The sequence below is a fragment of the Syzygium oleosum genome, unplaced genomic scaffold (genome assembly GCF_021117445.2).
Source record: "Syzygium oleosum isolate NSW1041296 unplaced genomic scaffold, Sole_v2.1 Sole_v2.60, whole genome shotgun sequence".
Lineage (NCBI taxonomy): Eukaryota > Viridiplantae > Streptophyta > Magnoliopsida > Myrtales > Myrtaceae > Syzygium > Syzygium oleosum.
This window is the reverse complement of record NW_026607544.1, coordinates 837,031-953,197: the sequence shown is the minus strand read 5'-3', so window position 1 is coordinate 953,197 and position 116,167 is coordinate 837,031. Positions and strand designations below refer to the sequence as shown.

Here is a 116,167-nt window from a genome sequence, read left to right as displayed (position 1 = left end):
CATTTGACCTCAATGCACCTCTTGCACCAATCCCGGGAGTTTCATATGTAACATTTTCCTAATGTAGGTTACATTAATTGAGATTGTTATTATCCGCTTACGGGTCTGGTCTAATAAGTTTGGGTATGAGGTTTCTTAATTGGTCAGATATGGGCCCGGCTTGTGTGGGCCGAGTTCGGCCCGGCCCGTTATGAGAGGGCCTGGCTGGAAACTCTATAAATAGAGCTGCAGGTCCCTCCTCTGCACCTAACTCTCTCCAATCTCTCTCAAACGCTCTCAAACTCACCTAAGGCTTCCGTGAGTTGGCTGAGGCGGTCTCATAGCACCGGGACTTCGGGGGTGACAGGGGAGAAGATCTACGGCACCGGTTCATCGTCATTTCCGCATCCAGGCCGATGGAATCCAAAACAGGTGCACAAATTCTATCCATCCTTTTACCGTACCGTTAATATCTCGCTATGGTGATCCTAGGGCACTCGGCCGAGCCATACGGGCCGGCCAACATGTGGTATCAGAGCCGCCATAGTCGAGAAACGGGCCGGTACTGTTCGTATGTGATTTTAATTTTTTTCATCCGTTGAATGTTAGAATAAATCACATAGATGGATAGATCGTCGCGAGACGAGAAAAATGAGTGGTCACCGGCCACCAGGGGCCGCCGGGAGTGGCCGCACGCACCGCCACGCGCCAGGGCGTCGGAGAGCCCCGGCGGCACACACGCGGCCACGCGCGGGTGTTCCCAGGTGCGTGCAACGCACGTGCTAGGGTTTCCGCGAGCCGGGTCAATCCGGCTGACCCGACCCGACCCGACTCCGGACCCGACCCAGATCCGACCCGTTGACCCGACCCAGATCCGACCCGTTGACCCGACCCGGGGATTGAATTCAGAAGGAGCAGGTCGAGGTATTGCTATCGTACCAAATGTAGATCACCCATCGGATGGGCACCCAAAAGGTCATTAACCAGATCTACCGCCATGACTTCTGCAGCACAACCCATCCCGCCCAGGTTAAAGCCGTGAATGTCATACCTAGGCTTGAAATGGTTGATGAGCATGGCTGAAACTGAAAGTGAAGGAGTCGGAGTTGTACTTAGAACCCTACAGTTGACGACAAGGACACCAGTATCCTCTGTTACCACTATGGTCACAGCATCAAAAATCACCATTGAAGCCTCTTCTCACCCACCCCAATGTTAGTTAATACTCGAGTTGAAAAACTGATTTGGTAAGTATTCTCGTTTCCAATGTCTGATATCTTCCGAACCTTCTCCTGTCAGATGAATGCTTCAACACTGAAGTTATCTAATGTTCTAGCGAGCTCAATTAATTGTTCTTTTGGTATATGCGTAGTTGAGTACCAAAATGATACCAAATCAACTTAAATGGAAAATTAGATTGATGAATAATAGGCATAGATGTGTACCATGAATTCATATGATTGACGAAAACAAGAGTAACCAACCAGGTAGGGTGAACTAGATATAAGACCAACGTAGACATATGATAGTACTAGCAATCCCACTTTGGAAACCATGTCAGAAAGTACTTTCAGGACTCAAATCCTTCCATGCTTACCATTCTAATCTCCGCATAGACGATTGCCACACATATCTGGACAAGACTCCAGACATCTGGACAAGAATATACAGAATGACATGCTCCATAGGTGACGGGTCTTTCTGGTTAAGAGCCACAACATATAGTAGGCCTCTTGGGCATGAATGCACCTCCTCCCCCTTTTTTCCAGGAAAATCTGAAGCACCGCTTGTGATTCCCACACCGCTCTCTTATATGCAATTGTTCTTGTGATTCCTCGTGAAAATTCTATTTAGCAAATATTAAGTTGCTTTACTATCTTTCATGGTCCTGGTTGTGTCGGTCATGCCTAAAACTAAGAGGACGCAACTGGTGGTGACATGAATATCATGCCATTGAATTTGGATTGGCCACTGGTAAATTGGGACGCTTGAGTAAAAATCAAATAGACTCCTCAATCAAGTGCACACAGCATAATTAACAGTCACGGTGACGTATAAGCAAATAACACAAGTATACACACATTTAACACCTTCGACTACAATTAAAAAACAAGTATTACCCGACATTCACATTTTTCCACTGATATAGTCAATAGATTTTCCCTTATCATAAGAAACCCATTAGGCAGACGATTAAATAGAACTTTCTCGTCAGAGCCCTTCTCTTCTTCTTCAAGACCTTGTATCATGTATGTCACCATGGCCTTATTTCCTAAGAACTCAGAATCAATCCAAAGTCATTGGTTGGGTTATGCAACACCTGAGGCGAGCCTTGCGAACAGTTGTCAGGATTTCAGTCTCTGCATTCTCAAGCATTCTCACAACTTCAGCGAAAGGAGGCCTGACATCTGGGTTGGCATCCCAGCATCTAGTCATAATGTCGCTGAGAATTGGTAGACAATCTGCGGGGATGATTGGATGGACACCTTTGTTGACAACTGCAAAAGCCGCCTGCACAGCTGTCATATTTTGGAAGGGAAGCATTCCTGTGATTAGCTCCCACAGGACGATGCCAAAACTGTATACATCCACTGTCTCTGTGTAAGGCCTGTGCTGGATCATCTCCCTGCACGAATATAATAAGTAAAGAAATGCAATTGAGGATAGACAGACAGAATTGGAGAATATGAAGACTAGAACATATACAAAGGATTTTTCACAACCTAGAAAGCTACTTTGATGGTGCTTTCTATTAGCTCTCCCGAGATGCCAGCTTGTGTTATTTACAGAATTCGGTGCAATAACATGTTGGATGCAACAATAGCCATATCAAGCCCAATAGGGCCTTTTGAGTCCCTTTCCTACAATTCTATAATGTCATGATGTCCTCTCCAGCAAGAGGAGTTTTACTTGGTCACCTAGGTTTGCCTTGAAAGTTGCAGATGACCAGGAACAAACAGTAACGAGTAAGATAAAAAAACACATTGATTATATCACGATTAATATGATGGGGGAGCAAATTCCGCTCCGTCATCTTCATCCTTACTTCCAAACTTCAATTGATATCATGCTAACACTATACAAAATGACCGTCGCCACTAAAGAAAAAAAGGGTACCATGCCCACCACTAAAGAAAACATGACATCGCCGAATAAAGATGCGGCCAGCTAAATAGCACATCTTGCAAGCCACATGGTAGAGGCGAGAGGGTCCACAGCATACTTGGTCGCCTACTTACAGACACATATTGAACTGAGATGCAACAAAAATGGATTCAAATTTAAGCAACAAGAATTAAAAAAGGCCCAGTGGTCCGAATCAACAGAATTAACATAAGGAATTGTAATACAAATCCAACTCCAATTAAACACCCACAGTCGCACTGCGAAAGTTTCAGACGTTAGCCTCACCAAATCCATCGCACAATAGAAGAATAAGCCACAGGGGGGAAAAAGACCAGGTCAGGTTGCAACATCTTAGGGAAGTCTAGTCCGGTATTTGGTGGCCAACTGAGCATAACCTGATAAATCACAATCTTCTCGTGGAAGGGATCAACTTTGCAAGCAAACCCATCCAGCAAGTGATTGTTAATCGTGTACATAACATTTTAGCTAAAGATCAAGAATTAGAGCTACTCTTAAAACTCCTATATAGGAATTGGCCTAACTAAATGCCACTTCATATATAAGGGACTAGTTGATTTGTGTTGAAAAAATAGTGGGAGGCAAGGAGAAGGAATGAAAGGTTCCAGAGAAGACTCATTAGATAAAAGGATAAAACAGTTTTTCAATTTTTGCTAGAGCATAAATCAATTTAGTTAATGCCCCTTCTTTGACTTTCAGCCTTCCAGTGGCAGGGGGTAGGGATACATCAAATTGGCATCTGAAATGCTATTTTAATAGTGTGTATTCCTAATAAAAGCTAATTTATAACGTTTGCTGGTAGGCATTTTTCTGTGGGAGTTTCATCTAAAAAAGAATAACCAACCAAACACAAGGTAAATTCAGAAATTGAAGAATAAATCTGCTATGCAAGTGCCAATGCCTCAAGAATGCAAAAGCATACTGGAGCACCAATTTCGTCAAGACAACCAAACAGAAAGTTTGAATGAGCAAGAGATAGGAACAAACAAGTTAAGATTCTCCCACATGACATGCTGAGTTTAAATATGATCAACCCTGAAGAGAAGAGTAGTGAATAATCTTACGGGGCCATCCAACGGAGAGTCCCTGTCTCGGGTGTCATTCCTTCGGTCTGGACCTCAATTCGAGCAACCCCAAAATCAGCAATCTTGATTGATTTATCGGAGAAAATTAGGAGATTGTCAGATTTTAAATCTCTGTGGATCAAACCAAGCCCGTGAACATACTCCATTCCCCCAGCAACATCCAAGGCCTGTCTGACAGCCAATTTCAACGGAACGGACCGATTGTGCTGTTTCATCAAAAACTGCCGAACTGAACCTCCTTTTGCATATTCTGTAACAATGCACCAGACCATTGGCTTGCGGCATCCATCAATGAAACGGACAATGTTAGGATGTTTCAATGTGGCCAACATCATGACTTCTTGCTGAAACTGTTGCTCCATCAGCTGCGCCCTTTCTGGATCATTCTCTGGCCTCTCCAAGATCTTGATGGCAACTTCCTCGCCATTGTAAGTACCTCTATAGAGCTTTCCAAAAGCCCCTTGCGCATATTGAGTTTCCTCAGATCGATAGTCCACTCATCAAATTTTTCAAGTCCCAAGGTTGGCGAACTGTTATCCATAAGAGCCTGGGCCAATGCACCATCACTCAAAGCATGCATGACTCTTCCTCTGTGATTCACACTCTGCGCAACAGAATCATTGTCATTGGCACACCGTCGCAGGCCTTGGTGATTCAGGATGCGAGTATGGGAATCACTAGAGTCGACACTGCTGTTATCTATGGACATCACAACAGACCCTCCACCATTGCTCGTTTGCAGGCTTCCAAAACTCTCTATCGACATGTTGGAACCCTTGCTAAGCTTGTGATAAAACGCTTGGGACGAATCATAGAAATTGTTATCATGGTTCTTCAGACCGATGATTCCAGGAAACTTCTGAACTCCGTCCAACATTTCCGAGTCCCAAAAAAGCACAGGCTCTTAGCCTCTGTTCAGTTCATAAGCAATTTATAACTGAAGATGTCAGTCCACAGTACTAAGGAAACCCTGCAAGAGTAGCAAAACCCTTTTTATAGCATCATCTTGCCGTGAAGCTCACCCATCAAAAGAACTCATCGAGGGAAGACAAGGCAATACGCTTGCTGCAACAAGTGCTAGCGCAGCTACTGGGTGCATAAACATAGGACGAAACTAATCGGTCTACAAACAGCTAAATCTAGACCTAAAAAACCCACGCGAAGATCTTAAGGAAGCACCGAAAGAAGCAGCAAGCCCTAGAAAATTCGACCCTCTAACTTCACTTGGGGCCCAACCATACACGAACATATCCAGAAATGAAATGAAGCGGACAAAATAGGAGAGTGGGGGAAGCCATATTCGGGCAAATAACGGTAGATACGAAGGAAACACGAGAGAGGGAGCAGCAATCGACCCCTCGAGCAAGCGGATTGAAAGAGAGCATACCTGGGCTGGGCAGAGAGCACTGTTGACTTTGGGAATTGGACGAAGGACACAAGTGGGGAGAACCCAAGACTGCCCTCGCACTCTGGAATCGAATCGAATCTGATCTATTCCAAACCCCCTTGCTTGGTAGAGGCAACCTCTCCACAACCTTCCTCCACCTCAAGTAACCAAAATTTTCTGTTGGAGCTCTTGCTTGGTTACTACTGCTCATAAAGCAACAAAAGTTTGTTGTCTTGATTTACTTTCGAGGTTATTAGTCATAGAACTCTTGTAAGAGTAACTCTTACACAACCGAAAAACATGATACTTCTAAGAGCAAAACACCAGAAGAAAATCTCACTGGAAGAATGATCAAGTCATAGCTTGTTTCTGCAGCTTCACCAATTAACTTGTCGGCAACAATTTTTGTGCCTTGCAATGCCAAAATCTGCAAATGTCTTTCAACTGAAGCAACCACCACATCTACTTTGGCTCGTCGTAGAATGTCCACTATAGTTACCACTTCAATGTTCTCACAACCATTTGCAATTGGAATTAGGACCTGTTTGAAGTTTAAAAAGAAACAAAAGATGTTGGAAAAAATAAGGAAAAAAGGGAGACAAAAGAAAACTGGTGCATGATGGAAATAAAGATTTTCTTCAATGAAAGTGATTTACACTGAAATAAGCTCCAAAGAACTCATAAATTGGACTACACAACAAGCAGCTTTTCTTTCAATTGAGGAGAAAGTATAGCTATAGAGTCTCTGATAGCACAAGCTTTTCAAAGTGAAGGGTCTATTAAGACTTGCAAGCATGAGAATCAAAGACTTTTCACAAAATTACAGAAGATAACACATCATAATTACAGCCATTGAGCACATGGTAGATGTAACATGGCTTGATCAATCAATTTCGTGCACAAATTCCACCTGATTAAGCTATTAGAAGCAAAGGGCGGGTGCTTGCGACTAATTTTTATTGCTAAGTTTTATGTGGAAGCAAAGCTTAGTGTGTAAGTCTCTGGTAACTTGTCAATTGGTGGAAACTAATCGCCTTAGAGTTCAAATTTGGTCAAAATGATCATCCAAATTTATGTACTGTCTATGAATCGCTTTCCTCCATATCATGAACCCTTCTATTATACTTAAAAAATCTTTATTCCAACAAACCCACCCTCAACAATTGATACTATAGGCTCGGTCAGAATGGGTGAAGCTAGCTACCTCGAAGAAGAAAAAGGGCCCTTCTATTTTTTCGTGCTGACCAAAATCTAGCTATGATAATGCAACTTTATTTCCAACTCTTTTTCAACTAGTACGGGTGGATAAACCTTTGGTTTTGCCTAAAAGCACTCGCTTTCAAAGGAACAACCTCATTTCCTGCTATCCAGAAACTAAAGAGGTTACAAAAAGTATCTATAGTAAGATAACACCCCTTAAGGAAAAACATCTTTATTCTCAATTCACGGGTGAAGAACACTAGAAGTGCCAAAACTTGTGTATGGCGCTCACTTTAGTGCCAAAAGTTTGTTTTGGATCACTTAAGTGCCACTTTTTTGAAAAAACGATCACTTAAGTGCCAACTCCAATTTGGGTCGCCGGAAATCTGACGTGGCCATATTTTATTAATTTCTTAGTCCTACGTGGCACGTCGGCGCTGACGAGGATAATATTTAATAATATTTTAATATTTTTAAATTTTTTTCTGTTTTTTCCTTTTTTTCTTTTTTTCCTTTTTTCTTTTTTTCTTTTTTTCTTTTCTTTCTTCTACTTCTTCGTTTGGCCGGTGACCGGCCACCTGGCCTCGCCCGGACGAGACCGCCGTCGCCCGCCACGGGCGAGGCGACGCCGGCCCTCGCCTCGCTTGGGCAAGGGCGAGGCGAGGCGAGGCGAGGCCGGCCGCCTCGCCGATCCGGCGAGGCGAGGCCGGCCCTTGCCCGGGCCACGGCGGCCTCGGCGGGCGTCGCCCGGGAAACGCGACCCCGGCGAGGCCGCCGTGGCTCGGGCGAGGCCAGCCCTCGCCGATCTGGCGAGGCTGGCCTCGCCCGGGCCACGGCGGCCTCGCCGGCGTCGCCCGAGGGAAGGCGACCCCGGCAAGGCCGCCGTGGCCTAGGCAAGGGCCGGCCTCGCCGGATCTGGCGAGGGCCGGCCTCGCCTCCCCGGGCTTGCCCTTGCCCAAGCAAGGCGAGGCCAACCCTCGCCGGGGCTCACCCGCCCTCGCTCAGGCGAAGGTCGGCCAAGCCTCGCCCGTGGCGGGCGACGGCGGCCTCGTCCGGGCGAGGCCAGGTGGCCGGCCATGGCCGGTGGCCGGTGTCCTGTCACCGGCCAAACAAAGAAGTAGAAGAAAAAACAGAAAAAAAAAAAAAAAAAAAAAAATCAAAAAAATAATTAAAAATTCGAAATTTACACTTGGAAATGCCACGTAGAACTGAGAAATTCGAAATATACACGTGGAAATGCCACGTAGATTAAATTTTAATTAAAAAAGCCACGTATTAATTTGGCCGGAATTTCTCGCCATTGGCACTTAAGTGATCGTTTTTCTCCGATTTTGGCACTTAAGTGATCCGAAACAAACTTTTGGCACTAAAGTGAGCGCCGTACACAAGTTTTGACATTTCTAGTGTTCTTCACCCCTCAATTCACATATGCAGATATAATCCAATAACCCACTTTCTCAGCCATGGAGCCAGGGAAGGGAAAACAGGGATTGTCCCCCCCCTCTGGCCTTTGCAACTCGTCATAATAGGCCCAAAAGACGTTTACATAAGCTTCTTTGGATCTGAGTGGTACAGTTCAAGGGGTTGGTTGAGCCCAACCCCTTGATTTCACGTCGGATTTCTTCGTCATTCCACAACTAACACATTATTTATTGTTTCAATATTTATACCTGCGGAGTGCTCTTTTCTACATGTGATAATATCAATATTTATACCTGCGGAGTGCTCTTTTCTACATGTTTTAATATCAAATGTAAATTAAATCTTTAAGTTAAGTACATTGAACATTTCTTCCCCCCTTTATTAGAATTCTGGCTTCGTCACTGCACTTTCTATAGTTCAAATTACACTACATATCCTACAACTGCAATCAAGGCCTCCATACATTCCCATTGTCCCACTTTAAACCTGGGACAACCAATTTCTTACCCGTTATTTTGTTACTGGAAACCTTTTCTTCTATATCCCATAGTATGTATTTTTCTTCCTATTTATGAAATGACTTAGAGAGGAAAAGGGGTAGGGAGGGCAATATAGAGATTGTTAGCATCATCACCTCAATCAAGGACTCAATTCAAGTTTAACCTTATATTGACAAGATTGGTTCAATGCCACTTTTTTTCACAAAACTATGAGATAGGTGATGAGAAGTACTCTATTGCCAGGTGAGGATCTATTTCAACAGTGTTATAAAGTATATCTGGTTATGAACAAATCTGAATGAGCAAGACTTTACAATTAGAACAAGCATAAGCAACAGATGAAATATAGATACAAGAAGTCTGCTACTTCCCCTTTCTCTCGGGTAATGAGTACTTCATTTTTCTTTGATAGTACCGCTTTAGGAAGTATGACATGATATGATCCTATAGCTTTAGAAGATAAGAGGTCATAGCAGTGAATTTGGAAGACAGTATAACTGATAAGAACAAACCTACACATTGGTATACAGTGAAGAGGAGAGCTCAATACTTGAACACAAATTCAGAGATACCACTTACGCGAGGAGTATGGTCCACAACCCACTCAGCTTTGTTGAACTCTATGTTTTTAGGATTATCATCGGCATTGTGCATCAGCTATATATAAAAAAGGAAGGGAAGACATCAAATTTAAGAACTATATTCTTCAGGCGGTTCATTAGGGAAGTCTTGGATGAACATTAAATCTTACGCAATATGCACTAGGCCCTTACCGAGGATTGTCCAATTTCCGCAGCGACAGACTCACCAAAGAGCTGCTCCACTAAGGACAGAGCAAAAAGGAATGTAGTTCCAGGACCACGGCTAGTTGTAAGCTCTCCTGAAACTTGAATATTTGATTTAACGGCCCAGAAAGTGGGGAGCTTGTCAAAGAATGCAGGGTGACAAGTAGTCTAGCATGAAAAACAATGTTATCACCAGTTGCAGTTTGTGTATATTTGTCTAATTTAATGCAAGACATAGCAACTCACCTGCTTTCTTTTCAGAAGTCCCCAGGGGAGAAGTATGACAGCAGGAGTAGCACATATAGCTCCATATAAACTCTTTCCCTCAGCATGTTTGCTCATGATTTTTTGAAGGATTTCGCAATCCCTTAGCCATGATGAACCAGGCATTCCTCCCTATAAGAGCAGAAATTTCATTATCACAAAACCACAACTTGATTGATTGCAAAATCCCAGTTTTTTTTTATATTTTTATTTATTGTGATTTTATCACTACTTTCGCTTACTTTGATCATAGCATCAAAGAAAAGCTAAGCGAAAATCACTTGCTTAAGAACAGCATATGGATGCTCCACGTATTCCTTACATCATACTATTACTTTTGGAAATACACATTAATGTGAAGAAATGTACCGCCAAAGCCACTAGATCATAAACTTCATCACAGCAGTCTGAAATTGAGACATCAGCGACAAGTTTAACACCACCAGAGGCTTCAATCTGGAGCTGTGGCTCCACAGAAGCCACTGTCACATTTGCGCCAGCTCGACGAAGCACATCAATTAGCACCACAGCTTCCATTTCCTCTGTGCCAAATCCGATTGGTATTAGGACATAGCAAGAAAAAAAAGAGACAAATAAGCACTCTAAAGGAGACTGCAGATATCTACGACCAAACTATCTTTTCCAACCGATGAAAACTTCCATCTTCCTGAAAGATATGTGTCACAACCAATCTAAATTGTGCCCACCATTTTTCACCTTTTTCGCTAGAAATGCATTCGAAAAGACATTGTATTTCAAATTCTCCCCATTATACTCTTCCCTCCACATATTAGGAAATAATGGAGGATCATCAAAATCTTTTCAAAACTTCACCTTTTGTTGTTGTTATCCACTCACCGAGACAAACAACGTGGACAGCAAACAAAACAAGAGAATTCATCAAATGGGTTCTCCATTTTTCTCTAAACTTTCCTCTTCAAATGGAAATGGAAACGGTAAACCTGCAACTTTCAATGTCAAACAGCCTCTCCTTCTCTTGTCCCTGTATTCCCATCAGTTTACACGAAAGAAAGGACAAAAGGAGGGGAGAAAATCTCAAAGGGGACCTTCTTAGCCGCGACGGGAGGAGGAGCTTCCGCGGCGTCCGCCGTTAAGACAGTCGGAGGCGGAGGAGGAGACGGCGTCTTCCTCCTGGAGGGTCTTGCAGAGCGTTCCCGCGGCGCTTGCGTGATAGCTTTTCTTCGCGGGGACGTGGCGGACGCGAGCGTCGGAGAAGAGAGCAGCGCAGGCGCGGACGTCGAGATCGAGGAGGGTCTGCGAGGGGACGTGAATTTGAGAGACGGATACAGAGGGAGGAGGGACGGCGACAGAGACTCCATGGCTGCCGAGCTCGAGCTCTGCGGGAGGGAGCATCCGCCGGCGCTTTGGAGAGGGAAGTATCTCATCCGAACTGATTCTGAAGTTTCTGCAGCGTGGGTACTGCTCAATAAAAAATGAAAAAAAAAAAAAGAAGAGGAAATAATACTGAGTTTAATGTAGGTATTAAAATCAATCTGGATTATCACAATTAGCAGGACCAGATGGACCAACATGGGGCCTACCAATTTCTAGGAGTGACTTGTTTCGGGGTGGGTCAGTTTCACTCTGGAATCGAGAATCGGACCAAAAGGGTTGATGCCCAATTTGTGGAATTGAGAATCGATCCACCTGATTTTGAAATCCGACCAACCGGTCCGATATGGTTCCCGAGTGGGTTCAAGAACCAGCAATGATATGTTCTCTTTTCATAGTCTAAGCTCTCATTCTTTAATATTTTGGATATTTAATTAATAAAAATCTCAATGAAAAGACTCCGAAGGTGTGATAATATATGATGAAGTAACTAAACTTGCAAATAAAAATAAGGCATCGGTCTGGTTCGAGTGATTCGACCCACAACTGAAATCGGGAATCAAGCCAACAATCACTAGTTCCAAATTTTAGGAATCGGAATCGCCCAAAATCGGCTGAATTTGGTCTGGTTCCAATGCTCACCCCCATCATTTGCAATAATTGATATATAATATAATAGATTTACCATATTTTATGAAAATGTCAAATGCTTGTTGTTTTCAGTATTGCATTGTTAGTGTTACATTTTCCATCTGCAAAAAACTGCTTGGCCGGACCACAATAAATGGTTAGAACTGAAATAGCTATTGCAATGCTAGCCGGCATCTTGGGTGACTATTTCCAATTAGTAGTACCTATGGATCTTTTCACCAATTTTTATACTAGCAATATCAAACTTTCAGACCAAAAAAAAATATCAAACTTTCAAAATTCAGAACATCATTTTCATTACTAATGTTATGCGTTATGGTCTTCTATTACTAGGATTAGTTTTAAACTTGCTCTAGTGCAGGTAGAGGATATGTACCCATTATAATTCACCTGCAACAAATATGTATATTCATTGCAGAAGAAATTCAGTACACTACGCACTTTAGAAACCTCTACTCTTTTACACGTGTTTCTATAGTTTACTCTTGGATCAACCTCTTTCATTTACTCTACGTGACAACACAATACAACCTTTTTCTTGTTAGGTTTGACAGATTACTTCATTTATAAATGGTTCTGTTTTGGATAGGTACTCTTGTTGATGAAACTCTATCCATCTAAAATTTTTTTTTGTTGTTACTTTAATTTTCATTTTGCTTTTCTAAAAATGAAGAAATTAAAGAAATGAAAAAAAAAGGAGTTGGCTGGTTGCCTGGTAGTTCTTGGAATCGTAGGTGTACCGACCCGATTCAATGAGGACGGGCAGTGATGGTCGGGGCTCAAGGGCCTAGACAAGGAGCGCTCCGCTTCTAGGACGGCAAAAAGGACATGAATGAACCAAAATGTGAACCGTATATGAGGAGGGCGATTCTGAAATAAATATGTGAAAACTAAAATTAACTCGTAGAGGCGCCTTTTGACAAGCATTGCTAGGATGGTGATCTATTGGGAAGGTGCCTATATGAAAGTCAAAGTACAAAATCGCGAGGCTCGGTATGGAACGGACCACAGCTGACAGTAGGAATGGGAACCGATCTCGACAGGGATAAGTTTCAGGTTCCAAATAGAATCTAGACCAACTTGGAACCGCTCACCTCCGAGCGGGCCTACCGCAAAATTGAGTCAATTAAAAAAATAAAAATAAAATTATCCTGTAAGTCAAGTGTGGACGAAACTCCAACGTGGCGAGCTGAGCGGGCGGATATGAACTCCACACAAGCTCAAGCTCAAGCTCCTCCTCCGCCAACGCTCTCCTATAAATAATCGATCCCCTCGCCATTGCCAAAAATCCTCGAGCACAGCAAGCAACGTCCGCGACCTCGAGCGACGAACTTGCTCCAGCTCTCGATCCGGAGAACGACGATCGGCAATCGCAATGCTCAGGGCTCTCGCGCGGCGAGCGGTTTCCGCCTCCTCCGGCCGCGATCCGGTCCCGCCTCCGCCGCGAGGACGAGGAGGAGGAGGACGGCGGCGGCGGGGGTTCTGCTCGGGAGTGCTTCCCGACGGCGTCGATCGCGGCTCCGACGAGTACGCCCGCAACTCCGGAGCCATGGGGGACCTCGTCTCGCAGCTCCAGTCTCGTATCCAAAAGGTACGAGGTCGACAGTCGTGTATCGTCGTCGTGATTGCGCGCGCGCTCGAGTGGTTTTTCTGTGGTGTTTGAGGAGTTTTGTGGTTTGCGTGGTTTGATGGTTGGAATCGAAGGTGCTCGGCGGGGGAGGAGCGGAAGCCGTGAGGAGGAACAGGAGCAGGAACAAGCTGCTCCCTCGGGAAAGGATCGATCGTCTCATCGACCCCGGCTCTTCTTTCCTCGAGCTCTCGCAGGTTCGGAGACTCTGATTTTCCTCTTGGTCTCGCGCAGCGTTTTCCGGTTTTTCGTATCGGGGCTGTCGGTTCGTCTTCGAGTCAATTCATGTCATTGCGAAATGTTGATGGTCTGTTGCTTATCCTGAGCCTATGGTTTTGAATTCATATCAAGCGAGGAATGTTTACGACGGAGTTGATACGTTGTCGGTGCGCATTCTTTTAGATACTCTAGTCAAAGTCGCTTCTTGAACAAAATCGAACCAGCAGCAATTGGAACCGACCCCAGATCGAGATTGTATCAGATGCACATTAGGCTACTGCATGATCACGCGCCGTTGTCGTAACGGCAGCTAGTTCTGTGGTTTGGAAAGAAAAAAAATTCTGGGAATCAGAAGTTTCTTTTATCTTGTACTTCTCTTGAGATTCAGTTTGCACACCAATCTTTTGTCTTATTTCTCAACTTCTTATTCTGCATCTTATGGGAAAAGCTTGCAGGCCACGAACTGTATGAAGATCCCTTGCCATCTGCTGGCATAGTCACTGGAATAGGTCCTGTTCATGGGCAGCTTTGTATGTTCATGGCTAATGATCCTACTGTTAAAGGGGGAACGTATTTTCCAATCACTGTCAAGAAGCATCTCAGGGCACAAGAGATTGCTGCCCAATGCAAACTGCCATGTGTATACCTTGTTGATAGTGGTGGCGCTTTCCTCCCGAAACAAGCTGATGTTTTCCCTGACAGGGATAATTTTGGTAGGATATTCTACAATCAAGCTGTGATGTCATCCGAAGGCATTCCTCAAATTGCACTGGTATTAGGCTCTTGCACTGCAGGGGGTGCCTATATTCCTGCCATGGCTGACGAAAGTTTAATGGTCAAGGGAAATGGCACTATATTTCTTGCTGGGCCACCACTTGTAAAGGTTAGTTGTAGGTTTTAGTAAGTTGGGTGTTCATGTGTGTTAGCATTAAGTTTTCCATTTTTATGCTTCCACCATTAGGCATGAGTACGTAAATGGTCTACTTTATGCACTTTTTAGTGTTTAGTGCTTGAGGATGTCAGTTTTAAACCTGGACATATTATGAAAGAGGAGTTTCAGTAGGCTGCTACGGGAGAAGAAGTTTCTGCAGAGGATTTAGGGGGTGCGGCAGTGCATTGCAAGACTTCAGGTGTTTCAGATTATTTTGCACAAGGTATATAGTTCATCTTTTCTGCGCACTCTGTTTCAGATGTACCTCCTGTGATTTCTCCGATGGTTTTTGCGCTCTCTGCTTATATATTGTTGTTCTCCCTGCGATTCATGAAATTTAAGCTTTCCAAAATGGATACTTGAGTTTTTATTGTTTTAGAATTGGCTTCAGCATATATGTAAAAGTGTATTCTGTGATGAATTTTTCTACTCAAATGAATTATTGAAGAAAATACTCTCTCTTTCTCTCTCTCTCTCTCTCTCTCTCTTGCGCGCGAGCGCGCACGAGAGGTTGGAGTGTCTTCTTTTGCTGCCATAAGTTACATTTTCTATTTCCCATTTTGTAGATGAGCTGCATGGTCTTGCTCTTGGAAGGAACATCATTAAAAATTTGCACACTGCTGGGAAACTGGGAACTTTGGCTAGGTTCCAAAATGTCGGTTCTGAGATTAAAGAGCCATTATATGATGTCAAGGAGCTTCGTTCTATTGCACCAACAGACCACAAGCAGGCCTTTGATATTCGATCTGTTATTGCTCGCATTGTAGATGGCAGCGAATTTGATGAATTCAAAAAACTCTACGGCACTGTGAGGATACTTTTGTAACTGAATCATTTTGGGGATTCTTTTTCTTTTTCCTGCTGTGTGCCTCTGAGCTTGCTTGACCTTGTTCCATTCTTTTCAGACTCTCGTGACAGGATTTGCCCGGATATTTGGGCAACCTGTGGGAATTATTGGGAACAATGGGATACTCTTCAACGAATCTGCTTTAAAGGGGGCCCATTTTATTGAACTCTGTTCTCAGCGTAACATACCTCTTGTCTTCCTTCAAAATATAACTGGGTTCATGGTACGCAAGTTTCTCCCCTGGTTTGTTTCAACAATTTATGGTTAGGAATACTTTCGATTGCTTAATTCCAATCTGAATTGGGAAGCAATAACCACTGAGTGGTTCTTGAGGATGTTTTGGCATAATGCGACTCCCAGTTCAGTAGGTAAAGTTCGATCTTATGGGTAGAGCTCTAGAACTTGCATTGCACGTCCGAGATATGGGTAATTAAGTGTACGAATATGGAAACTACCTTCAGGTTCTTCTCATGTACTTCCATAGTAGCAGTGATAGACTGTGTATCCTTTTTGACATTTTTAACTCACTCTTGTACCAACTCAAGAAGCAGTATTTTCCTTCTAAAAAGCAATGGACATCTCATGTCAAGTTAGAGCATGCTAGTTTTGGTGGGGAGAAAAAAGAAGAGAAACAGGAAGAAGTCCTTACTAGCATGTCCTTTTAAGATGACGACATGTGGCAGTTGAAATATTGTTAGGAAATTTTTTATTTAGGCAGTAGTTGCTGTTTCAAGTAATATTTTGTTTTATGCTGAAGGAACTTGACTCTTAAGAACAACTTTCGGGGTGATTACACCACCGCAAGTAGCGTTTTGGTCATGATTGATTTTGCACTCAAGTTGCACAATATTGAAATGTCATGCTTCAATGTGCAAGGTTGGATCCAGATCGGAAGCAAATGGGATAGCTAAATCTGGAGCAAAAATGGTGATGGCAGTCTCTTGTGCAAAGGTCAGCCACATGCACTTTGTTTATTACACTTATTTTTCTTTTCTTTCTGGTCAGTATTTGTGAGTTCTTTTAAGGGAACTCTGAAGTATTATATTGGGAGTTAGCAATTCTTTTCCTTTCTTATTTCCCCCTCTCAGAAAAGGACGCATTTGTCTAACTTTCATCTGATCTATAGATATCTCCTGATAAAGCCACTGAGATTCTGAGTTATTGGTTATGGCAATTCCTTAAGTTGAAATGCTATGAGGTGTTATTTTTAATATTTATGAGAGGTCTTCAATCGTCAGCTTAAAGTTACTGTCCCTAGTTTAAAGTCTTCTTCAACAGCCAAAAAGTATATTTTCCAATTGAGCTATATGCAGAAATATATGCCTTTTTAAGGGTCAAACTTCAAACTTTCAGATTCTTTTTCTTGTATATTTGCCAGTTGAGTTGGCTTTAAGACCTACTGAAAATGACTATGCTCCATAAATCTTTATTGACTTGTTTTTAATAACAAATTCTTATAATCTTGTGCTTATTAGAAAATAAAAAGATCGTTATCAAAAAACTAGGGGAGACATTTCTTGAACAAGTAGTCAAAATTTTGTTTTGTCATTGTCCTTATCTTTGTGATTTAGCATTCTATAGATGCCTGAACTCACCTTTGTTACTTGAAAATTGTGTATTTGATATAGATCTGTAATCATCTCTAAGTCCAGCAGCAGAATTTATAAAACTTGCAATGATCATAAAGTGTGACAGCTGTCTTGTTCATTTGGACTGTTTTCAAATAAGAAAGCATATAAAGGGTGCACAACATGAACGTGATTTCCAGAACGTTGGTGGCTGCAATGACCACTTTTCTATATGTACCCTGTATACTAATGTGCTTACATGGGGCATTGTGGCTAGTCACATGACATGGTTCTAGTGTCCAACACGCTGTGATTAGCAGACCCGATCCATCTGGATTTCCCTTGGTTCTGCATACTTGACATGCCATCCATCTGAGGTGTGTATGTAGGCTTTCAGCTGTGGTGTGGATGCGTAACTGCAATAAGATCTAGTTCTAGCCAAAACATGAAAAAGAAATCCATACTCTCTAAGCTTCACTAATTGTCTCGTGTGTTTTGGCATCCTTACTATTTGGTAAGTTTAAGCATGTTTTCACATATTATAGGACACCAAAAGTTTTGTGACAAAGAGGTGATGAGGACATAACAAAGAAAGATAAATGGCTTTCTTGTATTTTCCAGGTCCCCAAAGTTACAATCATTGTGGGTGGAAGCTTTGGTGCTGGAAATTATGCTATGTGTGGCCGTGCATACAGTCCTGATTTTATGTTCCTATGGCCAAACGCAAAAATTTCCGTAATGGGAGGAACTCAGGTAGGCCTGCACCCCATATTCCCTTTTTTTATGACTGGTAGATCCATATGTTGTCACGTTTTAGCTCCAGAGTGCACATGCTTCGAAAAGGACATCGTGTATAGCGTCTCGCTTTAAAGCATGCGTAGTTCAGTATCAACCTACTTCATTTTCAACATTGTAGAATGTGTAAAGTGGTGGACCTATCTACTTGTATTAACCAGATGTAATCTAATTTATTGAGGATGATGCACTGTCTTGCATTCTAACCGATACAAGTTGAGCTTGAGTCATGAAAAGGAACTAAGAGAGATTCATAGAGTAATTTCGAGAAAATCTAATTTGGCTTTGGTACTCGTGGCAAAGCTTTGTATTTATGTATTCTCTTGGCAATACGTAGGCTGCCGGTGTTCTGGCTCAAATAGAGAGGGCGAACAAGAAGAAGCAGGGAGTCCAGGTAAAACATCACATTTTCATGTTAAAAGAGCATTCTTAAGACTGACTGCACGAAAGGCACGCTTACGTGGTTCGATCATTGCTTTTGCTGCAGTGGACGAAGGAAGAAGAGGAAAGCTTCAAGGCGAGAGTCGTGGAGGCATATGAAAGGGAAGGGAACTCTTACTACTCCACGGCGAGGCTGTGGGACGACGGGATCATCAACCCAGCAGACACAAGAAAAGTCATCGGCCTCTGCATCTCCGCCTCGTCGAACCGCGCCCCGGAAGACACCAAGTACGGGGTCTTTAGAATGTGAAAGTACCAAACAATGGGGTGGGGGGAGAAGAGAAGAAAGAAGGAACGGCGCTCGTTGCTCTGTGTATAGGAAAAACTCCCCCGGTAGCCACATCCATCGATCGGAATCCCAATGTAAAACTTGCCGGTCAAATTGGAAAAGAAACTTTACATATCTCTCTCGCTCGCACATCAATCTTTTTTCCGTAATGCAAGCTCTTGAAGTCCAAGACAACTACGAGGTCGTAGCGCAATTCGCACGTAAATTTACGCTCCGACAGTGGGCGTGCTTGAAGGTTCGACGTACGATCGATCGTTACATTTAGAAAACATTTACAAAGGATGTCAATAGGAGCGCCCGTGGCCTAACGGATAAGGCGTCTGACTTCTAATCAGGCGATTGTGGGTTCGAGTCCCACCGGGCGTGCTTTTTTGCCGCCATTTTTTATATTCCTCAAACCCTTTTTTTATAACATAAGGTTTTTATTTATCATTTTATTATTTCCTTAGTTATTTGAATTCGACACGAATTGATTTCATATTTTTGAATTAAAAAAAAATAAAAAATGTAAATATACCATGTTGATGTGACACAAATTTAGATTAGAACATCGAATAAAACAATTAGAAAAGAGTGGAGCCACCTAAGATTTTTTTACAAGCCTATGTCCCACCAATTTGTAACAGTTCAAATTCCTAGAACCTTTCATGCTTTAAAGCTCCGTTCGTTTCGCAAAAAATGTTACGTTTCTTCTGGGAAGCCATTTGGCTCAATTTTTCGGTGTTTGGCTGAAATCTGAAAAACTCTCGGAAAATATTTTCCGTTGTTTAGTATAAAAAAGATTTTCCTCCTTGCACTAATTTTAATAAATTTTTATTTTTATTTTTTAAAAATATTTTTAATTTTCTTTTTTCTCTTTTTCTTTTTCTTTTTTTTTCCTTCTTCTTCTTCTTCTTCGGCCGGTTACCGGCCCTGGGCGAGCTTGCCGGCCTATGGCGAGGCTCCATCTCGCCTTATTTGGCGAGGGCGAGCTCGCCCTAGACCCGAGCTCGCCCATGGCTGGTCGAGTGAGCTCGGCCTTGCCACAGGCCGGCGAGGCTCGACCTCGTTGGAATCTGGCGAGGCTCGAGCTCACTTGTGGCCGGTGGCCAGCGACCGGCCGGAGAAGAAGATAGAAAAGAGAAAGAAAAAGAATAAAAGAAAAAGAAAAAGAAAATTTAAAAAATTAGAATTAAAAATAAAATAAAATAAAAATAATTATAATAATTGATGAAAGAAGGTGGGGAAAACATTTTCACATTTGAAGGTATTTTGTTTATTGAGGGAAAATGTTTTCCATGACTAATTTATTTTCATTGAAATGAACGTCGAAAAACTCGGAAAATATTTTTCTGGAAGTTGTTTTACATGAAACGAACGAAGCTCTCTATTTTCACGAGTAAATTTATTCTTTATGGAAATTTGACACAAATCGTTACTAAGAAATAAAAATATTTTGTAACGAGTCTATTAAAAAATTGAATAGAATAATTAAAAATCAGAAGTGTATGGTACCTAAATTCTTTCGAGCGTAAACCCCCAATCAGAAACAGCCCAAATTACTACAATTTTTCGCGTTCTAACCTATTTTATGTCCCCCAATTACCTAACCTATTTTCCTTTGTTTTTCTATTGAAAATCGGAAAATGAACTTACATTATGTATTTTTATCTCTATTTTTCTCTTCATTTCTTATTTATTAGAATATTCAATCCCCCTCTTCCTCAAACATAAACTTTCCAAAAGGAAAAAATGTGGTTTTTCAACAACAACAAAAGAAAGTCACGGACTTTCGTTCAAGGGATAATTTTGGCGTCAACTTTCAACCGTGGCATAAAAAGACACCGATTTTTTACCTTAGAGGCAATTTTGGCTATCGTTAAAATTTTTATGTCATGATGTATGTACGTAGCATCTGAGGTGGCAAACGACGAAGCCATGTCAACAGACATGATTTGCATAAACAACCCACACGAACGAAGTCGTCCCCCGCATATAATGAAAAGGACAGTTGCTCTCGAGCCAAATATTAGGACTTTCGAATTGGGTTGAGAGAGAGAGAAAAGGCGGCACGCAATTGGGGTTTAAGGACAAGACTTTGATTTAATGCACGAATTCCAGTGAATTGAGGAGACTTCCTTTCCCCCATAGGATTAGGTGTGCAGTCAACTCATGATAAAATAGATGGATTGAACCCGAGGTATTTCCCTTACCGATGTGCATTTTTTTCTAAGTTAATACCACGAAAAATCATAAACTGATACACTTGTGACAGATTTACCCCAAACTATTTTTTTAATCATAAAAAACTCCAAACTGGTACATCTGTGATAATTTTACCCCGAACTATCTTTTTTACCACCAAAAACCCAAATATGGTACGCCTGTGACAATTTTACCCCGAACTAATTTTTTAATATTATTTTTTTATTTTTTCGAATTTTTTTAGTTTTTCTTTTCTTTTCTCTTTCCTTTCCTTTTCTTTTTTTTTTTCCTTCATCTTCAACCTCTGGCCGGTCGCCGGTCCGGCGACCGGCCGGAGGCGGGGCCGGCGAGGTCGGCCCCGCCGGCCGCTGGCGAGGCCGACCTCGCCGACAACTGGCAGGGTCGGCCTTGCCCCACCCCTGGCGAGGTTCGACCTCGCCGCTTCTGGGCGAGGCTGACCTTGCCAGTTGCGGCGAGGTCGAACCTCGCCAGCGACGGCGAGGACGACCCCTCGCTGGCAACTGGCGAGGTCGAACCTCGCCAGGGGTGGGCAAGGCCGACCTCGCTAGTTGCCGACGAGGTCGGCCTTGCCTAGCAACGGCGAGGTCGACCTCGCCGTTGGCCAGCGGGGCCGACCTCGCCAGCCAGAGGTTGAAGATGAAGGAAAAAAAAAGAGGAAAGGAAAGGAAAAAGAAAAGATAAGAAAAACTAAAAAAATTCGAAAAAATAATATTAAAAAATTAGTTCGGGGTAAAATTGTCATATGTGTACCAGTTTGGGGCTTTTGGTGATGAAAAAAATAGTTCGGGGTAAAATTGTCACAGATGTACCAGTTTGAGGATTTTTATGGTCAAAAAAATAGTTTGGGGTAAATCTGTCACAAGTGTACCAGTTTAGGGTTTTTCGTGGTATTAACCCTTTTCTCTAACAAGGTACAAAGTGCCGAGATCTTTAGACCTAACTTAGAGGATGCATTTGTAACGAACCTAGCTTTCTTCTTTGGGAAAATGACACCCGGTCCCTGAATTTGGCCCAATATGCAATGTGACCCATGAACTTTTGATTTGTTCACTGTGATCCTTGAACTTTTAGTATCTGTTCAATTTAATTCTTGAACTACATAAAAATGTTTAATGTCTTTCCTGAAGTTGAATTAATGGAGGACAATATTGAACATTTTCATGTAGTTAAGGACCACATTGCACAACGAGTTAAAGTTCAGGAATCACATTAAACAAATTAAAAATTCGAGGACCACATTACACACTGGGTCAAAGTTCAAAAGCCACAAAAAACCCTAAACTATGCGCACCGTGACACATTTACATTAAACTTTTTCTCGTGACATAAAAAAACCCCAAACTCGTACCTACGTGGCACACTTACTCTCCATCAAGGTTCCGTCATATGATTTTTTCAGCAAAAAATAAGGTCGTTTTTATTTCGCTTAAGCCACGTGGGCTGTCAACACGGACGGATTCTTTTACGGTTTCTCGTTGGTAGCATTTTGAGGGAGGGTAGCACGAGTTTAGTATTTTTCGGTGTCACGGAAAAAAAGTTTAGAGCGAACGAGTCGCTGGCGGGCATAGTTTTAAGGGTTTTTAGTGGCTTTTTTTTTTTTCGCTTTTCAATTTCGGCTTTTTGTCCCAACCCTAAAAAATAACACCATTGCGGGTGGCGCCTCCTCCCCTCGCCCTCCACAACCGCAAATATGGGCCGCCGGGATCCATCATCAGTCATCATCCGCACCCACCTACGCCCCCTCTCCCTCTTCATCAAGCTACTCTCTCACCAGTCGCCACACCACACCAAACCACAAACACCTCTCTAATAAAACAACTCTCTCTCTCTCTCTCTCTCTCTCTCTCTCTCTCCTCTCTCTCTATTCAGGAGACTTTTCTGATACGAACGAAACACCGTGCGCCATTTCCCCTCTCTCTCTCTCACTACAAAGGACAAGACTTTCCGATACGGGAATCGACATAAACGTGCGCCATTTTTGCTCTCTCTCTCTCTCTCTCCGATGCGATTCTCCTCCTCGCTCTCCTCCACCTAAGACAAAAGGCTTCGATCCTTTCTGCTTCGGCTCGTCGCGCTCCCCGCGCGCCCCCCCCTGCTGGATCGGAAGATGGCGGCCGCCTCCTCCTCCTCCTCCTCCTCCGCCTCCGCCGCCGCCGCCGCCGCCGCCGCTTCCTGGCGCTCCCCACGCTCCTGGTCGGCGATCCCTCCGGCGTGCCGCTCGCCGAGCCCCACCGGCGTCTCCTTCCCTCTGACCTCCCCCTCCCCCTCGGGATTGGGGCTCAGGGTCTCCCGCGCTCCTCCCTCCCCGTCGTCTCGCTTCCCCGTCCCACTCTCCTCCGCGCGCCAGCTCAAGGGTAAGTAAGCTCTCTCTCTCTCTCTCTCTCTCTCTCTCTCTCTCTCTCTCTCTCTCTCCTTTGTCCTCCGCATTTTCCTCCCGTGTCGCGTTCGCCGCATCCTTGGTTCGTGAATTCGAGTCGGGTCGCTCTCCCCTTGTGATTCGGGCTCGGTTCGATCCGAATCGCCTTGATTCTTGCTGTTTTCTTCGTCTTGAATCGCTCCCCGCATTTGTAACTAGATTGCGTAGTGATCTTTTTCAGTTGGATTCAGAAATGCGTGAAGGAAAATCTTGCGTCTTTGATTTAATTTGTGGTTGTTCTCATCAAAAGCCTTCTCATTTAGGCTATTTTAGGCGCGGTGATGCGTTTCGCTCCTTACCATTTGAGCACATTAGGCGGGCTAGTTGATTCGGAACTGGGGAGGCACCCGATTGCCAAATGATTGAATCATATCTGTGTTAAATTTAGTTTTTGAGGCTGAATTGTGCAAGCCATGGCTTTATAGGTTGATTCATCTTTCTTCCCCGATCGCAGTAGAGCCCCTTTCTGAATTTGCGTAACAAATAGGAACTCTAGCTTGACCAATACGAACGGAGAAGATGTTGTTGCGCAGTAAATTTGGAAAGGATGACCTCTGAATCGTAGGTTCTTGTTCTTGTGCTGGTCACGCATGTAATGGGCAAAGAGTACTGTAGGGTCTAATCGTGTGATAAGTGGACTCTGAGATGCTTATCGTCTCTTTTCTCGAAAGAAAAGAGAGGAAGCAAATCCCCTGAATGCTTACCCATCTGATAACTTATTAGAACTTCTCCTCTCATGTTCTGAAACTTTTCTTCCGCATTATCTGATTGCGATCGTCAGGTAATGGTATAATTTTCTGATGTGGGTATTTGGGTCTCTTTATTTATCAATCCATCTGTGTTTCGGGTTAGTGTTCATTTAAGTTTTCGCTTTTTTCCGAGCAAAGTTATTTACGGCAATTCCAGAAGTTGTCTTGTCTAGACCGAGAGCTGTGTATTCCTTTAGAACATCAGGAAATGCCAATTGCTGGGGGGGACTAAATGAGCATATCTTTTCTAAAGCTTATGACAATATGATGGATGGTGAAGTTACCCGTCTCTTAAACCCAAGTTGATGGAGCTGACGGGATAAATTCACTTTTTATAACCAACTGGGCTTATTTCCACTTGGCCATAGCACCATAACAGCATCATTCTGTCCTGTAGATCCGTCATATTTTTCTGTGCATTACTTTGTAAAATCTGCTTTTGAATCTGATACCATTGACATTAACATCGCATAGATTTCTTTTCCTCTTAATCACGTAAGTTGGGTAATACAATAATTAAACTCTAATGCTTGTGGAATGAATTGAATAGCTTGTTCTGATCATTCCACGCGGTAATTGTGCAGCTGCAGTCGTTACGAAAGATTCGTGGCATGAGTTGATTGTAAACAGTGAAGTTCCCGTACTGGTTGAATTCTATGCTAGTTGGTGCGGACCATGCAGGATGGTCCACCGGATCATAGACGAGATTGCAGAAGAGTATGCTGGGAAGATTAGATGTTTTTTACTCAACACCGACAATGACCTGGATATTGCTGAAGACTATGATATTAAAGCTGTTCCGGTGGTCTTGCTTTTTAAGAACGGACAGAAGCGTGAATCTGTTGTTGGTACCATGCCAAAGGATTTCTATGTTGCTGCAATACAGAGGGTAATGGACTCCTAAGAACGTCTGTGGACAAAATTAGTTGGAGGATGATCTATTTGACCGTCATCCCTCGCAATATGATAAAGTTCTGCTCACCTTCAGCATGAAGTGCATGATGTTTTAGACTGTACATCCTTCAGATGTTGTAACCACCAAAAACCTCAACCTCCTAGTTTGGGGGACAGTAGTTCTCTATCTCGGGCTTTCCTGGCTTTGGGGAACGGTTTGAATTCTCTTCTATGAACAGCAGTAGTATTTTCACATAGAAAAGTGGTTTTCTCTTGTCAGATTCAATTTGTACGCAAAAATCGCACTGTTTTGCTTCATTCTTAATAGAGTTCATCTACAAAGTTTGTTTTGTAAGAAGGGAGAGGCTACGTTGGCTTTCTAGAGTCAGTTATATCTCAATCTTATCGATTGCATCCTCTCATCAATCTTATCAATTGCATCCTCCATATGTAGTCGTCTCCTCCATCGATGGTCAGATTTGCACGTATCAAGTTCTGTTCATTCTCTTTCTCATCACCAAACGGCCTGCCAATTCTTTTGACGCAAAAAGAATTTGTGATTCCAAGTTCTCCACTCGCCCAACCTACTCCCTTATGCTTCCTGCGTTTCTGTCTTTCCGCGCCGCCCCGTCTCCTCCGTTGCAGCACGCCGAAGATGCCCCTTCCAGCGCGGCCTCGCCGGTGAAGCCTGAGCCTCCCGAGGAGCCGCGAGGTGCGGGGTCAATTCTAAACAGAAAAGCAAGGTGTGAGGTCACGAGGTGCGCGACCGTGGCGGCGACGTGAAGTCCAATACAATTAGGCGCCAGTCCGAGGGTATGGTGCGATGACTCGTAAAGGGCTTGATGCCGCGACCCCATGCACGACAATAAAACGAAACAGAGCAGAAATCAGTGGATAAATCTAGAATGAATCAAAACCAATTTTACAGACCGGAAAGAAACGACTTGGGAGACACGGTGGCGCGTGAGGTTCTCCGGAGAAGAATTTGAAGCTCACTGAAGACCTGGTATAGACCGAATGCTCCGCTGTCTCTGTTTTTACTCCCCCACCGTAAGTTCCGAGGCTAGTCTGGAAGATGAGGGAGCTTCGATGGGCAGTTTCTTGCCGCATGAAACTAGACTCGAACTTGATCGAGTATATAAATTTCTGCCTAAGCTCGACTTGAAGCATCTAAATGTCCAATTATGTTTATTGGATGTATATTATTCTGAGTCTTAAGACTAGGTGAATTCTACCTTGAACAACCAAGGTCGATGGCATTCACATATCCCTGCTTGTGCATATTGCCTTTTCAACTTTCTTAGGTCATAATCTCAACACTATCATCCCTGAGTTTCCTAACGCAGCTTTTGTGTATGTGGTTGTCACCTTGATATCCGGTTAATTTGAAAGCCATATAGGGTAAGCTAGGAGAGCTCAACTGGACTCGCACATTTGATGTTCAAAACTAGACTCTGATCGAGTATATAAATTTCTGCCTAAGCTCGACTTGGCTAGAAAATCGAGATACTCTAGCTCAGCTCGACTCGACTCAACTCAACTCGATCTTGATAGAGCTCAGTATAATATGAGCATATCGTACAATTTTGAGGACATCTGTCTATTTTTTTTGCTAATAAATAGATAGAGAAATTGGATTGGGCTTAAATCAGGGCCGCGATCCTGTCGAGCTAAGAATGGGTGGGTGCGGGCTTGTGATCCTGTCGAGCTAAGAATGGGTGGGTGCGGGCTTGACTTGACAAGATACTCGAATAACTCGAGTTCGACTCAAAATCAAACTAGTCGATCTTGAGCGATTATCGAGCTGAGTCCGACCTACTAAGGAGTAACTAGAATCGGTTTCGCCACTAGGATAGGCTATAAGAATTTGCCTCTTGCACCTTTTTGGCTATAAAAGAACTCCAAACGGGACAAAATGAAACCACCGAATCTTTCATGTAACGAGGCATCTTGAATATAGTTTACCTCAAAGTTAAGGGCTTGTCTGGTCCTCTTGCGACGTTCCATTATCTCAGGGAAGAGACAGCACCGCGTGGAAGGGAAAGGAACGACACTTGGTTTGACTGATGGGAGGAGGAGCATTGCCATAGTTAAGTTGACTTTTGTTGTTACCACGAGAATTGATTTGATTCACTACTTATTTTATGGAGTTAAAGTCGACCAATGAGAAATTACTTGTTGAAATCTCGTGCACTGTTTATAACTTAGTTGGATAGTATGATTTTAAAGAATTATATGAATTGTATAAAATTTTATATTTTGTGACATTTATTGAAACGAAAATATATCTAGTAACAACGAAAGTTCTTAAGCGACGTATAACCGAATACTTTTGAATAAACTGGTGTTCCTTTTGTATATGCATATAATTTGAGATTTTTTTTTTTGTATATACAGAAATAGAAGTATTGTAACATGGCGATTATATTGATTTGACTTGCGGTGTGATTGATTGTTGGATACTAATGATGTTTTTGTATTATTTTGATGTCTTAATTTTTAATACGTAACTGCCTATGCGAGTATGATATTTAAATAATAATTAGATGGATAAGAACTTCTTTTCATAATATGTTATATGATTTATTAGTATTTTAGGATTTCCAGTACGTTACAATTTTCATAGTCACCTCACAATTAATTGTTAATTTATGAACTCTTCTAATATAGCGTGGATTGATCATGTTCCTGCAGATAGGTGGAAAAAAAAACTTTTGAGTAATGAATGAAAGGGAAATTTTGGATTTTTATCTTATTAGCAAATTGACTACTAACTTATTATTTTGGATTCATACATTTAAATAATACCTTTCAATTTTTCATCACGCTTCATTTTATTGAATAAAATGTAGTTAAGTAAACCTTTATTAGCACTTTGCGTATCAAATTCAGTCCATTGATTTCCTATAAAAATATGGGAATGCATATTATTTTGACACGTGGCGCAACCATTGAAGCCTATTCTACCTATCTTTCTAATTGTATATAAGCTTAATATCGCTTATTCTTTTTGGCTACCATCGGATCTTTGCAAGGTCCGATTGGCAACATAGACAAAGATATATATATAATTTTTTAGAAAGATTTCAACAAAAAAAAAAACATTTTTAGAAAAATGAAAACCATAAAATCCCTAATCTAAAGCTCGACTCTCAACTCCCGTGAGACTCACGGCTGCACCTTTAGCCGTTCATCGCCTCAGGTGTAAAGGCATTACCGGTCCGGTCCGGATGGGCGGGTGGGCAGTTCCACGCCTAGAACCGGAAACCGGACCGATACTCACTGATTCTAGTAAATTAGAACCGAAAACCGTACCGGTCCTCATGGGAACCGCCGGTTCCGAGCTGGTCCGGTTAGGTTCCGGGCGGTTTTCGGTTCCTTTGCACACCCCTGCTTAGGAGTATATGTTATATGAGCCTTTCCGAATGTGTCCGGATACGAGGCAATATGACCAGGAACCTGTTCCAGCTCGTCTAGTTGGGACTGTGACAACACTGCACTGAATCCATTCAAGACATGGTCGTATGTGTAGAGATGGGTCGGGTCGATTTCATCAGGGGATGATGATAGGGATGACAGAAGTGATGTGTACCAGTCATGGTGACACGAGTACGAAGCGGGCAATGCCGATTCGTCCATGTGGATTATGTAGGGTTTTCGGTAGTCTATGGCCAAAGCGGACACTACAGTCGAGATGAGAAGGAAGAGCTTATAAAGCATATCACATTTCATTGTCATTTCGTATAGTTCTCTGAAATGGATCGATTTTTGTCTCGCAACTATGAGGAGAGATTAGCTTGGACTTATATAGAAGTTCAAACTCTGTTTATTAATTAACCATATCTCGTGCAAAATATGTCAGAGATGACGGGTGTGACCGAATCGATGAAACCAAAATTAAAGCTGCACATTAGCCGGCGAAGCAAGATAAGTCAAGATAGTTGATGCCGAAAAATCGTTTTCAAGTTTCAAGATTCATACATTCTCCTAACGATAAATCCGTCCTTGTGCTACAACACGATCCATACCTTTCAGTCCCTATGCTGAAGTCCACAATACAGATTACGACATACCCATTGAAAATGGCGGAAAGTATTGTTCATTGAACCATCGAATGCGTTCTTAGATTCTATCGGCACATCTTAGATTCAATCGGCCAAGAAGGGCAACAAGAAAAAGGATCTGAAATTGCCAACCTCCCAGCAAGTTGAATCAAAAGAGTATCTACAGGTAGAGACATTCAAAAGGTACAGTTTAAATCGAGATTTCAGTCAACATGAGAATCAATCAAATGAAAAGAAGGAAGAAGGATTAGGGCTTTTTCATAACAACTTTTGACAGTTCTCAACCATCTATCTTGTTATCAGACAGTATAATTACCCCTGCAAACTTAGCAATCTATTTTGCTGGCGGAGTCGGTAATCATTTTCAAGAGACGGCAATTGCTCGTATTTTCTAAATGGAATCATTTTGCCCAGCTAGTATCAGACAGGAATAAGATTTAATATAAAGAACAGAACATCATAGAACATTTACATCAACATAAAAAAGCTGCCCAAAAGAATTTAGAGTTTGAAGGTCTCCACTGCAGAGATGCGAAAAGCAAAAAGTAACAAATTTTAAGGACATGAAGCCAAACCGGCATTGGACTCCTGATAGATATACTATCTGCTTCGTGAAGATTTACTGCTAGCCTGTCTAGATGAAGGAATGCATATCCTGTCTAAAAGGCTCCTAATACAAGAACTAAAAGGAGCAGATACACTAGCGATACCGCTTCTTATTGAGAATGATCTATAGAGCACTTTTCAGAATTTCATGAAATCATAAAAGCACATGCAACTCTTTGTAACCTCTCTTTAACAAAATGTTGAGCAAACTTGTGACACTAACCTTACATTTGTTCAACTCTACCCGCTCACTGAGGCCAACTGAAAAACCTCAAGGGGTGGACATCCTCTTTAAGGCTACACACAACAAAAATTGAAAGCATATATGGAAACTCTCAAGGGAAAATACAAAAGAAAATCCCTTCCCTTTGCTGGCTTAGATTGCTCTGTACTTTGCTTTCCAAGTCCCTAAAAACTTAGAGAAAAAACAGGCCTCATAGTGAAAGCATATTAGGAGGAGACTGTGGGGACCCGGTTTCAAGCAAAAAGCTTCTACTACCATGTGACCTAGATGTACTAGAGGAAGAGGCTAGATATCTTACATCGCTACCGTTAAAAACGGCGTTGTTCTTATGCATTTTCCCTTTACTCGCTCTTCCCCGAGCTGCACATCCACCAAATTCTCCCTCTTCATCGGTTTGCAGGAACCCGCTATGGACAGGATCTGAAGTTTCATATAGAAGCCTAAGAATCTGTTTAACTGAAGGTCTAGCCCGTCCTTCCGGCTGAGTGCACCCTTGCACAATACTCACTATGGTTTGAAGCTGGTCGAAATCAAAGGCGTCCTTAATTCTGGGGTCCACAAGCTCAGTTATTGCTAGAGTAGATGTCAGATATGTTTGAGACCATTCCACTAAATTCTTGCCATCTTGTACAGCCCGTCTTGCTGTTAGCATCTCTAACAATAGAACGCCATAGCTGTAGACATCGCTCTTCTCCGTGAGCTCCTGAGTGATTACATACTTAGGATCCATGTAACCTGGGAAACATTACGGCTTAGATATTGATTAAAACGATGCAGATAATTAACCAAAGGGCAGCTTTTTTTACCTGGAGTTCCTCGTACATCAGTATTTACTGGTTCAAAGCAAATTGACCCATCTTTTGAAGCATGTGCAAGACCGAAATCAGCAACCTAGACTCAAAGACGACAAGAAATGAGAAAAGTCACCAGAAGCAGTCAATTTGATATGTCAAGGAAGTCCCTGGCTTCCTGCTACTTAGCAGCTTGCAACGACTGCATCAAGGATGTCTGATTTTACTAGTGTACTTGGTCTAATGTATATTGGGAGCTAAGATTTAATTAAAGAGTCGCTTTCGCAGAACTATCCTACCTTGGCAACAAAATTCTCATCGAGTAAAATGTTGCTTGACTTGATGTCTCTGTGACACAAGGGAGGATCACAATAGAAATGGAGATACTCCTGCATTGATAATATAAAATTTCGAAGCCTAAGATATTGATAAGAAACAGTTAAATAGCTAAAAAGACCAAGAAACTTCAAAATTACCAAAGCATTAGCCACGTCAATAGCTATTTGGATCCTTGTCTGCCAACTCAGAGGATTTCTGTTAGGTGCTGCACACAATGGATAAGTCAACAACGCGACGACTAAGGAACCCTAAAACAAAATAGCCTAGTGGTTCTATGAATGTGTTCATATGGCAGCGTAAGAACAACTTCAATGAAAGCATCACCTAAATATGCAATACACGGTAAGAAATGTTAAGTGATTGGCTCATGATTTTGCTCAACAAGTTTGCACTTATGAGTCTGCGTACATCTTAGCATGTGCACATGGGTGCGTCAGATTGTGCCTATGCTGAGAGAGAGAGAGAGAGAGATCCATAAAATCAGTGGAAGAAAAACATGTGTACCATGAAGATGATCTTTCAAGCTTCCATTTGCCATGTATTCATACATAAGAAACCTGCAGAGAGCTGAAATCGATTAATTACTCCGGTTAAAATGTGTCACATGAATGCAGAACCACTCACCCAGTCATTGTGTAGATGTGTACACGTGTGCATGCAAGCAGAAGATGACCCACAGTAATTGAGTCATCAGCTTGTGAGGCGTGAGTGCACATGTGGTGTTGTGTGTTATGTGTTGGTGGGGGGTGAGGACGGGGAATACAAGACTTTGGTATGAATAAAACCGATTCCCTTCTCACCTTTCACGCTTCTCAATACAAAATCCTCTAAGAGCAACTAAATGACGATGATGAAGCCTAGCAAGAAGCTCTATTTCCCTGCAGAAGTCGTCCTCCCCTTGTTCTGAGACTTTGTTCATTCGCTTTACTGCGACCACTAAACCATCACTAAATTGCGCTTTGTAAACAGTTCCAAATCCCCCTTGTCCAATGACAGTGTTAAAATTATCAGTTGCCTTATTGGTCTCCTTATAACTGAATTTCCGAAACATCAATGACTGACCTGCAAGCCCAAAATTTATCAGGAGCAACATATAGTGGGCATTTCTGTATATATGGAGAGAGAGAGAGAGAGAGGAGTACCATCCTGAAACTTTTTCATAGAATGAGGAGGAGGGAAGACCTTTGAAGACGTCATATCCATATCGTCGGGGTCCTCTAGCTCTCTGCTTTTCCTACGAATCAGAAATACCAACACAACCAGCATCAAAACAGCCACTACCGTAACACCAATGCCAACACCTGGAACTAGGGTCAGGTGGTAAGGGTGGTGGGTCTCATTCGAAGGCACACCGAGTATCAGTTGACTCGGGCTAGCAGCAACCAAAGGACTTGGAGAAGCTTTAGGAGAGTTTGACGGTTGCGATGAATTGGAAACTAGCATCACATGCACAAAATAAAACAATAAGTTTAAAACTCGAGTACAGAATCTGATGCATTCATGGAAAATTTCGTCATTCAGTGCATTAAAGATCAAAGGCAATGTTTCCCTCAAACTATAAGTCTCAAACATGTTCCAACACATTAGAACTCACGAGACGAATAAGAGCCAAAAAGAATAAAGATGCAGCGATAAGGGCAAAAGCTAGTCAATCTGCAACTTTGTCGAAATATCCCAATCTATAGAAGCAGTGTCTACAGGAGAAAGATATTAAATTAACCATCTTTATATCAAGGAGAGAGGAAGAATGCTTTTTCATGACAATCATCGAGATTGCTTAGACATCCTAGTAACATACTTAAATGGAGTAGCACTCCCTCCATGTTTTGAATGGTCAAGAAAGTTAGCATCAGGCAGTCCTATATAAACAGTCAAAATACATCTGTGGTAGACTATATCTATAAAATAAGATAAAGAAGGCGAAAGGATTGCAATATGAGTAGAGCAGGTATTTAGAGCTACCATGATATTTTTAATGGAAGTCAGAGAACACCTTTTCATTTATTAGTATTATTATTATTTTGAAGTCCAAAGAATAGGCAATTTTGAATGCCCAAACAAATCCTCTCTTTCATTGTAATGCTTCCATCATGTTTGAATTTCTTTGGAGCTTGAACTTCAACCCAACTAAGCCAGCTACCAATCACGACTAAGCACATGAAGAGTGAGAACTTAAGGAAAAGAAACTCAAACGGTAGCAACTTAACAAGCTTAAAAAATGACAAAGATAAATAGAAGTCGTGTGGACTAGATTTGATCGTTGAGAGGGCTGAGCCAGGGTTTGGGCATTAAAACCATTGCCAAAGTCTGCGCATGATCTACAAAATCCTCATATATTTTCTACAAAATGATCAGGGTGCCCAGGCCAAAGAAGAGAGCGACTTGCCCGCGCAGATGGTAATGACAAAAAAATAACTGGGCCCGGCCTGACGGGCGTTAGATTATTGTCCAGGCCAATCGCGTCTAGTTGACACAACCTTTTCGGTAAGTAGTGAAAACTAAACCCAGATACACACCGAGTTGAACTTAAGGATCTTTCTAGCGGTCTGTCACATTAACTGGATAATAATTTACACCCTCTCACTATATCCCTGCTATAAACAAAAACGAAACAGGGAACTCATTACTTGATCACCTACTGGAACATTTGTTTTAGTACTACCCTCATAAGAGGATTTGATCAACTTTACCATAGGACTACTATATCTCTTTTGGACAACAACTTGCTCACCTGCTAACTATTTGGGTATTCTCTAAACTGTGAAACATGTAAGGTTTTAGGAAAAGAGTGAGTGATAATCAATTCCATTATAAATGCAACATGCCCATCCCAAAATTATCTTGCTTTGTCCGGTCATGCTAATATTAAAAGGTGGACTCTTTAATAAAAGGGAAACAAGGATGGAAATTGGCAGCAAACATGAAGTTAAACACAGTATGATTCGATAAATATAAACAGAAACAAAGACATTTAATTCGTGCAAACCAAGTAGGAGCAAATGCTTCTGGATGCTATGTAGTTGTCTCCTGTTCTCTCATAGCTGCACATACCTGGTAGAGTACTTAGCCCTTCAACACCAAAGAAACAAGTGGCAATGTTGACCGAAGACATATAATCAACTTGACTTGCAAGGGCAGCGAAAGTTGCATCTCGGCAAGTGCTGAATGTAATATTGTCATCAGTTCCTACCACATGATGCAGATACAGGATGCCAGCATTTACGCACTTTCTGCAATTGCTTTCAGCTGAAAGTGGCACTCTGCAATTCATGGTCACTTCCCCAAATCCCGGGGACTGCAGCATTTGCATTGCATTTGTCCGGCCCACGCAATCATAGTTGACGGGGATCTTCGTCCCGAAGCCACAGAACGCCGCCGCATTCCTCGACACTCCATACAGCTCCAAGGTTTCCGATATCGAATCCAGGCAGACCTCAGCTACATCGGAGGCGACTCCCAAATTGCCCGTAGTGTTCGTGTACCGAGCGACGGAAACCGCCACGCATGCATTTATGTAACGGCAACATTTAGCCTTGTCGTCGTTGTTAGAGCACAAGGAAGCCACCAACGTAAAATTCGATCCGCTTAAGTCCAAAGGGCACCCTGCACAAGCAGCAACAGCAATTGCCAGCTCCCAAGTTCAGCAGGAAAAGAAATCGACCGTACAACCCAAATACCAAACACTTGCATCATACTTCAGGTACTTGCGCGAGGACCCTCAATGAAACAAGAGTCCCGTTCCAAAAAACAGCGATAAAAAATGACAAAACAGAGCAAAAGAGAGCAACCCACCAAATTATCTCAAGCAAAAACAAGCAAACGCACCAAGACAAGGTCCTATGGCCACGAATTTTCACTCGCAAGAAAAGCGACGTTCGCAACGGAGAGCTTCACCGACCGCGAGAAACGGAGGCAAGAAAAACCTAGAGAAACGATGCATCGGCGAAGCGGAACTGACCCGACATTGCCACCGGGAGCCGCCAAAGGAGGAGCGCGAGAGAGCCGAGCAAGAGGGAAGCGAGGTGCGGCGCCATTGTTCGTGGTGGCCGGAAGCGGAGCGGGGTCGAAGGGAGCCGGCGCGTGAGGCGCGGGGGGCCTGCGGGTGCGATGCTTATGCGGGGGCGCAGTGAAGTGGAAGTGGAGTGGAGCGGAGGAGAGAATCCGCACCGTGGAGTGCGAGCGTGAATAGGTAGAAAGCAGCGACCTTTCTCTCTCTCTCTCTCTCTCTCTCTCTCTCTCTCTCTTACATGAATTGTAATTTGGTCTACATACATTAGAATTAATTAAATTTTATATCTGCAAGACAAAAATTTAATGGGAAAAAATTCAATTTTTAGAGCACTACTCATTTCAATGTGAAATATTAAAGACATTTGTTAAGGATACTAAACATGACAATATTACTACCATCACAATGATCAGTCCAACTCTACCAAATTTACTTCCGGCGATAATTATTACCGGGTCTTGTTAACCGAGTGCTTTCATGGTGCTTGTTAAGCATATTTAATAAGGAATTATTCAATTTTCAAAGCACTTTTGTATTGCAATGTTTTCTTACACTTTTTTAACAAAGCCGTTTATTGATTTACTATCTGCTTTGATGATGGTCATGTCAGGCGACTTGCAATAGGGCATATTCCCATTGGGGGTAAGAATCGGTTCGCTATTACTTCACTTGGATAATAAATTTGGATCGTTGAAATCTGATTCCTATGACAATATTTACGTCACTTTGTTAGCAAAAATCGATCCGGCTACTTATATGGCAGCTTTTGCTATTGTGGCGGACCCACAACTGCAGGTGCAGCGCCAAGCATGTGCCGCGGTATTTCAACATTTTGCGGTCGACATGACTTATCAAACGGATCATAGGTCACGTTAGCTATCCATGGAAAAAAAACATAAGACAAGAAATAGGCAGCGTTGCAATAAGACTATAATAACTCATTATCAAAAGCGTATTTTAGAGTGCAACGCACGTAAAATTGACAAGAAGATTTTCAGATGGAAAAAAATTCAAATGAATGTGAAATGAATAATAAAAATAAAAAGAGAGAGAGAGAGAGTCAACCCACAGATTTAAGAACGCTGACTCAATTTCGCTGGGAAAGTCTAATCATGAATTGATTGGTGTGGGGGCCCCCGGCGGGGCCATGGATTTCAACGTCTTCTCCGCGAGTAGGGGGGACCCGCGAGCTGTTCCCCCACGCGCCGCGCGCGCGCGTGAGCGATGCCAGGCAGAAGGGATTTTGTCTCTCCTCTTGTCTTCGGCCTCCATGTGAATCGTGGGCTTTTCCTATTCGAGCAGGAGCTTAACCTAAACAATAATATAGCCCGACGGGGGATGGCGAGGGGGCACTTCCCAAGCCCGCTCGCGCGGACGTCGCGTGGGAAACACGCTCCAATCGCGGAGCGCGTTTATGGGCACGAGGCGGGAGGAGCGCGTGGAGCGAGAGGGGGTGATGGAGGGGGCGAGCATTGATTCCGATGCGAGTTCAAAAGTTCGCGTCTCGCATGTTACGTCTTGCACGGGCGGACCTACCGTTTGTCTTAATCGAATCGGGCGAATTCCAATGGTGACACCTTTGGACTTATTGTTATTACTATTATTATCGTTGTTATCGTTAGGTTCACCCGACGGTGTAAGAACTGATGTACACATTCATCGCTCGATGAATAGAGTGTGAAAAGAAAATTTGATCACAAATTATGTCATGGTCATTAACTCTTGCCTAAACTTTCGACTGTACCACAATCCTCGCCAAATATTCGTCTTGTTATTGCCGTTAACTGTCTCAGATAACTTTTTTTCCGTCAGCATATGCAATGCGCATAGATAATGGCATATTTTCACAATTATTTTTTGTTATGGAAATATCTCCTTGACCTTTGATTGATTTAAAAAATTAAAAATTAAAGGAAATGGGAGAAAACTAAATTAGCTGAAATTCTAATAATAGAAAAATGAGTATCGGATGATAATATTAAACGGTAGATAAAGGATGTTTAAATGTACCATCTTGGGTCGCTTGATCATTTTCCCTTCGCGAGTTGAGGACATAATTTCCTTTTTAGTGTGTTTCTTTTTCTTGAAATATCTAATTTGTTATTGTATATGTCCATCAAAATTTAAGGGAAAATTCCAAATAAGGGCACAAAGTGGGGTCATTTTCTCAAAAAAGGGTCCAAAATGGACATAGTATCAAATAAGGACCTAAAATGCCCAATCAGTCTCAAATAAGGGCCTTAAGTGCCTAAATCAGTCACAATTTGGAGCTTGAGCTTGCCGGCCGGTCAAACACTCTCCTGACCGGCCGGCCGGCTAGCACATGACTGTTCCGACGATCGGAATAAGGGCAGTTTTGTCCAAATAAAATATGAATCAAAGGAAAAGGCAATTTTATAAAAACAAAACTTGCGTTTTTCTTTTTCCAACCCCAACCCACTTCTAATAAAAAGAAAAACCTCAATCCACTTTGAAGAGCGAAAAGGGATGACTTGAAAGACTGAGGCGGTGTGTGACCGGTGGTGTGTGACCGGCGGTGTGTGACCGGTCAGCAACGTGCAATCGGCGGCGACGTGTGACAGGGTGATCGTATCTTTCCTTCACCCATCTTCTACAGCTACAAGAATTGAAGGATTCACCTCAGCGGAGAACCTCTCCTACGATTCACACAAAGCATTCGTGTCTTTCGTTGGGTGAATCCGTCGAGATTAGTTTTCCAAATTGGAGCTTTGATTTGAAACCCTAATTTTTCTAATCTTCAAATTTCTTTCGTTTCTCAGTTCCTAAATTGGTTCAACTTGTCTTTCCCTCGTCCAAAAGAAGGCGATTGCAATATTTGAAGTAACATGTTGACAAGGCGTGGGCATGTCGTAGAATACGAAAGTAATGGTAGCGACGACAGTGAGTTGATTATTTATAGTGCATTTTCTGATTGTAATTTGTAAAGGAATAAGTTGTGGTCCCTTCACGTCCTCTGTGATCCCAACTTTTCAATTTTTTTTACTGTTTTCATGAACCCACTATCTCATGTTTTATCATTTATTGCATGAACCCCATTCTTAAATTGTGGAAGTGGACTAGAGTTTCTTTATATTAGATTTCATGCAAAGCCCATTTTTAAATTTTACGAGAGTTTGTTTTGTCCCTTCTTAAATTCGTTTCCATGGATATCAGTTTCCTAAATTGGTCCATTTTTTTTTATTAAACCACGATTTAATTTGTCTTGATAATATGCATGGCTTCTAAAAAAATTATGTGAAAAGATGTATTGGGTTTGCTTCATGCGGAGTAGACATGCTCAATTTGGAATGCTAACTGCGAGTATTCCACTCTAAGCAATTTGTAATCGTGGTCTAAATTATGGACCAGTCTCAAATAAAATTTTCAATTTATGGACTGGTTTCATTATCACATTTAAAGTTTCCATCAAAGTTGTTTCCAAATGTTGCAAATGATAACAATTTTCGTCCTTACATTACTTTGTATAAGGCTTTATTTTGTCCCTACTTGTACGCTACGGACAGGTTCTTTTGAATATGTTGTGATTGCAAATTGTGTTTCCTTTGTGTATAGATTTAAGTTGGTATGATTCTGTTTAATTTATATATGGATTTGGAAACATATTGATTGTTTTTGCTTCCATTTTGCACCAGGCGAGGGGTGTGAAGAAGTGAACTATACCATGTCTGATAGTAGGTGTGTTGATGGGATTGAAGAAGATGGGTTTGACATTACTGATCTTGATGAATTATACAGAAGAAATGTACGATGTACTGACGGTGAAGGTTCAATGGGGAGGGGTATGGAGGTTGGAGAGACTAGTTTGTATGTAGATACATTATCTGATAATGTAGATTTCATGAATATGAGTAGTCCAGTTGAGTATACACATCCTGAGTTCAATGCTGAGGTTGATATGGAGAATCTTGTCTTCAAGTTGGGGATGTTCTTTAGCAATGCTAAAGAGTTTAGAGAAGCAGTTAGGAATCACGCCATAAAAAATGGGAGACGAGTGAGGTTCACTAAGAATACATCTAAGAAGTTAAGAGCAGTGTGTTCTAACGGTTGTGATTGGCTCATATATGCTTCCAAAGTGCAGAGGGAGCATACTTTACAAGTTAAAACCTTTAACCCCGTGCATACATGTAATAGAGCACTACATGTTCCTCAAGTAAGCTCTAAATGGTTGGCAAACAAGTATTGTGATAGGTTGAGGAATAATCCAACATGGTCGGATGCTTCACTGAAGAAAGCAATGGAGTCAGAGAATGTTTTGAAGCTGTCCAAGACAATGGTCTATAGAGTTAGGGCTATAGCAATGAGTATGATTACAGGGAATGAAGATGAGCAATTTTGGATGCTTAGAAGTTATTGCCAAGCACTTCTTGATTCCAATCCGGGATCCACCTGTGTAATCAAGAGTGAGCAATGTCAAGACCAATTCAAGTTTAGAGGAGTCTACATATGTCTGGATGCATTGAGGAGGGGTTTTCTAGAAGGATGTAGGTGCTTTATGGGGTTTGATGGTTGCCACTTGTCATCTGGCTACAAGGGCATTCTTCTAGCAGCTGTTGGCATAGATGGAAATGATCAGATGTATCCATTTGCATGGGCAATCGTTGGACAAGAAACATACAAGACATGGCAATGGTTTATTAGTATGATTGTCGAAGATTTGGGAAGTACAGACCCTGCAAATTCAAAGTACTGGACTTTTTTGTGTGACAAGCAAAAAGGATTGGTGCAAGCACTAGCAAATCTAATGCCTGAAGCAGAAAATAGATTTTGCTTGAGGCATCTTTACGAGAACTTTAGGCTACATCACAAAGGACTAGAACTTAAAATTTTGGTTTGGAAGGCTGCCATGGCCACTAGGGTATGTGATTTTGACTTGGCAATGGAAGAGCTTAAGGCAGTTGATAGAAAAGCTTATGATTGATTGTTCCAAAGGCCACCGGTGCAATGGAGCAAGTCCCACTTTAGGACAAGTTCGAAATGCGACGCTTCCTTGAATAACCTGTGTGAAAGTTTCAACAAGAGCATCATTGACACTAGGGACAAGCCTATAATCACATTGCTTGAAGCCATAAGAATGTAACTCATGGAGAGGATTCATAAGCAAAGGGATGGGTTGGCTAAGTATTCTGGTATGATTTGTCTTAAGATTCAAGAGATATTGGATCTTCAAAAAAAGTATTCAGCATCATGGATTCCTACATGGAATGGGGAGAATGAGTTTGAATTGAGTGGGCCATATGGAGACAAGAGGATTGTTAATATCAGACACAGAACTTGTAGCTATAGAATATGGGACATTAGTGGAATCCTTTGTTGTCATGATGTGGCAGCTCTTGTATACCTGAGGGAACAACCTGAAAAATTGGTTCACACGTGTTTTAGTATGGAAAAATTCAAGCAAACTTATAGCCATGTTGTGCATACTGTAGATTCTAAGAACATATAGCCTGCTAGAGAGCATTTACTCCCACCAGATGTGCCTAAGCAAATTGGTAGAAAGAAGAAACAAAGAACAAAGTTGATGAATGAAGTTGCTGATAGCAATTTAAAGACAAGGAAGAATAAAGCTGTGCGAGAGCCCGTGGGAACAAAGTTAAAGAGACAGAACACCACAATCACTTGTGGAAAATGTGGTGGGTTAGGCCATAACAGATATTATTGCAAGAATCAATCAGTAGCATCAACAACGACAATAGCAGCAACATCATCAGCCCTAACAACTTCTACATCCGCCTCATGCTCACAAGATGCGGTAGAAAGCACTCCCTTAGCCCCAACATCACAAACTGAGACAGTTGAACTGCTTGTGTCATTTTTTAACAACATTTCAAGCTCAATATCATCTATGGGAAGAGAGAAGATGCAAGTATCCATCTATGCTTGACTTTGTCATAAAAGTATTCTTCTTGTGCTTGACTTTGTTTTGACTAATTATTTATTTTTGATTCAACTGTAGGTAAAAAGGAGGATGTGAAGACGAGCAATTTTTTGAGATATGCAAGACCAAGAACACAAATTCTTTTTTCTTTTACTATTAGTTGACATGGATGAGTCCAAATGAGTCCATTTTGGAAGCATCTCAATGTATAGGTCTGCTGTGTTTAGAAAATTTGGATGTTTCTCTTTTTTGGCATGATAAAGGATGTGAAGGTGCAAAGCGAATAGTTGAAGCTGTGAAAGGTAAAGGTGCATCTGCAATTGGGGTTGTTGGTTTTTGTAGGGGAGGTGAGTAGCTTTGTTATGAATGATTCTTTGTTATGCATTTGAATTATATTGCCAATACTATCTTAAAGTAGTGCCAATACTGTCTGTATTGCAGGAACTTTTCAATGCCAATACTATCTTAAAGTAGTTGCAGGAACTTATCTGTGCACATTTTAATTGTTATGCATTTGAATTACATTGCATATGGCTTGCATAACGGATAAAAAGTATGTCTTGATGGCTTGGAAAGTTGGAACAACACTTTGTATGACTATACATATATGATTATTTGGTGAAATAAACATTTGCACAGCCTACAAGACACTAAAGATGTCATGCTTATTTATAGGTTTTTTACAGGATCATTCTTCCGGGTGGTAACTTTAGTGCAAGTGATTTGCTCCATGAAGGCTAGTTTTCTTGTTGCGTAACAATATTCTTTTTCGAGTAACTTACTTCCATGCCATTTGAAATTTTACAGCACCAGGATTGTGTTTCTCACTTTCATCTTTCCGGAGCAAAGGAAGGGACTTGAAGGTTTACCACTGAGTCACTTAGTGGAGGAGGAATGCTTGCTAGATGTATGCGTATATACGTACTTTTGGTATTGTATAAGACATATTGACTTCAACCACAATGAAAGGAAGATTCCTCATGAAGTTGAACCATTAAAGTCTCCTTTTTTCTTCTGGTCTCTTTGTTCATGAGTCATTGGCCAACTGTTTTATTTTAAGGTATAATCAGTCGGTCCAGTTTGGAAATTTCCACATTACTTGTAAGCAATTGGGTCTTGCCTCCTTATTAAAGCAGTTCGTTACTTATTATAATCTCTTACATGAAGGCACATTTTTTTGTGGAATGAAGGCACATTTTTTGGATATCCACCGCCAGGGGTGTCAACAGAACCCGCTCAGGCCCGGGTTGGACCGCGCTAGCCTGACTCGGCCCTAAAATTTGGGGTATCATTAGGGTTGGGGTAGGGTTGGGTCGACCCATTGACACTATGGGCTGACCCATCTCCCTCTCTCAGTCTCTCTTCCCTTCTCTCTCCCCTCTCTACACGCACTGTGCAGAGCGTGAAGAAAAAACCCTAGATCTCTCTCCGATCGGCGACGAAACCGATCGCCTCCATCGCCGTTCGCTTCCCTTTGTCGTTTCGCGACAGCTTCAAGGTTCTTCTGCAAGCCTCAGCAACCAAACAAGCAGGTGAGCGATCTCTCTCCGCCGTGAAGCTGTCGCATCTGTGCTTCTTGCTCCATGAAAAATTTCTTGAAATTTGCTAATTTCGCCGTTCGTTTCTTGGAATTGTGGAAATTGGCTTCGTCTTGGATGAGGTTTTTCACGGTATTGTGGGAATCTGAGGAAACCAAGACCTCCTCGTCCCCCCTCTGACATGCCCGTTGGGGGTGGTGAGTTCCGATTTTTCCTGGTCATAAATTCTTCCGTCCCTTTCCTTATCCATTGATTTCCACTCGCTCTCTAGCAAAAAGTTGATTCACCGATGCTTTCGTGTATATGGAACTGTATGCGCGCTGAGGACCGGATCCGGGTGCGACAGAGTCCGGAGCTGGGAGGCGCTGGGCTCAGACATCGTGCAGAGGTCGATTGTGTGGCTGGCGAAGGATTTGGCCGGGGATTCCCGGTCATAATGCTAACTAATTTCTTATAGTCGAACGAAGGCTTGGATGATATGTTGATCATATGCACAGAAAGAGCTAGAATTAAAAGGAAAGAGTAAGAAATCAGTTGAGCAACTTGCAAGATGAGTTAGTATCTTTTTCGAGATGGACTTAGGGAACTCTAGATATAGTACCTGGGGGCCTTGGGGATCAGAAAGGCTACTGGATGGGGAAACTGACTTTTCTATAGTAGTATCTCGAGTTGAATTGTGTGTCAGAAGAAGTGAAAAATCTTAATAGAACTTAGTTAATTCATATCTCATACTTCGATTTAACTTGTTCCTTTGGTATAGCATGCCAGAGGCCAAATGAGTTCTTTAAATGTGATAACCAGTAGCTTTTTCATTCCCATTTCAGATGTCTAAGATCTCATCTTAAGACTATAATAAAATACTGCTTTTCATGGTCCGTGTACTTGATATATTACAGGTGCTACAAACCACTTTGAGGCAATTTTTGTATCATCAAAATTGAAAAACGACGTGCCTGATCCATTAATCATGATCCTTCATGGTGGGCCACATTGTGTCTCCACTTCAAGTTTTTCAAAGTCTGAGGCTTTTCTGTCTTCACTTGGATTCGGCTTACTAATTGTGAATTACAGGTAGGTCTTCTGTTGTCCGATTTGCGGAAGATATTATTTAGTTTGGTTCCTTCAGCAAATGTAAGACTCTAGAATTAGCTTGTAACCCAATGTTTTTAAAATGATATATGAACTTGTTGAGATTTCTTAGCTGCTATCTTACTTCTATTTTGTTGGTCCTCATGATGAGATGGTTTATCAGTAGCTCAGATCTATGTATAAAACCCATGAGCACTTCTGTTGGATAATCTTAGAAGATGTTGTGATTTTGGCATGTTGTATTAGGTTTTGCACTTTATTCGATCAAATCAAGTTTTTAATGCTAAGAATGGGAGTAGTCATTGTTTCTAATGTGGTACTTTTTTTGTATTGTGTGTTGTTAGGTTGTACCCCATTGCACTGGGCCGTATTAAGGGTTTGCTAGGGATTTTCAACATCGATCAGCAACTTAGTGACCTGGAATAATAGAACATTTAATCTTTTTCCACCAAAATCTGGTCAGTTTTTTTGTTCAATTAACAACAGAAAGTTCTATGATGATGGTTTACCTAAGACTTTCTTACTTCAGATTTTTTAGATTTGCATGGTTTATCTGCTCTCGAACCTAGTTGGTAAATATATTGGCAAATAAATGAACTGTAGAAGGCATTACTACACCATTTTTATTTGTCAAGAGTATGTTGAGGACTACATTTCTAATTATAGTAATACTTTCTAGGTTCTAAGTGTCATAGATAGAAGGATTGCTAAATGTCTGAGATAAGTGCTTCTAGTGTCACACAAAGAAGGACGAGATCTTCGGTATGGGAACACTTTAAACATATTCTTGATGAAGAAAAGGCTGAATGTATATACTGTGGGGCCTGTATTGGTTGTGCTAGTGGTCAAGGGACCAGTTCGATGCATCGTCATTTAGCTAGATGTAAGGAATTCCAATATGCAAATGTTGAGAAAAGGCAAAAAAGTGACTCGGGTCCTTGGAAATTTGACCAAGATGATAGTGAAAAAGAGTTAGCGATCGTGTTTATTCTTGATGAATTGCCTTTTAAGTTGGTAGACTATGAGGGATTTCGGTGATTTGTGAATAAAATCCAGCCAAATTTCTTAATCCCGTCGCTCAACACTTTGAGGCGCAAATGTTATGATTTATACACGGATGAAAGAAGCAAGTTGAAGAAATATTTCTTGGAGACATGTCAAAGAGTGTGTCTTACAAAAGACACATGGACTTCTTGTCAAAATTTGAGCTATATGTGTCTCACTGCTCATTTTGTTGATGCCGATTGGAAGTTGCATAAGAAAATATTAAATTATTGTCAAATCCCAGGTCATTTTGCCGAGATAATAGGAAAAACGGTTGAGAAATGCTTGATTGATTGAGGGATTCAAAGCATTTTTTCTATCACCGTAGATAATGCTAGCTCAAATGACTTGGGAATTTAATATTTGAAGAAGAGACTTAACTCTCGGAATTCTCTAGTATTGAGAGGTGAGTTGCTCCACATGAGGTGTTGTGCTCATATATTGAGTTTGATTGTGATAGAGGGGTTGAAAGACATAAATGATTCGATTGTTAGAATACGTTCGGCCGTATGTTATGTGAGGTCTTCTCCTGCGAGGTAGAGACGGTTTAAAGGTTGTATTGAGCTAGAGAAAATTGAGTCCAAGAGTCTTGTATGTTTGGATGTCGAGACTCGTTGGAACTCGACATATATAATGTTGGAAGCAGCTTTGAAGTTTCAAACAGCTTTTAGCTCATTGGAATTTCAAGATGGCAAATTTGTTGAAGACCTTTTCAAGGTGAAAGGATTGCCCACTAATGATGATTGGGAGTATGCCCGTCACTTTCTTCCTTTTCTGAAGTTGTTCTTTGATACTACTTTAAAAGTTTCGGGTTCTTCTTATGTCACTAGTAATGATATGGCGAAGGATGTGTATGGGATTTATATCATGATTGACAGATGTTGTGAAAATGAGGACCCAACTTTACAGAAAATGGCTAAGAGAATGAGGATCAAATTCAATAAGTATTTTGGCAATGTGAACAGTATCAATCTTACTTTGTTCATTGCTTGCATACTTGACCCGCGGCATAAGTGGGAATATGTGAAGTGGATGATTAATCGTGTTTATGAAAGCAAGCAAGCGGAAACTTTACAAGATAAAGTAATAACATCTCTGACGTCTTTGTTCGAGCAATACCGCACTGGTGTATGCCCCCAAAGCAACTTGAGGCTAAAGAGCACAAGGATGATTAACGTGTCAAAGTCTCCGATGGTTGGTGCTAATATTATGAATGCAATGTATCGTAGCGAAACCAGACAACAATATTTGGAAGAAAAATCTGAATTGGACAAGTATTTGGAGGAAGGATGTGAACGTTATAGCGTTGAGTTTGATATCTTAAGTTGGTGGAAAATAATTCTTCAAGATATATTATCCTTTCTTTCATTGCTCGAGATATTTTGGTCGTGCCCGTCTCAACTGTAGCATTAGAGGCTGCATTTAACACAAGAGGTCGTGTGCTTGATGTGTTTCGTAGTTCTTTAACCCCAAACATGGTGGAGGCTCTTATATGTGCTCAAGATTGGTTACGATCCGCGCCACTTTCACGTTCGATTGAAGAGGACTTAGACTTTGAGTCAGGTGAAAAAATATGGTTGTAGAATATTAACACCCTTTTATGTTTCAATGGATACGTTAATCCTCATTTTCATCGTGAATTTAATGTAGAGTTGTTAACTACAACCATGGAGCCAAACTCAATATCAATTTCTCTAGATGATTGATGAAGTTGGAGATTGCCATTTTAGGTAACTTGTCAGTTTTAATGTCCTCGTTGTTTTAATTTACCATATGAACAATACATGTGCACGTAAAGTGTTACTAGTTGTCTTTATAAGCCATTGTTTGGGAGGCAGCAACTAGAGCTCAGCTTGCTTTAGATCTTTGCCGAGAGGTCTTTGACTGGCTGTGCTTTATCTATTAATGATAGTATGCTCAATATCTGTATGCTAAGAAATTGCTTATTGTTATTTCCTTCTATTGATGACCACGGTGAGGGGAAGACTCATGCTCTGAAAGCTTTATGATCCATGTCGCTGTTCTGTTAGTATTTTGTCTGCATATTTATATGTCGATGAAGTGAACTTTGGGTTTCTGTTTGGCCATCTACTTGCACAAGTGGTAATATAATTAAATACATTACCAGATTTCCTCCAATGCTGTTCCTATTTGCTTTGTTGTGTTCGTTCTATTTTTCTTTTCGAGGAAATTTTGGATTCCAGAATGTGCTGGGTGTTGTTAGTAACCCAGCCTTATCTTCCAATCAAAGAAATTAAATTTGTGATGCTGCTTTTGAAATTTTCCATATTATGTGTTACTCTCATGTGGTGCCTTCAATTCCTGATGATAACAAGTTAAATTTGCTTAACATAATGCTACCTTTTAGGATGAAATTTCTCAGTAGCATTTACATGATATTGTTCTTTTCAGATTCAGTGCTTCCATTTTGTCTTATGATTAATGAGCATTGTCCTTGACTTCTCGTTAGTGGTAAGTGATTTTTCAACAATTTCTCTCTCTGTATAATGAGAATTGTCTCTCACGCTTTGAATTGATCAAGCCTGTGTCATACTAATACGCTACGTCTATCCACTTTCAGGCGACACTGTGTCGACGGGGAAAAGAAATTATGAGTCCAACCCTTTTGCACTAGCTTTGTCTTTGGAATGTCGACCCATGATGATGTATTAGTAATTGGAAGCAAGCCAGTCTTGCTTAGGAGTGAAAAAATTCCAGTCATTGCTGTTCGTTAATGTGTTTTAGTTTCTTTTTTTTTTTAGTTACTTTGTACTACAGAACTTGTTCTGCGATGGTATTGTTTTAGTTTTTTTCTTTTTTTTTTAGTTACTTTGTACTACAAAACTTGTTCTGCGATGGTAATCACGCAGTGAGAGTGGGAAGAAAAGAGATTCTGGCGTAGTGTTGGAAATTGTCTTTATTATCATTTTTCCGTCTTGTGCATATGAAAAGAAAAAACAAGAGAACAGAACCAACCTAACCTGGTTAGTCATCTGATGATTCGGTTCTATATTTGCGGCGGGTTCACAATTCCATTCTATCTACGCAAAAAAAATAAAAATAAAAATTCGAAACTCGGCCCATCCCGGCCCGGGCCTTGGGGTGTACGGTGCATAGGGTCTCAGGTGGGTCTAGGCAGGTCAAGCATGACCCTGTAGGTTTCGGGTCAGGTTGGGTATAAGGAAAGCCCAACTCGACCCAACCCATTGACACCCCTATCCACCGCAACTTGCTTGCTCCTCCATGATTCTTTCAATGTCATGCAATCCATCGAAGCTCTTCACCGTTTTTTCTTTTGCTTGTTATGAATGTGAAAAACATAACTTTTGTGTCCCTTTACTTTGATCCTCTTTCGGGAGTGTTCCTTAGTGGATAGCAACTTCCAACGTTGAACTTAGGATTAGTGCAAGATGCTGACTTTTCTTTGCCAACTCATTGTTCCGCTAACATGACAAACCTTGGTGTATAATTTTTTGAATCTAGTGATATAAATCTTCTGAATGTGCGGTTGCAAGTAAATGGACTACAAGACAAGCAAAGCTGAATTTGCACCCACATAAAAAAAAACAAAAGTTTTTAAAGTTTTGGAGTAAGAATGCTAAATGAAGAGGCCTTGAGGGTCATAATGCATTGTAAATATAGTTCTTGACTAAAACAGTGAGCTATGCGTGAATTCATCCTTTCACATGGAAGCAGAACGCGAAAAAACTCGGTGTAAGTTCATCCTAAGTCCTACTCAAGCATTACCAAACCATTATAAATAGAATACAAGCATTGATGGGGAGAGATTCTATTTCGTCTACTCTTTATGGTAGAACTCGAGTTGAGATGCAGAAACAGAAAACACAATCCCCACAAGCTTTCTTCATTTTCTTGGAATCACAGAATGTAGAAAGTAAACAGCATCGACTTTATTACATAAGAAGTTGTCACATGCCAGACACTTCCCTCACTTGAAAAACTTCGCAAATCACTCTAGCATATCCAAATATGCCTCCTCGGCTCACTTCACCGCTTCTTCATCAGCAACATCGTACTTAACAGTCCACCAATAGGAAACTTTTGGAAATATCTTCACTCCAGCATCAACATGTGAAACAGTCTTATATTCATACATAATCTCTACTACCATGTGGCAAAGCAAACTCTCCAAGAGGATCGCATAAATCAAACTTCCCAATTGGGAAGTAAATAGAAGTGCATGAATTCGAGAACCATAGGTGAATCATCTCAATCTCACCTCGGATTTGGTAGTTAGAATCTCTTCAAACTGCTTCAGGAGTTCTATACGGTCTATCTCAGCTCCTAATATGGCCATTGGAGTCTTAAGGTGCAAAACCGACGAAGCTGACAAGTTATAGTGATGCCTTGTTAACGTAGGCTCATCAGATCTTGCAATAGTTGTCCTGGAAATGCGTCGAGGTAAATAAAGCATTGCAACTTTAGTATCTTGTGGGCTGTGCAAATGTTTATTTCACAGAGGTTACAAAGAGCAGAGAATCATATATGTATAGTTGTATGTTCCAACTTTCCAAGCCATCAGGACGTACTTTTATTTGTTATGCAAGCCATATGCAATATAATTCAAATGCACAACAATGAAAATATGCACAGGTAGGTTCCTGCAACCACTTTAAGATATTATTGGCATTGAAAAGTGATCTTTCAAAGAATCGTTCAGAACAAAGCTACTCACCTCCCCAACAAAAACCAGCAGCCCCAATTGCAGATGCACCTTTACCTTTCACAGCTTCAACTATTCGCTTTGCATCCTCATGTCCCTTATCATGCCAAAAAAGAGAAACAGGACCCCATGTAGACTGACTTGTTTGATGGAAAAGAGAAACATCCCAAACATCCCAACATAATAAATCTTCTCAACACAGCTATATGCAATATATTCAATTGCATAACAAGGAAAATGTGCACAGATAGGTTCCCATAGCAACTTTAAGATATTCTCGGCATTGAAAATATACAAACCAAGAGATTAATAAAATACCAAAAATGAAGATTACCATACCCTTGATGTCATCCACAGAGGGAGACAAACGATGGATGTAATAACACGCACTTCGATGGCCCATCTTTGCGAGCTCAATCACAACCATAGCCGAAGAAACGAAGATCCCACAAGCATTGCACGATATTATGAGCTTGTAAATCATATCCAAGACATGAAAAGAGATCTTTTCAAGAATCATTCAGAACAAAGCTCCACCGATAAGTGCGAGTCTAAAAAAGGCCAACAGAGAGAGAGAAATTTAGCCGAATGAGTCAGAGTCAATTTAAAAGGAGTTGCAAGAATTGGTGGAGGAAATGACGAATTTGATTAATGGAGTACCAATTAATTCCAGATACCTTGAGAAATGGCTCAGATTTTTTTGTAAGAGGAGGGTTTGAAGCAAAGACCTTGAGAAATGGCTCGAATCGGCCATGGTTGGAACAGTGTCTGAGCTTTCTTCCCGGTCGCACGCCGCTTCCCAGTTGCACGCCGCTGCCCAGCACGCCGCCGCCCAGTCGCACGCCGCCAGCACCCACCGGCCCTCGCTCGGGCAACACTTTAAGAATCCCTTCGTTCATTTTATTGTTGAATTGGGAGCGAAGGTTGTGCGAATCGTAGGATGAGGTTTTCCTTTTAGTTTGTTCAAAATCCCTCACCCTTTGCACGCCGCCGCCATTGGTCGTACGCCGCCGCCGGTCGCAAGCCGTCCCCGCCGCCGCCGGTGCCAGCGGTCCTCGCTCAGGCAGCACTACGTTCAGCTCTCAACCTTCATTCACAAAATTAGGGATTTTTTCATTTTATTCAAATTTTTTTGACAAATACCCTTGTTTCGGTTGCCGAAAAAGTCACGCCGGTAAGCATTTGACTAACTGGCGAACTCAGTTCTTACTTGAGACTAATTGGGCATTTCGGATCCTTATTTGACTAACTGGCGAACAAATGTTTGGCAGTTCTCGGAGGAACATGAGCAAAGATCTTCCAATGTGTGCCTCCTCGTTTCTTTGCGAAGGGGCATAGGGAGTTTTCTCTTTATAACTCAGTAGCGTTTCTTTGCGAAGGGGCATAGGGAGTTTTCTCTTTATAACTCAGTAGCCTTTCACGTCAGTGATAGATAAAGGAGTAGGGACCATAGAAAATCATATCACTGGGATACATTTATATTGTCCTAACTGGGGAAATATATGTTTAAAAGCAAAGAATTGCAGATGTCTGGTTAGGATGTCCCTTGGCAATACTGGGAACTTGTCATTAGGGAGGTCTTGAGGAGCATAGTCCTGGAAATGAGTCTCTTCTGAAATCTGTATTAGCAATGGATACTTGGTTCTGAGTTTTTCCATGAGATGGAAGTTGGGAGAAGATCTTATTTATATAGTCTTGTACCATGCTGGGATTATTCTTTGGAGTTGGTGAACCAACGGAATGGAGAAGCAAGCAAAGTTTGAGATAGTCAAATTATTCTAGTTGATTGAACTTACTATCATGGAAGCCGAGAAGCACTCTTACATATTCTTTGCTGGAAAACCCTTGCTTTGCTTCCTGCGTTTCTTGGCAGGATCCTTTAACTTGTATACATTCTGACCAGTTTTGTGGAATCTTTTCGATCAATCTATTCTGATTTTCTTTCAGGCATTTTGCATTACGGCAGACAAGGAGTTATTAAGGAACCGTGCATTGTCAGGTTTGGGCTTATTTGAAACTCTATAGTTCTCGTCACAATTGCTCCCCTTCTGGATCATAAAGTAAAAACTAACGATAGATGCTGCAGGTTCTTCAGGAGTGAACATATTATGCTTGCAGGTTAGTCACGCCATGAAGCTTGAGCTATGCATTTTTGGTTTCTCCAATTGGACCTGACCGACTGAAGTTCGGCTACTGAACTAAATAATCTTAATCTAGGAAGCACGGATGATGCCATTTGCCTTGAGCTATACGTTTTTGGTTTGTCCTTTTCAGACTTGAACGACTGAAGTTCAGCTACTCAACAAGGTTTCTTCAGGATGTAGCAAAAAAATACGACGTGGTCATTGTTAATCCTATCCTTGATAGGGATATAAATCATGGGGAGACTATCTGCACTACAAAAAAACTGGATTTTTGCCACGAAAATTTGCGACGAAAAAATTTTCGTTGCAAATTTGCGACAAATTTTCCAACGAAAAGTAAAATTCGTTGGAAATTTCCAACAAAAAATTTTTCGTCGTAAAATTCGTTGGAAATTTCCAACGAACTATATTTCGTCGCAAAATTCGTTGGAAATTTCCAACGAAAAAATTTTCATTGGAAAATTAGTTGGAAATTTCCAACGAAACAAAATTCGTTGGAAAATTCGTTGTAAATTTCCAACGAATTTTTTCCGTTGGAAATTTCCAACGAATTTTCCAACGAATTACAAAAACCCGATCGTTCGGCATTTTTATATTCGTTGGAAAATTTGTTGGAAAATTCCAACGAATTTTCCAACGAATTTCAATTTTCCGGGCAATTATTTCAGTTTGTGCAATTTTCGTTGGAAAATTCGTTGGAAATTTCCAACGAATTTTCCAACGAATTACAAAAAAACCGATACCGTTCGGCATTTTTAAAATTCTTTGGAAAATTCGTTGGAAATTTCAATTTTTGGGCAATTATTTCATTGTATACAATTTTCGTTGGAAAATTCGTTGGAAATTTCCAACGAAAAAAAATTTGTTGGAAATTTCCAACGAATTACAAAAAAAACCGGTACCGTTCGGCATTTTTAAAATTCGTTGGAAAATTCGTTGGAAATTTCCAACGAATTTTCCAACGAATTTCAATTTTCCGAGCAATTATTTCAGTTTATACAATTTTCGTTGGAAAATTGTTGGAAATTTCCAACGAATTTTTTTCGTTGGAATTTTTTTCGTTGGAAATTTTCAACGAATTTTCCAACGAATTTTAATTTTCCGGGCAATTATTTTAGTGTCTCTCTCTCTCGCTCCCTCTGCTCCGCCATGGCCGTCTCCTTCATCTCCTTCCCCCCAAGCCTCCCTTCTCCGAGTCCCTCTCTCCCTCAACTCCTACCGAGGTCCATTCGACGCTTGACTCGCTCCCTGTTTCCTCCTCTCTCTCTCTGGTCTCTCCTTCGCCTTCCACCTTCTCCCCGCCGCCCTCCCCGCCACCCCCCCTCCTCCTCCGACTCGGCTCCGGTGCCATGGACACCAAGATCGGCATCCGGTCATCCGCGACGCCGGCTCCGTCCCCCGAAGGCGTCGCTGCGGCCATCCAGGGCCCCTCACCGCGGCGGCTCGGCGCTCCCGACGCCACCATGGGCCGCCCCCGACGCCCGACGCCTCATCGCCGGCGAGGCCGAGCTCGCCCGGATCCGGGCGAGCTCGAGCTCGTCGCTGCCGAGGCCGAGCTCACCCGGATCCGGGCGAGCTCGAGCTCGGCGGCCATGGCGAGCTCGGCCTCGCCATGGCCGGCGAGGCCGCCACCCATCCCGCCTCACCGCCACCGTCCAACCGACCTCGATCTCTCTTTCCTTTCTCGGCCGTGTGAGCCGCTTGGAACCGCCGCGCGCGGTCCGCGGCCTCGCCGGCCATGGCGAGGGCCGAGCTCGCCATGGCCGGCGAGCTGAGCTCGCCTGCATCTGGGCGAGCTCGGCCTCGCCGGCGACGGAGCTCGAGCTCGCCCGGATCCGGGCGAGCTCGGCCTCGCCGGCGACGAGGCGCCTCGCCGCCGGCGAGGGCCATTTTTCGGCCAAAAAAAAATTTGATGGAAAAAAACTTTCCACGATTTTTCGATCAAAAAAAATTTGTAATTTCCAACGAAAAAAATTCGTCGGAAAAAAAAATTCGTTTCCAACGAATTTAGTCACGAATTTTCCAACGAAATTTCCAACGAAAATTAAAATTTTTCGTCGGAAAATTTTCCAACGACATATTACCAACGAATTTTTTTTCGTTGGAAAATTCGTTGGAAATTCGTTTTCCAACGAATTTTCCAGAATTTTTCGTTGGAAATTTGGTCGGAAAAAATCAGTTTTTTTGTAGTGCTGGGATACTGCTGTTACTATAGGCAATCATGGCGATATTATAAGCGAGCGCCGAAAGGTAAGTGTAGATGTTTGATGTATCCCTTTCGACTTGTCATATTGAAAAGCTTGATGATGGCATTTGGCAGAACCACATCCCCAGGGCTAGAGACTTTCAATCCTACATGGAAGGAAATGGATAATATAAGAAACCTTCAGAAAAATGACTTCTTTCCAAATATATAGTATCACTTCTTGATTCATTTTGGTATTCACGCATGTTAATCCCCTCTTTCAGATCACTCCTGCATTTAAATGAATTGGATGGTAACTGGATCATTCAAATTAACTTGTTTTCTACATGTCTATTCGCCTGCGCATGAACTATAAGAACCAAGTTCTGTTATCTTGAAAATCATTCCCTGAACCACCAAGGACAACCCAAAGAGTTTTAACTCTCTGTGTCCCTAATGTCAATATCAATTAAACGTTTGAGAGGCTTCAATGTTACAAATTGCGAAACGGGTTTTGTCAAGAAATTAGCGTACGACACTAGTAATTTATCAAATAAGGAGAGATTAGGGTTTGAGTTATTTTCCCTGTAGTACGTGTTTCGAAAACTAAATCTTTCCTTATATAATGATTAGCAACACCTTTCATCTTCCTTTTTGTTTTAAAATGATCTGAATACCCTTATGGCTAGCAGTGTTCATACTGTGAATTGTAGCCCAGATACTTAACGATATTATGTGATACTGTATTACCAATAATCCTTCTTGGAATGGGTACATTGCTATGTTACTAACTCAAACAAATAAGTAAAATTTAATGACCACTTAATTTCATGAAACTCTTGGCGATCCTAGATGAAGGCTCTATTTGTTTTGCGGAAAATAAATAATTTGAAAAATATTTTCCTAAAAATGATTGCTTATATTGTTTGAAATAATTACTCAATGGAAAATGTTTTCATTATCGATAACAATGTATGTCTAAATATTTTCGTGGACAAAGAAAATATTCTTTGCTATTTCATTTTTGTAAATGATACAAAAGATCGTTTTTAGGAAGTTGTTTTCCAAATCATTCATTTTCCGCAAAACAAACGGAGTTCTGTTTTGACAACCTTGCTTTAGACTAATTACTAAAGCAAGCTTAATAAACAGTACCTTTTGTTGTAAGGAGGGAAACACATTGTTTTTCTACTTGATAATGTAATGCAATGTATATGATATCATTATGCATTCAAAGAATATGAACAATTCAATGATGTTAACAGAAAAAATCTTCGAAAAGATTGGGTTTAACAGATAAATTTTCCACATAAGCTCATAAGCATGTATAGTTATCACGAGAATCACTCTTTGAACCATTCATCAGAAAATGACACGAATATGAAAGAGAAAACAATATCACTTCGATAAACTCTAATCCAAAAAAGTGGAAAAGGATCGTTTTCTTCGGCTTTTCGACAATAATTATATTTTCTATCGAAGTCCGTACAATTGGTTTAGGACAAATCCGTACACAAAATCTAGAATTGATTATCCCAGTGAAATTACTTGTCTACCCAAGTCCACAAATGATGAATTTTATAATCATGAAACGGATTGAGCTGGATTTGACTCAAAGTCTCAAGCATGTCAATAGTCAATCTCTTGGGCCTCCTCAGAGATTAGACATGATCACCAAAAAAGACTTGCGTATTTCGAAGGCCCAGAGTCAATCAGGATCAATTGAAGCTGAGTCAAATTGGCTTATTCATGGGCAACAAGTTCTCATTTCCCATTGCATCCTTCTCATTTTAGCCCACTTCATTTCAGTTGTGGCTCTTTCCTTTTGTGCATCTTTTGGGCCAGACAGTCATTGCCTTCTTTCATTCTTCTTCTTCTTTGTTTTTCTTTCGGTTTTGTGGCAGTGAATATGAATATTAGGACAGTGATGAAATTGTTAAGATGAACAATTCAGCTTAACTTACTTAGATCCAAAGTGCAAAAAAATGGTCGATTCACAATCATCTCGATCTAAATTTAAGGGGTGCAATATCCGAAAGAAACGGTTTTGCTCGGAAAAAAACGACCACATAGTTTCCTTTTCAATAAGTGAACTAAAGCAAAATCATTTCGAAAAAGAAAAAGATCTTGACTTGCTAATAGTCCATGTCGGATAACATGTAAGATGTTTAACTGCCAATCTAGACGGAGGCGTAACGGGGGCAAATGTGTTCGAACGGTACCCCTTTCAGGGTTTCTATGAGTCGAAAGATAGTTTTGCCCAAAATTATTTAACAGCTGGCATTCTTGGGTATAGGGCCCTTGATTAGAGTAAATGTCAGAGCTAAATTGTGCCAAAATCAAGGGTTGATCTTTGAGATTAAAGAATAATGGAGTCGGTTAGTGCACGGCTCAAGGCACCGTGCGTGCATATTTATATATGTTGTGTTTTCAGCAATTCAAGATCAAGACACCTAGAGATGAAGCAAACTTGCTTAATCCTTTCAATAAATATTCATATAGAGCTGTAGATGCCGTCATTGTAGATGGAATATCCGGCATGTGGGTTGGTAGGAGGAACCCGGCACGAGCGTTCATGTCCCTAGTAATTTGCGTCTGAATTCCAGCCGAAAGATTATCTCAGTCGTCTCGTGAATCGAGCTCTATCCGATGTAAGGAGGGCGTTCGGCGAATTAAGCGTACTAGTAGAGATTGGTTGAGTCGAATTGCCTGAAATGCTACTAAATCCATGATGACTGAGACCCGATACGCCTCTCTCATCCCGACTAATTATCCATGTCATGTTAACGTGATTTTTTGCTACATTTGTGATGTAATGTGACTACAAGACGAGTGGCATTACCGGATGAGTTTGATTTAATTGATAAACACTCGATAATATCTTGTGCGTGAGCATACAATAGGGCAATATGATAAACACGGGAAAATGAACATAATCGACGGATATCTGAATGAAGCGTAACGAAATCAGATTCATCTATGTACGGCGTAAAAGTATACCTAATTGTTTTGGAATCTTATCTAAGTTGCATCAATAAACGATCTTATTTTAATCTAGGTTTTTTTTTTTTTGAAGTAGCTAGGCTGCCATTTTACCTTTTTAAGACTTCCAGAATGAATCGTCAGATGACCCAAGTCATCCCCCTAGAGCCAATTTAAATACTCTTTTTCTTGTAATAAGGGCAATATATATATAATTTAATTTATATTGCACAATAAACGACGTTAGCCGTGACTTCTTGACATTCAAACTCTTTGTATTAATTAATTATTGTCCTCGCCCTAAAAAAAAAATCATTTAAAATGTAAAGTTCACGCTTACGTTAGTATCATCCCTTATCCACTTCCTAGACAGGGCATAAAGCCGTGCCAGGCACGGGATTTTCATATATTAGAATTAATACAAAATCAATTTAGGAAATAAAAAACTGATTGAACTATATCAAACTGAAACACAAGTACATATTGAAATATTTGAAAAATTAAATTATATGTGGTGATGTCCTAATAATGCTTCCATACAAATTGCACTAAAGAGAATGTTTAATGGTGTTCTTGACCATGATTCGGTTGATAATGTGTCGTGGGAATCGTCTTGCTTATGTTGGTCACGTTCATCTGGAGGCAATTCCTGCAAAAACCAATCATGGCCTACCATAGCCAATGTAAATAAGGTGTACCTATTATTTTCCAAGATCCGTTGGCTAGCACTGAATCTGGACTCCTGTGGTATATTAGATGTCAGTATGTCACGAGCCATGGTGGAAAAATCAGAAGACTGGCGGCTCTCCTCTTCTACCAGTTTAGACAGTCCACATTGTCTTTACCAACTTTATCAATGTATTTGGAGTAGTCTGTTCCAAAACACATTTCAACTCATTAGTAGATGAAGACAAAGACCTAGCGGACAGCTATGGAGTGTTCTTCTTTTGACAAAGCAGAGACTACATAGATTTTTTTGGCACTGGTTGATGAGGGTATCATCTCCCGCCGTGAGATAGAACTCGTCGTATTGATACGACTGGCGTATGCAACATACACATTCCATAGCCAATTCATCAGCATTGCCGATGTCTGTTCCACTTGAACCTCCTCATCCAATCCCAAATTTTCGCCATGCGGAACAAGGAGAGTTTCGAGTCCCTCAAACTTAAATCTCGAATCCAATATAGTGGACACCAAAGAAACAAGCGAAATGTCCATGTACTATTTGAGGAATTTCGCCTTCATAACCAGTATTGCTTCGTTGAAGAAGGGATCACCCTCCTTGTTCGCCTATTCAACCGACGTCAAGTGTAAAAACTGAGCGGCTTGGTTGCTTGACGGATAATGACCTGTGCTCAAAACATCCGTGGCGTTGCTGAAAACCCGCAATAAGTCCCTAAAAACTTCACCAACCCTTCGATCTCGTCTTGTCAACGGCGAGAGATGGGGGACTTTCGCAATGAGTAGTGTAGTAGAGCGTCAACGCACCTATCTCCTCACATGTCTTCTTCAACATCTTATATGTTGAATTCCACCCCATCCTTACGTCCAAAGGGAAATTTTCAGCATACCTTCCCCGTGTCATATCTAGGACTTCCAACTCTTGATGCTTTAGTGGAGTAGATCTATTGTATTGAACCCATCCACGTATTTTGTCCACAGAATCATGAAACCGGTGGAAATTATCTCGCACAAGTTGCCACAGTGGCACACGCATCGACATCGAAGGAGAAAGGAAATAAATGAAATTGACAAACGGTTTTAGAGACTAAGACATCAATACGTGAGCTCCCACCGATTTCTCGCCTCATCGTTTGTACGGGCTTTTGGTATGCGGCGTTATACTTGAAGAGCTCCCACCGCCCCTACCTATCTCTTCCTCAAATCGGCGTTGGTGTATCCTCAGGTGGCCCGTCCCACTTGATGATTTGTAGCCGCATATAGTGCAAATGGCCTTCTTATAACCATCGACATCTATCTCCGGCCGCACTGTCTTCCAGACACCGGGCGTTCTTCTCAACGAAGCCGATGCAGCAATTGCTCATCTTAGGAAGCATCTTTGCAGGGACTACCTATTCGAGATTTACCCTTGCAATTCCTCCCAATCATCGGGTCATTGTGTCTTGTTGTTGTTGATTTGGTTTGTTGCGGGGCGGAACCGACACATACACATTATGGTCCCAGAACTCACTGAATCAATCTCATGTCAATTGCACGATGAAGTCCGAAATCAGTTGAGCTGATCGGACACTGTTGTTACAATTCTCCTCTATGATATTTAAAATGCAATTAAATCGTTATAAGGAGAAAGGAAATAAATGAAATTGACCAACGGTTTTAGAGACTAAGAGCGCTTGAAAGTGATATGTGAGTGGAGATCGAGGAATGATAAAAAAGAATGAACGGGACCAATTAATAGAAATTAAAAAATGATTGGCCCCAATAATCATTGATCACTAATCAATCCCAACGATCACTTATTTTATTAAATAAAGAAATCCAGGGATCAATTTTCTCCCAAAATATTTGTCTTCTTTCTCAACGGCGGAGTGTAGAAGATGCTAAATCACACCCACAAAAAAAGCCATAAAAATGGCGAAATGGGAATTAAACAAAAGCCGCTCGATCCACGTCAGATGATTACGATCTCTCGCACTCTTACCACATAAACTAGACAAAGAAAGCAAGATTCTCGTTTGGTACTTTCTGCAAAGAATAGGGTTCTTCAAACCATTAATCAACTCCTGAATAAGAAAGTAAATTCCGAATTTAAAATGAAAGTATTGGAAAAGATCATGCTAGGCTTCTACACTGTTTAAGAAGAAAAACCAAATTCTTGGGAGCAAAATTGAATTGATGCCCTACACGACTTTTCCAAAAGGGAGCATGGATGTGGAAAATTGAACAAAAGGGGACATTTTTTCGTGAATGGACCACATCAGCATTCGCGGGACACGTGTCAGATATCCCGTCGGTCGACGTGTAAAGCTGGTGCAATTATTTAATTATAGGACCACATCAAGAGTTGAAAAATCCCCAACACACAAAGCAATAGGGCACGAATCGCAAGGCCAACTAGCCCTTTCATTCGCCTCTTTTGGCCCTCGATTGGTTGGGAGTTTGCTAGGAAATGGCATGGAATGATTCGCACGACGAGAAAGTAGAAGTTAAGAGGCTGATGTTCCCGTGGAGTCCACTAAAATTCTAAGTTGAAAGTTGTGTGGTTGGGTGTCGTTGGTGGAGATTTGGATGATAATTGATTCGGGTCGCAATGGAAATTAGGTGGGTTGAACGATCTTTCCCTTCCTTCCTCTCTTCCTTTCTTTCTTTGGAATTTGATTGCTATCTATTTAACTATGGATGAAAATCCGACCGGCGTTGCGATGCGATGCTCATGTAGTGGTGCCGCTTTGTTCCTACATTTGCTTGCGGTATGCCGTATTGGAATCCCCCCACGAGCGCCTTTTTGGATGTACTCGCACATATTTTCTTCTGTACCTCGGTAAATCTTAACGATTGATTTAGGGAAATGATGGAGTGACGTGCGGGAAAGAGAATCTTCATGTCACACATGGGGGCCCTCTCCTGCCCCCATGCCCGCAGGGTTATTAATCTCAACAATCAACTGTAAAGAGAGCACAACCAGGGTTTTCGCTGTTGATTATTAGAAAACCTAATGGATGTGAATCCTTTTGATTTAGAGAATGTGAATTGACTCAAGTTACTCTGTTGGGATTAAGATATTGTATCACCAATCATTTATACTTTAGTAATGTGTCATGATCTCAAGGGATAAATCAAACAATTTGGTTAAAAGGATTCCCGGCTCTCAAACTAAAGGAGTGATATTTCCCTTCGCAGCTTTCCTTTGATTTTCCCTAATTCGAAATTTACTTGCATGTAGCTACTACATGGTGTAAGATTTTGTCTCTCGGATCTTAGGTTCAACCATATGTAGGTTACAACCTATTGAGTTGCATAGAGGGGCAATGACGTGGACGGTGCGCGACTACTCCCAGGTTGCAGTGACTCGAGCATGGTGCCGGCGGCGCTTAGGCATTACGGCGGGTGGCGGCGGCAAACTCCAATTGATGCATAAATGACTTTTGATGGGGAGAGGCAGATAATATATTTTAATTTAATTACCTGGGTATGAAATTTTTTCAAAAGAAACCATCAACTAGTAACTAGCAGGAGGAAATTTCTTCAACGAGAAATGTGAGAAAATCTAACCCTTTGTGTGGCAAACATAGTTTTGGTGTTTCAAGAACACTAAACTAAGTCTTGTCATAGATCTCATGCATTAGGACGATGAACGTTAATTAGACTATCATATCCATTCTCACATAATTAATTGCTATAAAATTGATATATGTACAATTGGGAAGAAAATTGTTAGACGAGTCCCAAACTTTTTAATTTGTCAATTTAATCCTAAATTTTGCAAGAAATTCTTGATCAAATAGATGCATTTCTTTTGCGAAATTCTTAATTAGTACAAAAGTTATAGATGTACAATTGGGAGAAATTGTTCGATGAGTCATAATCCTATTATACGAATGTCAATTCAATCCTAAACTTTTCAATTTTGCCAATTTAGACCTAAACTCTGGTGCGAAATTCGTAATCAAATGGATGCATTTCTTTTGCAAGTGAAATCTGCTTTGGCTCATGCCAGATCCATTCACATGCCCAGCAGCCTGATCACGCTAATGAAGTTCTCAGGAAAGTGATGAAATACTTTTCAAGGGGAAGATTCTTCACCAGTGGTGGTGGCAACAGCATCAATGTCCTCCAACGGCTCTGCTAATTTTTTCTTTGTTAGATTTTTATTTACAAGTGTTTCTATAAAATATTTACGAAGTGGTGTAAGTCTTTAAAAATCAAATTTACGAAGTGGGTAAGTAATATTTAAAAAATCTAATTATCTATACAATATATTTAACAGGTATTTTGATGCACTAATCCGATTCTTTTGTTAGAGGGAAAATGACATAAACAATTGCTGAACTTTAGCCAAATATGCAATGTGGTCCCTGAAATTTTAATTTGTTCAATGTGATCTCTGAACCGCAACTCAATATGCAATATGATCCCTAAACTTTTAATTTGTTCAATGTCATTCCAAAACTTTTGGTACATGTTCAATTCAATCACCGAACTCCATTAATCCAAGTTCAAAAGTCCAGGGACCACATTAAACAAATTAAAAGTTCAGAGACCATATTAAATATTAAGCTAAAGTTTAGGGATTACATTGAACAAACTAAAAGTTCGAATATCACATTGCACATTGGGTTAAAGTTTATGGATCATTTGTGTCGTTATCTTTTTATTAGATGGTTCGTTTTTTCAATAAAGATAAATTCCAATGCCCCATCATCAACTCTTCATGATGGCCCCTTAGAATAAATAGTCATTATATGGCGTTGAAAAATTAACAGTATGATCATCTTATCTCTATTGCGAAATTCTGTCGAACTCCATTTTTCTGATGTGACTCCTCAAAACTTTATTTTAAAATGTTTATTATAAAATATGCGTTAAAAATGCTTCATATGTTATCAACCACTTGAGCAGAAAAGCAGAAGCTCAGTTGCTGACTTTTCCAGATATTTCCAGTAAATATGAATTTCGCCATGAAATGACTTTGCAACTCGGTGGATTTTTAACACTTTTGTTGACATGCGCAGTGTGGGAATATTATTTAGTGTTTGTGCTTCATTCCCTTTTCAAATAGTACATTCAAGATGATAAAGATACCTTTAAATTAAAAATTAGTAGAGGTATAGTTTGGATGTCTCCTTGGATTAGGGCACTTAATTCAAGTGCTATAGAAAAATATGCATTACAAACAAATCTTTTCGATGGGAAATTATAAAGGGGGTGTTTATTTTATGAGTTTTGAACGGCTATGAACCCGAGCCACCTGTAATAAATTTAAATGTTCCTGTTATGGCGCTTGTTAGTATCTGTATCCGGAACAGCTCAATTTTTCAAGATCTGATTATGCATAACACGAGGGCAATCGGTACTTTGAAAACTGTGAAGTTTCTTTAATAGGACATTTAACAAGTGCCCCTGGGCACTAGTGAATAAAATGCTCGATTAATATAAGATCGCTAAAATATAGCATTCGTTAACAAGTGCCCTAGACACTTATTGGTAGTCCAACAAGAAGTCGAATAGGATCAAAATTATCACATTCGATGTTTGGCAGCTCACTTCAAATTGGATACCCCGGATACCCTGGATGCTGCATATAAGTTATCTTGCCTCTAGAGGTGAGATGCATATATCACACTCGGATAGGATAGCTAAATTGAAGGAAAAAAAAAAAAACAAAGAAAGGAGCGAAGCTGGTTTGTTCTCGTTCGCATGTTTGTTGCAGCGGCACTAGCGAAAATCCCACGACGGTCGACGAGCATTGTGACTGTGGATGTGACTGAGGTGAACCCTCCTCACAAAGTTTAAAAAAAAACACATGATCACTACGTTATCTCTCTCTCTCTTCCTCTCTAGTCGTCGTGGTGGCGGCGGTCTTCGATAACCATCGTGACAGAGGCGACCACCACCGAACTTGCCCTTGATTGGAAATTGCCATGACGTTGGTCACCACAAAGTCCATCCCACCGGAGATCAGATTTCAGTGGAATCTATGTCTTTGTGTCGAGGTGGTAGCAATCATCACGATGAAGACAACCACAATGGGGGTTGCTGTGGACGGACAACCATGACGACACCGCATAGGGAAATTTCTCTCGTAACACCGATTTTCAGACATTTTTTATTTTTTTTATTCGAGAGCACGAGTGCAAAGATCCAGCTATTCAGAGTCCCCTGAAACATCCTGCAAGGTCTTTACACGCAGTCCGGACTTGAAGCTGTTGATGCGTATTTAGTAAGATTTAAACAAACGACTTCAAATACTTGAGCTCGGAAATTCTCTGATGTCCTAACTAGCAACCCCAACCTGAGGGGTACACAATTCTACTTTTGTGCATGATTCTTTATCGATTGCTGAACCATCACATAAAAAAAGTTTAGTATAAAACATATAAAACGAAGGAAAGAAATGAAAATGCTAATGGGTGAAGATCTAATGAACCTTCCTAGCATGCAACCTCCACTAGAACCATGGCATTGTAATGGCTGCACTTATTCTCCACATTAAGTTAACTTGAAACTGCAAAAAGTGATTCTCGTGGTTATAAAATTCAAAACCCTAGTTTCAACTCCATACAGATCCAGTGGCCTATGAAAAGCATAGGATCATTTACATTTTGGCAGGCATGAGCTGTTTAGTCCGGCCACCGAAAGATTCTAAAGTGACATAGCATAATCTAATGATGTTTGATCACTCTAACTTGAGAAACCCTCTTGGCTCCAAAGCTCATACAGTACAATTAATCCACGCCGAAATGAAAATTATCGATCCACCATTGATTCCGATCGATGTGATCTCAGATGAAATCACACTTGTACATGTAATATGTGGATGTTGCTTCATTGTTGCTCATGCATATGCATTTGAAGACGTGTCGACGTCGCGTCATCGCCGTGTGGAATATGCATTGGTCGGGAAAATTACCAAAAAAGTCATAAACCTTTTGCAGTTGTGCCGATTCAGTTCTAAACCTTTTTTTTTGCCAATTCAGTTCTAAACCTTTTGCAAACCAGCCAATTCAGTCCTTTTGGCCGGCCGGCGCTGACGTGGCCGCCGGCCGGCTGACGTGGCGCCGGCCGGCGTCAACGTGGCAATATTTTAATATTTTTTTTTATTATTTTCGATTTTTTTTTTCTTTTCCTTCTCCCCCTGGCCTATCCGGTCAGGGGGGAGGCTCGCTGGCAAGGGATCAGCTTCGGCGAGGCGAGCTGGGCCCTCGCCGCCACTGGGCGAGCCTCGCCCAGCCAAGGCGAGCTTCGGCGAGGCAGAGCTCGCCATGGCAGGGCGAGCTGCCGCCTCGCCCGGATCCGGCGAGGCGGAGCTCGCCTTGGCTAGGCGAGCTCCGCCCCCCACCAAGATCGGCGAGGCGGAGCTCGTCATGGTAGGGCGACTCGCCTCGCCTTGGCCGGGCGAGCCTCGCCCAGCGGCGGCGAGGCGGAGCTCGCCTCGGCGGGTGAGCTCCGCCCTCGCCCAGATCCGGCGAGGCGGAGCTTGCCATGGCGAGGCGAGCTCCGCCCCGCCGGGCAGCTTGGGCGAGGCTCGCCAGCGGCGGCGAGGCGGAGCTCGCCTTGGCCGGGCAGCTCCGCCCTCTCCCAGCTCTGGCGAGGCGGAGCTCGCCTAGCCATGGCGACCTCCGCCTCGTCGGAGTTGGACCCTCGCCGGCGAGCCTCCCCCCTGGCCGGACAGGCCAGGGGGGAGAAGGAAAAGAAAAAAAAAAGAAAAAAGAAAAAAAATTCGAAAATAATAATAAAAAAATATTAAAATATTGCCACGTGGACGCCGGCCGGCGCCACGTCAGCCGGCCGGCGGCCACATCAGCGCCAGCCCGCTAAAAGGACTGAATTGGCTAGTTTGCAAAAGGTTTAAGACTGAATTGGCAAAAAAAAAGGTTTAGGACTTTTTTGGTAATTTTCCCTGCATTGGTCTTATTGAGCAACATGCATAGGTTTGGGGAAATTGTTTGTTAGATGGGCGTAATGCTATAGTAAATATCAAATCAATTTTTTTTGCTAGAATAATAAAATAAGGGAAATAATGTGGAAAAATGGAGAACTTAGTCAACATATTCCGGGGACCCAAAAGAAATGTCCCCAAAATCAATGTGGTATGCATGTGGGTGTGGCTCCCTTATCAATTGGATACTGCTGTGGGAGAGGGGAGAAAGCTTTGGAATTTGTCTCTCAAGTCACAAAGCTCGAAGACGCTCGTGCGACCATGCAAAACCCAAAACCTCAAAATAAATAAACAAAATCAAAGAAAAATTAAGGGAATAAGGGGGAAAGAAGAACATTTCATCCTATGCGACGAATCTATACATGTTTTCTCTTATCCCCTAAATATCACTCTTATCTGGACGTAACTAGAATTTTTAAATGTTGAATCACGACATTATCTAGTTGTTTAAACTTTCAAAATAGTTGGTTGTGATCCAACAAAATTTTACATGTTATTAGAGCATAATGTGCTATGTTTAAATCTTTCCTAGCCCCAATTTCCCAATTATATATTTTTTCAGCTTTAGCCTTAAGCTAATATCCAACCTATGTATAAAAGGGAATGTTAGATATTCAAATGTTAAACCGCATATTTTACAAATTTTCAACCTGCATATGCACACAATCAACCCCAAATTTTTAAACCCTTATTTAGCTAAATTCTTTTCATATTTTTCCAAGATGTATTATTGCAGTTCGATTTGGTTTTCCATCCAAACTAGACTGAACAAAAGCTATGCTCACTTCCACTTATCATCAATTCTGCTATACTTTATGCTTAAATTCATTTTGATTACACTTCCAAACTAAATCTTACTAAAACACTACCAACAATCTCCTCCTTGATCCAAACTCACTTTCACTTTCGGATCTTACTCTAATTAATAAAATATGACCAATCAAATTACATATAATATAAAAACTATTTCAGAAAAGAAAAGTTTAGGATTGGCGTAGCTGGTTGGGCATGGGGGATCTCTAGCTTAGGAACTAAATGTCACCCATGAAAGCACTACCAACTGCATGAAGACTGCACTAGATCGGGCCATCTCTACCGGTGAAAGGTCTCGGTTTTACGGGTTCATGGAATTTGCAGGGTTTTACATGAACCTCTATATAATCTGATCTTTGCGCTCATGTCCCTAGATTATCGAGAATGAAAGAGGGGAAGGGAAAACAAAGTTTCTAGAGGACTAGGAGGGACATAGCTGTAAGCTCGTGCACGGGTGGAGCAGGTTTTTGGCCTTTGTTTTGGCTTCGTTCGAGTTTATTTTAATCTCTCCATTGTTTTTTCTGTTGCTGGTGTGCTTGTGTGGGCTGTATCAGCAAAACGTTGCCCGGTTGACTGGGGACAGTGGCGTTGCGACGGGGCGTGGCTCGTGGGACGCACTGTCGCAACATTATTCCTCACGAGTGTGTGCTTTCACCGCTAAACGACACCGTCTCCATCTTCCTCACTCTCTCTCTCTCTGTTTTCTCTCTGTGTTAAAGAACACTTTGGTGGTGGTTGTTGCTGGGTTCTATTCCAAAAGTTGAGCTTGATGTTGCTCTCCTGACTCTCTCTCGCTAATGCCAACAAGATTGCATGTGAGAGATTCTCTCTTTCACCATCACATAAATTGAGAGAGAGACACCCTTTGTTTTGTTCCTTTCACCCCCTCAAATATCTCCTGATTCCTAGCCAAGATTGATTGCATTGCATGTAATTGGACAAGTCTTAGTTAGGGTTAATAGTCAATGCTGCTGCTTACTTAGATGTTGAATCACACATTCTTTTACGGGCTTTAACCTTTTCGATTAGATGAACATGGTCAGAGGCCGAGCGCTCGAACTTCGCTCCCCCATTATCCTCGTTTGTATCTCTCAGTCGTGCAGGCAAACCCTATCCCGAGAGCGGTGTGACATGTTAAAGCATAGGTTCCATTTGCAAGTTTTTATCTTTTAGTGGATTGAGAGTGATCTGTATTATTAAACCGATCGCAAATGATATCCGGAAAGAAGAACGACCCTCTACTAGGTGTTTATGGCAAATAATCAGGAAAATTATCAAAAAAGTCCTAAACTTATTGTATTTTTGCCAATTCAGTTCTAAACCTTTTAAGTTTGCCAATTTAGTTCTAAACCTTTTTACTTATTGCTAATTCAGTTCATTTGGCTTGCCGGCACTGATGTGGCGGCCGGCCATCCGGCCAATGTTGATGTGACAATTTTTAAATATTTTTTTGAATTTTTTTTCTGCCTTTTCCCTCTAGCCAGTCCGGCGGCCGGCGACTAGGGACCGCCCAGAGGGAAAAGGAAGAAAAAAATTCAAAAAAATATTAAAAAATTCGAAATTTTTTTTTGTCAGCATTAGTCACGTTAGCGTAATGCCGGATGGCCGACATTGCCACCTAATTGACTGGCTGGCCAAATGGACTCAATTGGCAAGAAGTGAAAATGTTTGGGACTCGAATTAGCTAAAAGTGAAAAGGTTTAGGACCGAATTAGCAAACTTAAAAGGTTTAGGACTGAATTGGTAAAAGTGCAATAGGTTTAGCACTTTTTTGACAATTTTGCCTGAATAATCTTACAATATCTCCAAGCAATTTAGGTGGGGTTTGATTAGATATTGGAGTGACCCATTTTCTGATTTTGATGGGAGAAGTTTCTCTTTTTGATTCGATTGCATCTTCTTGCTCACGAGTCACGATTGCGCAGCTGATATTGGCCATTTACGTTCCATGTTCGACACTCATTGCTCATGCACTAGAGACCATAGTGGATGTTCTAGAGCTATTTGGACTAATCATTTTGTCAATTGACCAATGAGGACGTGGACCCATTTGGCTATCTCTCTCTCTCCACTAGAATTTACATCAAGGAGCTGTAGAATCCACGATTCACAAGGTAAAATAGAGATTTCAGATTTTTAATTATAATAAAAAATAAATAAATCTCAACATAGATAGGATGAGGTTTTATTTTTCATCTTTTTCTTGGTTTATGATGAAATGTAGGTTTTCATGTGATCGGGTCTATTTTCACGTCTCTTTTCTTTATCGTTCCACTCATTTATCTAAAATTTCGTTTAGTCTGAAAAAGTCTGACGACCAATCATGGTATGCACAAGAAACGGGCAAAAATTACTTTTGATGAGAAATGACTAACTTGCAAAGATCTCGATTTTTTAAACTTAATTTATAGGTTAAATCTTTCGTTGAGAATTTATAATAGATTTATGAAACGAGACGATAATTATTTTGTTGGCTGTTATATTTTTTTTTTACTTTCATGATTTCATAGGATCGGTTACTAATAAATTATGCGCCTAGATTTTTATAATTTTATTTTTGTGTAAGTCTTTTTTTTTTTTGGTCAGAGTATAAGTCTATATAGTAACTTGAAATATGATCACCGCGTATTATGATTCCATAAATGTGGAAGTATCCAAAGTAGCATGCCGATAAAACATCTTTTCTTGATTAGTTTTCGACTATAAGGAAAAAACCAAATTACAAATAAAAGATAAAGCCCCACATCGAAATAATCTTTTTTTTCGCATAACAGGACCTCTCCATTCATACCTAAAGAGTCGGACACACAGACTATAGTCGTTGCGACATTAAATCAGTCTAATTCACATCAACTCGATAAACCCACTTAATCTGCTTAATTATCCATTTTATTTATTAATTTGTTATTTTTTGTGGTTAAGTGGATTTAGCAGTTCAAATAATTTGGGAGAAAATAATAAATGACCAAGAAAAAAAGAAAATGTTGTCGGATTGAATCCGGTGGGCCCCACCATCGTTCCGGTGTTCAACGTTATCCACGAGAGTTGTGCGCAGATAAAGAGGCGGAGAGACACCCTGGACCCGCCACACACCCCCTCCCCCCCTTTGACCGTTGACCGTCATCACGCCCACCCACCATGCACCTCCCCTCCACAAATAAAACCTAATTGCAATGATTGACCCTCCGACTCACTCTTTTTAGCGTTTGGACCCCTCCTTTTCTCCATATTTTCCTTTTGACCCCCCCCAAGTTTCCTCAACTTCTTCTTTCCCCCCCCACAAAAAGAAAAAAGAAAAAAGAAAAGGATTTGTGTGGCTTGATCATTTGGGTTCCTCAGTCAAATACTACAATCACATCGAATCCGAGAGAAGATAACATGCTCCAATAATTTAACATCGTGTTGACTAAGAAATGGAACAACACACATGAATGCTTACAAAAGTGATGTGAACAAGGGAGAAAAGTCTTAATGAATAATACTGCCGGCAAGAAATTGCATGCAAGATATTTATTCTTCGATTACTTAATTTTTTTCAATGTCGTTCGAACCGGAATGCATTTTGAGAAAAGTGAATGAAATCGAATTTCAAATGTTAAATATGTTAGAAAGAAAATAAGATTTTTAGAAGTAATTATATAAATACTTTATTATGGAGTCTCTTCTAGATGAATTTATGACTATCACATGGAAATCCATGATGGGTGTTTAGAGCCCCAAAAATCAATTATGAGATTTGTAAGTCGTTCATTCTCTCATCTTCTATTAGTTAGTTGTGCTTCGCTTCCCTCCAATGCCCGAGGTCTCCATAATCCTTTGAGTTTTGCTTTTACACCATCCTTATGATGTCTATTGCTCTCCTACCTCTGTACGACCCAAAATCCAATCTTTTATCCATTACTTCTATTTCGGATTGAATCTTTCCCCTATGATCTCTAACTACATGTATCTATTTCAATAGTTTTGATTAGTATGTTTCGGCGATTTTGTTATAATTATCTAAGTGTGTGGGCAAAGTAGGATGACTGAAATCTCAATTCTTTTGTTTTCAATTCGATTTAGCCATTTAAAGATGCACTATAGAGACTTAAAAGCATCTTTATTCATTGTTGGAAATCTCAATTTGATACTATGCTAGTATAACTTTACTAGACTTAAAACTTTTACTTGGTGAAGGAGATGGGCTTTCGAAATATGACCTCTTTATAATGCATAGTGTAACTTTACAACCCTAAGAGGTTAACATTGGTAATCTTTTTCTACTTTCCCCCCCTCCGGTTGGGAATTTAAATAATCGGGCTAACTTGCAAAGAAGGGAAAGTGGCATCTCCCCACCTTTCTAGCTTGCATGTGAGGCATTCTCGAAAGCACCCTCCTTTTTATTTTGACCATGTTGTAAAAGTAAAGACCGGAGGAGGCTATCGTAATCAAGATGACATAACCCTAGCTTTTACGTGCCTTTTTCGTGAACTACTTTTTATCAAACAATTGATGTGCCAGAGGCTCTCTGACAGAGCTGGTTTGTCAAATAAATTTGGTTTTTTGGAAGGTTGCACTGTGCTAAACACAAGCCTTAAAAGCTGAAAAGAGATGTTTTATCTATTTTTTAGACTTTGGATATTCATGAGGATCAGGATGGCCATCACATGCAAGAGCTGGTTTAGAAGCTTTGCCACTTCTTTTGGGTGCAAAACCGTTAAAGTGAGGGTGCTTTACAGGCTGAGACAACTGGTCTTTTGCTCCCCCCAACTTGCTTAGTGGATTGGATGTGTTTTGATCACGAGCCAAAGATTAAGAGAGGGAAGCTCCATTGGCCCTCGAGCATAAATTAATGCTACCCGCTTTTACTCGAACATGGTGTTGTTTATCTTTAACCGACCGATAATAGCGGCGTTTCTTTTTCAAAGATTTTGTTAATGGGTGCTCTTTCGCGACGCTTGTCAACTTAAGTTATTACGTAAGAGAAGATTTCGAGTTTTTGAGATACCAATTTCTATATTATGAGTTATCAATATCTTAAAAGTCGAAACGTTTTTGTAGGTCAATTATGGAACACCGTATGACCGTATAATAATTCCCTTTATACTTTCATCCCGGCCTCGTAAGAGCAAGTTAGAAATATTGAGAAACAAAATCATATGATTTGTCCTAAGTAGGTGCATTGGCAAAGGGCTCCAGACCGAAAAGGCCAAACCGAGTAGTCCTGATTCTAGGGTTTTCCCAGTTGATGAACCTTCTCTACCTAGATGGTGCATGGAAGAAGGTTTGCACATCCAAACAACAGATGATATGTACCTTGTTCGGGGCCAAGAGAGAGATTAAATTATTAAGTGGGATTTTCAGTCAAGTGAGCAAAGCATGCTTAGATATATAGTGTCATATGGTAATTTATACGACCGGTCAATCGGGCACTGAAATTGAATCGACTAATCGATTTATGTTTTTCGCACCCAAAGGAACTTGTCATCTGTGCCGAATCGAAGCGAATCGGGAAACATCAAAGTAGCATAAGCCCGATACAAAAAAGCCTTTGAAAAGTGCCAAAAAACATGAGACCGAGAATGTATCTAGGGAGTCAGAATAACAACTTCAACAAATGGTACATGACCATGCCAATCATAGCACTCGGCTCCTACAATAATTCAGTTCGTGGGACTATCGCGAGACGAATCGTCGCGAGGCAGGGTCAAATGGAGGAATACCCAAGACTCCAAGGGCTGGGGGGTGCAAATAACGATTACTCACGGCAACAAAGGAAAAAGGCCAAAATCAGTGACAACAATCACTGCCCCTTCCTTGATGCAAACGGGGAGTCGGATTCTTTTTATACGAAGAAAAACACGAAACACAAACATCCGTGGGCCCCCACCCGGTCGCACATTTACCTTTGACCAAACCACGACACGCCAACCCTCATGGACGGGACCGGACGAGAGAAGGGGGGGAGGGGGGGACCTTAACCTAACCATGGTTAGGTTCAGCTCCCCGTGGTGGAGGGAGAGAGAGAGAGAGAGGGCCTAGAGATAGAGAGAGAGAGCTAGAGAGAGACTGCCACCCCTCTCACAGTCCACACGTGTGGCAGAGGAGTCAGGAACACAAGAACCAGCTGTTTGTTCGGAGAAGCATGTCGACTGTCCACTCCTCTCTCTCTCTCTCTCTCTCTCTCCTTACTTTCTCTCTCTTCTGCTTCCCGATCTCGTATAAAGAAGAAACCAGTGTCCTCTCCCGAGCAGAGAAGGAATTTGCAGTGTTCTCTCTGAGCTCTGCCGGTGTTGTCGACGACCCATCGCTCCGTCGAGTGCGAGCGAAGCGATTCAGATATTTCTAGAGCGAGAGAGAGAAGAGCAAACACGACCAAAAGTGAGCTTTTTTCGGTCTAGAGAGAGAAACAAGAAGTAGAGAGAGAGAGGGAGAGAATGCGTGGGGGACTGAGCCTGGAGCCGCTGGACATGGTGGGCGTCCAGATCCCGCACCACTTCCGGTGCCCCATCTCGCTGGAGCTGATGCGGGACCCGGTCACGGTGTCGACGGGCCAGACCTACGACCGGTCCGGCATCGAGCCCTGGATCGCCGCCGGCAACACCACCTGCCCCGTCACCCGCGCCCCGCTCCTCGACTCCGCCCTCATCCCCAACCACACCCTCCGCCGCCTCATCCAGTCCTGGTGCGTCGCCAACCGCCACTCCGGCGTGGAGCGCATCCCCACCCCGAAGCAGCCCGCCGACCCCTCCCGCGTCCGCGCCCTCCTCTCCCAGGCCGCCTCCTCGTCCTCCGCCGCCGCCCCCCGGCTGTCCGCGCTGCGGCGCCTCCGCGGCCTCGCCCGCGACTCCGACAAGAACCGCGCCCTCATCGCCTCCCTCGACGCCCGCCCCCTCCTCATCGACGTCCTCTTCGCGGATACCCGCTCCGAGTCCTCCGAGTTGGCCCACGAGTCGCTCGCCCTGCTGGCGATGCTCCAGCTCGCCGAGCCCGAGTGCGCCGCTGTCGCCTCCGACCCCGACCGCGTCGCCTACCTCACCGGCCTCCTCTTCCACCCCTGCGTCGAGGTGAGGATCAACGCCGCCGCGCTGATCGAGGCCGCCGTCGCCGGCGTCCGGTCGCCGGAGCTCCGCGCCCGTGTCAGCGGCGCCGGCGGGATCTTCGAGGGCGTCGTCGGCCTGCTGCAGGACTGCGCGGGGTGCCCCCGCGCGCTCAAGGCCGGGGCCAGGGCGGCGTTCGCGCTCTGCCTCGTGAAGCCGACGCGGCACCGGGCGGTCGCCGCCGGGGCCGCGGCGGCGCTGGTGGACCGGCTGGGGGACCTGGAGCGCGGCGACGCGGAGCGGGCGCTGGCGACGATCGAGCTGCTCTGCCGGGTCCCCGCGGGTTGCGCGGCGCTGGCGGATCACGCCCTGAGCGCGCCGCTGCTGGTGCGGATGATCCTGAAGGTGTCGGACCGAGCGACGGAGTACGCGGCGGGGGCCCTGCTCGCGCTGTGCTCGGCGTCGGAGCAGTGCCGGAGGGAGGCGGTCGCCGCCGGCGTGGTCACGCAGCTGCTGCTGCTGGTGCAGAGCGACTGCACGGAGAGGGCGAAGAGGAAGGCGCAGCTCCTGCTGAAGCTGCTCCGGGACTCGTGGCCGGAGGATTCGATCGGGAACTCCGACGACTACGCATGCAGCGAGGTGGTTGTCCCGTTTTGACGATGGTGGTCCCGATACGACGTCACATAATAGCTCTTGGAAATTTTTGTTGCTTTCTTTTTTCTTTGCTGGTTCGATTTATGGTATTATTTCTTGTTTATGTCAATTAGTGAAATTTCTAATTGGTAGAGAGAAATGAGGGGGAAGAAAGGAATGGTGGAAAGGGAATGTTTTTAAATTTAGATTTCGGTGTATAGAGAGAGATTTGTAATTTTTGTACGTAATTTTGGATGTAAGAATTTTTGGTTGAAAAAAAAAAAGCCCATCAGATTCAGAAGTTGAAGAGTACAACAGTTGATCTCTTATGTTCTTTCTAATCTTAATTAATAATTGATTAATGTATGTTTTATTGTATGCTTAGAGCTTAATGGATAGACAACGAATGTTTGGAGAGACTGGTGTTTTTATTTTTTTAATTATGAGATTGTTTTCTTTCGGTGCGATGGTTAATTGTCGTTTTAAATAGATTTCGCGTATCAAATTATATAAATTTTTCTGAATCCATGTTGAGATTAGATTCCTAATGTGTGATTTTCTGACTTGATCTTGAGATTGCATAGACTAAGGATTGGATTTAGGACTTTATGTTCTAATCGCTTCACCACTTAATCGATTGGCGGTCTAAAGTAGCATTTAGAGTCGGATTTATAATTTCTTCAATTTAGCATATTTAACTATTATTTGGTATTAGGATGACTTTTCTTTCCTTGGAGAACATGTGCAATGGTATTTTGATTGATTATTGAGGACCGTAATTTTCATCTATCTAGCTAGGGCCATCTAGGAATTAGGGTAGAACTTCTATGGTAATGTTTAGGGAACGACTGTCTAGGGGTCTTCAAGTCGCCTCTTTCGACCCTTAATTTTAAGCGAAATAAAAGAATAGAAAATTTTTGGCCCATATTAGTTAAAACTCTAAATCACACGAACATGATGTAGACTAGTCACAAAAATTTACTATAGTAAGTTATATGGTAACGCCTCCTTCCGATCCTTTATTTTTAGCAAAACAAAAGAATAGAAAAAGTTTTGGTCCAGATTTGTTCACAACATTATGTAGACTAGTCACAAAATTTATTATAGTAAAGTTTTATAGTAAACTATAACCAATCATCAACATTTATTTAAGTGGACTGTATTCATCATTTAATAATAGTTTGTGAAGTTATTTAGGAGTGAATTTCACCGAGGGTCATTGAACTTAGAGGGTTATTGTACTCACTGAATTTCGATTTCAATCACCGAATACACTAAACTTCCGATTTTTTTTTAAAAATTGATTTGGATGCCTTGTTAGCACAACGTGGCCATCAAATCAGCATTTGTGTAGGAAAAATAGTCGATGATCGAAGAGTCGAGACTACGAGAACAGCAATGACAATTGTGACGACTTTCAGTCCTCAGAAGCCTTATAAACGTGTATTGAAAACCTTCTCTGTGAGTTTGGATTTTGATTTTCTTGAATCTAATTACTATTTGCCTTTAAATTTTCATAAAAATTAAGTCACATATATGTATATATATACACACACATACACGCGCATGTGAGGGAGAGTATCAAGAGTCACATGCTTATAAAAACAAAGCCATGGAGTCACATGGCAAAGTCTTATGATCTTTGTTCACTTCTTGTGTGATGGGCACTAGTGCCCACATGCTCAACTAAAGTTTCCCTCTATTATCTATTAGTCTTCCTAGTTCGTAAAGAGCAAAGGAGGGCATCCCATTTTGTCTTTGAAGGAATGATGTGGAGCAGCTGGGACCCACCATTGATTAATGAAATGCCCTCACCTTTTGTCCAAATTAGGCTTGGTAAAATGTTGATTCCTTCACCTGAATTTTATTTTCTTTCCAAACTTTTGACTATTTGAAAGCCATTCAGTTAGATTGCGGAATGCATGTCAATGCAGTTCCATGGAAATAGCACAATAAGTGGTATGGAGATTTAGCATTGTCTGGAGCACAAAATTGGGTTGTGATTGAATATAAGCATTCATATTAATGAATCATTGTCAAACTGTTTGATACAAATAAGTTAGTGCATCTCGGAATCATCTTTATTGACCTCTAAGAACTACGCATCGTATGATTTTATTCCTTTATACGTTATCTAGCTAGGTCTATCCTCCCCTAAACATGTGCACGGTAAACGTCGACAGCCTTATCAGCCGTTTGATGCAATGTATTAGCCATCCGATCATGTTTCAGCCATTCAATCTGAAACTTGTCAATATTGATAGTCAGATCGGAGCATGTAAAATTTGTTGTGCTGCAGCTCACAGCAGCATAGACTCGGCCGAAATTGTCATATTTCCGAGTCCCAACATGTAGCAACATTAGTGTAAGAACATACTATTTCACCTTCGCTTCCAATGACCGATGGATGAACTTCACATTCCGGTAATCTTTGCAAATGATAACAAATTCAATACTAAACATAGGTGAAGTAAGTCAATTAAGCTGGAACTACAAAGCTGAACAGAGTACTTGATATTTTTATGTTTTGAGAAAGGTATTTAGTAGAGCTACTGAACGTGTGCTAATACAAGTATAGTGAAATGCAATCCAATTCAATGATAGGTTTAGTCTGTTTTTACAAACTCTTCCGGTTGAGTACTCAAATACTTAGGATTTCCCAAGATAACTCGTAATGAGCTCATTTTTCTTAACCTTAAGCTATTATGACTTGAAAGAACCATGCATATCTTTTAAAACACTGAGGATGCGTTTGTTTAGCGAATAATAAATAATTTTCTCTAAAAATATTCACTTATATTACTTGAAATAATTAATCAATGAAATATGTTTGTATTGTCAATAATAATTTATGTTTAAGCATTATCATAAACGATGAAAATATTTTTTATTTATTCATTTTTGTAAACCATACGGGCAATTATTTTTAGAATAATATTTTATAAATTATTAATTTTTCGTGAAACTAACTTACCCAAAGGCTGTGTTTCTTTGGTTGGCAAATGATAAAGCGGGGAAACCCCATGTACTTAGGGGCACACGACCACCCGGCAGAATCGACGTTTACAATTATCCCTACAAAAAGAATAAATAACTGTTAAAAAGTTTTGCTTGAGTGGGCTTTATACTAGTTGGGCAGACAATCTTCTTGGGCTTTTTGAAGAACGAGATTTGGATTCGTGTGGGACTATATTTTCTGCCGAGGCTTTAACTACTATTTTAATTGGTAGATTGTAACTTGTAAGTTATGACTATCACTTACATGCGAAACTGATTAAGTATAAATGCGAGCGATGTTTGTGATAATAATCAATCAATCAGTAGGGTGATTGGAGGATAATATGGCATGGCCCATTCATGCGTATGGTCACCCCCACCCATGGATGGAACATGCGGGCGAAGTTCAGTAAACCGGCATCTTTGCCTCTTTGCTTTACTTATTAGTTTCCTTTCATCGAATGCCGATGTCGTACAGCAAGGTATTACCACATTTAGTTATTTAATTTATAAGAAAATTAGGGATCAAACCGACCTATGGACGAAAAATTATCAAAGTCACATAGCTTACATTTTACATTGCATCACATTGCATTTAAGCATTAATAGCATTTAGGACTAGATTGTTTGCATCAAACATGTCACAAAGAACCGGAGGTAAACCCGATGAGTGGGAGGTTAAAAATGATCTGGCACAATTTGAGTGGAAGAGGGATTCGGTGAAGTTCTGAGAGATTTGGCTAGGCGGTTTTAAAAGGGAGGGCAACAAAATCATTAGAAGAAGATTTGCCGTTATCTCTAAAATTCTCATCTATAAAGAACAACCGTCTCTCTATTGGCCTTGCCTTGTTCTGGCAGGGCCGTGGCCGTGCTGCTGTTCCCTTTTGCAGATCTCCCTGAATCTTGGCCGTGCATGGCAGCGTTATACGGTGGAACCGTCACTCGCCACTCTTGCCATATGATCCTTGACGACGATCAGGCCACCGTTTGAGACGGCACCTGCACCACGAACGTCAAAGCAATCCCGGTGAGCCCTTGCGTCTCCGACGCCCCTGTTCCAAACGATCCCAGCAAGTAGAGCGAGACATCAGTGCCGTCAATGTACCCAAGCTGGTTAATTTGATACCGATTGAACAGGGTCATTACCGTGTTGCTGGGTTCTCACTGTGGCCTTTGAATGATCATCGTGGGGCGTCGTTCTTGTGGCTTGAAGACGATGATGAGGATTTTTTGTACGATCGGGCCGAGGGGATAACAGAAATACAGGAGGCATGTCCAAGTTCATTTCAATACACAATGGAAAAGGGGAGGGAAATAGAAAATATACAAAAGAGCGCATATAGGTTCCCTTGCAGAAACATGTCAATCCTAGAAGCACTCATATTCTTGCTGATTCGTATGCACCCTGTTTTGTTGACGCGAAGCGCTGAGCGAGAAAGAAGACTCATTCACGGCCATGTTCACGGCCAGATCACAACATAACGTGGGTCGCTTTGTCCAACAGAAGGAGGGAGGGTCCAGCCATCGAAAATCTACGGCCAAAGAACTTCCCCAACCGGCAACCCTTGCTCGTGCCATCGTTGATCACCAAGCCGAGCACCTCACCGGCAGTGCATCACCAAGTCATGAGCCCCGCTGCAATCCTTGGCTGTGACACCACACTTTGCCGAGCCGTCACCGAGAGCTCCCTCGTCATGTCGACTGCCATGAACCCCTCCTTGGTCGATCATCCTTGCCGGCCGCACACCGCCAGTCACTGTCCGTGACCCAACATCTGCAGAGTCTGATTTGGAGATGGTATCCGATATTTCGAATGAGGTAATGATCTTATCCGGTATCAATTTGAATATTTTGTTGTTTGAATTGATTGATTTCGTTCCTAATTTGAATGTTTGAATCTTTGAGTAATATTTCGTATCCAAAAGATTTTCGGGGAACTCCCAGTTTAGAATAACTTCTTAATCCTTAATGCACATTGATCAACCGTTCGATCTCAATCTTGAGATACGATTTTTGATCGTGTGGAAAATCAACCAATCCTATCCATAATCCCTTGGATATAATCGTCAGTTTTATTATTCCAAAATTCGAATGATTTGTACGTGGATGCTATCTTTGGTTGATTTGATTTTATCTATTTCCTTGTTTTGAGTTGGTTATGTTGATTTCATCCTTATCTAAAAAAATCTTAAAAAAACAAATTTGAATAGATTAAATTAGATTTGTAGAGATAATATTAGATTTTAAATTGCATGCCAGATAAGATTTCCCGTTTAAATTAGTATAGTTTAGATATGATGCATATCTGAATTGATTCTTCAAGATTAGGATAATGTTCAAAATTTTGATTAGGATTTAGAATAGCTTTTCACTAATTTAAATTATACATTCTCCTAATCTTGATAGTTTATTTAGGGTAATTTCTAGTTACGATTTTAATAAAAAAAATACGAAAAACATTGTCTTAGCATAAGTTAGATTCTTAGATCACATGTTTAAACTAGGGCATTTATTTTATTTTAAATTTTAATTAAAATATAAAAAAATCATGTGCATATGTCACGAGCCGGCAATTTCTTAGCTGCAGAATAGCCCGTGCAGCGCCTGGTAGGTCGTTCACACTAGGCCAACTTTCATTCTCTAGTTGTTCCAAAGGAGAATACATCAAATAGTTTCCTCGTATCAGATTGTACCACGCCTAGCTAAGCTGGGGCATCTAGTCTATCGAGGGTTACATGTAGAATACTTTAGGCACTACAACTAGTTTCGGCCTATCAGGGCCTCATCAAAATAGTGGCATAAGCTCCCGACCAGCTTGTATACGGGAGCCCAACCCCGCTTTCAAAGCTCCTAAGGGTATTTTTAGCCCATCCTTGCAATTTATTTATTACTTTGTTTATTAGATGTTCATTAATGTTTGCGCACCCGCTTGATTACCTCATATGTTAGGAGATGATAAAACGAACCTAAGCTGCCTGCCAAATATTTTTTGATAAAAAGAATGGTACCTAAAGGGCATTAGAGAAATCTAGTGTAACCAAGTCCTTATAACCATAATTTTTGGTTCGTAAGAGTAAAGTAATTTTCCCGTTACTTTACTTGGGTTTCTAATCGAGAATCATTTGCATGTTAACAAATTGAATACTAAATCGTGAATTGGCATGTGTTTGAGAGAGCTTGAGTTAAGTCTAGATTTAATAATTCATTAGCTGAAATCCTAAGTAGTTCACTTGAGGGTAGGTCGCGGCATTTGTGAAGGTCATGAATTTGAATCGATAGCTCAATAAGCAATAAGATGTTGAGAAGCGTAATTTGGACAATGAATGTGATCGTCGATGGACAACTTCAACGTGTGATCCAATTTTCGGAAAGAGATACATAAGATTGTTTACGTTTTAGCCGGTTCACAATCGAAATCATTAAGAAACTTCCTCTTTTGTTTGGTTGGCTGGCAAATGCATGGTAAGCTTCCTAGGACTATGACAAGGTTCAGATGCACCGAAGCTCGATTTTTCATTTCAATTAGCACACACTAATCGATTTCCAACCGAAAGTTCACGTAAAGTACCAATTGGGACCAGCTAAATCAAAAGTTTAGAATAATGGTTGTACCATGTTTGCATCACCAAATTTCCACCAGTGGGAATCATCATTAAGAAAATTTTCACTCATAACGTTGATTTCTTAAAATGCTAAATGAGAGACTTTCAATCTGAAATTGTTTTTCACTTACTCTCATTTAAGAGGCTATTTTGTCTCGACAATTGATGCGGGAATAGGAGAAATACTTGATCTTACCATTATTATCATGTCGGCAAGGGTTCAAATTTTCTCGCATGTGGTACAACCTTATCAATATGAGAGGTCTTGCGATAGGATCATAATGTAGGCTTGGTTAATGGCTTAACAAAAAGATAATTCAATTCATGGCCATGAAAGAAATATTCTTAATTCATCATTTTGCCGGGTTTATGAGTCAAGAACCATGCAAATGAGAAGGAAACAATCCGGCCACACTTCTTCGAGCGAAACTTATAACATTTGAATTCCTACGTTAATTCAAGTATCATAATCTAAAGAGACTTTATGAATGATGTAACCTAGGCTCGGTTAATGGGTTAAAAAATGAAAGGATTCGTTAGGCTCAAAGATTTCTTTTATTGAAGGGGCTTTGAAGTCGATGATCATATTGGCATCATTACCAATATTCTCTTTCACTAAGGATTGTCTCCATGTGTAGATTCTTCACTGGCTGCGAAAGTCCAATACTTGCTTTGTGAAGCTTCATGAGATCATTGCTCCTCCGTTGGGGATAATTTTTGCAGACTTGGCCTTTGGCCACATTTTTTTCACTCTCCTTTCGCAGACTTTTTCTTTTTGCAACACACCTGCTTATAGCATATTCATGGACTAGCCAGACTTTAGCTTCATGGCTCCATCTACTCTGGAGCAATTTATCCATTAGACTCTCTGGGTCATCATCTTCAATCGACACTCCAATTCTCATTTTGCAAAACCACATCAAACAAAACAAAATTGTACTTTCACATGCTCATGAACATTAATCTAGCGGGGGATCATACTCTATAATAGTCCTATTGAATATTGTGCTTTCAGTTGTTAAATTGATTCTAAATAGTAAGGTGCTTAACTTTAGTTCTTCGTCAAACTTTTCCACGACAAATATAACACAGAATGGTCTAATGAGGTGGAAATTCTTATTGTAACATAGAAATTAAAGATTTCATATGAAAAATTTCAAACCTCCACATACGAGTTACAGTCCGAAGACCCATAAATATAGTTAGAGTGGCCCATATTTTGACAAAACTATCACTCTTTTAGTGAAGGAATAATCAAAAGATGGTAATAATGAAGGCCAAAACTTGCATACAAAAACTTATTAGAGAAGAGTCAATATATTTGAAAGTCAAAAAAACTGGATAAAAGTAGGTCTTGGTAGCAAAGATCTAGGGGCTTGCCATGGTATGCAGTATAGGCAAAATACGATACTCCAAAATTAGTGCTGTTAAATACAAAAGCCAAGGAATTGATGAGTTGTGTAGTTACAACGAGCTATCATGTAAATTAAAAGAAACTTCATGCCATAAAACTTTTACAGGACGACATTGAGCTATTTGAGAGGACATACTGAATGCCTAGAAATATGAGATGCTGGATATTGACATCTTTTGAGGATTTGAGTCTCAGACCGAGAACAAATCTCATCTGCATGATTTAATAGTCGAGAAGTTAGAATGTCAAGTGTTAAGCAGCACGTGTGGGCTCCAGCAGTGCACGAGCACTGCACGGCACTGAACTAAGTGATCAGGAGATTTGTGTCCACTAAGCTTGAAAAGGAGCAAATTTTCAAGAGAAAAAGAGGATGAGATATTTGCAATTGGCCAAGATCTAAAAACGATATTGATAGGGTTGGCAGCCACACTACAGTTTACAATTGTACATTTTCACATCCAAGTGGGTGCATGTGTCGATGCCCCATGCATGGCATGTGAGTATGTGTTGTTGCACGTGATCTCTATGAACGTAATCAAAACTAATGCCTTTTTCGAGAACCTTCCCAAATGAATATCTTGGGGAAACAACTAGATATCTTCTCCCAAAACATGATGCTAGTTTTATCTTAAAAAGAATCCTGGAGAGCCGCACCGCTTTGTCTCGTTTGGAGATATTGCAACAAAAGAAGATTAAATGAGTATGATGCTTCTATTTGGAATGGTTGAATCTTTGCGCATGTGTTTGGCCTTCATGCTCAAATACAACTTATTCATATAGTCACAACATTGTTAGCTGTTTCCTTTTTTCTCTTTGCTCTTGGGAATCTCCAATTCACAAGATCAGTCGATTCAATAAATCATTCATCAAAATAAGTACTTGTAATACCATAGACATAACCACAGTTGCTTTCTCATAATCTTTCTTTGTAAATGCACATGCTAGGATTGCTTGTTTGTAGAGAAGAGACATCTTAGCCATTGATCACTACTGACAGATTTTATATGACAAAGGATCATGGTATGATTAGTAGTGCATATCAGGAGACTATAGCACAATCTTTGAAGAGACCAAGAAAACTTTCAAAGGAACATACTTCCTTGATTAGCTAGAATCAAGCATCATGTACTTCCCTTCTGCAATTGCTAATAGCTAGGTGGTTCAAAGAAGCATGTTGCATATCCTTCAAATATGCTATACTATCGTAAAAAAATAACTCAAGTTCACAAATTTAACCCACGGTTGATACCTCTAAAATCTTCGTCATGTCCTTCGGCTGCGTTTGGTCGTCCGTATTTCTGGTCAGGATAGGATTGGATAGGATAGGATATGAAATCTAGGGATTTGGCCATATTTTATCCACTGTTTGGTGAAGTACGGATTTAAAGTCGGATATTCTCATATCCTATCCTATCTTGCGTTTGGTAGAAACTGTATATCAATATAAAGGACATATATACCTCTACGTGATGTTCATGAAATATTTCGATCTTATTACTATAAAAATAACATTCTCATACACAAATAAACTTGAAAATATGACATTTTATTAGATTTTCAATTTTTTTGCAAAAAAATAAATAAAATTAAAATAGAAACAAATGAGACAAGAAAATTGTCATCATCGTCTTTCTTCGAGCGCTTTTCCGCAAACAAATCATTCTTCAGCTTCTTCTTTAGGCGGAGGCTTCACTGCACCCGCACCCTTCTTCTTCTTATTAACAGCCAGGCCACCCATTGATCTGCAAAAGCATCAAATACTAGGGTTTACACATAACAACATCGGAAGAACATCTTAAATGGGATAACAAAGATGGAACTCGAATGTGAAATAAAAAAACCATCTTTCGACATCAACTGAAGCCGCGAAGAGCAGAGAGACAAGCTCCAAGTTACCAAACCTCAACTCCACCGAACCACAGAGCATCGCAAGCACAAAACAAACAATCGAAACAGCGAGATGGTGGGTTCCTTCATCATCCGCAATTGCGTTGTTTTTCGAAACAGACAAATTGAATCAACAATTGCAAGGACGAAGGGCCACCGATTCCTTGCTCCACCGCGAACTAGATACCATTCGACGAACACGACGAACGCCATTGACGACGGTGCGAAACTGGAGAGGACAGTAACAATACATGAGCTGAGCAGAGCAGAGCAGTCGGCGCGCCTAGAAGAAGAAGAAGAAGAAGAAGAAGAAGCGACGAAGAGGTTCGGAGCTTCTCTGATGTCGCCGGCGAGGTACGGAAAAGCGCTTCCTCCCGGTAAGCTTCAACAGTATTTCCGCGGATGACCACCTGATCTCCTCCTCTTGCGGGTCCTTCTAGTTCAGCATCTCGACGAGCCGCGTGGGTGAAGAGTGCGTGAATGAAGGGTAGGGTTTCTAAAAATTTGCTTTTATGTGACGGATAGGAGAAATCCTATCCGACCTTATCCTACCCCCTCCCCTCGGATTTTTTTATCCGGGTTATATCCCCTCTATATCCGACATTATACTATCCGAGACACCTACCAAACACGGGATAGGATAAAACATATCCTATCCCGAGTTTTATACGGACGACCAAACGCAGCCTTCTAGTCTTAAATAAAAAACTACACTATATCCTCTATTTGAGATCTTGCTAATATGCTCAAGTGGAAAATGACCATTTCAAAGCAAGTCCCATTGGAACTGGATACCAAACTAAAAAGTAAAAGAAGGAGAAAACAAAAAATAAATATAGATGGGGAACAACATTTATTTAAGAAAGTGAGCAACACTTATGGGAAATCTCATTCTTGTTGTTCAAGAAGCTAATTGCCTTGTGTACATTGCTTTGCTTCACCTAAAGATCGGTGAAGGTGTCCCACACTGAGTAAGTGCTCCTTGTTTCTAGAAAGTACTCAAAGAAGGAGTTTTATCTGTCCAGCAATGGCCAAATCATCAGCAATAAGTGATGATATCATCCAAACTTGTAAGCATATTTAAATTGCAGCCACAGGTGTTGAACCCAGCCGTGCAACCAGCGAGGTAGCAAGGGTAGAAGAGGATGTGAAAGCTATCACACTTGCCAACATATGAAGTCCTGTGAACGGACACAATCATTCATTTAGAATTAGACATATTCTTAAATTTAAGAAAATAGTATATACCAACAAAAACATGAAAGACAATCAAATTTGTCCTTGTGGTAGGTTTTTCTATAATGCAACACTGGGGGAGCACATGGCTATAAAACTATGAGCAAATAGATTATTATGAATGTAGAATCCAAAGGGCACCACTAGTCCCTTTGTCTAAGGAAGGAGGAAGATAAGGCGATGACATTGTTTAGTTGATACATGTATCGATGGGCATTTTGCTCATGTATGAATGTTTAGTGGCCACTCTCTAAGAACTGACGAAAATATAAATCTTTAAGGCTCGAAGGTAAGAGATCAACTTGTCATCAGCCTCCATAGGAAAATAAGAGATATTAAGTACTAGTGAAATCACAAGATTATTTAGAAACATAGTGAATACGGTCGATTGTCAATACTTTAAGACATTATGACACGTATATGAATATGTGATTCAATGTAAGTTTTGGAAACATAAATACATAACCAAAGAAAAATATGGATGGATGGCATTGCTCACTAAGAAAGAACATGCGCAATTGCAGCACCACTAACACCCAAATAGCATACATAGATAAGTATTGGATCTAATCAATATTTGCGTCCTACAACTGTTATTAACCAATCAAATAAACAATCAAACAACTACCAAGAAATAAATATAGTTTTTAATTTGCCAAGCCATAAAGATATACCATTGACTTCACTATAGTATTGAAGCACTAGTATACCCTACAAATGATGACTTTGTATACTAATGATGACTTTGTAAAATGCAAGATGGGAAATCTCCAGACCCTCCTATTATATTTATTTTTCTAACTCAAAACATTCAATATATTTCTATACTCCTGGCTTAAGTTAATTAGAAAATGAACTTGTAATGACTTTATATCGGATAGGAACAATTTTAGCTAGATATATCTAGTCATTATAATAGAGTCACTCAAGGGACAAAGAAATACACTAATATAACATAACTCACCGTCAGAGGAATCGTAAACTTTCTCTATTTGAAACATGGATTCCAAATACCATACATGAGAAAATGCGGAAAACATCCGTAGGAATACTTGAGTCACCAATCGAAAGGTACATCACGCAACGGAACGTACCTTGATTTCCACATATTAAATGCACGTTTGCAACTTTGAGAGAGTCTCGATTTTCATTCTTCGAGCGTATAAGAGAACAATCGAGAGTGAGAGCTAGAGAAACCTTTTTCCTTTATGTTTTTCTTTTGTGTTCGTGTATGTCATTGTTTTAGTACTTCTTCTTACTTCTTCAAGAAGAAAAGAACGTAACTTCCGTTTAGAATTTGCATCCCACTAAATTATAAGTAACTGTCTTTTGTAGTTTTTACTTCCACTCTGGAATTGTTCTCCACATATATATCCACTTTGCTCCCTGTGGAACTCGTCGGAACTTTACGAAAGTATCCCTATCCTTCACTACTCCGGCTGCAAAATCAAGTTAACAACTTAATTGATTAGTCAAATCATACTTGAATAGACATAGGAATGTAGATCGAGAATCAAGTTCTTGAACACTAGATACCTGGAGCACGTACGAGCTTGAACTTTTCATGTTTGGGGCCTCAAATGACAACTATAAATATGGTCATCTCATGACATGCTATAGAGTTCATTTTTCTCTCCGACAACTCACAATAGCAACCTGCCTAGACCTCATGTGAAAAAGAGTAGACTTGATCATCATACCTAAATGACCAGTGAAGGTAATATGAATTTAAAAAAGAGACAGGGTTATTACCTAAAGCCAAGACAGTAGGAAAAGCAATCCCTAATATCTCTAGACCAAGTTCATCCATTTTGAACACATGCCCGCGATCCATTTACAAACCATCGTTAGGCATTAAAAAAGACAGCTGCAATACATTTCATCCAACTTATTCATGTCATGACATGACTTACAATATGTGCTAATGTTGAAATATTACTAAAGAGCAAAATGGCTGACAACATAGCAGTGAGCTAGTTGGCAAGCCAATTCGTTTCTGTCTAGCCTTCATTTAACATGTGCGAGGCATGCACTAAACGTGCGCTAGACATGCATTATATGGGTGAATATCCAAGATTATGGGTAATGTGAAAGATGATATCCTAGCCATGCTAATCTAAGTTGCATGCTAACCATTATTCAGAATTCCTATTTTTTTACTTTTTACTTTTGGCTAAGCATTAAATTGTGCAAAGCAATATACAATTTAGCAATATTGAGAAATCATAGCTAGCGTTAGTCTTAGTTGTTTAAAGATGCAGCTAGAATAGCCTTAACTTGTATCTCTGAAGAAGACAAAGATTGGAAGGTTTCACTTGCTTCTTAATGGATGCCGATCACTTTCCTCTATCATTACCACAGGATCATACTAATCATTATCTTCGGGCATCCCTTAGCAATATTTAGATCACTATCCCTAGTAATACTATCGGTGACGTGAATATCAGAGTCCTTAGCGATATTAGTCTAAGCAAAATCAACTTGATTTTTTATTTGCCAAAGTTCTAAATTCAACAAATTCAACTAGGTTGCTACCACCTAGTACGATATTGCTCTTGATGCACTATGATCTAGTGCTCAGATTCTTGTGTTAAGTATCCACAGACTGTATCAAGCTACATATTTAGATGACAACTCGCCATCATAGGAAGAGCCAAGTCCTCAAATTCATTGCTACGTTGAAACCATTCACATAAAAGTAGGTGGCTAAATAAAAACATCTCCAAAACCAACCATCTATTCACCAAATGTTCTGCTTTAGGAAGGCAACATAGACTCAAGAGGAATTCAGCCACACAAAACCCTATAATCCTTACCGTACCAAATGCATTTGCATGTTATTGAACTTTGGCAATCAAAGATGTTATCAAAATACTCCGGCTGCAAAATAAAGTTAACAACTTAATTGATCAATCAAATCATACTTGAATAGACATAGGAACGTAGATCAAGAATCAAGTTCTTGAACACTAGAAACCTGGAGCACCTACGAGCTTGAACTTTTCATGTTTGGGGCCTTAAATGACAACTATGAATATGATCATCTCATGACATGCTATGGAGTTCATCTTGCTGTCCGACAACTCACAATAGCAACCTGCCTAGACCTCACGTGAAAAAGCGTAGACTTGATCATCATTCCTAAACGACCAGTGAAGGTAATATGAATTTAAAAAAGAGACAGGGTTAGTAACTAAAGCCAAGACAACAGGAGAAGCAATCCCTAATATCTCTAGACCAAGTTCATCCATTTTGAACACATGCCCGCGATCCATTTACAAACCATCGTTGAGCATTAAAAAAGACAGCTGCAATACGTTTCATCCAACTTATTCGTGTCATGACATGACTTACAATATGCGCTAATGATGAAATATTACTAAAGAGCAAAATGGCTGACAACATAGCAGTGAGCTAGTTGGCAAGCCAATTCGTTTCTGTCTAGACTTCATTTGACGTGTGCTAGGCAAGCACTAAACGTGCGCTAGACATGCATTATATGGGTGAATATCGAAGATTATGGGTAATGTGAAAGGTGATACCCTACCCATGCTAATCTAAGTTGCGTGCTAACCATTATTTAGAATTCCTATTTTTTTACTTTTTACTTTTGGCTAAGCATTAAATTGTGCAAAGCAATATACAATTTAGCAATATTGAGAAATCATAGCTAGCGTTAGTCTTAGTTGTCTAAAGATGCAGCTAGAGTAGCCTTAACTTGCATCTCTGAAGAAGACAGAGATTGGAAGGTTCCACTTGCTTCTTAATGGATGCCGATCACTTTCCTCTATCATTACCACAGGATCATACTGATCATTATCTTCGGGCATCCCTTAGCAATGTTTACATCACTATCCCTAGTAATACTATCGGTGACGTGAATATCAGAGTCCTTAGCGATATTAGTCTAAGCAAAATGAACTTGATTTTTTATTTGCCAAAGTTCTAAATTCAACAAATTCAACTAGGTTGCTGCCACCTAGTACGATGTCGCTCTTGATGCACTATGATCTAGTGCTCAGATTCTTGTGTTAAGTATCCACAGAGTGTATCAAGCTACATATTTAGATGAGAACTCGCCATCATAGGAAGAGCCGAGTCCTCAAATTCATTGTTACGTTGAAACCATTCACATAAAAGTAGGTGGCTAAACAAATACATCTGCAAAACCAACCATCTATTCACCAAATGTTCTGCATTAGGAAGGCAACATAGACTCAAGAGGAATTCAGCCACACAAAATCCTAAAATCCATATCGTACCAAATGCATTTGCATGTTGTTAACCTTTGGCAATCAAAGATGTTATCAAAATACTCCAGCTGTAAAATCAAGTTAACAACTTAATTTATCAGTCAAATCCTACTTGAATAGACATAGGAACGTAGATCGAGAATCCAGTTCTTGAACACTAGAACCCTGGAGCACCTACGAGCTTGAAATTTTCATGTTTGGGGCCTTAAATGACAACTATGAATATGATCATCTCATGACATGCTATAGAGTTCATCTTGCTGTCCGACAACTCACAATAGCAAGCTGCCTAGACCTCATGTGAAAAAGCGTAGACTTGATCATCATTCCTAAACGACCAGTGAAGGTAATATGAATTTGAAAAAGAGACAGGGTTAGTAGCTAAAGCCAAGACAGAAGGAAAAGCAATCCCCAATATCTCTAGACCAAGTTCTTCCATTTTGAACACATGCCCGCGATCCATTTACAAACAATCGTTAAGCATTAAAAAAGACAGCTGCAATACGTTTCATCCAACTTATTCGTGTCATGACATGACTTACAATATGCGCTAATGATGAAATATTACTAAAGAGCAATATGGCTGACAACATAGTAGAGAGCTAGTTGGCAAGCCAATTCGTTTCTGTCTAGGCTTCATTTGACGTGTGCTAGGCATGCACTAAACGTACGCTAGACATGCATTATATGCGTGAATATCCAAGATTATGGGAAATGTGAAAGCTGATACCCTACCCATGCTAATATAAGTTGCGTGCTAACCATTATTTAGAATTCCCATTTTTTTTACTTTTTACTTTTGGCTAAGCATTAAATTGTGCAAAGCAATACACAATTTAGCAATATTGAGAAATCATAGCTAGCGGTAGTCTTAGTTGTTTAAAGATGCAGCTAGAGTAGCCTTAACTTGCATCTCTGAAGAAGACAGAGATTGGAAGGTTCCACTTGCTTCTTAATGGATGCCGATGACTTTCCTCTATTATTACCACAGGATCATACTGATCATTATCTTCGGGCATCCCTTAGTAATATTTAGATCACTATCACTAGTAATACTATCCGTGACGTGAATATCAGAGTCCTTAGCCATATTAGTCTAAGCAAAATCAACTTGATTTTTTTTTTTGCCAAAGCTCTAAATTCAACAAATTCAACCAAGTTGCTGCCACTTAGTACGATGTCGCTCTTGATGCACTATGATCTAGTGCTCAGATTCTTGTGTTAAGTATCCACAGCGTGAATGAAGCTACATACTTCGATGACAACTCGCCATCATAGGGAGAGCCGAGTCCTCAAATTCATTGTTACGTTGTAACCATTCACATAAAAGTAGGTGGCTAAACAAATACATATGCAAAACCAACCATCTATTCACCAAATGTTCTGCATTAGGAAGGCAACATAGACTCGAGGAATTCAGCCACACAAAACCCTAAAATCCTTATCGTACCAAATGCATTTGCATGTTGTTAAACTTTGACAATCAAAGATGTTATCAAAATACTCCGGCTGCAAAATCAAGTTAACAACTTAATTCATCAGTCAAATCATACTTGAATAGACATAGGAACGTAGACTTGATCATCATAATAGCTGTCCGATAACTCACAATAGCAACCTGCCTAGACCTCATGTGAAAAAGCGTAGACTTGATCATCATACCTAAATGACCAGTGAAGGTAATATGAGTTTAAAAAAGAGACAGGGTTAGTAGCTAAACCCAAGACAGCAGGAAAAGCAATCTCTAATATTTCTAGACCAAGTTCATTCATTTTGAACACATGCCCGCGATCCATTTACAAAACATTGTTGAGCATAAAAAAAGACAGCTACAATACATTTCACCCAACTTATTCGTATCATGACATGACTTACAATATGCGCTAATGATGAAATATTACTAAAGAGCAAAATGGCTGACAACATAGAAGAGAGCTAGTTGACAAGCCAATTCGTTTGTGTCTAGACTTCATTTGACGTGTGCTACACATGCACTAAACGTGCGCTAGACATGCATTATATGGGTGAATATCCTAGATTATAGTTAATGTGAAAGATGATACCCTGCCCATGCTAATCTAAGTTGCGTGCTAACCATTATTCAGAATTCCTATTTTTTTACTTTTTACTTTTGGCTAAGCATTCAATTGTGGAAAGCAATATACAATTTAGCAATATTGAGAAATCATAGCTGGCGTTAGTCTTAGTTGTGTAAAGATGCAGCTAGAGTAGCCTTAACTTGCATCTCTGAAGAAGACAGAGATTGGAAGGTTCCACTTGCTTCTTAATGGATGCCGATCACTTTCCTCTATCATTACCACAGGATCATACTGATCATTATCTTCGGGCATCCCTTAGCAATATTTAGATCACTATCCCTAGTAATACTATCGGTGACGTGAATATCAGAGTCCTTAGCCATATTAGTCTAAGCAAAATCAACTTGATTTTTTTATTTTCCAAAGTTCTAAATTCAACATATTCAACTAGGTTGCTGCCACCTAGTACAATGTCGCTCTTGATGCACTATGATCTAGTGCTCAGATTCTTGTGTTAAGTATCCACAGGGTGTATCAAGCTACATATTTAGATGAGAACTGGCCATCATAGGAAGAGCTGAGTCCTCAAATTCATTGTTACTTTGAAACCATTCACATAAAAGTAGGTGGCTAAACAAATACATCTGAAAAACCAACCATCTATTCACCAAATGTTCTGCATTAGGAAGGCAACATAGACTCAAGAGGAATTAAGCCACACATAACCCTAAAATCCTTATCGTACCAAATGCATTTGCATGTTATTGAACTTTGGCAATCAAAGATGTTATCAAAATACTCCGGCTGCAAAATCAAGTTAACAACTTAATTCATTAGTCAAATCATACTTGAATAGACATAGGAACGTAGATCGAGAATCCAGTTCTTGAACACTAGAACCCTTGAGCACCTACGAGCTTGAACTTTTCATGTTTGGGGCCTTAAATGACAACTATGAATATGATCATCTCATGACATGCTATAGAGTTCATCTTGCTGTCCGACAACTCACAATAGCAAGCTGCCTAGACCCCATGTGAAAAAGCGTAGACTTGATCATCATTCCTAAACGATCAGTGAAGGTAATATGAATTTCAAAAAGAGACAGGGTTAGTAGCTAAAGCCAAGACAGCAGGAAAAGCAATCCCTAATATCTCTAGACCAAGTTCATCCATTTTGAACACATGCCCGCGATCCATTTACAAACCATCGTTGAGCATTTAAAAAGACAGCTGCAATACATTTCATCCAACTTATTCGTGTCATGACATGACTTACAATATGCGCTAATGATGAAATATTACTAAAGAGCAAAATGGCTGACAACATAGCAGTGAGCTAGTTGGCAAGCCAATTCGTTTCTGTCTAGGCTTCATTTGACGTGTGCTAGGCATGCACTAAACGTGCGCTAGACATGCATTATATGGGTGAATATCAAAGATTTTGGGTAATGTGAAAGCTGATACCCTACCCATGCTAATCTAAGTTGCGTGCTAACCATTATTCAGAATTCCTATTTTTTTACTTTTTACTTTTGGCTAAGCATTAAATTGTGCAAAGCAATATACAATTTAGCAATATTGAGAAATCATAGCTAGCGTTAGTCTTAGTTGTTTAAAGATGCAGCTAGAGTAGCCTTAACTTGCATCTCTGAAGAAGACAGAGATTGGAAGGTTCCACTTGCTTCTTAATGGATGCCGATGACTTTCCTCTACATTACCACAGGATCATACTGATCATTATCTTCGGGCATCCCTTAGCAATATTTAGATCATTATCCCTAGTAATACTATCGGTGACGTGAATATCAGAGTCCTTAGCCATATTAGTCTAAGCAAAATCAACTTGATTTTTTATTTGCCAAAGTTCTAAATTCAACAAATTCAATCATGTTGCTGCCACCTAGTATGATGTCACACTTGATGCACTATGATCTAGTGCTCAGATTCTTGTGTTAAGTATCCATAGAGTGAATCAAGCTACATATTTAGATGAGAACTCGCCATCATAGGAAGAGCCGAGTCTTCAAATTCATTGTTACGTTGAAACCATTCACATAAAAGTAGGTGGCTAAACAAATACATCTGCAAAACCAACCATTTATTCACCAAATGTTCTGCATTAGGAAGGCAACATAGACTCAAGAGTAATTTCGCCACACAAAACCCTAAAATCCTTGTTGTACCATATGCACTTGCATGTTATTGAACTTTGACAATCAAAGATGTTATCAAAATACTCCGGCTGCAAAATCAAGTTAACAACTTAATTGATCAGTCAAATCATACTTGAATAGACTTAGGAACGTAGATCGAGAATCAAGTTCTTGAACACTAGAAACCTGGAGCACCTACGAGCTTGAACTTTTCATGTTTGGGGCCTCAAATGACAACTATGAATATGATCATCTCATGACATGCGATAGAGTTCATTTTCCTCTCCGACAACTCACAATAGCAACCTGCCTAGACGTCATGTGAAAAAGCGTAGACTTGATCATCATACCTAAATGACCAGTGAAGGTAATATGAATTTAAAAAAGAGACAGGGTTAGTAGCTAAAGCCAAGACAGCAGGAAAAGCAATCCCGAATATCTCTAGACCAAGTTCATCCATTTTGAACACATGCCCGCGATCCATTTACAAACCATCGTTGAGCATTGAAAAAGACAGCTGCAATACATTTCATCCAACTTATTCGTGTCATGACATGACTTATAATATGCGCTAATGATGAAATATTACTAAAGAACAAAATGGCTGACAACATAGCAGAGAGCTAGTTGGCAAGCCAATTCGTTTCTGTCTAGACTTCATTTGACGTGTGCTACTCATGCACTAATCGTGCGTTAGACATGCATTATATGGGTGAATATCCAAGATTATGGTTAATGTGAAAGATGATACCCTACCCATGCTAATCTAAGTTGCGTGCTAACCATTATTTAGAATTCCTATTTTTTTACTTTTTACTTTTGACTAAGCATTAAATTGTGCAAAGCAATATGCAATTTGGCAATATGGAGAAATCATAGCTAGCGTTAGTCTTAGTTGTCTAAAGATGCAGCTAGAGTAGCCTTAACTTGCATTTCTGAAGAAGACAGAGATTGGAAGGTTCCACTTGCTTCTTAATGGATGCCGATCACTTTCCTCTATCTTTACCACAGGATCATACTGATCATTATCTTCGGGCATCCCTTAGCAATATTTAGATCACTATCCCTAGTAATACTATCGGTGACGTGAATATCAGAGTCCTTAGCCATATTAGTCTAAGCAAAATGAACATGATTTTTTTATTTGCCAAAGTTCTAAATTCAACATATTCATCCAGGTTGCTGCCACCTAGTACGATATCGCTCTTGATGCACTATGATCTAGTGCTCAGATTCTTGTGTTAAGTATCCACATTGTGTATCAAGCTACATATGTAGATGAGAACTGGCCATCATAGGAAGAGTCGAGTCCTCAAATTCATTGTTACATTGAAACCATTCACATAAAAGTAGGTGGCTAAACAAATACATATGGAAAACCAACCATCTATTCACCAAAATGTTCTGCATTAGGAAAGCAACATAGACTCAAGAGGAATTCAGCCACACAAAACCCTAAAATCCTTATCGTACCAAATGCATTTGCATGTTATTGAACTTTGGCAATCAAAGATGTTATCAAAATACTCCGGCTACAACACTACAAAAAAACATGATTTTTGCGACGATTTTTGCGACGAAAAATTTGGAAAAATCCGTCGCAAATCGAATTTGCGACGGAAAAAATTCCGTCGCTAATAGGTCGTCGCAAAATTTTGCAACGGAAAATTTCAATTTTCGTCGCAAATTTGCGACGGACAAAAATTCGTCGCAAATTTGCGACGGACAAAAATTCGTCGCAAAATTCGTCGCAAATTTGCGACGGACAAAAATTCGTCGCAAATAATTCGTCGCAAAATTCGTCGCAAATTAGCCACGAACACTATCCATCGCAAAATTCGTCGCAAATTTCGTCGCGAAATTTGTCGCAAATTTCATCGCAAAATTCGTCGCAAAATTCATCGCAAATAATTCGTCGCAAATAATGTAGTCGCAAAATTCGTTGCAAATATCGACGCAAATTTCGTCACAAATTTAGTCGCACATTTCGTCGCTAATTATCCGTCGCAAAATTCGTCGCTAATTATTCGTCGCAAAATTTGTCGCTAATTTGCAAAAAAAAAAAAATTTGGTCAGTAATTTACGACGAACTTATTTGTGGCAAAATTCGTCGCTAATTTGCCATAAAAAAATTTTACTTTTGCCATTAACATTATTCATGATCGAATTTAGCGACAATTTTTTATTAATTCTTTAGCGACGAACTCCCCTACGAATATCGTTTAGCGACGAAATTTTATTTTTGCATTGAACTTTTGTAATTTGTGATCGTACGATAAAATCATTTATTTTATTTTTCGATTTTAAACCTAATTAAAAGCAAAATTAATTTTTGAAATTTATATTTAACATTGATTAAGCACTTAATAACATCAAAATATTATAATAATATGAAAATGAAATACATTCATCTACATTTTCCACAAGAATGATAAAAATAAAGAACCAAACTGAAAGGTGCATTCTTCCTCTTCAAGACAGACTTTCTCAATTGAGGAACTATCCAACCAAAAGGCGTTATCAGCCTTGTTATCAGAAAAAAGTTCACAGAATATGTTCTTGGCTCCACCAAGTCTAGCAGCCAAACCTTCTAACTTTCTCCATGTCAAGCCAGTTCAAGATTGGTTCCGATTTAGACGCAGAAGAAACTAGGAATACAAGTTCTGATGAAATACGATTCATCATCAGAGAAGAGTTTTCCCTAATCCATTTCATGTGTTCAAGGGCAAGTCTCACCTCGTCCGCATCATTTAAGTATTTCAGGAAAGTGACAAGGGAGTCTAAATTGCCCAAATCACAATTGAAACGTTGGAGCAACTTTGAAGCGGTAACAAAATCACCTGCATCAAGCATGTCAAGACATAGAACCAAGACATTATCTGTTGGTGCAATTATATAAGATCAAGAATACTCAAATTCAGTATTTACCGAGCTCGTCAAAACTTTACCTTTTCTGCAGAGACACAGGATGAATGCACTGAGGACACTACTGGCAAGAGTTGGATCCTGTTCAATACACTTATCGAAAATATTAAAGGCAACTTCAAAGTTTGCTTCTTGACAAAGCCCTTCTATGAGAGATTTGTAGATTGAGGAATCTGGTTCCAACCCGTTCTCCAACATGTGGTAAAACAGCCTCCTCGCCTCTTCAACTTGCCCTATTTCAGAGAACTTCTTGATCAAGATAGTATATGTTCTAAAATCTCCAGAATACCCACTTGAAAACATCTCATCCCACAGCCTTTTTGCTGGACGTATAAGATCTTCCCGACAACATGCTTCCAGAAACAGAATTATAGCCAACCACATCTGGGCCCAACCCTTTCTTCTTCATCACCTGAAGGATTCCATAAGCTTCTCTTACTTTTCCAGCCCTGCATAAAAATGAGACCATCACAGTGTAACTCTCCGCATCAGCAAAATAACCACCAGAATCCAAGACTTGATACACCTGCATCAGTACATCAGTTTGGTTGTGCTTGCATAAGTTCCTACACAAATTGCTCAATGTCAAAAGGGTCGGGAACTTTCCCTTCTTAATCATGAACCTAAAGAAGGCGATAGCTGATTGGGGATCATCAGCTGAGATTGTTCCGATCAATGCATTGAGGATATCATCCTCCAGGGGAAAGTCTCTCTAACGATGACTTCACCCAACTCTGAGGCTTCCTTCATTAGTCTTTCAGAAATCAGAGTAAATAAAAACTCTTTATAGTCATTCGCCCTCGGAGCTACTGCTAACTTCCGCTTCAACTTCAAAACTCTCTTTCTGCACCACATCACCCATTTCTCGAAAAGCTTGCGCAACAATTCTATACGCCATAAAATCAGGTTTGCAGCTTCTACTTCTCAGCTCGTCCAGCACCCAAAGAGCCTCTGATACCCTTGAAGCTTGACAAAGACCATGAACTACCAAAACGGCAATAACTGACCCGTTAATCCCTGCATTACGCCTCCTAACTTCATCTAACGCGCTCAGAACCTCGGAAATTTCCCCATTACCACAAAACTTCCACAAGAACACGCCCAATCCCAGAGTGCTCAAAAGAACATCCCCACTGCATCATTTCATCGAACACCTTCCTTGCATTATCGATATACCCATCAGACGCGAGGGCAGCCAGAAGCAAGTTACACACGTCGGGCCCAACGTCCCCAACTAACGAACCAATCTCGCTGAAAACCAAAAACCCGTCGTGGGTCCTCTTGTTCCTGACGAAACAGGCGATGACGTGCCCGTATGCCGAGGCGTCGAGGCTGATCCCGCGGGCCCTGACCCGCTTCAACAGGGTCTCGACGGCGTTGGACTGTCGGGAAGCGGAGAGGGACTTGAGGACGGAGCGGTACGTGAGGGGGTCGTGAGCGAAGCCGGGCTGCTGGGAGGCCCAGTCGAAGAAGCCGAGGGCGAGCGAGAGGTGGGGGATCAGGAAAGGGTCGATCACGCGGGCGACGAGCTGAGGGGTGAGCAGGTCGCGGCAGCCGAGACGGTGGAGAGCTTGCTCCGTCCATGTGCGCGCCGAGACGGTGCGGCTGGAGGCTGAAATGAGAGCTCTGCTTATTCTTCGCCGCGCTCGATTTCCTCCTCCTCTTGGGCACGCCCTGTTTCTCCACGGAGCTCCCTCCTTTCGGATTCTCCTCGCTCTCCTTCCCTTTCGGGGGGGCGTCGTCGTCCCCGTCGTCATCTTCGGCCGAGGCCTCCTCGTCGGAAGCCTCGGCCTCCTCCTCCTCCGGAGCGGCGATCTCTCGGTCCTCTTGATCTGCCTCCTCCACCTCTGATTTCTCGGGGAGCTCCTCCTCCTTGCCCTCGACGGGGGGAGGAGCCGCCGGCTCCTTCGGGCGAGGAGGAGGAGTCGCGGGAGGAAGCGCGAGCGCGAGAGGTTTGGGGGTGTGGGGGAGAGGGAAGAAGCAGAAGCGAGAAGAGGGAGAGAGAGGGAGAACAGTGAGCGAGAGAGAGAGAAATTGGGGGTAAGGGCGGGGCTTTGGGGCGAACTTTTTTTAATTAAATTTGCGACAAACTTCATATTTCGTCGCAAATTTTAGCGACGAACCTTTTCAGTTCGTCGCTAATTTGCGATTTGCGACGAACCTTATGTTCGTCGCAAATTTTTGCGACGGATTGATTTTGTTTCCGTCGCAAATTTTTGCGACGGGATTTTTTTCCGTCGCAAATTTTTGCGACGGATTTTGTTTCCGTCGCAAAATTTTGCGACGGATTTTTTTTCCGTCGCAAAATTGCGACGGATTTTGTTTCCGTCGCAAATTTTTGCGACGGATTTGTTTTTCCTTCGCAAATTTTGCGACGGATTTTGTTTCCGTCGTAAAATTTTGCGACGGACTTTGTTTCCGTCGCAAAATTGCGACGGATTTTGGGACAGATTCCAAAAATAAAGAGCATTTTCTAAATCTTGCGACAGATTTATTTTCCGTCGCTAATTTGCGACGGAAGTGATCTTCGCGGCACATGGCGCCCATTTTTTCAAATCCGTCGCTAATTTGCAACGGAATTACCGACGGAAATGTTTATACCGACCAATTTTTCGAATCCGTCGCTAATTCCATCGGAACTTTGAGTAGATATGCTTCTTACAATGACACATTACTCATATTTGACGAATTAGTAAATGTCATGATCTAATTCATCTAAGGGCGGCAAGTTTGGTGATTTTTTTTTTTCATTAGAGCAGCGGAGGAATGTCAAACAACCACGGGAGGTTGTTGCGAAATGGGCCGATGTGACTAGCATTACGAGCACTGTGGAGAAACATGACTGATGTGGATGTCGTTGTTACAAACAGACTCGATTGACGCTTTCTCAAATAACAATAGGGCTCTAATACTAAGTCAAGAATGTAATAAAAAAAATTAAGAGCAATATATATATATATATATATCATTGTCAAATGAAGAGTACACGAACCTATTTATCGGTTTTATAGGATGACTATCTAAAAGGGAAAATATCAATTACAATCAATTAAACGAAATATAGGGAATCTTCTAAATATTTCTCTAATGGAATGCATGTCCTCTATTCACTCATCATTCGGATGTAACCCTTTAGAAATAATTCATCTAATTGGTTAGATCAAACTGGTTAGGTCTAAATAAGAATATCTCTTTTATATGATCTCCTATAGATATCCCCATATAGATATATTGACTTTACATTTCATACATCCACTCGATTAAGATCTATTTGAAAATTGCTATAATTTATTTACCCATATATTTACGCATACATAAGAGCTACGTGCGGAGGAAACTGCCATATTCAACTAAATAGATATCTGCGTTATCTATATCTAAGTCTTGAAAAAAAGAAGAAGATAAGATTTGCACCTATCGAATCTAAAAAAGCTTATTTGGGACGAGAACATTTTAAGAGATTATCTAATATCTTGATTTTATAATAGATGTTATTATCTAATTTGAATTTGTAATATCTAATCTCTCTTAGAATTGGACGTGTAGCAAATCGTCCAATCTCTTTTGAATTTGAACTTGTGACAATCATCCAATTCGTCTCTACTTTCATCGCAAAATGGTAAATTTTGTTGCACAAATTAGCGACGGAAAATAAATCCGTCACAAAATTTGTCGCAAATTTGCGACGGAAAATTAGTCGTCACTAATTTGCGACGGAATTAGCGACGAAAATTTTCCGTCGCAAATTTGCGACGAATTTTGCGACGGATTTATTTTCCGTCGCAAATTTGCGACGGAATTTGCGACGGATTTATTTTCCGTCGCTAATTTGTGACGGAAAATTGATCCGTCGCAAATTTGCGACGGAAAAATTTTCGTCGCTAATTTGCGACGGAATTAGAAATCCGTCGCAAAGTTTGTTGCAAATTAGCGACGAAAAATTTTCGTCGCAAATTTCCGTCGCAAAATTCATATTTTTTTGTAGTGCAAATTCAAGTTAACAACTTAATTCATCAGTCAAATCATACTTGAATAGACATAGGAACGTAGATCGAGAAATTTGTTCTTGAACACTAGAACCCTGGAGCACCTCCGAACTTGAACTTTTCATGTTTGGGGCCTTAAATGACAACTATGAATATGATCATCTCATGACATGCTATAGAGTTCATCTTGCTGTCCGATAACTCACAATAGAAACCTGCCTAGATCTCATGTGAAAAAGCGTAGACTTGATCATCATTCCTAAATGACTAGTGAAGGTAATATGAATTTAAAAAAGAGACAGGGTTAGTAGCTAAAGCCAAGACAGCAGGAAAGGCAATCCTTAATATCTCTAGACCAAGTTCATCCATTTTGAACACATGCCCGCGATCCATTTACAAACCATCGTTGAGCATTAAAAAAGACAGCTGCAATACGTTTCATCCAACTTATTCGTGTCGTGACATGACTTACAATATGCGCTAATGATGAAATATTACTAAAGAGCAAAATGGCTGACAACATAGCAGTGAGCTAGTTGGCAAGCGAATTCGTTTCTGTCTAGGCTTCATTTGACGTGTGCTAGGCATGCACTAAACGTGCGCTAGACATGTATTATATGGGAGAATATCCAAGATTATGGGTAATGTGAAAAATGATACCCTACCCATATCAATCTAAGTTGCGTGCTAACCATTATTCAGAATTCCTATTTTTTTACTTTTTACTTTTGGCTATGCATTAAATTGTGCAAAGCAATATACAATTTAGCAATATTGATAAATCATAGCTAGCTTTAGTCTTAATTGTCTAAAGATGCAGCTAGAGTAGCCTTCACCTGCATTTCCGAGGAAGATAGAGATTGGAAGGTTCCACTTGCTTCTTAATGGATGCCGGTCACTTTCCTCTATCATTACCATAGGATCATACTGATCATTATCTTCGGGTATCCCTTAGCAATATTTAGATCACTATCCCTAGTAATACTATCGGTGACATGAATATCAGAGTCCTTAGCCATATTAGTCTAAGCAAAATGAACTTGATTTTTTATTTGCCAAAGTTCTAAATTCAACAAATTCAACTAGGTTGCTACCACCTAGTACGATATTGCTCTTGATGCACTATGATCTAGTGCTCAGATTCTTGTGTTAAGTATCCACAGACTGTATCAAGGTACATATTTAGATGACAACTCGCCATCATAGGAAGAGCCGAGTCCTCAAATTCATTGTTACGTTGAAACTATTCACATAAAAGTAGGTGGCTAAACAAATACATATGCAAAACCAACCATCTATTCACCAAATGTTCTGCATTAGGAAGGCAACATAGACTCAAGAGGAATTCAGCCACACAAAACCCTAAAATCCTTATCGTACCAAATGCATTTGCATGTTGTTAAACTTTGACAATCAAAGATGTTATCAAAATACTCCGGCTGCAAAATCAAGTTAACAACTTAATTGATCAGTCAAATCGTACTTGAATAGACATAGGAATGTGGATCGAGAATCAAGTTCTTGAACACTAGAAACCTGGAGCACCTACGAGCTTGAACTTTTCATGTTTGGGGCCTCAAATGACAATTATGAATATGATCATCTCATGACATGCTATAGAGTTCATTTTGCTATCCGACAACTCACAATAGCAACCTGCCTAGACCTCATGTGAAAAAGCGTAGACTTGATCATCATACCTAAATGACCTGTGAAGGTATTATGAATTTCAAAAAGAGACAGGGTTAGTAGCTAAAGTGAAGACAGCAGGAAAAGCAATCCCTAATATCTCTAGACCAAGTTCATCCATTTTGAACACATGCCCGCGATCCATTTTCAAACCATCGTTGAGCACTAAAAAAGGCAGCTGCAATACATTTCATCCAACTTATTCGTGTAATGACATGACTTACAATATGCGCTATGATGAAATATTATTAAAGAGCAAAATGGCTGACAACATAGCAGTGAGCTAGTTGGCAAGCGAATTCGTTTCTGTCTAGGCTTCATTTGACGTGTGCTAGGCATGCACTAAACGTGCGCTAGACATGCATTATATAGGTGAATATCCAAGATTATGGGTAATGTGAAAGATGATACCCTACCCATGCTAATCTAAGTTGCGTGCTAACCATTATTCAGAATTCCTATTTTTTTTACTTTTTACTTTTGGCTAAGCATTAAATTGTGCAAAGCGATATACAATTTAGCAATATTGAGAAGTCATAGCTAGCGTTAGTCTTAGTTGTCTAAAGATGCAGCTAGAGTAGCCTTAACTATCATCTCTGAAGAAGACAGAGATTGGAAGGTTCCACTTGCTTCTTAATGGATGCCGATCACTCTCCTCTATCATTACCACAGGATCATACTGATCATTATCTTCGGGCATCCCTTAGCAATATTTAGATCACTATCCTTAGTAATACTATCGGTGACGTGAATATCAGAGTCCTTAGCCATATTAGTCTAAGCAAAATGAACTTGATTTTTTATTTGCCAAAGTTCTAAATTCAACAAATTCAACCAGGTTGCTGCCACCTAGTACGATGTCGCTCTTATGCACTATGATCTAGTGCTCAGATTCTTGTGTTAAGTATCCACATAGTGTATCAAGCTACATATTTAGATGAGAAAGAAACTGTTGGTTAAATGGGTGGGCTGGCGCCCATATCGGCTAACCTAGCCCTTAATCTGAATAGGTAACCACCAATGGTAGTTACTTTTAAAAATATAATTGCCTGATAGTCATTTACTTTTATATAATGTCATGCAACTCTTGAAGGTGTATGTACGTTATTCACGTTTCACTTCTTAAGAGAAAAGAACAGGTTCATCTCGCTTTCACTCTCGGTTGTGCGCTCATACGCTCGAAGAACAGAAACCGGAACTCTCTCAAAATTGCAAACTTGCATTTAGTTTGTGGAAATCAAGGTACGTTCTGTTGCGTGACGTACCTTTCGATTTGTGATTCAAGTAATTCTAGGGACGTTTTCCGCATTTTCTCGTGTATGGTATTTGGAATCCGTTTCCAACATTGGTATTAAAGCAATGTCTTGTTCTTGTTTCCTAGTCGTTTGTTGTTTGTAATAGAAATTAGTGCGAAAGACCCGTTTTCATACATACTGGTCACTATTCATACATGATTTTCTATTTGTTAAAAATTAATTTCGATCACCTAGACGGAACTGTCTAGTTGAGACGAGAATTTTGAGTGGTTGATCGCTTCTAGTGGACATCGGTAGTGGTGTCAAGCACCGTGGCAACATTGGGCCACCCAAAGCCGCGGCGAAACGCCGCTAGAAGGCACATTTTCATTCGGTGAAAATAGATTTTGATCATATCATTGTACTTGTCTCGTTAATATGAGTTTTTTGAGGGGTCACACGCCTTCGAAAGACGCCAGAGACCACCACATGCGCTGACACGAGCTTGGATGGTGGCTATGCATGAGGGACACGCGGGAAAAAGCAGTTTCCGCTTAGCTAGTGTCATCTAAGATGTTAGTGAACCGCGGACCCGAGTTGACGCAGACTCCTGACCCATTAACTCGATCGACCCATTGACTGAACCGATCAAATCGGTCGTATCGGACTATTTCAGACCGATTCTTTGGCCTGTGCGCATGTTTCACGCATCGCACACTCTGGAGGGGCACGTGGGAGCTTCGATTGGAGCGTTCTTGGTACCGGCGTGTTCGTAATGGAATGCTCTACATTCTTGTATATTTATATTACATGTTTGATTCTTGTAAGGATGTGAAAATGCATAATGAACCCTATAATATGCGTATTTTTGGGTATTTGAGGCCTTTTCTCTTGTATTTCCTTATGGTTTCGGAAATACAATTGCTGGCTCGCGTGCATATGTATAAGCATTCCCTATTTTGTAGTACTATGGATTATGAGTAATCCTTTTTATCCTGCATTTATTACAGGAACAATGGCACATTGGATACGCTCGCCTATATACCCAAGGATGAATGAACAAAGGTCGAGACTTTCGAGGCTAAGAAATGAGTTAGCTGTTTATTGATAGGACGGTTGAGTTGACATGATTATGCACGTTATCAAGGTCAATGAGATGATACAAGATATCATTGGAATGGTCGCCTTACGCCAAATTTTGAGAAGGTCAAAGTCCTAACAACCACTCTTCCAAAGAAATGGCAAGAAGTGTTAGATGATCTTTGGGAAATTGACGTTGTTTTAGATTATAAAAAACTTGTAGAGGATTTCCTGAGACTATATATAATGATTGAGGCAACGAAGACGTTGACCTTTGGGATGAATGCATCTCGACACAAAGTGAATGCTCCTTGGCAGAAACCTAAGGAATTTCTGAGGGTCTTCCCTTGGCTACCAAACAGGACCATAAATTTTTCTAAGGAATTTTATGAGCCTTTTCCGGTTTATGGGAAGCATGTGTGGTGATGATGTTATATCTTTAAGTTATGTTGTCACTTGTGAATATTTTTTCCATGTTGATATAATATGTTAGATTTGTACTTTGTAAATGGGATATTTAGTTGTGAATATTCAATTTTATTAATTTTTCTTATTACTTTATTCATGCTATTTAAGTGGAAAGTTATAGAAAGTTTTCGTAACTTTTTATAGAACTTAGTTTTGCAAAAAATAACTGTATCAATAATAGTTTCAAATTAGGTTTCTTAGATGGTGATTGCGAACAAAGTGATATTTCAAATCTAAAACCTTATGTGAAACTATTTATTAATATAATTAGTTTGTGCAAAATGGATGCACTAGTGTTGGCATTAATAATTCAAGCATATATGTTTGAAATGTTCAGATACAATGGCTTCAGCATTTAAAAATATAGTGGCTAAGTTGAACAAAGGAAAAAAAATTGAACGGTGATAATTATGAGATTTGGAATATGAAAATAAAAAAGCACTCGAAATTCATAACTAGGTTATAGAAGAACTTGAAGATAGCACTACTGCTCAACACAAAAGGGATAAGGATGCATTTGCTGCGTGGAAAAAAAAGAATTCTATAGCTCGTATTACGTTGCTGAGCAGCATAGAGAATGATATCATGCGGAAGTTCAGACATTTCAATAATGCTAAAGACATGAGGATAGCATCGGCAACGAGATTTGGTTAAATTTCTATGACTAAACTAAGACAACTTATAATAAGGTTTGACTCATATAAGATGCCTCATGGACAAACCATGAAACAACACTTGAGGCGTATGTCAAAGATGATCAATGAGTTGAAGGATGTTGGTTACATATTGATTGATGAGCAGCAAATGCAACCAGTAATCAGTTTCTTGTCTCAAAGCTAGGGGCATATGAAGATACACCTGACCCATAATGAGAATATAAAGACCTTTGAGGATGTTATGCGCTACCTTTAGTTAGAAGAAGATAGCCTCCTGGCGGCTAAATTAGAAACAATAATTTATTTTGCTGGTTTTGGCTCACATGGGGTTTCAAGCTTCAAGCGCAAGTGCCTGGGTGGGTTCAATAGGTGGAAGGGCAAGGGAGCGAATTCTTCAAGAAAGAAAGTGAAGCTTAACCAACATGAGAAAGGAAGTCATCTTTTCAAGAAGAACAATTCAAAGGTAAAAGTGTTTCAACTGTGACAAGAAGGGTCACTTCGCTCGAGATTGTGGCGAGCCAAAAAAGGTAGACACAGTTTGTATTCTTGAGACTACTACTAAGTTCAGCTTTCTAACTGAATCTAATTCTTTATGGACTATTGTAGATTCGGGAGCAATAAACCATGTAGTGAATAATAGAGATGCCTTCGTGAAGTTCCGACGAGTTCCACTTGGAACAAAATGGATTTATATGGGAAACAATTCCAAAGTGGAAGTTAAAAGGATTGGCACTTGTCAATTAATTATGCATGGTGGACGTACTTTGTTCCTACATGATGTATTATATGCTCCAAAGATTCATCAGATTTGGTGTTTATATTGATGTTGGTTAAGCTTGGTTTCAGTTTGAATTTTCATAACACTAGTGTTGACTTGTTTTTGGGTACAAGTTAACATGGTTATGGATATTTTCTAAATGTTTTTATTGTACAGGAGGTTGACAGTGGTAATGTCAATGTTTGTTATTCCTTATTTACATCTTATGAATCTTATGATAATGGTGTAAATATATGGCATGCAAGACTTGGTTACATTGACCAACAACAAATGAATTGATTAGCCAAAGAGAGCTTATTGGGCAATATTGAAAAAGTTGATTTGCCTATTTGCAAGCATTGTCTAGCGGGAAAAACAACACAAAAATCATTTGGAAAAGGAACAATAATTGAGTTTCTTTGCAATTGATCCATTCGAACATCCATGATCCAATGAATGTAAGAGTAAGGCATGAGACTGTATTTTTCATCACATTTATAGATGATTATACTCCATTCAGACATGTCTATTTGATTTCTCATAAATCTGAGGCATTAAATTACTTTAAGAAATTTAGGAGCTTGGTAGAAAATCAATTGGACAAGAAAATAAAAGTATTAAGATCCGATCGAGGTCGAGAATATTTATTTGATGAGTTCATAAATTTATGTGATGAAAAAAGAATAAAAAGACAATTGTCTATTTCATATACTTCTCAACAAAATGGTTTTGCAGAGAGGAGAAACATAACTTTACTGAAAATGGTTAGGTCTATGATGGCACAAGCTAACTTATCAATTACCTTTTGGGATGATGCTTTATTAACTACTGGCTATATACTTAACTAGGTGCCTTCTAAATCAGTTACTTATACTCCATATGAGTTATGGATTGGTAGAAAACCCGATTTAAGTTTTCTTAAACCATGGGGTTGTGCTATCTATATTCATGAGCCCTTTTGTAAATATTGAAAATTGGGTCTAAGAGGCAAAAATAGTATTTTCATAAGATACTCAGAGCATTCAAAAGGGTATGTGTTTATAAGTGAGCAAGAAAGTACAACTATAACTTTATTTGAATAACAAAATGTCATATTCTTAGATAATGAAGTTCATAAGAAGAGCGAAATAAGTGAGGATTACTCACTTGGATCATGATAATGAAATTAATGGAGTTCGTCCAAGTGGGAGTCATGTGAGAAGTGAGGAATTAAATTCAAACTAGTTTCAATTACAACCACCTAATGAGACAATACCCTCATTATCCAATCCAAGTAAGAACGTAATGGAGCATGATGTACCAAGTGTACAATCTCCCATACGGCAAACAAGTCGCAAAAGCATTCCCTATCGACATTTTGACATTAAAGGAAAAATTTTCATGATCGCCTCATAAGATGAAGATGAGCCAAAGAATGTAAATAATACTCTAAAAAATGAATACATGCAATGGAATAAGAAATGGAATCAATGAAATTAAATCAAGTTTGGGAATTGGTTGATCTTCCAAGAGGGCGCAAAACCATTGGGTACAAGTGGGTTCTCAAAATAAAGCGTAAAGCTAACGGCTCAATTGAAAGATATAAAGCTCGTCTTGTGACAAAAGGGTATAATCAACATGAAGAAATTAATTATGAAGAAACTTTTTCTTCTGTGGTAAGATTTGCCTCAATTCGCCTTATGCTGGCAATAGTTGCAAGTATGGAACTTGAATTACATCAAGTGGATGTAAAAACTACATTTGTCAATAGAGAATTAAAATAAGAAATTTATATGAAACAATTCGTTGGTTTCATTACAAAATGTTAAGAGCAAATTGTGACATTCCGAAATTTCCACCAATTGAAATTTATTGAATAATTGAGTTTTATGAGATGTGCTCGCGGTAAATTCTCGCCCGGAACTGATCATTCCTGGGGATGCTAACCATTAGGGAAAGGCTATTAGGGGGAATTAAATTCGCGCGGCTAAAGGAAATTCGATCGTGAATGGATTTCGACCATTAAATCGCGTAAGTGATATTTTGAGCCACTGTTGGCCGATCCAAGGATAGTTAGGGGTCAGTTCGCCACTGTCCTAGTAGTAAATCGCGGGTGATTCCGTTGGACCACGAAACGACTTGACGAATGATTCCGAAATTATACCGAACGATCGTACCCCTCGGATCAAGTGATTGATCTTCGCGATTTTTATGACAACCGAGATCGTCACGCACCGAACGGACTTGCACGTGACTCGATTCAGTATCAGTCATGAGTCGATTCTGCGAATTTCCCCAGCAAGCCGCCCGTTAGCTCGAGAAATGCTCGAGTTGCGTTTAATAGAATTTAATTATTGAAATTTTGCCCAGATTGGACACCGGAAAATTAGGAAGTCACGACGGAACGCCAGGACGACGTTGCACGTGACACGTGTGAATTTTTGGTGCGCTCAAATCCTTTGGAAAAATTTGATTTGGGCAAGAAACGGAAAATTGGACCATTTTACCCTTGAGAATCACAAAAGGGTTAGTTTTGAGGGCAAGGGGTATTTTGGTCATTTTGTGGTTTGGTCCAAGTACACTATTTAAGTCAAAATTGGTCTTCCTTCCCCATTCTGTCTCTTCCCTTTTTGCCGTGAAGAACACCCCTTCCCCTTTTATTTTTTTCTCCTTGGCCGTGAGTTCTTCCTTGGCCATTCTCTCCACCGCCGGCGCCGCTGTCGCCGCCACCACACCGGACCACCCTCAAGCCACCGTCCACGCCGCCGTAAGCCACCATCACCCCCTCCCGCCGTCCCTCTCTCTCTCTATTTCCCTCTCTCTCTCTCTTGGCCGTGAGGCCCTTGGCCACGCTCAAGCCACGCCATCGCCGTCCAAGCCGATCGCCGCCACCCGGAAGTTGTACGTTGTCGCCGTCGTCCCCGATTAAGTGCCGCCGCTTTTCGTTCTAGACGAGAAAGCCTAGAACGCGGTAAGTCGTCCTCTAATCCCGATTTAGGAAATTGGGTATCGTCGGATAATTGAATTTTTGGGGTTGAAATCGGAGTTGTTTGGGCGAGGAACGTTGGGGTTTTAGGTTGGGAATGTGTGGCGGGCCTTGAGGATTAGTTTGGGAATTTTTGGAGAACAATTTGAGGTGAAATTGAAACTGTGAATCACTGTTCATATGCTGCGAATTACTGTTCACGAGCTGTGATTTACTGTACACGAGGCTGTGATGCTCGGTTCGGGACGCAAGTTGGATTTTTAGAACCGGTATTTAATGGCGAGGAAGTCCCATGAAAGACCGGAATCAATTTGGCGTCGTTTGGTGGGAGAAAAATAGAAATTTATGTGTTTTACGTGTGTTTTAATTATAATTGAGTTGTGGTGGTAGAATTGTGTGTGCATCTGTGCAATGGGCTGGTGTAAATATGTTTGATTAGTGCACGTTTGGGTTCAATTGAAATGATTGTTCAATTGACCATGTGATATGCTGAGTTAGCCAACGCGGGTAAGTCGCGCCTAAACCTAATTTAGGACTTCGGGTATCGACGGGTAAATTCGGACGAAACCAGTATGAAATTAGGTGCGGAATTACATGGATAGGGGGTGAAAATTTTATGGCGGGCCTTAGGAATTAATTCGGGTAATATTTATTGGAAATTCAGAAAATTAGGGGCTGCGAATTACTGTTCATATGCCTCGAATTACTGTTCACTGGCTGTGGATTACTGTTCATCGAGCTGTGATGGTCCGATTGGGACGCAAGTTGAATTTTTGGAACCTAGATATTATGGCGAGAAAGTCCCGTGAAGGATCGGAATTAATCCGACGCCGTTTGGTTGGAGAAAAATGGGAATTATCGTATTGGATGCATATTTAAATTATTAGTAAATTGTGGTAATTAAGTTGAGCATGCTGTGGCGTGCTGTTGGGTACGAGAATGATACCGTTGAGTCCGGCTCGGAGTTTCATGTAAGTGTCGGGAAGAGTCGGTGGTGTGATTTTGTGGTTTGAGTGCAGAAATTACTGTTCATGAGCTGTGGGAGTACTGTGCACTGTGCTGTGGTGAGTCGTTTGATGCGTGTTCGGTACCGTTAGGTCCTTCTTGGAATTTTATGAAAATCCCGTGAAGGGATGAAAATGATTTGAAAACATTTGAACAAAGAAAAATGTTGTTTTATGCGAAAATGTGCTTTTGTGTGAAAATGGTGATGTGGTGAAGTGTGGGGTGCAAGTGTGCACGGAATTTGAGGCAATGGCATGAGAAAGTGAATGTGGGATCGGACCGAGGCGTGTGATGCTCGGGGCGCGATCGGAGGGGCCTGAGGCGTGAACGAGTACGCGGGCCGGATGTGGTGAGTGGTCGCAGTGTACCTGAGGCGTGTACGTTTACGCGGGTCACTGGCGAAGAATGAGAAAGAGGAAATGAGAATGGACGGAATAATGGGATAAGAGTGGTATATGCACGTGTTTACATCTGACAGGATTGAGTTTGAATGATGTTGTGTGCATGTTTGAGCCTGCAATGTGATGTTTCAGCGTGTGGTGATATTGAGTGTTTGAATTTAATTGGCGCTCATGGTGCATTGCATTGCATAACATGGACACGCATTGTGTATGCCGAGAGTGAGGTATGTGATGAAATTGTGTGAGAATGCGTGTCTGCCATGAGCATGTGATCACCTAAAATGCCCTGAAGCGTTATACGCTGGGTTCAGATAATAATAAGTTGTGTGATCACCGAAGGACCTTCGGGTCGTGACCTTCGGGTCGATACCGTCCTCATGCACTTTGAAGCAGGACGATGCCCGGTACGTCCGGAAGACGACCATCCTCATGCACTTTGAAGCAGGCTCTGGTTCGTAAGGAGATCAGTGTTGCGCCTCATGCACTTTGAAGCAGGCTAGAGACACTGGACCAGATCGGTTGCTGCGCCTCATGCACTTTGAAGCAGGCTAGACGCACCGGGCCGTTAATAATGTGGACTCGAGTCATAATTAATAATAAATTGGGAAATTGCCAGTGTGCAGTGTGGGCCAGTGGGCCGGAGAATGCGTATGACATGTAGACGACATTTGCATGCATGGAACATGCATAGACTGGCATGCGAATGTATGAGAATCGGTGCATGAACGTGTGATTGACATACGTGTGATTATGCGTGCCACGCATGTGCCGTGACTATTGTATGTTGATCTGCCTAACCTGCAGGGTCAGATAATTGTCTGACTATTGTGGTATTGTGATTTGAATAATTGTTTCCAATCAGGAGATTGCATGCTAGCCTAGCCTAGGTTGGGTTTAGGGGTGAACTTACTGAGAAGTGTTCTCACGGTTATTTCAACCAACAATTTCAGAACCCCGACAGGACCCATGAATCTTCCGCCACCGCCACCAGAGCGTTTTGGAGTCCTCAGTGGATGGGACGGTATAAAGGGACTCAGACTCAGAGGATAAGGAATCAGACTCAGAATGGGTTTTTGGCGAGCACCATTTTTGGAGTAGTAGTAAACCCAAGTTTTCATCCTTGGAGTATCGGTTTTTGAGAAAGGCGATATGCATGTACATGTATGGGACAGTTTATAAATGTAAATATTATGGTATAAGAAGGAAATGAAAAAGATATGTATATTCTCCCTGATTTTTCTCCCCAGTTTTAATTGTCCGGGTTTAATTGTTGATATCCGCTGTGGTAGTAAATCTCTGATGGGGTTTTGAGGTCAGCGATATTCCTGGGACGTCGCTTGAATCGACCAGAGGCGGTGTCGCGTGCCGTAGGGGTTCGGGGCGTGACACAAAAGGTGTCTCGACTTTTAAGATCGATATATGGCCTTAAGTAATTTTCAAGATGATGGTATATACGCTTTCATGATGCCATAATGGCATATAATTTTGTAATGATTGAAGAAGATCATTGTGTATATATCAAAAGATCCAAAGATCAGTTTATGATCTTATTATTACATGTGGATGATATACTAATTGCAATATGGAGTTAGTTAATATAGTTAAGACTTGGTTATTTTCCAATTTTAAGATGAAAGATATGAGTGAAGCTGCATATATCTTTGGAGTTAAGATTTCAAGAGATCGTTCAAAGAAATCATTGTCTTTTTCGCAAGAGATGTACATTAACAAAATCTTTGAATAATTTCATATGCAAGACAGTAAACCCAAAGATACTCCTATTGCAAAAGGTGAAGACCTCGAACCAGTTTTCCTAGAGTACAGGCATTGCATAACTCTGTTTTCTTGTATTTCAAATCTGGTAGACCTCGAACCAGTTTCTTGTTTGAGATCTTTGAGATTTGTTTCATACTGATATGCCCCAATCTTCTATGCCATAAATCTTCATCCTCTTTGATTGAGATCAAGCAATGAGTGGAGATTTGATTGACATCTAGAAGATAGATATTGCCATGTCTTCTTCATGTAAATGTTTGAGAAGAATCTTTGCTTGTCCCTGAGCACGTATCTTCTTGAAAGTTGATTCTGAAACCTGTATCACATAGTTGGCTTATGCTTATCAAGTTGTAGTTGAGTCCTTTCACCAAAGAGACATCATTGATTGTAAGTCCTCCAATTTCTACTGTTCCTTTGCCAACAATTTTTCCTTTGGTATTTCCTCCAAAAGAAACTTTTCCACCGTTCAGACTGTGTAGATCAGCAAATATGCTTGGATCTCCTGTCATATGTCTAGAACATCCACTGTCTAGGTACCACTTCCTTTTTCTCTTTGTGGTAACCTGCAAAAATCACAACATCTCAAGCTTTCTTTGGTACCCAAATTTGTTTGGGTCCTTGAGTATTAGTATACGCTGTCTTAACAAAATCTCTTCTAACAGGTCTCCAGACCTTAGGACATTCATTCTCAAAATGTTGTGGATCTCCACATTTTGAGCACCTGAGTGCACTTCGGCCAACAGGTTTTACAAAATTCCTTTTGAAATGATTTTTATAAGCTTGTCGAGGAGGTCTTTGTTTTAATCTCTCCTTGACCTTTGGAAAATCAATCAAGCTATCACTTTCCTTCACAAATCCGAGACCAGATTTGTTGTAGTAAGGAATTTGAATAGAAAGGATATGCTTCAAGGTTTCTGAACCCTTTGAAAACTTGGAAGTAATTTCTGAAACTTGCTTTTTCAAAATCGCATTTTCTTTGGAAAGAAAATCTCGACTTTCCTTGACTTGATGAAATTCTTTTTGAAGGAAATCGATTTTCTCTTTTTGTGAAACATCCTGTTGCCTCAGTGATGAATTTTCCTTTTTCAAAAAAGAGATGCATTTAAGAGCAGTCTTGAATTCAAAGCATAATTCATCAATGTAATTTGATACTTCAATAGGCATGTCAGAATGTTTTACCTCAATTTCCACTTTGGGATCAGAATCTGAATCTGAGTCTAGGTCTGAATCTGACTTAGCCATTAGACAGAAATTTGAGATATCTTCATCACTGTCTTCACACTCTGTGTCACTCCAAGTTTCTGCTTTTAAGGCCTTCTTTGCTTTCTCAAACTTGGTCTTCTTTTTCAGAAGTGGACAATTTGGCTTGATATGTCCACGTTTCTTACAGTGAAAGCATATAACATCTTTCGATCTATCAGTGTCATCGAAAGATTTCTTCTTCTCAAAAGGCTTCTTACCTTTGAGGTTTCTTCCTTTGATCTTCATTTTCTTATACTTCTTTATAAAGAGAGCTAGTTCTTCATCATCAACGTCTTCATCTTCAGAATCTGCATCAGAATCAATGTTAGTCTTCAAAGCAATTGATTTATTACCTTTGGATTCAATCTCCTCATTCCGTTTCTCAGTCTCATATGATTGAAGAGTTCCAATTAACTCATTCACTGATAGAGGCTTGATCCTTTGTGTTTCTCGAAGAGATGTTTTGATGGTATCCCACTAATTTGTCAGTCCTCTCAGGAGTTTGTTGACTTTCATTGCATCCGGAACTGGTTGTCCTTGATAAGCAAGACCGTTTACTATATCAGTAAACCTGTCATACAAATCAGCAATTGATTCTCCAGGCTTCATTTTGAATGATTCATATTAACCAAGCAAAAGATTGATTTGAGTTTCCATGGCTCGATCTGTTCCTTCATAAGTGACAAGGAGAGTATCCCAGATTTCCTTAGCTGATTCACAAGCAGCAATTTTTTTATATTCAATAGGAGATAAAGCACAATAGAGAGAATAAATTGCTTTGGAATCTAAAGTTTCTCTTTTGGATATCTCAGTTTGAGATAATGGAGGATCTGTTGTTATGCTTGCTTCTGCCTTTTCTTTTGAACTAGAAGATCTTGGATTGACTCCTCTGATGATGACATCCCATTGCATATGATCAATTGACTTTATGAATGCCTTCATCTTATTCTTCCAGACACTATATTCCTTGCCATCGAAATATGGTGGTCTGTTGTTGCTCTGTCCTTCAATGAGCCCTGGAGCACCAAAGCTAGCCATATAGATCGTTAGCTCAGAAGTAAAACACTTCAATAAATGAGCAACCTTGCTCTGATACCAATTGATGTAGCTAGCAAGGATCACCTAGAGGGGGGGTGAATAGGTGATCTAAAACAATTTTAGAAAATTTATGCGGAAACAAAGTAAATCACAGAAGAGTCTGAATAAAATTCAGATTCAAGACAGATTATATAGACGGTGCTCTTGATGTGCGTATGTAAAGTAAGAGTTAAGGGATAGAAAATCGCACACAAGTTTATAGTGGTTCGGCTTATAGCAAGCCTACGTCCACTCTCCCACGCTTACAGCCTACTGGCTGGATTTCACTATGTAATCAAGAGGAATTACAACTTCTGAGAGTCTATACTCTTGTGTATGATAGGACTCTCTATCTCACACAATCACTCTTACAAAGTATCCCTCAAGATCTTAATGTTTTGCTCAGAATGACAAGAAAAATGATTGGAGTATGCTCAGACTTTGGACTTGTTGATTCTTGATTCTGTTCTTCCTTCTGCTGCTCGTTGATCTCCTTAAATACTCCTCTACTTCCAAACTAGCCGTTGGACAGCTTTCAGAGGATCATCTTCCAATCTTCACCTTGGACAGATTTGTATAAGGATTGAGTAGCCGTTGGTTGACAGATTCTGAATCCCGCTGATTCTGCTCGCCCATACAATCAGAATCTTGGTTTCCATAAGTAGAGTTTTGTCCGTTGTAATGCATTCTTGTCGTGATGTTTGATTTGTCAATCAATCTGATTCAGATTGAGACAATCAGAACATTCCTTCTGTGAAATCCATGCCAGATTACTAGCTGTTGTGATATGTTCTGAATTCTGCGTCTGAAGAAATTCTGCGTCTGCGTCTGAAGAATTTCTGCGTCTGAATAATTTCTTCGTCTGCATTTGCATCTGAAAAACTTCTACTTCTGCATCTGCATCTGAATAACTTCTGCGTCTGAATCTCAGAACCTAGATTATGTGGGTCTTCAAAAACATACTTGACAGTTTGTAAAGTCTGAATAACTTTCTTCTGAGCTTCCAGAATATACAGACCTGGAATAAAATTATTCAGAACAAGTATCAGATTTACAAAAATATAGAAGGTTTTGTCAACTTCAAAATCAATAGGAGTTTTCCTCAACACTATATATTGCTAATAGATGTATGGCAATGAGCTCTCAAAGCATGCTGGTCGCACGCATTATTTGTTGGTAAGAACCTTGCAGAGAAGAGAGAATTATAATTAGCTCATCATGAGCGAGCGGGATATGATGGTTAAATGAGTGGGCCGCCCGCCTATGTGGGCTAACTCAGCCCATAATCTGAATAAATAACCACCAAAAGCAAACCTGTAAAAATATAACTGCCTGATAGTTATCTACTTTTTATATAACATGATGCATCTCTTGAGGGTGTGTATACGTTGTTCACGTTTCACTTCTCAAGAGAAAAGAACAGGCTCCTCACACTCTCACTCTAGGTCGTTCTCTCATACAATCGAAAAACAGAAATCGAAACTCTCTTAAAGTTGCAAACGTGCATTTAATTTGTGGAAATTAAGGTATGTTCCATTGCGTGATGTGCCTTTTGATCAGTGATTCAAGTAATTTTAGGGACGTTTTTTGCATTTTCTCGTGTATGGTATTTGGATTCCGTTTCCAACAGAAACAATTGAAAAACTATGTTCTTCAGAAAATTAAGTCGATCCAAATCATGTGAGGAGTACTTATATAACATTATGGTGTCTAATTAGTAGACCAGTTGTTGAGTGACAAGAAAGAAAGCAAGCGAGCAGAAAACCTCAAATGAGTCTACGGCGGAACTTCGTAGCGAGGAAACTCTAGTGGAGTGTCCTGAAGTCCACCCCTCACAAAAACAGAGAGATGGTAAAAAGGACCTAACC

At 40.7% G+C, this 116,167-nt stretch overlaps 6 protein-coding genes, 2 long non-coding RNA genes, 1 other non-coding gene and 2 pseudogenes across 10 annotated transcripts; 6 read left to right on the top strand and 5 right to left on the bottom strand.

The window, feature by feature from the left end:
* Positions 1-1,967: 1,967 nt before the first annotated feature.
* Positions 1,968-5,733, bottom strand: LOC115667629 (serine/threonine-protein kinase STY13-like; annotated as a pseudogene).
* Positions 5,734-5,814: 81 nt separating this feature from the next.
* Positions 5,815-11,106, bottom strand: LOC115667812 (protein DJ-1 homolog C-like). The gene is made up of 6 exons (XM_056307816.1): positions 10,834-11,106; positions 10,136-10,378; positions 9,749-9,898; positions 9,491-9,670; positions 9,297-9,374; positions 5,815-6,136 (listed from the first exon to the last, which is right to left on the bottom strand). Exons 1-6 carry the CDS (start codon positions 11,104-11,106, stop codon positions 5,879-5,881), a joined length of 1,182 nt encoding a protein of 393 aa, XP_056163791.1. The 3' UTR covers positions 5,815-5,878.
* A 1,985-nt stretch (positions 11,107-13,091) lies between these two features.
* LOC115666913 (methylcrotonoyl-CoA carboxylase beta chain, mitochondrial-like) lies at positions 13,092-18,603 on the top strand. The gene is made up of 10 exons (XM_056307842.1): positions 13,092-13,361; positions 13,475-13,594; positions 14,065-14,499; positions 14,680-14,770; positions 15,114-15,355; positions 15,453-15,617; positions 16,271-16,345; positions 17,584-17,715; positions 18,095-18,151; positions 18,245-18,603. Exons 1-10 carry the CDS (start codon positions 13,146-13,148, stop codon positions 18,446-18,448), a joined length of 1,737 nt encoding a protein of 578 aa, XP_056163817.1. The 5' UTR covers positions 13,092-13,145; the 3' UTR covers positions 18,449-18,603.
* A 177-nt stretch (positions 18,604-18,780) lies between these two features.
* On the top strand, positions 18,781-18,853 carry TRNAR-UCU (transfer RNA arginine (anticodon UCU)). Its single transcript has one exon. It is a non-coding gene; the product is annotated as a tRNA-Arg (tRNA).
* A 3,946-nt stretch (positions 18,854-22,799) lies between these two features.
* Positions 22,800-25,037, top strand: LOC115667582 (thioredoxin M3, chloroplastic). The gene is made up of 2 exons (XM_056307815.1): positions 22,800-23,046; positions 24,442-25,037. Exons 1-2 carry the CDS (start codon positions 22,800-22,802, stop codon positions 24,759-24,761), a joined length of 567 nt encoding a protein of 188 aa, XP_056163790.1. The 3' UTR covers positions 24,762-25,037.
* Positions 25,038-29,235: 4,198 nt separating this feature from the next.
* On the bottom strand, positions 29,236-34,910 carry LOC115693109 (probable receptor-like protein kinase At1g49730). 2 transcript variants are annotated; one of them, XM_030620081.2, is made up of 9 exons: positions 34,754-34,910; positions 33,847-34,398; positions 31,938-32,231; positions 31,596-31,857; positions 31,300-31,352; positions 30,933-31,000; positions 30,756-30,845; positions 30,472-30,556; positions 29,236-30,400 (listed from the first exon to the last, which is right to left on the bottom strand). In XM_030620081.2, the coding sequence occupies exons 1-9, from the start codon at positions 34,827-34,829 to the stop codon at positions 29,856-29,858; spliced, it is 2,025 nt and encodes a 674-aa protein (XP_030475941.2). In that variant the 5' UTR covers positions 34,830-34,910; the 3' UTR covers positions 29,236-29,855. The 2 variants fall into 2 exon arrangements, with proteins under 2 accessions (XP_030475941.2, XP_030475942.2); XM_030620082.2 differs by having other exon boundaries at positions 33,847-34,426; positions 34,767-34,829.
* Positions 34,911-38,486: 3,576 nt separating this feature from the next.
* LOC115693102 (uncharacterized) lies at positions 38,487-39,743 on the top strand. The gene has a single exon (XM_030620073.2). The coding sequence runs from the start codon at positions 38,487-38,489 to the stop codon at positions 39,741-39,743; it is 1,257 nt and encodes a 418-aa protein (XP_030475933.2).
* A 6,638-nt stretch (positions 39,744-46,381) lies between these two features.
* LOC130137104 (uncharacterized) lies at positions 46,382-47,269 on the top strand. Its single transcript, XR_008815753.1, has 2 exons — positions 46,382-46,843; positions 46,953-47,269. It is a non-coding gene; the product is annotated as an uncharacterized LOC130137104 (long non-coding RNA).
* An 817-nt stretch (positions 47,270-48,086) lies between these two features.
* Positions 48,087-49,863, bottom strand: LOC130137103 (uncharacterized). Its single transcript, XR_008815752.1, has 2 exons — positions 49,068-49,863; positions 48,087-48,777 (listed from the first exon to the last, which is right to left on the bottom strand). It is a non-coding gene; the product is annotated as an uncharacterized LOC130137103 (long non-coding RNA).
* A 22,063-nt stretch (positions 49,864-71,926) lies between these two features.
* On the top strand, positions 71,927-73,769 carry LOC115668129 (U-box domain-containing protein 26-like). Its single transcript, XM_030589633.2, has one exon. The coding sequence runs from the start codon at positions 72,219-72,221 to the stop codon at positions 73,476-73,478; it is 1,260 nt and encodes a 419-aa protein (XP_030445493.2). The 5' UTR covers positions 71,927-72,218; the 3' UTR covers positions 73,479-73,769.
* Positions 73,770-95,392: 21,623 nt separating this feature from the next.
* On the bottom strand, positions 95,393-97,854 carry LOC130137102 (pentatricopeptide repeat-containing protein At5g14080-like; annotated as a pseudogene).
* Between the last annotated feature and the right edge of the window lie 18,313 nt (positions 97,855-116,167).

What these genes read in the sequence shown, in the direction of transcription:
- LOC115667812 (XM_056307816.1), bottom strand. Translation starts at nt 11,106, where the DNA reads ATGGAGTCTCTGTCGCCGTCCCTCCTCCCTCTGTATCCGTCTCTCAAA. An exon ending in GACTTCTGAAAAGAAAGCAG is followed by an intron (nt 9,671 to 9,748) that starts GTGAGTTGCTAT and finishes TTTTCATGCTAG; the next exon opens with ACTACTTGTCACCCTGCATT. An exon ending in CGGAAATTGGACAATCCTCG is followed by an intron (nt 9,375 to 9,490) that starts GTAAGGGCCTAG and finishes TTTTATATATAG; the next exon opens with CTGATGCACAATGCCGATGA.
- LOC115666913 (XM_056307842.1), top strand. Translation starts at nt 13,146, where the DNA reads ATGCTCAGGGCTCTCGCGCGGCGAGCGGTTTCCGCCTCCTCCGGCCGC. An exon ending in CTGGGCCACCACTTGTAAAG is followed by an intron (nt 14,500 to 14,679) that starts GTTAGTTGTAGG and finishes GAGTTTCAGTAG; the next exon opens with GCTGCTACGGGAGAAGAAGT. An exon ending in TCAAAAAACTCTACGGCACT is followed by an intron (nt 15,356 to 15,452) that starts GTGAGGATACTT and finishes CATTCTTTTCAG; the next exon opens with ACTCTCGTGACAGGATTTGC.
- LOC115667582 (XM_056307815.1), top strand. Translation starts at nt 22,800, where the DNA reads ATGGCGGCCGCCTCCTCCTCCTCCTCCTCCTCCGCCTCCGCCGCCGCC. An exon ending in CTCCGCGCGCCAGCTCAAGG is followed by an intron (nt 23,047 to 24,441) that starts GTAAGTAAGCTC and finishes GTAATTGTGCAG; the next exon opens with CTGCAGTCGTTACGAAAGAT.
- LOC115693109 (XM_030620082.2), bottom strand. Translation starts at nt 34,829, where the DNA reads ATGGCGCCGCACCTCGCTTCCCTCTTGCTCGGCTCTCTCGCGCTCCTC. An exon ending in AGGGCTAAGTACTCTACCAG is followed by an intron (nt 32,232 to 33,846) that starts GTATGTGCAGCT and finishes ATGTGATGCTAG; the next exon opens with TTTCCAATTCATCGCAACCG. An exon ending in CTTGAAAGATCATCTTCATG is followed by an intron (nt 31,001 to 31,299) that starts GTACACATGTTT and finishes CATTGTGTGCAG; the next exon opens with CACCTAACAGAAATCCTCTG.
- LOC115693102 (XM_030620073.2), top strand. Translation starts at nt 38,487, where the DNA reads ATGTCTGATAGTAGGTGTGTTGATGGGATTGAAGAAGATGGGTTTGAC.
- LOC115668129 (XM_030589633.2), top strand. Translation starts at nt 72,219, where the DNA reads ATGCGTGGGGGACTGAGCCTGGAGCCGCTGGACATGGTGGGCGTCCAG.